This window comes from Thamnophis sirtalis, unplaced genomic scaffold, assembly GCF_051295495.1.
Source record: "Thamnophis sirtalis isolate CommonGarterSnake01/CBP01778 unplaced genomic scaffold, rThaSir2_p1.2 scaffold_4, whole genome shotgun sequence".
In the NCBI taxonomy this organism is placed as follows: Eukaryota; Metazoa; Chordata; class Lepidosauria; order Squamata; family Natricidae; genus Thamnophis; species Thamnophis sirtalis.
Window position 1 is genome coordinate 53,870,600 of NW_028261384.1, and position 144,179 is coordinate 54,014,778.

Genomic DNA, 144,179 nt, shown 5'->3' on the forward strand with positions numbered 1-144,179 from the left:
GCTGTAGAGATGTCAATCAGTGTTTATATGTACTTCATCGATTTTGAAAAAACATTTGATAAAATAAGACACAGCAAACTACTACAAATCGTGGAACAAGTGGGACTAGATGACAAAGACATCCGAATCATAAATAATCTATATTGGTATCAGGTAGCAAATGTGAGACTAGGCCAAAAATACTCAGATGATGTAGAAATATGAAGAGTGGTCAGACAGGACTGTCTCCACTGTTGTTTAATATCTACTCTGAGTCAATTTTCAATGAAGCACTGGAAAACATTGATGCTGTCCTTAAATAAATGGTGTTCAGATCAACAATTTAAGATATGCTGATGATACAGTTCTGCTTGCCAGTAAGCATGAAGACCTTCAGCTTCTTATCAATAAGAGTCTCAGAAATATCTGAAAAATACGGTTTGAAGCTCAACACTTCAAAAACCAAGATCATGGTCATCAGCAAACAACCCATTAATTTACCACTCATAAATTCCAAAAGGATACCACTAGAAAAAGTTGACAGGATCAGGTACCTCGGTTTTAATTTACATGAAAGCTGGGACGTGATCAGTGAAGTAAAGACAAGGACAGAGAACGCTCGAACAGCATTCTTCAAAATGAAAAAGGTCTTCTGCAGTCACGACATAAGCCTAAGACTGAAAATCAGGCTTGTCAGATGTTACATCTTTTCTATCCTGCTCTACAGAGTAGAGTTGGTCTCTGACAGAAAACCACTTGAAGAAAATAGAAGCATTTGAAACGTGGATTTACAGATGGCTGTTACGTATAAGCTGGGTTGACAAAATAAGCCACCTGGGTAAGCAAAGGGAAATAATCAAAGCTATTAAAAAGCTAAAGTTAGAATATTCTAGACATGTGATATCCAAAAAAATACAGCATATGAGGTTCAGGCAGAAGGCAAATGAGGTCCAGGCAGGAGAACATAGTGGCTTCAAAATCTAAGGGACTGGTTTGGACAAAACTCAGCAGCACTTTTTCATACGACCGTTGACAAAAATAGGATTGCCACCATGATCGCCAACATCCAATGACGGATATGGCACAAGACGCAGAAGCAGTATGCATAATAATATTTTCCCAATTTCTAATCTCTACCTCTTATTTTCTAACACTTAAATCAAATCCCATATTAAGAAGTATACTGTATCTATCTATCATCTCTTGCCCTTTTTAGTATTTTAACTCTTAATGACTTTTTGACAAATCTCCCATGCTCCTCCCTTGGAACCTTGTATCCGCTTACATCACTCATATTTAATCTGTCTCTACATCTACCTCTCGCTGTCGAAGCTCTAGAGCACCCATCCATAATTATTTCATCAGTTCTGGGAGATCTTTCTCTTTTTCCTCTATATTTTGATCTCTTAAAGAGCAATCTACCTGTTCCATTTCAAGAATTTTTACTCTGTTTCATATCTTTATGTTTATGTCATTTGTTGATTTATCTCCTCTATTTTTCCCTGTTCTTCTAATTTCTCCTCTATTTTCTGATTTTTTTGTTCATTTTTGATTGTCATTTGCTGAGGGATTCCTAGTCTCACATCTGTATTATGCATCAGTTTCTTCATCAACCTATGGTTCCTTGTCATAGCTTCCTGAATACATTGAAGCTTCAATAGTATTTCTTTTTGAAATGTATGTTTTTCCCTGTTGCTTTATTTTAATAGGCCAAAAGTTACTCAATAATCCACCAATATTCCAATTGTCCAGAACACCAAATAGCCAATATTAGAAGAATTTGCTCAATCCCGAACTGTTCCTCAGAATCCACATTTTTTTTAGTTCTCAAAATCTGCCCATTTACTCCCTGTGAGTTATCCAACTTTGTAAAAAATGGAAGTTTTCTTCTTTTGCCTCATAAGATGTTCTATCAAACAATATTTATAATCCAGAATGGCCCACTAAATTTCCCGATGTCTCATTAAACCACCATTTGACCAAGTCAAATGTTCAGTTTTGAGGACAATTCCTATTGTTTATAATCCGCACTACTTTGAAGAGCTTCAAAAGGCTTATCTACTTCTCGCTGTCGAAGCTCTAGAGCACCCATCCATAATTATTTCATCAGTTCTGGGAGATCTTTCTCTTTTTCCTCTATATTTTGATCTCTTAAAGAGCAATCTACCTGTTCCATTTCAAGAATTTTTACTCTGTTTCATATCTTTATGTTTATGTCATTTGTTGATTTATCTCTATTCTTCCCTGTTCTCCTTCTAATTTCTCCTCTATTTTCTGATTTTTTTGTTCATTTTTGATTGTCATTTGCTGAGGGATTCCTAGTCTCACATCTGTATTATGCATCAGTTTCTTCATCAACCTATGGTTCCTTGTCATAGCTTCCTGAATACATTGAAGCTTCAATAGTATTTCTTTTTGAAATGTATGTTTTTCCCTGTTGCTTTATTTTAATAGGCCAAAAGTTACTCAATAATCCACCAATACGCCAATTGTCCAGAACACCAAATAGCCAATATTAGAAGAATTTGCTCAATCCCGAACTGTTCCTCAGAGTCCACAATTTTTTTAGTTCTCAAAATCTGCCCATTTACTCCCTGTGAGTTATCCAAATTTGTAAAAAATGGAAGTTTTCTTCTTTTGCCTCATAAGATGTTCTATCAAACAATATTTATAATCCAGAATGGCCCACTAAATTTCCCAATGTCTCATTAAACCACCATTTGACCAAGTCAAATGTTCAGTTTTGAGGACAATTCCTATTGTTTATAATCCGCACTACTTTGAAGAGCTTCAAAAGGCTCACCAGTTACTCCCAAACAACCAGAAAGCAAATAGACATAAAATGAAAAACAAAAAGACAGTCTCTCAGGTGTTGTTTGCTTTCACTTTGTTTCCCTTCTTATCAATTCTGGCTTCCCATCAAGGCCTTTTTCAACCGTGTAGTAGTATAGTATCTTTATTCACTAGTAGGTGGCATCCACGCTCTAAGTTCCAGCATTAAAAAGAAGCAGAAGATACAACAGCTGTTTGTCAAATGATCAAAAGGTCCATTTTTAAAATACAATTTCTTCCAGTAGTCACATATTATCAGCAAATTAAAATCATTTTTCACAGTAGTACAAGTTCCAGTCCGGTCTTTCTATATTTTAAAACTTCATTGTCTTCCATTTAAATTTCATTTCTCTTTTGGGTCTATAATCTCCATGTGCTAACTCGCACCTTTCCCAGTGCTTTGGAGAGTCTTTCAAAAATTCTTTTTTTACTTGGGGTTGAATTTCTAATACAGTAGTTTAAAATCGTTTCATCCAGTTCCAATGCTCTGTTCACAAACTGCTCCAGCTCATTAGTATTTCTTCTTTGGTTGTCCAGCTTCGGTGCGGCCTTAATAGCTGTCTCTCTTCTTTGTTGGTTGGGAGGGTGCCTTGGATCAAGTGGCAGAGCGTGATCAGCAGGGTGTCTCTCTTTTCTTTGTCACCCCTCTGGGGTGACTTTAGCCCGTTACGGCCTCCTAACGAAGAAGGATTGGCCGGGATTTGCGGCGCCACACTACTCACAATTGTCTTGCTGTGACACCAAATCGGATGTCTAACAGAATTGTTAGCCAGCTAGATAATAATTGGAAAATATTTTCAATGCTGGGAGAATGCTACATGAAGAGAATGCAGCGCAATGGGAAAAGTCACTGGTCTATTCTTCAAAAACGGTTGGTCTCTGATTTCTATTAAGGCAAGTCATTCAACTTCAAGCTCAGAAATAGGGCATAATGGATTGCAACATGAGCCAGAGAAACAAGGGCAATTTCATTCTATTAGATTGAAGTTGCTAACCCAAAGCTTAAAAAAAAACACCTTCGTGTGGCATTACTGGCCTCTCTCAGCAAAACATGCATATTTCCGCCCTTCACCTCCACTTTATTATAAAAGTGCCCCTTTCAAAATTCGTGTGTATAAGGGCATGAACGCAGGCCCGCGTCACTTTTTCAGTCCAACTCTTTTCTCGCCTTAAGTGAGGGCAAACAGCGCAGGGCTGAGGGGATCTCCCCACCTTATGAAGAAGTACACAGCAGTAACCTTTGTTGCGTTTAAAGGCCAATGCGCTGCGAGCGGATGCCTCTCCGGATACCACGTCCGTCCTGACCCCAGGAACTTCTCCGAGCCCTTTTACCTCGCCCCCGCCTCCTCCTTTCGTGAGGGGCATGACGAGGAGGTCGAAGGAAAAGGAGCGCTAGTCGACAACCACGGCGCCAAGGAAACGCACTCCGACAACTGGGTCTGTCGGGCGGCGCCTGGTTCTTCCCTCGCGCATGCGTACCTCCGCTCCGGGTTCAGCGTTCTCCAGAGGATCTGCCTCACGCTCTCTTTTAAGCCCTTCCGCTCCGTTCCCGCGGCTGGTAGCGGAAGTGAACCTAGCTCAGAGAAGAAGACCGAAAAAACCCGATTCGGGAAGGAAAAGTGGGGATGCGCTTGGATTGCGTTGCTGCTGCTGCAGTGGCGAGGAGTCCGAGCCGAGGAAGTGAAAAAAGAATCTTTCCCCAAGCAGGGCGGCCGACAATTTGGAAGAGGGAGGCACAAGGTGAGTTCTCAGGCGGAGCAGGGATGGGGCAAATGAAGAATGACCTACAAGAGGAGGGGCGGGTGCCAGTGGCTCCTCCTTTCTTCTGGTGAAAGAAACTGGGAGCCTCGCGAGAGATCTCGGTGCATCCCCGCAGCTTTTCTACTTTTCTCTTTAGAAAATTTCCCTTCTCAGCAGACTTCACGTCCGCCTTCCAGGTGGGTGTCCGGGCTGAGCCAGCCCCTACCAACTAGCAGGAGACCGAGTAGCTGGCAGTCTCTGGGAATGGTTGGAGGAGAGCGGGTGACAGATGTCAAGCAAGGAAAGCTATCCCCGAGGAGCCCTCAGGAAAAGGGATAAGGATCTTGGCGATTTTCTCTCCGCGCTCCCGAGAAGGCTTAGGATTCAGCCGGTAGAGGTCCCCGTGGGTGGTTCTCCGAAGAGCCTTTCTCTTTGTAGAGCTGCTGGGTTACAGAGCGTTTCCTTTTGAAACCTTGGGGGAGGGTGGAGCTTCCTGTCCTTCCTGGAGCCTTCCTGAGAAAGAATTGCCAGGATAAGCAGCAGCGTTTTTGTTTCCTATGTCTTTATCTCCCCTTTCTTTTGCTAGCGTTTCATCACTTACCCTGTTCTCACCGATGTTGCTGTGTTTGAGGTCAGTGGGAACAAACCACCTTCCTGGAATATAGGGGTCTCTCAGCACTTTTCTGCTCAATCACAACCATTGGGCTGCTTGTTGCTGTCATTAAAGTCTTTGTAGCCATCAACCCAAGTGCGGTTTCAATGGGAAAATGAAGGTAAATATTTTGGGGATGGAGTTTATTTGGGGATTGTTGGGGAAAACAGTATAACTGCCTTAAAGAAACAAAAGCACAGCAATTACATTTTGTTTAAACTGCCTTCAGGTGTAATTGAGACATAAGCTTGATATAGACTATATAGTGTTGGACAAAAGTTGTGTAGACTATTGGATCTCTGTTTTGCAGTAGTTCTGCCTTAAATTCATAAAACCTAGTGCTTTGTCTGAACCATAGTCTGATTTTATAGTTTCTTTTGTTGTGGTTTATTTAAAATAATCAAGTGCGATCAGTTTTAGATCACATCTAGTGATTGGTTAGGAAAAGATTAAATATTTCTGTTATATATTTGTTGTCCAAGTAAAGTTTGAATATGATTAAATTCTATTTAAATTAATTAAAATCTTCATATATTTTGAATTCCAGTCTCAAAATTTTGAAAATAGAAATTGAGTTTTTCTTTTCTGTATCAAACCTAGCTCATTAGAAATTCTTTGCCAAAGTGTATTATTCTCAGCTTGTATATCTGTTCCTTTCTTTATCTGGAAATTCTTGAGGAACTCAAAATGTTAAAATAAACAGCTTTTTCAATAAAATTGAAAATAAAATGTTAAAATAAACAGCTTTTTCAATAAAATTGAAAATAATTATATGGGAATAACATCTAACTGTTTGAAATTGCTGTCCTCACTGATCTTATGGCTGATTCTATACTAATTGGTTTAGTGCAACCAAGTTCCAGAAATGCCAGCTATCTTCATTTATCATAATTAGTCTAATATTAATAAGAAAATAACTAATTTGTATTTTAATAATGCCACCAAATTAATATGAAAGTTCACATTAAAGGAAGGATTAACCCTGTCCCCTTCAGATCCACCATACTAATTAAATTGGCTGTCCCTGTATTCTAGCTACATTTCATTTAGGATATGTTGGGGGCATATTATGTAGTTTAACTCTGGCTGCAATCTGATGCATAGTTATTTGGTAGCTTATTGTAGAAAATTTTTCTATTTTTATAATTTGTTTATTGAAATAAATTATCTTGCTTGAACAAAGTTGAAACACAGTTGCTTTAAAGAGAAAGATCAACTCTATAATTAAAGTTATGAAATACATAGTAATTACAGAATAATGCAAAGTTTTTCAACCTGATTCTCTAGATATTTTTCACCATATTTTCAGTCTGATCCATTCAGCATGACTAATTATTAGAAATGAGTTTTACTAAAACATTAAGAGAAACTGACATAACAGAAGTGTTGCGTGTTTATATTTAAAGCACCTGATAACATTTACACTAAATTGCATTATATATATATTTAAAAAAACTATGAATAGCTCTAGCTTTCTTAAACAGATTTAGCTTCCCACTCAGTCTAATAATAGTGCTACAGTAGGTAGGCAACAGTAAGCATACATATACATTTTAGTAAATATGTTTCCATCTCTTACTATTCTCTTACTATTCTGTAATTTTAGCAACGTTTTTATTGCTATCTAGGCCAGATCTGGGCATCCAGCCCTTTAGTTGTTCCTGTCTAGTCTGCAGAGTGTCAGCGGTGGGGGCAGGAGTGAAGCATTGGGCACGGCGGTGGGGCAGCAGTAGGGTATATATGGTATATGGCCTCTGGGGAAAATTAATTGCCTACCCCTGATCTAGTCTCTTTAAAAAAGCAGAATAAATAAATGGAATAAGAACTTTTATTCTTGATAATTAAAAAATGAATTAGCCAAAAGATTTATATGTATCTGTAAACATAAACATCTAAGAATTATTTCCTACAACAACAAAATAATTTATGTAACTACCATACAGATTAGTAAGTAGCTATCACTCATAACAATTTATGATTTTCCCCATCTACAATTGATTTATGAAATTTAATTGTTTATATAAGACCCAGTTCAGCTTCTGAATGTATAATTCACACAAAAACTCTGTCTCTTCATATGAAGCATTAAATTTAATTGCTACAGTTTCCCTAGCCTATAATACTTAAAAATATGGACAAAATAAGAAGACTCTCAAAGGCAGAAATGCCATAATAATAACAGTAACAACAACAACAATACGATCCCTAGTCAGTGTAAACAGCTTAATTTATTTTATAATCTGCTGTTTTATTTTTTATTTATTTATTTTATTTATTTTATTATTTTTAGTATTGATTGCATCACAAAAAGTGATACGGAATTCTGTACATATTGGTTTCTTGGTATTTTTGTAATTTTTTAAAACACGTATTTGGAATGTAGATAGGTCTCTTCACCACTGAAGGTTCATATTTGGACACAGACCGAATATATAGCAACTAAGGCAGTTTAGAGAACTGCTGTATAATATTGCTCTTGGATCAATGACATTCCTAGATAGATGAAATGATCTAGAAAGGAATATATATCATGATATATGAGCATTTGTATGTATAATTAATATTGAATAAGATTATTTGTTATATTAGAACAATGTAATTTTATGTATGATATGATTTGTACTATGAAATTATAGAATTACAGTTTGCCAGTACAATTATAAAAAATAGGACATGCATGAGAAAAAGCAAATTTAATTTGAGAAGATAATATATTTTATATAAAGGATTTCTTTTAAGGTAATTTTGATAAGGAGTAGCTATACTTATTGCATACATTGTGCAGATTAGCATTTATTGATCTTCTATCCTGTATATATAGTATTGAATACATCGGCTTCTATGAGAGAATAAGAGTAAAATATGCATTGCAAACTCATAATGCAAACTCTGGATTTTTGTATGTGCAATCTGATACAAAACACATATAAAAGAAAAGATGCAAAGCTGTTGTTTGATCACAATGCATATTTTGTTATCTTGATGAAATCTTAGTTTGCTGTGGATGCCTCTGAATGAAAATCTGATTGGATCTGTCACCTGAAGGGTTAATTTATTGATTACGTGAAGTTTAACTTTTTGTTGCATAGTTTAACATCTCATGTTGTTTGCTAAGCTGCTTTAATAATCTTTAAAGATATGATTGTCTCATCTGATAATCTAATTCGCCTATAACATTTAATTAATGAAAGAATAGAAATTGACTTTTTAAAGCTCCACTTAATGAACTTTTCTTGTTCATTGAATCAGAATGAACAAAACTTCATTTACAGTTGTTGGAAAATGGCAATATTTTCATTTTTCTGGAATGTGAGCACATTTTCTACTGTTAGATAAGGAGGCCTTTCTTTTCTTTAGAAGCATACAGGTAGTCCTCGACTTATGAGTACAATTTTGCCCAAAATTTCTGTTGTTAAGTGAGGCATTTGTTCAATGACTTTTGCCTGATTTTACAACCTTTTTTGCTACAGCTGTTAAGTAAATCACTGCAGTTGTTAAGCTGGTAACGTGATTGTAAAGTGAAACTGGCTTAACCATCAACTTTGCTTGTCATAAAGTTACAAAAAGTAATCACATGACTTTGGTACTCAGCAATGGTCTTAAATATGAACCAATTGCCAAGTATGTGAGGTCATGGGGAGGCTGCAAAGGGTGTAATTAAAAATGGTCATGTCAGTTTTTTCAGTGGCATCATAACTTTGAACAGTCACTAAATAAACTTATAAGATGAGGACTGTCTGCATATGTTTGAACGTCAGCCATTTCTGCTGATACTTGTTTACAATATTTATCTGGTGGTATATGTCTATTATAGTGGGCACTCTGCAGCCTACATACACTCCTCTTAAAGCACACTAATATCACATTGCCAAATTTGTCAACAAAATGAACAGAATCTGTACTTTTTGATATAAAAAACAACACAAGAAGGGTAGAAATTGATATGCTACCCTACTCCTAGGAGACTCCCATTTCTATCTTCTCAAAACCTGGGAAAAGAAGTTTGTATTTCAGCACAGAATTTGTCATATTTTTAACAAATCTTTTTTTTATATAGCTTTATTTATAGTTTTTTCTTTAACATCCATAAATGCTTGGTGAACTGTGTATTGTTTGGGTCAATATATTTTAAACAGAGTACTACTACTACTAATATTATTTAGATAGACATAATCATAATCTTTCAACTTTTAACATTTGTGTATACATGGTAATTATAATGTATTCTATTATATATCAGTATACATAATACTATTTCCCCAGTTTCTCGGAAAACTTTCTTCTTTCTACCTCTTTTTTTCTAACCCTTAATAAGATAACCACCATATTAAAGAAGTATTCTATATCTATCCATCATCTCTTGCCCTTTTTAGAATTTCAACTCTTATTGACTTTTTGGTAAATCTTTCATGGTTTTCCCTTGGGATCTTATAACTCCTTATGTCACATTTATTTAATCTATGTATTTCAACTGCCTCAACACCTATCTCTTGCTATTTGAGAATGTCCATCCGTAGTTTTTAAATCATTTTTAAGATAACTTTTTCTTTATTCTCTTTTGTTTTGAACTCTTAGAGGATAATCTGTGTGTTGTGTTTTTAAAATAATTAATATCTCTACCATATCTTTAACCATTTGTATCATTTTTGGATTTATCTCCTCTATTCTTTCCTCAGTTCCTTCTAATTTCTCCTCTATTTTCTGATTTTTTTGTTCATCTTTTATTATTGTTTGTGGGAGTTTTTCTAGTCTCACATCTGTATCCTGCATCAATTCCATCATCTCCCTATAATGCCTTCACATCTTCCTGAATTCATTGAAACATCAATAATATTTTTTTATATACCATATTTGTTTTCCCCTGTGGAAACATTTTGTAATAATTTAATGGGCTAATAGTTGCTCAATATTCCACCAAGATTCCAATATCCCTATTGCCCCAAAATGCCAATCTATATAAATAAAAATGTAATGGTTGTTTGTTCAAAATTGCTAATCTCCGAAAGTTCTTCACAGATTGCTTTGAAATTTTGACACAACGTTGTATTCGAATACGTGAATGTTTTTATATATGTATATTATATAGATGTCACACCTGTGACAGGTAAAAACATGATTTTTGTAAAAACATGCTTTTTTTGAAAACCAGCGCCATCTGGTGGTCATAAAAGCAACACCTGCTATACTAAATATTTCATGGTTCCATTTCAATGTTTCCGATTGATTTATTTTCATTTTGATTTAATTATTTCATGTGACATTGCGTTGGAATTGAGCTGTGTCATTTACCATAGCGTTCATTTAGTGAGTATAGTATATTCGGAACAGTTCAGCCTCTCTCCAGCTTCGTCCTGATGGTCCCTTTATATGTGTGGCTGGGCTGCGGTCACACCCTTTCCCCTTTCCGCCCCTCTTCTGACAAGCTTTGGCCATTTCCGCCAACGGGAGCCGAAGCCCTTCACTCTCTCCCCTCCCCTCCCACTGGGCATTTGCTGTCTGCGGCGGGGCATCACCTGCGCCATCCCTCAGCCGCCTTCCCTGCCCTTAAGCCCCGGCCAGCCCAGCAGAGCTCCAGAGGAGGCAGTGGTGGAGCGTCTCTTCAGTCTGGCCGGCCACGCGTGTTCTCCATCCCCCCTCACAGTGAGCCAGCTACGGTCTCACCAAGGCGACTCTGTCGGTGTCAGCCTGAGGTACAGTGAGGCTGGGGTGGTCCCTGGGTGCCCCGTGAGGCGGCACACCGAGGACCTCTAATCCTCTGAGATCCTGGACGTCTCACTCTCCCGGGCCACTGACTTGGATGAGCCCAAGCGCAGCTCCTCCGAGGAGATGTTCAACAACTTCCATGAGCCAACAGCCCCGGTGCCATCTCCCCAACCAGCCTCGCCCAGCCCAGCAGCCCCAAGTCCTGACTAATGCCAGCACCCACCTGCCGCCCCACTACGCCCAGACTGGGCTACAGCAACGCGTGGCTGGGTACAGTGAGTATTAATATAATTTACACAGTCCTGGAACTGTTCCTCAAAATCCCCTAAGTTTATAGTCCTGAAAAATTTCCAATTTGTACCCTCTAGATTTTCCAAATTTTTAAGTCTTGTTTAATTTTTCTTCTCTCTTTTTTCCTTTTCATCTTGTAGAGTGTTCAACCAAATAGTCTTAATAATACAAATTGATCTACCAAATTTCCCAAATGTCTTTAATCCCCACAATCAAATGTTCATTTTCAAAGACATTTCTTGTTAATTATAATCCACCTTGCCTTAAGAATCTTCAAAAGGTTCAATACTTGCAAACTGCCAAAAAATCAGTAGACAGAAAGGCTTTCCTGGTTTACCTTTCCCCATTTCCTTTGTTCTCATCTTTGTTTTTTTTGCGTTATCAATTAATCAATTAACCCTCACTTGCCAAGGTCATTTCCCACCTTGTAATAGTATAATATCTTCTTTCACCAGTTGATGGCATCCCCATTCAAAGTTCCAGCATTAGACAAAGTGAAGAAAATGGCTGATTGTCAAAAAAAATCAAGGGAAGAAAACAAGATTCCTTTTTTTATATGATTTCTTCCAATAATCACACAAATTTATCCACAAATTAAATCACTTTTCACACTACTACAAGTTCTAGTCTGGGTTTTCTATATTTTAAAGTTTCATAGTTTTCCATTAAAAGTTTGTTTCACTTTTGGGTCTATAATCTTCTCTCTCTGTTAACTTGTCGCTTTCATAGTGTTTTGGAGTGTCTTTTTAAAAAAATTATTTTGTGTGAGTTTAGATCTCTAATATAGAAGTTGAAAGTCATCTCAACCAGTTTCAATCTTCTGTCCACAAACCGCTCCAGTTGTCCCAGTTGTCACAGCTTTGGTCTTGCCAAAGAGGGTTTCTTTGGAGGGTTTCTTTGAAGTGAGGAAATTGTTGTTTCCTTGCAATCTACAAAGCATCCCTCCTTTCTTCATCCCCCCCCCCCCAGGATAGCTTTGACCCCATGGCAAGCAGGTATTGGCTGGATTTCATGGTTCTCTGTGGAGCACAGCCGTCCCAGGGGCAGCTGCAATGGCAGTGGCTTCAGGAGACACTGGCCGGTGGGGAGGAGTAGCTAGGCTAGTGTGAAGGCTTACCTGTGTGTAGGCAGGAAGAGGCAGTTCTGTGGATACACATGGCAAAGGCGAGGCAGGGTGAGTGTTGGAGCGTGCCAATTCAGGGGCATGGCCAGCCAGCCATCACTACCAGTTCGGCGACCCAGGCCCAATTACCACTACTGGTTTGTCCGAACTGGGAGCAACCCACCTACGGTAATTGGATATATTAGGACAACAGTTATAACCACATAGGTACATAGAAATCTTAGTTGGTGGGAAGAATAATGATTATGTTCCCCAGCAACGAGATGGTGGTAACGCTAGAAATGATAATGGAATGGAATGGAATTTTTACCCCTTCTATGTACTTTGGAAGTAGTTTAATTAAAATAAAATTATCAAATCTTTTGGAAGTTTAATACTTACATGATAACTTATTTGGTTAAAGGATAACTCAGCAATCATGTTACTAGAAAAGGTGCTGAACACCAAATTAGTAGTATCATTTTATCAAACTTTTGTTTGGGAGTGACAAGAATTAGAAAATGTGTATGATTGAAAGCAATATGTCTGATGAATTGTAAGTATACTGAAGCTGTTGTCTATAGGAATGTAAACAGAATTAGGATGAACAAGAAGTTTGCATGAAAACAGCTTTATAAAGTATGTATGAATTTATGTCTATGCAGCCTTCTTGGCAACATTACAGAAATAGTTTGCTGCAGGTTTTTTCTGGGTTTATTTTGAAGTTTCTTCTCTAAGGTATGACTTGGGTCATGCCTAAGATCTCTTTCTGTATCCTCTGTGATTCTTTTAGGGAATCTATGTTGATGAAGAGCCACCAGCATCTCTGCCCTTTTATATATGTGTATGTGTGCAGGCATGGGGATGGAAGATGTGGCAGCAGGGGTGCCACAGTTGGCCCTCCAAGAAACAGGCATGGCAGTGGTGGCAGCAGGCAGAGTCAGGGGGAGCCATGTGATGCAGACCACTGGATGCACCTGCTCTATCATACATGGCTAGAATGGGCTGGACTGCGTGCCTCTCCCCTGCGCCTCTGCCTCTGGCTATTGCTGCTTCCTAACCAACCATCCACTGTACTTTGGGGAAGTCCGGATGGGCACCACATGTTGGATCTGTTAGTGGGCAGAGAAGTGCTTCAGCCTCCCCGACTTTATCTTGGGCTGCTGGCGAAGCACCACTCTGGTGCACCCGATGCACCTCAGCACAGCTGTGGGCCGCTGTAACAACCTGCTCTCCAACTGCAAGTCAAAACAGACAGTGAGATTGAGTAAGTGCGTCCAGCGACCCACATCTTGTTCCTCCCACTGCCTCAACCTACTGCTTTGGTGGGCAGCCCAGTGGTGGCAATAAGCTCCAGAGCAGCATCATGGACCAGCTGAGGGGCTGGCAGACTGTGGCTATAGCTGAAAATCATCCCTCCACACAAAGGGGCAGCGAGTGTATGCTGGCCGACGGTTTCCGGCTTTGGCTGCCTTGCTTCATCTCGTTCTATGGGACGAGCCTCCTGCTACTCCTCCACTCACCAGATTTTGGATTCTCTCCTCAACCCTGCCCATTCCCCACAGGCACTACCTACGTGAAGCTGGCCATCACCGGACAATGCCCAGTCGGCCATGACCACCCGACCATGCCCCTCTTCCCCTGGCCCTTGGAGGACAATCACAATGCTGATCTGGCCCTCAATGTCTAGACCAGTGTTTCTCAATCTTGGCAACTTGAAGATGTCCAGACATCTGGCTGGGGAATTCTGGGAGTTGAAGTCCGGACATCTTCAAGTTGCCAAGATTGAGAAACACTGGTTTAGACCAATCTTACAACCAAAGTACAGTTGTACTTTCTTAACAAGTCTAGTAATGGTAAGGCTTTGAGGCTTATGTATGTACAGCACTCACCACAAATGTAGCAGAATATATCATGGCTATTTTGGCTTGGGTGAGATATTCATGCTGTCACTACTTGATCATCCTATAAGTCTATAATCGGCTTATTATGTAAATTGTAAAGAGACAGTGTTTGCCTTCAAACAATCACATCAAAATGCATGGGAACTGACACCAAGAAAATGAGTAGCCTTTGTTCATGTGAACTGTTTTAATAGTCTGTGTTATGTAATATGCTGTGAGTGCATGCCTGGACATGCATGAGCTACACAAAGTATCTTATAACACAAGTGAAAATTTGTAAAAAAAAAAAAAGTATATACGTACATACATACCGGTATACACATACACCATTACATTCAGCTGTCTCAGCACAGCTTTTATAATTAACACTGATCTCCTGGCTGGGGAGAGAGCTTAAAAAGGCAGGCTAACAGCTGCCCTCTCACATTCTGTGTGTGTGTGTGTGTGTGTTGGTAAGAGAAAGTGTATTTTTGTGTGGAAATAAAGCAACTAGAACAAGAAAAAAGCTGATGTGGTTTCTATCTTCAAAAAAGGAAAAAAAAAATAGATCCAGGAAACTACAGACCTATCAGCCTGACCTCAATACCAAGGAAGATTCTGGAAAAGATAATCAAGCAACGAATTAGCGAACACTTAGCAATAAACAAAGTAATAGCCAAAAGCCAACATGGGTTTATCAAAAACTGATCATGCCAGACTAATCTTATTGCATTTTTTGACAATGTAACAAAATTAGTGGACCAGAGGAATGCCATCGATATAGTTTACTTGGACTTCAGCAAGGCATTTGATAAAGTAGACCCTAACCTACTACTAGACAAAGTAGAAAAATGTGGGTTAGACAGCATCACCACCAGACGGATTTGTAACTGGCTGACCAACCGCACTCAACGTGTAGTCCTCAGTGGAACTGCATCTACATGGAGGGAGGTATGCAGTGGAGTACCCCAGGCTCTGTTTTAGTCCCAGTACTCTTCAACATCTTCATCAATGATTTGGATGAAGGGATAAATGGGGAACTCATAAAATTTCCAGGTGACACCAAGCTGGAATGAATAGCCAACACTCCAGAAGATAGGCTTAAGATACAGAAGGATCTTGACAAACATGAACATTGGGAACTATCTAACTAAATGAAATTCAATGGTGAAAAAAGTAAGGTTCTACATTTAGGCAAGAAAAACAAAAAGCATATGTACAGTATAGGTGGTATCTTGCTCAATAGTAGTAACTGTGAGAGGGATTTTGGAGTGCTAGTGGACAACCATTTAAATATGAGCCAGTAGTGTGCAGCAGCTCCCCAAAAAGCCAACACAGTTCTAGGCTGCATAAACAGAGGGATAGAATCAAAATCATGTGAAGTGTTAATACCAGTTTACAATGCCTTGGTAAGGCCACACTTGGAATACTGCATTCAGTTTTGGTTGTCACGACATTAAAAAGATGTGGAGACTCTAGAAAGAATGCAGAGTAGAACAACATAGATGATTAGTGGACTGGAGGCTAAAACATATGAGGAACGTTTTCAGGAACTGGGTATGTCTAGTTTAATGAAAAGAAGGACTAGGGGAGACATGATAGCAGTGTTCCAATAACTCAGGGGTTGCAACAAAGAAGAGGGAGTCAAACTATTCTTCATAGCATCTGAGGGTAGAACAAGAAGCAATGGTTGGAAACTAATTAAAGAGAGAAGCAACTTAGAACTGAGGAGAAATTTCCTGACAGTTAGAACAATTAATCAATGGAACAGCTTGCCTCCAGAAGTTGTGAATGCCCCAACACTGGAATTCTTTAAGATGATGTTGGATAGCTATGAGTCTGAAATGGTATAGGGGCTGGATCCGGCTCACGGGTGCTTAGATCTGACCCGTAGGACTGCCCCAGAAACAACGAAGGACCGGTCTGTGGTACCTCTGCCAGTGAAAATGTCATGGCCCTCCAGAGCTCTGATTTTGCTTGCAGAGGGTTGCAGAAGGCCATTGCAGCTAAAAATGAAGCTGGCAGAAATATACTATCTACTATCTATTTATGATCATCTATTATCTGTTATCTATTATCAACTGTTTATATTTATCCTATTTATAGACAGCTGCTACCTATTTATTACCCACTATATCAGTGATGGCGAACCTTTTCAGTACCTGGTGTCGAAAAGGGAACCTGTGCATGTTCCTCTGGGCCGCAACCCAGAAGAGGAGCTGCCCAGGGGGCATGGGTGCACTGAAAAAATGAATTTTTTGTTTCCGGCACGCGCATGCAGGCTGGCCAGCTAATCTCCCGGTTATTGGCATGCATGTGCGCTTGACTATTAACTGGTGCGCATGCTTACTCCGGAAATGGAAGACCAGCTGTTCCAGTTTCTGGCACTGCTGCATGCACAAAGGCCAGCTGATAGTTGCGCATGCATGTGCACCAGAAACCTGGAAGAGGAACGGGTCTTAGGCGACATGGCTCCGTCTGCCACTTCTGACACGCATGCCATAGGATCGCCATCACGGCACTATATACTATTATCTGTATACTATCTACTTGTATCTACTATCATCTAACTCTCAACCATTTGCTATCTATATCTATCTAGTGATGCATAGAAATAATATTTACATTATTGTATTATTTATCACTCATAATAACTTTACTTTTTACAAAACAAACTATAAGAGTTTCAGAATAATCAGATATAGTAGATGGAATAAAATATAATGAGAAATAAGATCAACTCATGTTAAGAGATAAGATGATAGATTTCCAGCTCACTACCATCTATATTCTAAGGTGGATCAGTGGCTAAGACGCTGAGCTTGATGATCAGAAAGGTTGGCAGTTTGATAGTTCGAATTCCTAGCGCCGCATAATGGAGTGAGCTCCTGTTACATGGCCCAGCTTCTGCTAACCTATCAGTTTGAAAGCATGTAAAAAATGTAAGTAGAAAAATAGAGATCACTTTGGTGGGAAGGTAACAGTATTCGTACGCTTTCGCCGTTTAGTCATGCCGGCCACATGACCACGGAGACTTCTTCGGACAACACTGGCTCTTCAGCTTTGAAACGGAGTGAGCATCACCCCCTAGAGTTGGGAATGACTAGCACATAGGTGCAAAGGGAACCTTTACATTTATCTTTACTGACCTGTACAATTAAAATAATGTGCTAATTATTAGAAGCCTAGAAATGTACTACTCAAAGATATTTTCATGTTATCTTACATTTTGGAATAAAAAAACCTGCATATTCAAGTGCCATATTTTCTTTAGAGAAATTATAATTTTTCTTACTTAGCACCATACAAAATGGGCTGAGAAATATTTTTTATTCTTGTGACTTTAATTTAGAGAGGGAGATTTCAGTGAGGATTTGTGTTCAAAGCCACAGTTCAATCAATGTTAAAATAAAGCCATGACTTAGTAATTTTATGTCAGCAGTCTGTGATGACCTAATCTTTTATGCACATTTAAGTGAGGTCTTTAGGTTGTGGTTGTCTTCTTATAATTGCAATTTTTTGATTGTTCTGGTTATTTCTTAAAGGATGCACGCCATAGTAGGCATAACAAAATCCCCCCCCAAAATCAGTGGATTTATCCAGTTAACCAATTCAAAAGGGCTTAAATTTATCTCCAAGAAGATCCATTAATTATCTCCTGGTAAACAATTTTTCCCATGTTGTCATAGATAATAGAATAATAGGGTTGGAAAGGACTCTAGTCTAACTCCTTGCCCTAGATAGGAAGGAGCCTTGCAACATGGTTGTCCAATCCATTTTTGAAAAGGTAATAATGCATGATAAAGGCTTTGGAGGCCAAATTGTATGATGAATGATTATGGGAGCTAGGTATGCCTTGCCTATTGAAGAGAAGGATTAGGGGTGACATGATAGTTGTCTTCTAATACTTGCAGAGCTGTCACAAAGAAGAAGAGATTAACCTATTCTCCAGAGTATTTGAGAGCAGTACAAGAAGTAATGGGTGGAAGCTTGTTAAAGAGAGATATGTTTTGCTAGATATTATTTTTTGTAACTTACTGGAGCAGCTGAACTATGGTATCTGGTGATATAGATAGCTCCTTGTTTTTTAGGTTGCACATTTTCAACAGCTGCCTAAGGATGAAAATGAAATAATGATTCCTGTTCTAACTTCCAAAAAAGCAAGTGAATTAGCAGTCAATGAAGTGGCAAGCATTCTTCAGGTAAATAATAACTTGAATATATAAGAACATTTTCTTAATATCCTTGAGTGTTTGTTAACTTCACATGTCTGATCAGTTGATAATTTGCTAGTTATTTCTATTTCTTTATGATGTTCAAATAATGCCTTGGTTTGCTAAAAATTGATGAAAACTACCTCTTTATAGTTGATGGGTAAATACTGATTTCTACATTTAGATTAAACTTTAAACATAGATAAAGCAGATCCATTTTGAGTTTTTATAAGTGGTTTTAGTCTTGTTAGATACAGATGTTTGATACTATAACTCCTATAACTTCAGTTACTTTGGACTGTTGGTTGCATCTAGGAATGGGAAGGACTGCTTTAAGAAATGGGATAATTTGCTGCCATTGACTTGCCACAGCCATGTTGCCATGGCCGTCTCGCCACAGGGCAACTCACCATAAAAGAAATCAATGAGGGATAACTCAAGAGAGGGACAAATGAATGTGCATCCAGCCTTGAGGACTTCTAAATTGAGAAGGTTCAAACTTAAAGGCCCGATGCAATTCAATTCTACCTCTTTTGAGTTATTCCATGTTGAGTTGTCCCATGGCAGGTCAGCTGGGGTGAGTCAGCCTTGATGAGTTGTCCTAGACCTGCTTTAAACAAACGTGCTCATCTACCATTTTTAAACATACTACCGTATTTTCACCCATATAACCCGCCCACGCAAATAACCCGCCCACGCGAATAACCCGCGGGTTTTCGGGATCGTGTAAAATATTTTCCGTATACCCCGCCCACGCATATAACCCGCGACGAGTAAGAGAGAAGGGAAACACTGAGATGGGGGGGGAAGAAACGGAGAAAGAAGCCTGCGCAAGCTGGGGAAGAGGAAAGGAACGGAGGAGAAGGAAACAGCTGAGATCGGGGTGGGGGAAGAAACAGAGAAAGAAGCCTGCGCAAGCTGGGGAAGAGGAAAGGAACGGAGGAGAAGGAAACAGCTGAGATCGGGGTGGGGGAAGAAACGGAGAAAGAAGCCTGCGCAAGCTGGGGAAGAGGAAAGGAACGGAGGAGAAGGAAACAGCTGAGATCGGGGTGGGGGAAGAAACGGAGAAAGAAGCCTGTGCAAGCCTCCGATCGTGTAAAATATTTTCCGTATACCCCGCCCACGCATATAACCCGCAGGGGGGCGCTGTGCATGTAAAAAACTCATATAACCCGCGGGTTATATGGGTGAAAATACGGTAATCACAATTTAATCTATTATTTGTATTGTTAATGTAATAATCTAGACCAGCATTTCTCAACTTTGACTAGTTTCAAATGTATGGACTTCAACTTCCAGAATTCCCCACTCAGCACTGATCTACACTGTTTATTCAAGTATTATTAAAATCAGAATAGAATCAATGAATTTTATTTGCTAAATGGGCACATTTTCTGATTTACTTTGGAAAGTGAATCATCAACACTGACTGGGTAAGTTACTAGTATATAAAAATAAGAGCAAACTCCACTCCCTTCTAGCGCTAATTATGTTACCTAGTTTGGTAATGAAACATCTTCAAGAAAATCACCAAGCTAGGAGAGCACCAAGTACTTTCTTTGGAAGATCTTGGAACTTTGCACAATAAAATTATGTTTAAATGACAAAAAAGAAAAAAGAAAACCAATAATACAGTGCCATTCACAGAGGTGCTTTGGCGACAAGAAGGGCATCTGGCCATTAAACGCTTTGCTAGCTCCATTCAGTTGCCCAGACTCCATCCTGCAAGAGATTATGGGTTTTTAAAAGAAGATAATGATGATTTACAAAGATGCTGTAATGGAACCACAAAGAACCTATTTTCCATTCTTCTGTCCTTCCAGGTGCTTTTGGTTTACTTTGAAAGGTACCCAGACTTTGGAGCCAGTTTTGTGTGCCAAGGCATTTTTTATAGGAAAGAAAGTAAAATATATGCTTTTTTCCTTCTCAGTAATAATCCAAATAAACTTAACCATGCATTGAAAAGAAACCAATTCCTAGCATCACAATAGACTGAATTGCTTTAGATTAGATTGAATTTAGCACATATGTGTTCCATAAAATAATTGAAATAACTCTCCTTTCTCAGATATCTGTAGGAAAGTCAGGACTTAATGGCTTTCATGTGTATAGAAGAATTGAGTGATGTCAGCTATACTTCTTTCGATACATAGAGCCAAATGTTTAACATGACTTGTACATGAATGAACCCAAAGGTGGTATTCAGCAAATTCTGATCATTCTGGAGAACTGGTAGCGCAAATTTTGAGTTTCGGAGAACTGGTAAATACAACCTCTGACTGGCCCTGCCCTCATCTATTATCCGCCTCCTGAGTCCCAGCTGATTGGGAGGAAATGGGGATTTTGCAGTACCCTTCCCCAAATTTTACAGTATGCTCACCAAGCCATGCCCACAGAACCAGTAGTAAAAATTTTTGAATCCCACCATTGAATGAATCTATATAGTGATGAGATAGAAATTCTAAAATGCTCCCTTGTTTAACCTTTTCTTTTTGGAATTTCTGCCAACAATTGCCCTATGCCAGCAATGGCGAAACGTTTTGGGCTCCTGTGCCAAAAGCGGGAGGAGCGCAAGGGGGCCGTACGTGGGTTTGCCATACCCATAATGCTATGCACATGACCCCCTTGCGCATGTGTGCGTGTGCACACCCTGCATATGTGCACGCAATCCCCTCCCCTTTTGGCCCCTGATAGCCCTGTTTTTCGCCCTCCCCAGGCTCCAGAGGCTTTTAAGGAGCTTAGGGAGGGAAAAAACAGCTTCCCCACCCTCCTGAGGCTCTTTGCTGTCTCTTGGACTGCACTGGGGGCGACTGAACAGGCTGCTCTTGGAAATAGAGGTTGTGGCCGATGGGCTTAGCTCTGGGCTCTTGCTCTGCCTGCCCAGAAGATGGAGCCCAGGGAGGAATATAACGGCCGTTATGGAAGGAATGGACCCAGCACCTTCCACTTACATCCACTGCAGCTTCGCCTGCCACGCCCTGTTGCCTTCGGAGGCAACAGAGGAAAGCGCTTCTCTTGGTGGGATGGTTGAGCTGGCCGGTGCTGGGCCCCAAGCCTTGCGATCACCCCGGCTAGCACACAGACTTTGTCTCTATTGCGGCCTGCGAAGGCGTGCACTTTGGCCAGCTGATGCCCTGGGAGACCCATTTCCTGGCTCCATGTTCCTGACCTGGGTTATGGGGCAACCCCTGGGCATTATCCTTGCCCCTACAATGCTGTTGCCGCCGCTGCCACTGCCGGGTGTGTTGCCTATGTCTATGCCGCTCTGCCTCAGGTCCCAGTAGCCATTCTGCCTGTTCCATCAGATGCACCAGAAGCATTTGCAATCGGTGCCTGCCCCACCCACTTCACCTGGAGGCTTCTCCTTCTGGCTGCTCCAGCATCCCAGCCAGAAGCAGCACTGACAGTTGCTGAGGGCGAAGGGGCGGTAATGGCAAGGACGGGCAAGGGCTTCCCTCCCTCCCTCACCCAAATGGGCTATTTGCATGGCTCCAGCCCGCGGCTCTGATGAGGATCTGCAGTCCGGAGCGCTGCTGCTTCCAGCCGGGATATATTCTGCCAGGCCCTCAGCAGCGTCTTTATGCAGGTAGCTCACCTCCACGCCAGCAGCCCCTCCAGCCTCCCAGCTGGAAGCAGCAGTGCAACAGTTACTCTTACCAGGGATGAAGGGGTGGCAGTGGCGAGAACGGGCGACCGCCACCCCTTTGTCCCTTCCCCAATAGCGGCTGTTGCGTTTCCACTTCCAGCTGGGATGCTGGTGGAGGAGCTGCTGGCAGGGAGGCGAGCTACCCCATAAAGACGCCACCGAGGGCCTGGCAGAATATATCCCAGCTGGAAGCGGCAGCGCTCTGGACTGTGGCTCCTCATCAGAGCCACAGACTGGAGCTGTGCAAGAAGCCTGCTTGGGCGGGGGGAGGGAGGGAAGCCTGGGACCACCTATCCTCGCCACTGCCACCCCTTCGCCCCTTGTACCGAGATGCCACCAAGGGCCTGGCAGAATATATCCCGGCTGGAAGCAGCAGCGCAATAGCCACCGCTACCAGGGGCGAAGGAGTGGCGATGGTGAGGATGGTGGGCCCAAGCTTCCCTCCCCCCCCCCGCTTGTGCAGGCTTCTTGCACAGCTCCAGCCTATGGCTCTGATGAGGATCCGCAGTCCGGCACGCTGCCACTTCCAGCCAGGATATATTCTGCCAGGTCCTTGGCGGTGTCTTTATGTGGGCAGCTCGCCTCCCCGTCAGCAGCTCCTTCACCAGCATCCCGGCTGGAAGCAGAAGTGCAACAGCCACTGTTGGGGAAGGGACGAAGGGGTGGTGGTTGTCCGTTCTCACCACCACCACCACCCCTTCGCCCCTGGTAATGTTGACTGTTGTGCTGCTGCTTCCAGCCGAAACACTGGAGGAACTGCTGGCAAGGAGGTGAGCTACCCTTATAAAGACGCCACCGAGGGCCTGGCTCTCTGACTTGGGAACAGCTGCAGTGACTGCCCGGTTGCTTCTGCCCTTCCCCCTGTGGCTGCAGCTGCTGCTCTTCTGGGGCACCCGAGCCAGCCAGGCACTTCAGATAGTAGATCCTCATTAGAGCCACGGGCTGGAGCTGTGCAAGTAGCTTGCTCCGGTGGGGAGGGAGGAAAGCCCGTCGTTGCCGCTGCTGCCCCTCGCCCCCAGCGGCTGTCATAGTGTCACTTCTGGTTGGTATGGGAGTGGCTGCAGGGGCCGGCCGGCCGCTCCTGCCCTTCCCCTTGTGGCTGCCACTGCCGCTGCTTTTCTGGGGTGCCCGAGCCAGCCAGGTACTTCGGACTGCAGATGAGCCACAGGCTGGAGGACTGGTGCCATGCAAGAAACCCACTCAGGTAGGGAGGGAGGGAAGCCCCAACCACAGCTCTACTCTGCTAAGAAGTGATGGCCAGGAACCCCTCTTCACGTCTTTTGGCATGCGTGGCCTTCTCTCATTTGTTTCTCTTTCCTCTCTCTCATTCTCTCCTTCCATCATTTATCATTTCTCTCTTATTCTTCCTCCTCCCTCCCTCTCTTTCTCTCGTACGAGCAGGAATACCCTCTGCAAGTGAGTGGAGCATCCTCTGAGTGGCTTTATAGGGGATTTTTGCTCTCTGGAGGATGCTTTTCAATCAATGCCATTGCCAGTACTGCTCAGCTGGAGGAATAAAGAAGCTCAGGGGAGTGGGAAAAGGGAGCTGGTCCCCCCAAACCTCACCCACCCCCGGAGATCAGGCTTGGAGAAAGCCGGATGCCCTCGTCAAAGATCCTCGCCTGTCAGCCGGTCAATCCACTGCTCCATGCACCTTCGCTGCGTTTTGGCCAACCCCAGCCACTAACTTCAGGAGGGTAGTCCCACTCATGTGCGCCCTCCTGATCCTGCAACAGCCAGCCAGTGGGTCACTTGAGGAGAAGAAGTAAGAGGGTCATCTTCAGGGAAGCTGCCACCGCGACTCTTCTCTCTTCTCAGCTGCGAGCCTGTCCCCCTTTCCGTCGTATCCTCTTCCTGGATCCCATTCCCACCTGCCAGGCTTCATGTTAGTGAGGTATTGGGCCAGTATCTCTGAGCGGAGAGCAGGTTGCAGATTGCACGACCGAGTCAGCAGGGTGCCACAGGATAGGGGTCAAAGAGCCACATGTGGGTCCAGAGCAGCGGGTTGCTGAAATCCAGTCTAATAGAAGAAAGTGAACATTAAATATTTTTGTTAGTAAAAACCCAGCAATTCCGGAATAAATCTTCATTGTTTTTAATAGTAGAACTTCTACTGTATCATTCTGATTCTTAAAGTACACAATTATGAAACAATATTAGATAAAAGGCTTTTACCCAGGTATAATATTCACACAGTATGGATTTATGGGATTTTACTATTTGATTGTACAGAAAGAATACATTCACATGAGTGTTTAGATTGAATACATCTCTTAAAATACATATCTCTATATGTTTCAAAGGCTGATATTCAGAATGGCTTGAAAAATTGTGAAGTTTGCCATAGAAGGGCCTTTCATGGTTGGAATGAATTTGATATTACTGAAGATGAACCACTATGGAAAAAATATATTTCTCAGGTAAGAATCTTTTCCAAGAACACTTTTATTATTTTAAGTACCCAAATGAACTACCTTCATGCAAACTAAGAAAAAATGGGATCAAAATAAGATTATGATGTGGTGGTATGATGATGGTAAGTAGAGAAATGTATTCCAGCTGAGTTAATCTTCCAAGATAGTTTCCACCCACTACTCAGATCACTTTAGGATTGAACTCTTTGGATTTTTCTTCTCCTCTTCTTTCAAACCTTATTTAAATAAATATTTACACAATATTTGTGATGATTATATTTGTAAATGAAATTCTGATTAATAATAAAAATGCATACAAATTGTCATTGACTTATGAATACAATTGAGTCCAATTTTTTTGTTGCTAGGAGAGACATTTGTTAAGTGAATGTTGCCCCATTTTACGACCTTTCTTGCCACAGTTGTTGAATGAATCACTGCAGTTGTTAAGTTAGTAACATGATTATTAATTGAATTGACTTTACTTGTTACAAGTCGCAAAAGGTGATCACATGATCCCGGAACACTGCAACTGTCATAAATATGAATTTTTTGGCAAGCGTCTGAATTTTGATTATTTAACCATGGGGATGCTGTAATTGTCTTATGTGTAAAAAACTCTCATTAGTCACCATTTCAATGCCATTGTAACTTTGAGCAATCACTAAATGAACTCTTGTAAGTTAATGACTATTTGTATAAAACTTTTCTTTAAATATTTTATTTAGAGATGTATTAATTACATTTGAATAATAAAACATATTAAAATCTAGCACAGTAACATTTTTAATAATATCGCTTAAGGCCTCATCTTTTGAGGCATTATGACTTGGGATTTATTTTCTGGTATGTTGTTCCCATAAAGCTATCATTATTTTTAATGTAATAGGTAAAGGAATTTTCTTTATTATTCCAAGATATTTCTGTCTTTTTTCCTCCCTTTTCTCTGTAGTTTAAAAATCCTCTGATTATGCTTCTCCTGGCTTCTGCAGTCATCAGTGTTATAATGCATCAATTTGATGATGCCGTCAGTATCACTGTGGTAAGATTGTCATTTTGCATTTAAATGAAGGGTATAGAGCTTATGATAAACACTATCCATCATGGCCAATGGTTATAAATAATGAGAAATGTAGTTCTACTAACATCTAGATGGCCACCATTTCAGGTCCATGCTTAAATAAACGCAGCCCTCTATATGTATGTATTTAGATATTCTCAGCTATTTTTTTTAAAGTTATTTGCTTTAGATCAAATAGAATTGCTTTGCATTGCTTGCCATCTCAAATTGCTTTGTCCACATAATATGTTTACTGAAACATGCATTTTAACTAGTTTTAAGAAATGGCATCTGCTCAGTTTTTTCTGCAATTAAACACCATATATATATTAAGATTGTACAGTACATCTGAAATTTTAAGGATGCCTTTCTCTGTAAGCTTTTGGATTGTATACATGGCAAAAAAAATTGCAAATCATTGACTATTACTTAAATATATTAAAAATATTTGTATATTGTTCTCATTGTAAGGTCTTGAAAATTAAAGAGATACAATTCTCTGTGCATCTACATTTCTTCTCATGTAACTATATTCTTCCTTTGATCAGTGATATATTGATTGTATGGAGCTATACAGTAGTTCATATTGTTGGTCATGTTGTTCTTGTTCTCTTACTTTTTCCCCCAAAAATTTAACTGATTCTCTAAGATACTAAGATACTGTTAACTTACACACCTGTTAAAATGGAAATAATATTTGAATATCGTTTAAATCAATTCTAGAACTTATGGGGTAGGCAAGGCTTATGTATTTTAGCTATATTTCCCCTTCTCTTCTGCATTGACTGTATTAGCCTGATTGCCTGCTGCATTTTGGCAGACAGGTAATCCCCGGAGTGTTCCCTTAGAGAATGTTCAGAGTTACGTAATAAGCACCTCCTAGCATTTACGAACAAGTCCCGAAATTACAAATATTGTAGCATCATGGCAATTGTTTGCCCTTATGAATGACCGCAATGGCTCTGCAACATTCACCCTGCCTATTCACTTCCCCTGCCAAGTCTTCACAGGCTTTCTGCCTGTGGAGACTCAAGTTGCGAAGATCTCTTTATCGTGGTTTCTTTGCCTACTTCATTGCTTCAGGTTTTAGGTGCATTCATACAGAACAGAGGTGTAATGTAGCACGAGACCATGTGCTATTGATCTCATGTGACCTCTGAGAAATGAGGCCTGGACATTTGCAAACGGAGGAAAGGCTTTGGTCCTTCATGCCTTCCCTTTGTTTGCAGTTTCCTTGCTGAAGCCTGCAGGAAGATTGTGTCCCTGTAGGCTTTGGCAGCACTTTGCAAAAAGCCTTTGCTAGTAGGAACAGAGACTCCCTCCAAAGATCTGTTTCTACTGGCAAAGGCTTTTTGTAAAGGGCTGCTGAAGCCTACAGGGACACAATTCACAAGCACTTTGACAGCAAGAAAGGCAGCCGGAAGCCTTCTTTTTCATCACCGAAGCTATCCTCGAGTCCCCTATAGCCTCCATTACATTCTCAACTTGAGGACTATCTGTACACTATTTTCCATTAGCCACTGTTGCTGATGTCTTTATAAGTGCAGCATATTGAACTGGCCCATTGGGGTCAAATATTTCCAGTCCTGCCTTCTGCCTTCCTTACCATGGCTTCATATATGTAGTTTCCAATTTATGTGTTTACCCCACCTTCCACTTTTCTCAGAACTTTTCTTTTTCTGCCTACCCAAAGATTTTAGCAGCAAGTAAGGAAAGATTAAAAAAGAAGCCTAAAGAGAATTTGTTATGATATAACTAAAGCTAAGGAGATTGGCAGAGCTATCCAAACAGCCTTTCTCGTCTTCTTATAACCTTCATTTCCCTTCCTTCTCTTAGTTGGTATGAGTAGATACCAACTTTTACTTATTTTGCCTCTCCCTTAATACTTCTGCCTATGCCTGGACCAAGAGTTTTCAGTCTCAACAGATTATCAGGAATCATCATGGAATGCTTCATGTATGATTGTTTTGCATAGTAGCAATGTTTGGAATTCAAATCTTACTAAATTACAGCATGTAAGTTTAAGAAATAGGTGGTATAAAAGGAGAAAATTTGCATGTTTTTCATCCCCCCCCCCTTTGAATGATACTAGATAAGAAAACAAATCTTCGTCCGGATATTGGCAAACAATAAAATCATGGAAAATGTTTTTGGTTTTCAAAGTATACATCCATTAATGACATGTCCCCAACTTTGTCTTTTGTGTAGAAATACTATTAGACATATTGGAGAAAACTCAAATATATCTGAAATGGTGATAAGTCTAAGAGACTTAACCAAAAAAATATATCATGTGAATGATGATGTAATCTAAAAGATCCCAGAATTAATTCATTACGTTTTTTGTTCTTTTACATAATGACAATATAATTAATTTTTTCACTTGATTCAGTAATAATGGGATACTAACTGAAATTGTAACTGAAGTTGCCTGCTTTTTAAATTTGGTTTCTAATATCTTCTGGATAGTATTTACCATGCTTTTTGGAGTATAAGACACACTGGAATATAAGACACAGCAAGGTTTTGAAGAGGAAAATTTTAAAAAAAAGGTTTTTTGCACTCTGCAAACCTCCCCCAAACGGCCTGTTTTTCGCAAAAATGGACCCGTTTCCCTCCCCCCAAAAGCCATGAATAGCCTTTAGGGAGACTGGGGTAGGGGGTGGGGCAAAAGCGAGCAAAAACAGCCTGTTTTTCATTAAAAAAAGGGCATGTATATCCTTTAGGAAGCTTATAGAGTGCTCCTGGGGGTTGGGAGGGGGTAAAATTGAGCAAAAAATGGGCCATTTTTGCTCATTTCTGCATTCCCCAACCCTCAGGAGCTCTAAAAGCTTCCTAAAGGGTATGCACAGCCATTTTGGTGAAGGGATGGGGTTTCAGGAGGCAAAAAATTCTGTATTCAGTGTATAAGACACAGCCAGATTTTCAGCCTTTTTTTAAAGGGGAAAAGGTGCGTCATACTTGGAAAAATACAGTAATGTGCATATTTACTTAGATGCTAAAATATATATTATAAGTAGCATTTATCATCTTTCATACAGGCAATACTTATTGTTGTTACAGTTGCCTTCGTTCAGGTAAGAATTTCTCGTTTGCTTCTTTCCAGTCATTATTTGCTATGTATTTACAATTGTTATGGCAATTAAAACATTTAACAGTTTATTTGTAGGTTGATTCTTTTCCTATTTTCCTTCCCTTTAATGTGTTTATATCTCTGATTCAAAATATAAATATATATATTGAAATATATATCTAGTAGAGAATACAGGAAAGGAGGGACTAAATTTACTGATCCTGTAATAATATTTTGCTTGCTGAAGTAAAGAAATGTCTCACAAAGAAGAATTTCCTTTTGCAATCTATTGATAAATATGTTGTCTCACAATTGGGAAAATATTGATATACTTTTTTGGTTCAGATTATTGATGTAAATCTGAATCACTCATATACATGGATCATACATACATACATGCACATATACATATACACATACATACATACATGCACATATACATATACACATACATACATATACACATACATACAGAGACAGAGACATACATACATATACAGGTAGTCCTCGACTTACAGCAGTTCATTTAATGATCGTTCAAAGTTATAACAGCATTAAAAAGTATGTTCTAATTAAAACTGAAAAATATAGTTTGGATTCTCAGGGGTTCCATTCTAGCCCCAAATTGGATAATAAAATTTAACAATGAGCATATTTGGGAATTGGAAGACTAATCCTCAGAGCTTAGGGTCATTCTTTTTTTTTCCATGAGAAATTCATCCTATAGCAGTTTTCTATGCAGCATCTTTTTATTTCCATAGTTGATGCAAATGTAGTATGATGTTTATCAACACTTGGTAATCAACAGATACCACTTTTGCTAATAGACATGTAATATAGGTTGTAGTAATATCCACTGTATAAGAAGCTACACAGGATACTAGTGCTACACGAAACTTTTCATTTCTTGATTATGCCATGGAATGCTAACAATGACCATAGTTCTTGTCAAGTAATTAAAATTAATCATGACTGATCTTTTGGAAGCAGTAATAGCATTCAGTGATGCATTCTACTGACCTCTTTACCCAAATTGTGGAAGAGCTTTCTGGACTGGAGAAATCAGTGTAAGTCACTTGCTCCAAAGAAGGCATCCAGCTGCCATAAAAAAGTCACATGCTATCCTATGATTAGGCTGACCTGGGACGATCCACTACAAAATTAAGTTTTGTGCTGAAAATGTAATACTAGCTCTTGGGGGGAAAATCCGTTAATAATTTTGCACATGTGGAAAATACTAGATAAACTACAGAAGTACAGACATTCACAAATCTTGTGCATATATCGAAGTCTGGTCTCTAATTTCATGCTTTGTATTTGCAGGAATATCGTTCTGAAAAATCTCTTGAAGAATTGAGTAAACTTGTACCTCCAGGATGTCACTGGTAAGAATTAACATTCTGGTTTTAGATGTATGTGACATGTCTGAAGATACAAATCTAATTTCATATTTTGCAAAATAGCTGTGATTTATTTGAATTGACCTGTTTAGCAGTAATTATTTTGATGATTTCAATTTAATTGTAAAATGTAATACTATTTGAAGATTACAGTGAAGAATAGTATGAAATATTCTTTGAAAATAAATTATGAACAGTGGTTCTTTAAATGACTGATTTTTATGTACTTGTGCCCTTGAAAGAATAGTGAATACAGACACTTTTGAGCCACCAGATGATAATTGGCTTTTGAAGGGGGAATCTAGTTGTTGAAGAAATGCTTATGAGCAGAGAAATAGTTCATAATTCTATAAATAAAAAGTGCAATCTTTCAAATATATAATATTTTTAAGGTTCGTATCATTTATGTATAAACAATTGCTAGATTTTGTGGCTATTAAATTACACTCACCTGTATTCCGACATGCATGCCTTAAGTTCCATCAATTTGTATGAGTCCACATAAACCTGTTTTTAATCCAACCCTCTCTACAATTATATTTTTATAGAGATTCCATAAGATGGCACCTGACCATGGTTTTAATTCTGTACAATAGAATTCATTAAAAAATCTGGCTAATTATAGATGTGAAAAAATCATGTGCAAAAAACACATCTTTTTTATATTGTACATTCATGATACAAATTTCAAAGGAATTTTAATAAAGGAGAAAAAATAGTTGGGATTTTGATTTTTGTTCATATTTATAAACTTCAATCTCAATTTCTACTTGAAATGGAACAAATAACATCTGAAAGGGATGATGTTAAGTATAGCAAATCAAACAAATTTTATCCTGAAGTACACACAAAGGCCAGTCAAAGATTATAACTTGAATTTTGTTTTAATTTATTAGATGTAGGCATTGCATAACCCCAAACTGAGACTGGATAGTTTATATAAAACTAAACAAGATAGAAAATGCAACATAAGTAGAAATCTTTTTTAAAAAAGAGGGGGGAAGAACAAAATGATAAATCGGGTCAACAACATCTATACACGCAAATGTATCTGACATATTCCAATCACTGTAACCCAGTGGTTCCCAATGTGGGGCCCACGCCCTACAGGAGGGCAATTTGATTTTTAATTAGGACAATTTAAACCTTGTTTAAACCAAGTTAATGGCCTTTTAGGCTTCCTCTATGTGAGTAGAGTTCACTTTTTGAGTAAAGTAAGAATTATATGTCACCGGGGGCATCAGAATTTTAGAGATGCTTAGGTGGGGCATGGCCAAAAAAAAGTTGGGAACCATTGCTTTAACCCAAAGCTTTGGAAAATAGTCATGTGTTATTAGTCCTTTGAAGTAGTCCAGTGAAGAAGCAAATTGATACACTATCTATCCCTACTGTAAAGTTACATCTTCAAAATCTTGGCAATCGAAAGTATTTTTTCCCTCCTTTCCTTCGACTCACACTAGTGGGGTTCTAATCTAAAATGCTTCCCACATCGTCACTACTTCTGTAGATTGCAATACCTTTCATATAATTGGCTAGTCTGTGGCTCTTTCCCCTGTTTTCTAAGGTCATTCCCATCTACTCTAGAGGTCTTTAGGACTTTTTAAAATAGCATCAGGATTGGAATAATGTACATTGTGGTCTTATTAGCTGTTAAATTTAAATGTCTTTTTAATTCTTAAAATAAATGTGAAGGAATAATATATTCTAGTGATGGTTAATCTTTTTGGCACTGAGTGCCCCAACTGGAATCATACCCTGCATGTGTGCGGCAGAGCACTGTAAACACGATCACCAGGTGGCCGGTGCGCATGATCTTGGATTTCCGGCATGCGCATGCTGGCCAGCTGGTCTTCGCGTGTGCCAGAGTGCCAAAAGCACAACCAGTTGGCCGGCACACACATGCGCCAGCCAGCTGTTTTTCAGGTTTCTAGTGCTTTGGCATGTGTGAAGACAAGCTGGCTGGTGCACATGCGCGCACCAGAAACCAGAAGAGCAGCTGAGACAGCACGTGTGCCCACAAAGAGGGCTCTGCGTGCCACCTGCATGCCATAGGTTCGCCATCATAGATATATTCTGTTAACTTTTTATCTATTTATGTCTCTCCAGTGTTCGAGAAGGAAAGGTAGAACATACACTTGCAAGAGACTTAGTTCCTGGAGATACTGTTTGCCTATCAGTGGGTGATAGAGTTCCTGCAGATTTGCGCTTATTTGAGGTAAGAAATCAATGACTTAGTAAATAATAGAACTGACTTCTCTTTAAATTTCTAACAATGTGTATTCATAAGCCAATTTTAACAGCTGAATGCTATAATGTTATATGAAGTAAAAGTGTAAATCCTACTATTGTAGGAGCTAGCTTATGCTTCTTTTGTGACTATTGATAATCCAATTCTATTACATTTTCATCTAGTAATTTTAAGCGACCCTGGAAATATCAGATGTGATTATACTTGTAAATAATTGGGGAACAGTGATGACACTTATCTAAGGTTTAATTTAGGATGTTTAGATGAGTTAATTATTGATTATTTTCAAAAGATACAATTTATATTTCAAGTCAGAATGTTTGTAAAGATTTCACTATCAGTCCAAGAAGTCCAACTAGGTAGTTTTAATTTTATTCAGTCATCTTAAAGAGCTAACTCATTGTGAATTTCCATCAGCATTATTATGTATTTCTAAGTGAAAAAATGAAAGTGAAAAACTTTCAAAGATAGGATTTGTTTCCCAAAGTAATGTGTTACCTGAATTCTGATTATACATGTTGTTTTTCTGTTGTTTCTATGTTGTTGTATGATTTGTTAATAATATAAAGTCAAGGAGATGAAACCTAAAGTAAGTTACCCTGGAACATGTAATATAAATACAACATTGGGCACTCCAAACAAAAGGACTTTTTTTTTTAAACGAAGGTTTTTTTTAAAAAAATTGTTACATATTTTAATTTCTTTTATAAACAAAGTGTTGTCCGGGTTTCCCCCCTTTATATCTTCTATGATGCATAGTTCATTTTACATCATATTTTCATTTTATATTTCACTCATCTTATTTTCATTCCATATTTTTCCACCATTGGCTATATTTACCAAATTTCCTTCTATTCCACTAGTAAATCCTTTTCCTTCTTTCGTCTTTTCAACCATTTTCTCTTAGTCTCTCAGGAACTTCACCTCTCTTATATTCTCTTCTCTCCACCTATTTTCCTAGCTTTTGCTTTTTGTTGAAATTACTATATTTTTTATTTCCAATCTTTTTTCTCCTTTTTAATTCTGTTGTTTTAGTATCTCTCCCCAATTTTTCCCCATTAATCCCACCTTTGCTATTTAACTTTCCCTTCTTGGGTGCCACTTCCCCCTTGTCTCTTTTTGGTATATAACTGTAAATCCCAGTACAATCATGTAAGTATTTTTCTTTTTCAATCTCTTTTTCTTCTATGGTATCTTCTTGTTTTTCATTCAGTCCCTTTTCTTTCTCCCTTTCTCCTCCTCCTTGTTCTAGGAGTTCCCTCTGACTTTCCACTGTTTTTTTCCCCAATTAGCATTTTATGCACATTTTTTAACATATCAAGTAATTCATTATACATCCTAAATTCCATATTGTCTGCTTAATTAATTTAATAAATTGTTTAAACTTTTTCTGTTATATCTCATTTACTTAAACTTTTCCTGCAGCTCGGCGGGAGGGGCTACAGCTGGGTTTAGTCACAGCCTGATTGGTCCAGAGACTGAGGGAATTTTCTTAAAGACACCATACTTCCCTATTGACTCCCAGTTTCCTCTCAGTCTCAGTAGAAGCACTGGTTTAGGATCCTTGAGGTATTGATATTTATTATATTAATTCGATTAATTGGGTATTCTAAATTCTTAAATTATCGGACTGCTGGCCATCGAGTCTGCTAGTCAGTCTCATAAGGAGGCAGGGCTTCCTGGTCCTTGCCTCTGGGCCTGAGGAGGCTTTGCCCAACTCCTGGGTGTGCAAGGGTGACGGGCTCCCAGCGCAGCTGAGACTCCCAGAGGCCCCAGGGTGAACTATTGGTGTCAGGTAGGATTGCAGGGGCCGCACCTGCAATTGCGATCCGTGCTGCTGGGATTGCCTCGCATATAGCCCGCCGCAGTCTTAATAACCTTGCCGCGACTGAGAAAATTTTGTTGCGTCGTCCTAGCCTCGGAACGTTTTAAAAAAACTGCAGCCTAAAGACTTGCAGCTTTCCTGTGGTTCGGAAGTCCCTGCAGCGAGGACAATCAAAGAGTGGACAAACAGCCTGGGCTCGCCGGGAGGCCATTGCCTTAGAGCCATTTAACTGGGTGGCCGCCATTTTGATTCATCACGAGGCGCGGTGGCCATTTTGGAGCGACCTTGTGGCGGTGGCAGAAATATATATACATATATACACACACGTACGTATACACACACACACACACACACACACACATATATATTATATATATATATGTGTGTGTGTGTGTGTGTGTGTATAAAACCAAGATCTGCACACGGCCACACATCGAGGCTGGCATATTGAAGCCAGATATCGAGGCTGGGAGACTCCTATTTGACTCTCCATGAGATTCAGACATGTGAGTGAGGCATGGCCTCTACAAGTACCAGATCAGCACATGGCCCTGAAGGGAGCATTGATGATGGGAGAGAGGAAGGCTAGGACAGGCTGCGCACCAGGGCAGCGGCTTCTAAGCCATCTGCAGATCAGCGCCCCTCCAGAGCTACAGTGTGGGATGAACTTAGAAGACAAAAGACCTTGAAGAAACGAGTGGCCAGAGTTGAGAAACAATCTCACCCTGTTAGGCCCACATCTCCAGACAGATCCAGGTCTCCCATTCCTCAGTTCTCTCCCTCTCCTCCTAGGGGCTTTAGCCTTCCTTTCCCTCCGTTTCCCCGGCTAGACCTTGCAGACATTCCCCCCCATCTCCCCTAGATCATTTAGGGATGGGAGTGGCGAGCCTTCGGAAAGGAGATCTGGGGATTAACTACCTCCCTCTCATCTAGCTCCCAAGGGTCCAGTTCCCATGTGACCCTCAGAGGAGGATCTGGAGGATTTGGATCTCTTGCCTGAAAGCATCAGGAGATTCATCTCCTCTGCCATCTCTAGAGGCATTGCCTCAGGATTATACCAAAGGGACCGTTCCTCACAAAGGGCATCTAGATCTCATTCTTACAATGGACATCAAAGGTCTCCTTCGTCCTGGGGCCAGGGTCAGCCTAGGGCACATTCTCCATCGATGGTCAGTGAGGCCTCAGCACTGGGGGAGGGCATTCATCCATAATTAGGCTTCTCAGATGATGAAGATTCTATTCCTTCAGACACCCAGGCTTTTTCAGGCCTCTTTATACCACTGGCCTTCAAGCCCCTCTTGCACAAGGCCAAGAAGACTACTCAGATTGGCACTGGGGCCTTGCCAGTTTCTCAACACAGGGACCCTAATATAGCTATGTTTATCAATCCCAATACAGATAAGGAGGTGGTTCCAGCCCCTCCTCTATTTCTGGAGGTGGTCCAGAGTCAGTGGGCTCGACCGTCCTCTTTGCCCAACCCTGGGAGCAATGACCGCTGCTTCTATATTATGGAGCAGGCCATTTCCAAGGTCCTTCAATTGCCAACTGTAGATCCCCCCCATTGCACTCCTGGCCAATGCCTCCACCGTCATTTCCAGTGACGTGGCAGATAAATTGAAGCCCGAGGATAAATGAGCGGAGCTCACCTTACGCAAAAAATTTATTGCCTGCGCCTGGGCAATCAAATCAGCGGCCACAGCTTCCTATTTTAACCGAACCACCATCATGTGGCTTCGCCAGCTGCAGGATCGCATCCTGATCCAAGATGAACGTGTCCATCAGGACCTGGCTAAAATTATCATGGCCACACAATTCTCTGCAGATGCCATCCTAGACTCCACCAAGTTTGCATCCAGGGCGCTGTCAGTCATGTCTAGACAACTCTTGTGGCTTCGCAACTAGCAGATGGACAACAAGTCCAAATGGGGGTTGGTTGCAGCTCCTTTCACCGGTCCTAATCTATTCGGGGAATCTCTTGACCCAATCCTTGTGGAGAACAAGGACAAGGAAAAGGTTCTCCCTTCTAATTCTAAGAAGCAGGACTCTCCTTCTTCTTCTTACAGGAGACCTTCTTTGTACCAGCTTCCCGAATCCAACTTCTGGCAGCAGCGCTATGCCCCCTACAGTATGACAGGCAGAGCCATCGATTATTCTACCAGGATAGGAGTAGATTTCAGGGACAATCCAAGCAGCCCTTTTGAGGGGGGGCGGCCGCCATTTCCACAGAAGGAAATTACTCCAACTTGAGTCAACTCATAGGCGGCTGCCAGGATCCTTCACGGATCAGTGGGATCAGATAATGTCAGATGCTTAGGTCAGGTCCACCATCAAGTACAGCTTCCGGTTGGAATTTCTCTCCCTTCCCCTGATGCTCTTCAGAACCTTCTCCCCATCTCGGGATTTGGAACGCCGCCGCCTCATGACCCTAGCCATTCAACATCTGATAGATATCAGGGCGGTGGAACCTGTTCCAAGGAGGGAGTATGGGCTAGGCCTGTACTCCAACCTCTTCGTGGTCCCGAAGAGCTTATTATTATTATTTATTTAATTTGTATGCCGCCCACTCTCAAGGAGACTCAGGGGGATGGAGGGCAATACTGGATCTGAAGCACCTGAACTCCTACCAGGTCTACAGGCGCTTCAAGATGGCCTCCCTCAGGTCTATCTTCCTGGGGATTCGGTGGGGCGACTTCATGGCCTCAATAGACTTAACGGAAGCATACCTACACATCCCCATACTGCCAGCCCATCACAGATTCCTCCGATTCTCCCACAAGGGATGTCACTTCCAATACAGGGTGCTCCCGTTTGGTCTAGCCTCTGCCCCGTGCATGTTCACAAAGGTTCTAGCAGCTCTCGTAGCTCACCTGCGTTCCTATCCGGTGAGACTCCATTGTTATCTGGACTATGTGCTCCTCCTGGCCTAATCCGGCACGTAGGCTGTCCACGACCTGAAACTGACCATTCAAACTCTTCACTCCCTAGGGTTTTCCGTCAACTTCACCAAAAGTCATCTTTCTCCCTCGACAAGAATCCAACACATAGGAACTCTATAGCAGGACTTGTTTGGCTCTCTCCGGATCGTCTCAAGAGTCTCCAATGCTTGGCACGCCATGTCTATGCAAGTCGGTCAGTTTCCATCCTGACCTTGGCTCGCCTCCTGGGCAAGATGGTGTTGTGCATAGGGATAGTCCCCTGGGTGCGTCTCCACTCTCAGACACTTCAATGGCTGCTCATCCCCTATCAATGTCATCGCATGAACAACTTGCGCCTGATCGGACTGCCTCTGGATCTCTGCTGGTCCCTGAGGGGGTGGATATCTCTGGCCCTGCTTCACAGTTCCGGCATTTGGGAACCGGATTGCATTACTGTCACCATGGACGCGAGCCTCTACGGCTGGGGGGCCTTGATGGAATCAAGACTGGCGCAGAGTCGTTGGTCGAAATAGGACCTTCGCCACAATATCAACTGGCTGGAGCTGAAAGCAGCATACCTTGCACTCTTGCAATTTTGAAACTTGATTGCCAACCAACATGTCCTCCTCTTGATGGATAATGTAGCTATGAAGGTGCACATAAACCACCAAGGGGAGACTCACTCCAAGTGTCTCTGGCTGGAGGCTCAGAAACTTGGACTCTAGGCAGAGAAGAACTTGGCCTCAATAATGTCAGATCACATTTCGAGCATTGCCAATCATCAGGCCGAGTGTCTGAGTCGGGCGACAGTCGATCACGGCGAGTGGCAGCTGCTTCCAGGGCTCTTTCACAAGATTTGCCACCGCTTCGGCTACCTGTTGGTGAACTTGTTCGCGAGCCCGACCAATGCCCAACTACCACAATTCTTCTTTCGCTTCCCAGCATGCAATGTGGAAGGAGCAGACGCACTCAGAAGTCCATGGCCTCTGGGCCTCTTTTTGCCTTTCCCCCTCTCCCTCAGATCCAGGGGATCCTGAGGAAGGTAATGATAGAGAGGGCACACATCATCCTGGTAGCCCCATATTGGTCGAGGTGGCCTTGGTTTCAGCTGTCCATCTCTCCCCCGTGGAGGATTCCTCAGGAGATCGCCCTGTGCCAGGGGATCTCTTCCATCTGGAGCCCCAGTGGCTCCAACTGACCACCTGGCACTAGAGCGGTGCCTCCTGAGGGAGGCACATCTCTCAGCGAAGTTTATCTCAAACATTGAAGCAGCCAGGCAACCATCGACCACACGGATATATAATTCCACGTGGTTGGTGTTTGCCTCTTGGTACGAGAGATTCAATCTCTCCCCGGCCCACACCTCAGTGGCCCATGTCCTTGAGTTCCTTCAGCACGGCCTGGATCTGGGTCTCTCCCATAACACCCTACGTAGGCAGGTGGCTTCCCTCTCCTCCGACCTGGCAGGGGATGGTTGGTTCCTCAGAGGGTCAGCAAACGTCGTTCCTCTCCTATCCATCGTTTCCTAACGTGGGACTTCCCTACCATGCTCAGGGCCCTCACGGCCCCCCTTCGAATCACTTCGGACAGTTTACCTCAGATTCTGCACCTTGAAGGTAGTCTTCCTTGTCGCCATTACCTCGGCTCGACGCATATCGGAGTTGGGAGCATTGTCGTCTAAGGACAACCTTTGCCAATTCCACAGAATTAGATTAGATCCAACCTTCATCCCGAAGGTCAACTCCCTGTTCCATAGGTCGCAGGAAATCATACTCCCTAACTTCTGCCCCTCTCCTTCACACAAGAGGGAACACCTGTGGCACTGGCTGGATGTGCGCTGCGCCTTGCACATATACCTTAGACGCACATCCTCCTTCCGCCGGTTAGAGGCTCTCTTTTTATCCTTTTAGCCCAGCACAATGGGTGCTAGAGTTTTGTCTTCCACCATTGGTAGATGGTTGAGACAGGCCATTAGTGAGGCATATTTAACCTCAGGGAGGACTCCTCCCCAAGAGATTACGGCCCATTCCACCCAAAGTGCTGCTACCACGGCCGTGTGGGCCACTAGGGCTCCCCTGGAGGACATTTGCAAGACGGCCACCTGGGCCTCCCCGACACCCTTTATCTGCCACTATCGTTTGGACCGTTTCACCTCGGTGGACGCGTCCTTTGGGCATTGAGTTCTTCAACAGGTGGCTACCTCCCCTCTCCCGGGATCTTCATCCCACCCTGGGACTTAGCTTGGGTATGTCCCAGCTGTAGCCCCTCCCACCAAACTGCAGGAAAAATTGGTCCTTACCCGAATGTTTCTTTTCTGCAGTGAAGGCAGGAAGGGCTACATCCCACCCTAGTAAGTTCAGTTAGACCAGTGAGGGGCGGTTGTGGGGTATGTGTACATATGTCTTCAATTGTTTTGCCTTACATAAGATTACAGCTTCTCCATCGACCTCAGGGAAACTGGGAGCCAATAGGGAAGGATGGTATCTTTAGGAAAATTCTCTCAGTCTCTGGACCAATCAGGCTGTGACTAAACCCAGCTGTAGCCCCTCCCACCTTCACTGCAGAAAAGAAACGTTCAGGTAAGGACCAACGTTCTTTCTTTTTTCTTTTCTTATTTCCAATTTCTAAAGTCCAATTTCACTTTTATTTGCTTTTTCTCTTCCACCGAAACAGTAAGTCCAATCTACAACACTGTTGCAAAAACAAGTCCTCCTTGTTATTTCACATCGCTTCAAAGTATCTTTATCTTGCTACAGTCAAGATCAGGTTACAGCTGTACTTTCCTCTGTTATTTTCTATTGAGTCTTGTAGTATCCTTTTCTCACTAATAGATGCCTCCTTCTCCACTGTAAGCAATGTGTTCTAGCTGTCAAAAGCTGCCAAAAGCTGTATTTATTCCACAAAAAATAAAAAGGTAGAAAGAAAGGATTTCCCCCCCTGAGTTCTTTTATTATTTTTGATGTTTCTAAGTCCAAATTTTGGAATAAAAGTCTTTTAGAGCTTTCTGTTTTCTTTTTTCCTCTGTTAAATCCCCCGTCTGCCAAATAACCGCTAATTTCCGCTCTGGATCTCTTTTTTAAAATCCAAATGTAAAATTTCTTTACTTTGCATTGATCACTCTTTCAGCCAGGTCCAACACTTTGTTCCAGCACTGCTCCTGCTCAAAATAGCTTGGTCCGGCTCTCCCAACTTTGAAGCGGCCATTGGTGTGACTGCCGCCGCTTCCGTTGTCAGTTTAAGAACTTTATCTCAGATCTTTCGAGGAACTGCCAGTTTCTTCTTGGTCGTCGAGATATTTTTTTCTTTTTTCACCTGTTCCTCCAGAATGGTTCTGAGCAGAAGGTCCCTGGCAGCAAGTGTCTGGTTGGGTTTTCATGGAGCCTGTCAGAGCTCTGCTATTTCCCAATTGTTCCCGTTGCGGCGCTTCCAGTTTCTCCTTCAAATGAAAGGACTTCAAGTAAAATCTCCATTTTGCTTAACATGCTCCATCCCTAATAGAACAGTTGTTTCAAACTGTTGAATACAGCCTTTACCATTTAAAAAAAGTAGAATGCATAATATAACTTTTTAATTTTATCTGTTTGTTCTCAAAGGCAATTGATCTCTCTATTGACGAATCGAGTTTGACAGGTGAGACAACTCCATGTTCTAAATGCACTTCTCCCCAACCAGCTGCTATGAATGGAGATCTCACTTCAAGAAGCAACATTGCTTTTATGGGAACACTAGTTCGATGTGGAAAAGCCAAGGTAATTTTCTTCAAAGGTTATTAAACTAATTCTAAAAAGATAGATCAGAGATAAAATATGTATTTTTAAATATTTTTCTTTACTTTGTGTGCTGGAAAATATATTATGAATACTTTCAGTTGCCTGTTTGTAATTTATTGAAAGTATTTAAAAATAAATTGTTCACAACTTTGTGTTAAATATATTTATTTTAATTAAGATGGAGTCATAGCAATTGAAATATATATTTATATAATGAATAATGTTTAAATCAATGCAACTAAGAAGTTAAATGGATCTCTATATGTCAGATTCTGTGGAGTCACTTACTCCCTTTTTATTGCTGGGATTCTTGCAGAGTACTAGACTAGACCAACATTGATTACATTTTGTAGCATACATTTTGTATTTCTAAGAACATATTTGGAGGTTTAGTGAACACAAATTAGTTCTGTTTTAACTGTTCAGAATCCTTGAGTTTTCATTTGTATTTTTTTCAAAAAATTAAACTTCCTGAATAGAACAATTTTAAACAATTTAATCTTTTTGCTTCTGTTTTGTAGGGGATAGTTATTGGAACTGGTGAAAACTCTGAATTTGGTGAGGTTTTCAAAATGATGCAAGCAGAAGAAGTAAGTAACATTTCATAAATAATATTAATGTAAATCCTAACTAATATAAACTGACTAGTTATCCATTTATAACTATTCATCCAGAGACTGTTAGAATTTTATTGAATAAAAGGATTTACAACTCATGCCTGAAGTTATGGCAATTGCAGTGCCCTTGCAGTCACATCATCAAAAACCCACACTTATGACTGCAGGGCCACTTCACCTCCTCCTCCATCTGTTTTCCCCCTATCTTTGCTCTTTTGGGTAGCCACACACTCCACCACTTACCTCTGCTGCCCCTGCTACCATATCTCCCACTAATGGTGGCTGATCTTTACCATCTTTCTTCTACTGGTGGTTCAAGATCTGGGTGCTGGGTAAGAGTGTAGCTATGGGATGCATGCATTGCACTCTGGAAGCCTATAGTCCTTCCCTTTCTTCCAAATCTATTCCAACAATGCATCCCAAAGAGCCTCCACTTTTGCCCAGGAAACAACTATTGTCTCTCCCCATTCTTACTGTGTGCACTACAGAGTTGCCCTGCCTAGCACCTGGATCCTCCTTTACCAGCAAGAGGAAGAAAATAGCAACTGTGGGCAGTGGGATGCAGCAGTGACAGGGAGAAGCAGGCGTGCAGGAGACACAAAAAGGCAGAGTTGGGAGAAGATAGGATGAGGGAAATTGAAGTGAAAACAAGCACAGCAGGGCAGAAGAAGCGTGAGATCCTTGCCTAATAACATCACTGTCTTGGCCTAAGGACCACAGCTGGGTCTACTGAAACTGGTCACATGGTGATTCGGCTTACTGATGGAAGTTCCAGTCCCAATTGAGGTCATAATTTGCACTCTACTTGTTCTAAATATGCGGAAATGTTTTCCCCCAAATAATTTCAAACTTGCATGCCAGACTAATTTCAATACTCTTAAAATTGTTTATATCTTTGTATGCAGATGTACAGAAATGAGTTCAAACATTGTACAAAATTTGTAGTGGATATTAGCCTGAATTTAGATACTTTAAGATTTATAATTTACATTTATAATTTATTTATTTTTTTCTTTCATATTTCTCAGGTGTAAGGCTTTTCTCAGGAATTCTTTAAAACAGTTTAATCCTTTAATTTTAGCATGATTTCAGTGAATGAAACAACTCTGCAAATTCAGCAAATCAGTGAGTTTAATAATATCAGTCTGACATATTTTTTTTTAAATAAAGGCACCAAAGACACCTTTACAAAGAAGCATGGATCTACTAGGGAAGCAGCTTTCCTTGTATTCCTTTGGTATAATTGGTAAGGAATCAGTTAAGTTATTTATTGTAAATGTTTGGTACAAATTGTGGGAAAGGGTATTAATATCAGGACAAGGATTGATGCTTATAAATTCTGTTTATTTTTATAGGAATAATTATGTTAGTTGGTTGGTTGCAAGGAAAACATATTCTTGACATGTTTACCATTGGTGTCAGGTAAGATTCTTATTCTATGTCCACTACATTGTATAAAAACAGATTTCATTCCCTGAAGAACATCATGAAATATAGAACTCATATACAGTACCGCCATGTATTGAATAGATTGCACAGATGTCCTTGTGCAAATAAGTGGGGGGGGGTCCCAATTTTGCATATAGATTGTTAAATTCTAAGCTTGTGTGATACAGAGAAAAAAGTTTTGGAATTTGTGGTAATCTCAAGAAACATTTCAGAGTTATGCAGCATAACTTGAATTAATTCTGGATTAACAATATGCTTCTGCTTTAGAAACCTCAAATTTCAAAGAAACAAAGCAAAATACCAATCAGCTCCCCAGTCCTCTTTGAATGCAGTTATTCATGAAATTTGTCAATACTCTGCTTTAACTTAACCATATAAGTTATTTTTTTCTGCATATAGCTTAATTAACACATCCTTTCAATATTCAGCTTAGCTGTTGCTGCCATCCCGGAAGGTCTTCCAATTGTTGTAACAGTAACATTGGCTCTTGGTGTCATGAGAATGGTTAAGAAACAGGCCATTGTGAAAAAATTGCCAATTGTTGAAACTTTAGGTAAGATTAAGAATAATATGCAAAACTGCTAATAGCAATATATCAAATCAATATCAAAATACCTTTGAGTATAAATGGCATGTTATTGTATAAAAAGTAGTGCTCCAAAATATCCAAAGTGACTACTATAGCAATACATTATTATAAAAATAAACCCTTGTATTTCTGGAATTAACTATGATTTCTATATATGCTGGTAAATATTTTTACTGTGTTTAAAAATTGCAAGAAACTATCTGCAGGCAGTTGAAATGGTAGATTTAAGCTTGAGTTTTTATATATTGATGAGGCCTTTTTTTGGAAGAGCAAACATAATTCATTGAACTGGTGCAGAATTCAGCAGTATGGCTATTGGCCATAGCCAAGCTTTTGTACCATATTAAAAATAGCTTTAACTGTATTTACTGTGTTTCACAGTGTATAATACCTACTCAGGTAGAAAACCTGTCCAACTTCCAACTTTAGAATAGCAATGGAAACTCTACTATATTTGCATGATTAAGAGTTGTGGAACCTTTCCTTAGGAGATATGTCTAATCCCCTTCATTTATACTCTTTTAATTGGGACAGCAATTATAAAATCAAAGCATTGGATTGAATGACTGTATGTTATTAAGGAAATATTTGTTTGACATCTGAAGTTTATTAAATAGGCAAAATGTTTGATCTAGTGTAAAAGAGAGAATTTGGTAGGTTTATCTGGAGAAAACTAGATGACCCCACATTTACTTGCCTTAATGAACCCCAATAATCAGGAATAAATTTGGACCTAAGAATATTTTTGTTGCTTTGAGTATGTTATTAGGTCAGGTCCCAATCCAAAATTTTCCAAAAGTAATCATCCAGGTCATGTGGAGGAGCTAGAAGTTTTTTGAAATGTAACTTTCTTCAGATTTGGATAATGATAGTCTTCATCATCATAAACGGAAAAGGCATGTGGTGGCTCTTGCAGTGCAAGAGCATCTGCAAGTGCTTATTAGCTTGGCCAATTCCCAATTCTTCCTCTAGACAAAGGTAAAGAATGGTGGAACCAGCTGCCCTTGCAGTTGTTGCTATTGGAATGTGAAAAGGGTAGCTCCAGCATGAATTATGCTAAAACTTTAGTGAAAGGGTAAGGCCTCTCTTTAAAAATGAATTGGCCTGAGATCCTAGAGTAGGTTTATGACTACATAAATTAGCTACGCCACAGATTATGGGACTTTTCCTATCCCTGATCTAAGCAAGGATCCTTCTCTATTATTTTAGATTCTTGAAATAGATTTTGCTCTTATATTCCATTATCTTATCAAATCTGACAAATAATGAACTGATAATATTGTTTATGCTTTTCAGGATGTTGCAATGTAATTTGTTCAGATAAAACTGGTACACTGACAAAAAATGAAATGACTGTAATTCATATATTCACAGCAGATGGACTACATGCTGAGGTATGTGAGCATCAGTGTCAGAGATTCTTTGTTTACTAAAGTGTAATGGTTCTGAAATCTTTTTCCTAGAAACTGGCTGTTATTAGAGTAAATTAGCCTCTGTGGCTCTTAGGAATTTTCCAGTCTTAGCAACAGATTTACAACAGATTGCCTAGGGAATTCTGAGAGTTGATCCATTTCTCAGTTGTCAAGATTGAGAAACTCTGGATTATTGGACAATTGTTTCAAATATATATATTTATACATGAAGTCCTTGTTTGTCATTGAACCTGGAATTATGATTGTAAGTTGTTGAGCTGTACGTTGAGGCATCACATGGCTGCACACAATTTTTCAACATTTGCTTTGATTGTTAAGTAAATTAAACAATTTTCTCCCATTCGCATTTTTTGCTCAAAACTAGAAATCAATGCTGCACTTCATTGGTTAAATGGCCTAGATCTGTGACGGCAAACCTATGGCACATGGAGCCATTTGTCAGGGCACGCGAGGCGTTCAATCTTTTGAGGGCGTTTTTCACCTTCTGGAGGCTTCCCTGAAGCCTCCAAAGTGTGAAAAACCAACCCTATGGGCAAACTGGAAGTTTAGGAACAGACTTTCGGTTTGCTCATAAGACCATTTTTCGCCCTCCGGAGCCTTCAGGGAAACCTCCTGAAGGCCTCTGAAGGCTCTGGAGATCAAAAGTGATCCTAAGGAGAACCCTGAAGTTCAGGAATGGTGACTTCTGGTTTGTCCATAGGTCCGTTTTTTGCCCTTCGGAGCCTTCAGGGAAGTCTCCTGAAGGCTCTGGAGGTCGAAAATTGGCCCTACGGACAAACCGGAAGTCGCCATTCCTGAACTTCCGGGTTCCTCGCAGGTCCATTTTTTGCCCTCCAGAGGCTTCAGGAAAGCTCCTGAGGCCTCGGGGGCGCGCGGAAGCTGCTTTTGTCCTCCCCAGACTCTTAGAAACCCTCTGGAGCCTGGGGAAGGTGAAAAAAATGCAGCAAAAGCAGGGGAGCGGTCACTGATCTCACGCATACAGGCTCGCTGGGGGCACACGTACATAACATTGTTGGTGTGGCACACTGGCGCACAACCCCCCTGTGCTTCCCCCGCTTTTGGCATTGCAGCCAAAAAAGGTTTGCCATCACTGGCCTAGATATTGGTATTTGAACATAGATTTTTTTTAACATTTACATTTTATTGTGTTTTACCAATCTATTTGAAATGTTAATATATATTTCTATTCCATGTATGATAAGCCATGTACTAAATAAGGACTCAAGGATTTATCTTTCACAAATCATTACTTTTCCTACATTATTTTTAAGATCATAAGGTTTGATAATTGTGCTGATTATTTTGTCACAGGTTACTGGAGTGGGCTATAATAGATTTGGGGAAGTCATTGTTGAAGGTGATATTGTCCATGGATTTAGCAAACCATCTATTGGCAGAATTGTTGAGGTGAGCCTCACATGGAAAAATAACTATGTTCTGAAATAGTAACAGTTTATTATAGTAACATTTGTTTTCTTTGTAGGCTGGGTGTGTGTGCAATGATGCTATAATTAGAAACAACACTTTAATGGGGAAACCAACTGAAGGAGCCTTAATTGCTCTTGCTATGAAGGTAGGAAGTGCACTGAACCAATGGGTGATACTAATTAAAAATATAAAATGCATATTCAAAAAAACTCATTCAGGATAAACTGTGCTTGTATTATTATGTTGTTTGTAACTTATAATGTTAGACTAAGAAAAGTATTGCAATGCAGATAGTCCTTGACTTACATTCACAATTGAGCCCAAAATATATGTTGCTAAGTGAAACATTTGTTAACTGAATTTTGCCACGCTTTACGACCTTTTTTCTACAGTTGTTACATCAGTTGACTAAAGTGAATCTGGGTTCTTCCCTATTTGCCGAGGGGACCACATGATTCTGGGACACTGCAACCGTCATAAATATGAATCAGTTGCGAAGCATCTAAATTTTGATCATGTGACTATGGGGCAGTGGTGGGTTATGGATCCCGTTGTAACTGGTACACTGCAATGGGGCCAGGCGTCCACCACATGCACGCGCGCAATGTGCACATGCGTACCCACTGCCTGCGACACTAGCTGCTTGGCAGAGCATTGCGCAGGTGTTCTACGCTTCATGCATGTGCACAAATGCCCTTGTCAGCTCAAATAGAGGTAAGGAGAGCGGGCGGATGGTTCCTCTGGAGCATCGTAATGGAACGATACCTAGTGCTCCCAGCAGGCACTGGTACGCCCGTACCAGGGCATACCAATCGTAACCCATCACTGCTATGGAGATACTGCAATGATTTGTGAAAAATGGTCATAAGCCACTTTTTCCAGTACTGTTTTAACTCAAAATGGTCACTAAGCAAACTGTTGTAAGTTGAGGACTACTTGTTGTATAGTTGAAACTTACTATGAAAACTGAAGCAATGCAAGAACAAGTAATATGTGTGTTCATAAACACATATTATATATAAGTATATAATATAATCCAAAGAATAAAATCCAATTAAAACTGAACTATCAGTTTCTAATGGTGAATAGATATAGCAAGAGCCTTAAAAAGTGCTATTTATTCTGATTTTTCTTTGTAGAGAACCAGAAATATTTTGCATTTTTTGGAATTAAAATGCTAAAATTTCAAACTCTAACCATTTTGTTGATTCTTATAATTTATCTGTTGAATTATGAAGCTTTTAATTTCAGTTTTTCTAAATTGTTAATTAATCAATTCAGTTACTGTTTGAGTTATAAAGAATAGTTGTTGATTTGAAGTCTCTAAAAGTTGAAATGGTTCTAGAATTAATAAAAACTTAAATGTTAATTATTCTATAAAAGGCACTAGCATTTAAAAAAAAAGAAAATTAACTTGTTATGATTTGGTTACTGGCTTTGTTAACATAGGAGATAAACTATCAATAGAATACAAGAACCAGATGGAAACCTAAAGTGTATGTAATTAAGTGTAGGATACAGAATATGTTCAACTACTGACACTGAAGAAGCCAACCATGTGAAGTTACATTTTTGTTCTGGGAACAATGAGGATTTTAAATCTGGAATATTTATAGTGGCTTTTTATTATCTTAAAATTAGCATCTTAGAAATTAAATATGTTTATAAAACTGTAGCTTTAATTAAAAATAACATCCCAACTCTTTATGCAAAGGTTTTAAGATTGGACCCTAGCATGTTTCTGTTAGGCAAAACTTAAGTTATATTCTGTTTTTCATTTTTATAATTAATCTACAATAATTTCAACCCTTGATTTTTTAAATCGAAATATAATAATAATTTATCTGCATAAATAATTAAACAATGGTTCTTAGCTATGGTAAAGTATGCTTCAAAAATGATGTCTGAATTATATAAAATTCTGATAGACAATCTAAAGATTTTGGAAAAATAACTTTCATTATAATTTTAAAAATTATTAACAATTTTTAGCAAAATAATTTTACTAATCAAGTGAAATAATTTTAGTAAAATAGAGAAATTAAAAGTGGATTACATAATTATAGTTATAATCTTTCTTAATAAAAAGTATTAGAGGGAAATTAAAAGTAAAGAATGTTGTGAATACAATTGTAATAAATAAATGAAGTAATGAAATGATGTAGATAATATATGTAAAATGAGTAGAATATGAATTGCCTGATGTAGGTTGAAGAATTACAATCTTTTGTTTTCATAGATGGGTTTAGATGGAATCCAGCAGGATTACATAAGAAAAGCAGAATATCCTTTCAGTTCTGAGCAAAAATGGATGGCTGTTAAGTGTGTACATAGAACCCAACAGGTATGGCTATTACTAAACTTTTAATTGAATCTAATATTTTCCTACACCTTATTGTTTTTAATAATGCAGTGATTAAATTCCATCCCATTGTATTTAAAAGAAAAAGATCTAAATTGTATTTTATTTATTATTAAACTTCTATGCCACACATCTCACTAGGCAACTCTAGGGAGCTTACAATTTAAATTGTTATACCGTATTTTCACGACTATAAGCCGCACTGAAAATCCTAAAATTTGATAAAAAACCGGCAGTGCGGCTTATAACCCGGTGCGCTTTATGTATGGAAAAAGATCAAAAATCTCTCCCTCCCAATTTGATGCTCAAACTTGAAGCACGAGGACGGCTGGGCTGAGCGCCCGTTTCCGAGCGCCCCCCCCCCCCCCGGCTTGGTAGGAAGTCCAGATCGAAAGCCAAGCCTGCAGCTAGCTGGCTGGCTGGCTGGCCGGACTACCAGCCCCAGCAGCAGCCCCTCCACCCCTGCATTGACGCGTCGTTCAACCGACCCATTTTCCCCCCGGGTTTTATTTGCCAGCGGAGCCCACCCACCAGACAGACCCTCGCCCCGTTTTCTCCCCCCACCCCACCCAATCCGGGTTAGAGGTGTTGTGCGAACGCGTCTCTCGGGACGCCCCCCTCCAATTCGGGTTCAAAGCATCGCGCGGATGCGGGAAGCCTCCTGCTTTCTCTATTCTTCCTCTTTCTCCCTCCCTCTTTCTCTTTCTCTTTCTCTCTTTTCCTCTCTGCCGTCTTTCCCGGACTGGGTCTGCTGGCGGGGGGGGGGAGGGCTGGGAGGGGCTGATGGATCTGGTACCTGCCTGAAAAGAGATAGAAGGGGGGGAACGCAAGCTTGGAAGCCACCAGACCTTAGTTGATTAGGAGCGGCAGGATTCCCCCCCCTGCCGCGCCCCCCCCGCCTCTGTATTGCAGAAGGGAAGGGCAGCCCGTAAGAGCATCTTCGGAGCCAGAAATCCGGTTACTGTGCCAGCCGACATTGGCCGTGGTCTCTCTCTCTCTCCCCCCCCTCAAGCTTCTACGCCCCGCCACTTGATCGTTCTTGCTTTGTAAGCAAAACGGTGGGGGGGGAGCAGAACTAAAGGAGAGCCGGAGAGAGAGGATGGGGGGGAGAGAAAGAAAGAGAGAGAGAGAAGAGAAGAGATCAGCTCCTTTATAAAGACTGGATAGCCTTCCGCGCGGACGACGCTGTGCTCCAGGGGGCTGTTGCTCACTTTCTGCCAGCTCTCCCGGATCAGCTTCTGATACGCGCTGGAAAGTCCGTCACGCTCCATTTTTCTCCCAGAGCTAAGTGCCAAAGGGGAGCAGAAGCGCCGTTTCGGGAGAAAGCTCCGCTCCCCGCTCAAAGTCTTGGGCTGCCCCCGGAGGAACAGGTGGCCCGGATCCGGATCCCCGAGCAAATAATAAATAAATCCACACGCGGGGCTCGACGGAGCTTTGAAAGCCGCTTTCTCGCCCGGAGCTTCCCTTCACATCTCTGGAACGGCTTGGCTCCTTTCTTTTTTTTTTTTAGGGCGCCCCTCCATTGGTGCGGCTTATAACCTGGTGCGCTTTATGTATGAAAAAAGTTTGAAAAATTAACGTTAACTGATACTGCGGCTTATAACCCAGTGCGGCTTATGGTCGTGAAAATACGGTACTTCATTTTAGAGTGAAGATAACATTATAACAATGATTGTTTGAAAAAGAACAAGTAAACCCAGCTGAGGACGATGTGTAACAGACTACCATCTCTAATATTGCAGTACCATTTTCAGCCTTTTAACAATGCATCAGTTGATATAGTGTTGTTGTTGGTGGTGTTGTTGTTGTTGTTGTTATGTAGTTAATCTTTGGTGAGATTCACAGCCTTTGGGGCTGGTTGGTAGCTCAACAACTCAAGTCCTAACCAAGGACCTAGGAACTGTTAAAGTAACATCGGAGGATATAAGCTGTTCCAAGTAGGGTGGTTTAATATAGAATCATGTTCAAGTCTGATAAATTAAGAATTTCCAAATAGCGAGGTAGCCCTTTAGATATTGCTCCAAGGGTTCCAATTACAATCGGGACAACAGACGATTTCTTTTTCCACAGTCGCTCAACTTCAATTTGCAAGTCCTGGTACTTTGTGATTTTTTCTTGCTATTTATCTTCAATTCATGCATCTCCAGGTATTGCAATGTCAATGAACCATACTTTTTTTTTATTTTCAACTATTGTTATGTCAGGTGTGTTGTGGGCCAAGTGCCTGTCAGTCTGAATTCTGAAGTCCCACAAGATCTTGACTTTCTCATTCTCTAAAACCTTCTGAACCTGATGTTCCCAGTGGTTTTTGCTATACTCAAATCCAAACTTTTGGCACAATTTCCAGTGAATGATTTTAGCAACGCGGTCATGGCATTGTAGGTAGTCAGTTTGTGAAATTTTGCTGCACCCACTGATCAAGTGGTCAATTGTCTCGTCTTTCTCATTAGAGAGGCAACATTTGCTGTTGGTAGTAACATGTTGAATTTTTGCCTTCATGCAGTTTGTGACTAAGGCTTGTTCTTGAGTTGCCAAAATAAAGCCTTCTGTTTCTTTTTTCAGTGCTCCTGATATTAACCAAGTTAGCTTTTGGTCAGCTTTGCCTTCAATACTTTTCAAGTATTGGCTGTGTATAGTTTGTTTTTCCAATTTTCAGCTCGCTTCTCAATTACTTCTTTCTTATATTCAGCTTTTGACTTAGTTATTTTTAAAAGGCCTCCTTTATTTACTTCCTTAATCATTGGTTCTTCACTTTTCTGGATGTAATCATTCAAGCTGTGTTTTTCTTCTTCCCTTGTCTGTTTTACTTGTAGGAGTCCTCAACCACCCTCTACTCTTGGTAGATATAATCGGTCAACATCACTTTTAGGGTGCATAGCATTATTATTATCGCAACAACAGAATTGTATCATAGCGGCCAGTTGTTTTGCCAGATTTGGCATTGATTACTAGTCGAGCCCCACCCAGGGCCCTAGGACGTCATAATGTATTTTCATAATATGCGTGCAGATCCAAGCAGTGCGGTTTTTTGACTGATGGTGATTTTGTCAATTTTTAACAGCACCCAGTGTGCCAATTACCACTGGAATTACCACTGCTGGTTTGTGCCATAATCGTTGAATTTCGATTTTTAAGTCCTGGTATTTCGCATTTTTTTCATATTTCTTCTCATCAACCCTGCTATCACCTGATATTGCGATGTCTATGATTGTAACCTTATTTTTCTCAACTAGTGTGATGTCTGGTGTATTATCCACCAGTATTTTGTCCGTTTGTATGCGAAAATCCCACAAGATCTTGACCATCTGATTTTTGGTGACTTTTTCAGGCTTATGTTCCCACCAGTTTGTTGCTGTTTTAATATTATAATTTTTGCACAAATTCCAGTGGATCATTTGTGCTACTGAGTTGTGCCGCAATTTATAATCAGTCTGCGTGATTTTTTTACAGCAGCTGAGTATGTGATCAACAGTTTCATCAGCTTCTTTGCAAAGTCTGCATTTGGCATCATCAGAGGATTTTTCGATTTTGGCCTTAATGGCATTTGTGTGGATAGCTTGTTCTTGCGCAGCCAGGATTAGTGACTCTGTTTCTTTCTTTAATGTACCTGCTGTTAACCATAACCAAGTTTTTTCACTGTCCACTTTATCTTTTATTTTTCCAGAAATTGGCCATGCAATGCTTTGTTCTGCCAGCTCTCCATTAATGATTTTATCACATCTTTTCTGTATTCTTGTTTCGTCTGTTGGACCTTCAATAGATTTTTATTCTTTACTTCGATTAATAGATGTTCTTGATTTTCTTTTAAATAATCAGCCAGTGCATGTTTTTCTTCTTCAACTATTTGCTTCACTTGTAATAATCCTCTGCCACCTGATTTTTGTGGCAGGTATAGTCTATCAGTATCACTACGTGGATGTAAACTGTAGTGCATTGTCATTAGTTTCCTGGTTTTTCGGTCCAAAATGTCCAAATCAGCTTGTGTCCAGTTAACTATACCAGCTGTGTATCTTATACCTGATATTGCCCAGGTATTTATGGCCCTGATTGTATTTCCACCATTCAATTTAGATTTCAAAATTTTCCTAACTCTGTTGGTGTACTCTCCCCTGACAATAGTTTTTACTTCTCCATGCTTAATGTTATCCAACTGCAGAATGCCTAAATATTTGTAGGCTTCATTTTCGTTGCATTTAATTAATTGAATTCTTGTGAAAGAATAGCCTTGGAGGTCTTCTAGTCCAACCCCCCGCTCAAGCTGGAGACCTTATGTCATTCCAGACAAGCAGCTTTCCAGTCTCTCCTTAAAAGCCTCCGTTGATGGAGCACCCACAACCTCTGAAGGCGAGCCTTCCACGTGGCAACACGCTCCAGTGGTGCCACGGGTTTAACAATTCGGATGGAAGAGGTGCACGTGTGTCCTTTTAATGCCCACGTGCACTCAAAGAACACATTGAAGAACAGACTTCTTGAAGAACACACACAGAACATTCTTGAAGGACACACTTCTTCAAATTGAATAGTTTCCATTTAACACCCACTCAGTTGAGGACAAATAGATAGATTTGCAGAGAATATTAGTGTTCACGTGCCTCCAGAGTTTGTGGCTGCTTCCATTGCTGGAGGTTTTGAAGAAGACACTGGACAGCCAGTTGTGCAGGATGGTACAGGGCCGTGATGACGAACCTGTGGCACTTGGGCCAGAGGCGGCACGCAGAGCCCTCTCTGCTGGCACCGTCACCCCAGGTCAGATCTCCGTGGCGTTTCTTTCGTGAGCGTCTCTTTCCCTGCAAACGATGAAAGAGACGCTCACGGGGGGGGGGGGGGAAATCTTACCTCTTACCGAGCTGCCGGTGTTGGGATGCCCCATCTCCTGCCCTCCAGCTGGTCTTCAGGTCCCTGCTGCACATGTGTGCATGTACACACATGCATGCGCATGTCTGTGCCTGCACACTTTCACTTTGGGCATGCGTGCACGTGCAGTTTGGGCACTCAGTGTCTCAAAGGTTCGCTATCCCTGGTGTAGGGTCTCTTACTTGAGCAGTAGGTTGGACTAGAAGACTTCCAAGATCCTTTCCAACCCTATAATTCAATGTTCTAGTTTTATTATTTTATTATTTATTTGTGCCTTTGATTAATTAATTGTGCATTTGATTAATTGGAGGGGGAGTAGAACTCCTTAGCACCAGAGCATGTTAATAATAATGTAAAAAATACTAATGCTATGATGGTCATTTTGAAAAATCCTTTCTTACTGAGCACCTAGAAGCCAAGAGGAACATATGTGGCAAATTTGAAGTTTGTAGGCTTTACGGTTCTGGAGATTTTGTGATGATGCATGAGTGACATTTCACTTTTATATACCTTGGTTCTATTATATATCCATATATGTACTACTATTTTCCCAATTTGTACTTTCTGCTTTTTTCTATTAGTTTTTAGTACAGTCACTATATTGCAAGATATTATATCTCTATTCATCATCTCTTAGACTTTTTAGAATTTTATCATTTATTGACTTTTTGGTAACTCTTATATTTTTCTCTTGGGATTCTATATTTCTTTCTAGCATTTTTGCACATACTGAATGTTCCCTCTGTCTTACCCCTTATTTCCTTCTGAGGCATCATTAGGATACCAATCCATAACCCTTTCATTACTTTTGGAAAATCTTCCTTTTTTCTCTCTGTTCTATTGTAAATTGTTATGGAATTATTTATTTGATTCTTAGTATTTATTATTACTGTCTTTCCAGTGTTTTTGTCTCCTTGTAATTTGTTTTGATCTGTCTCCTTCGCCAATCCTTCTAATTTCTCATGTGTCTTCTGAATGTTATGTTAATTTTTCCCCACAGTTTGTTGAGGGTCTTCTACACTCACATCTTTATCTTTGAACAATCACATCATCTTCTTATGATTCTTTAGCACATTTTTGAAAATACTCTTAACCATCATTAAAATTTCTTCACAGAACTTTATTTTCTCCTGTTGAATCATTTTCTACCAGTTTAATATATTAAAATTATTCAATGTACTCTAATATTCCAGTATCCCAATACCTAAAAACTCAAAAAAGTCAATTATTAATAAAATTTAATCAATCCTGGAATTTTTCCTCCAAGTCCCCTAAATTTCTATTTTACAATATTTATAATTTCCAGTTTACATCTTCCCAATTGTCCCAATTTTTTTAATTTTTAATTTATTTTGGTTACATAATAAAAAATCTTTTGTGGAAAGGGGCTGACGTCATGACGGCACAACGTGCGATCTTGGTGCTCTGAAATCGCAGTCGATATTTCTGCTGCTGGACGGTCCATTCAGACCTAAACCATCCCGCAGAGATGGTGATTGAGAAGGGCACCTCCTGCTGATCTCAGGGACACCTCAAAGTCCCTGAAAGATCCAGGAATAGCCTTTTTTTCTGGTGACAGAAACGCAGCTAATGAAGCTGCTGAAGTTGGAACAGCTCCGGAACGGGAACAAAGTGAAAAGAGAAAGTGTGTCGAATTGGTGAGGAAATTTTATTATTAGAAAAAGAGACTACCACCCAAAAAATTACGTTAAATTAAAATTGAAGATGGAAGACTGTAAGTGGCAAAATTAATCTACATTAAACTTAGTGTGTTATCCTGTTTCTATTTTTTTTCATGGATGGAATTTTTGCAAAGGCTCCCTATTTAAACTGAATGGATTATTTTTTTCTTCTTTTTTCACTTTTGCTCACACCTATGGATTAAAATTTTCCTTCTTTTTTTGCAATGCTTGATTGGATTGATTGGATTATTTTTTATCTCCATTTAAGAGTTCTTTTCTTTCTTAAGCTTGGAATATAAAGAAGATAATAAGAAGGATTATTATAAGGATTATTATTATAAAAAGCAGTTACACTGCCACTTAGAATGCTGGAGGCTGGATACATTGTTTTTTCTTCTTTCTCTTTGATCACTTGAAATTTAATGTTCTTTCAGTTTGTTTACTGGCAATGATAATAGGAAGAGCACAAGTTGTTTATACAGATGCTTTTTGGGAGTTCTATCACTAGCTATTGGAGGGAAGACAACATTTTGACTTGAAAGATAATAAATGAACCTGTTTGAAGTTTATTAAAATAGCCTTGAATCCTATGGTGGCAGTGCCTGCAAAATTGGAAGAATGGTGCAGCAGGAAAAAGAAACTGTAACATTGCAAATGATTATGTTTGAAATTCAAAATCTATTAGTTGTGACAGAGACAGTTGAAAAGAGATTGGAGAATATGGAATACAAAACAGAAAAATTTGATGGAAAAACTGAGGATGTTTATCAAATGAAGAATGTGGAGGACACAGTTCAAAAAAATGGAAGAAAAGATGAGCAAAGAGATAAGGAAACTGTGGATACTGACAACAAAGTGAGCGTGAGCAGAATATGGAAAGGGGAGATAGATGGATTGGAACTCTACCCCAGACTTCAAAGCACAGAAGAAGAAAAGAGAGAAAAATTGATAGAGATAAGGAGAAAAATCTTGATAGAAGCACCAGTGATAACCAAAGATAAGCTGATGGAAAGAGCAGATGCTCGGTTTTGAACTTTTATGAGATATGAAAGGAACAACATGTTGCAAAGAGAAGTTCATACAAGATTTATTAAGAAATTTACTAGAATATTACTGCTACAAATGGCAAGAGATATAAGACTGCACTATTACTGGGAAGATACTGGTTGATGCAATGAAAATGTATAATAAAAACTAAGCTAAATTTAGTTTACTAGTAGTATGTATAAAATGAAGTGACAATAGCTATAGTTAAATAATGATTAATAATGATAACAATACATATAGATATATTAATTTGATAATATGAATTTTTATATAAACAACACATGGAGAATATGAGAGGAGGTTTAAAAGCTTTATCTAGAATATGTTATAAAGATGTATTGCGATTGGATGATTTTAGAATGATTTAATACATATAATCCTATTCTAGATTTTGAATATTATATATAAAAGGATGTAAAAACAATTATAGTCAAATTAAGGTTGAGATATAATAATCGTGATATACATGAATATATTTGGATTACTCTTAAAATATGAGATTTGATATGAAAAACTGGTGATGACTATGGAAGAGATGCATGGAAATACTGTAACCAACTGACACACTTTCTACAATTTGTAATGAAAGATGCTTTTTATTTTTATGTTTGTTTGTCTTTGTTCAAAAATAAATAAAAATTGTTTAAAAAAATTATTTTGTGAACAGTGTTGTCTGAATTCCTCCTTTTACATTCCCACCAAAAGGCATAATTCATTTTATATTATATTTCCATTATTTCTAATTTTAGTCAGATTACTTTTCTTCTATTTTCCAATTTCTAGTTTTAAACATGTACAAACAATATAATTTTTCTTTCTCTTTAAAAATAAACAATTATCATTTCTTTTCCATCTATTTTTCATTAACAGTATGAATCTTCAAGTTTCAAATTTCAAGTTTTATGTAATCAACATAACATAATTATTTAAGAGATTTAAGGTTTTTAATATAATTCCCACACATTCTAATTAAAAATATTTTAATCTTGTTAATATTTCTTTTACTGGATCATATTCTACTATTCTTATATTTCTAAATTTTCTTTTCTCTCTTTTTTATGTGTCATATCTTTTATTCTATATTTTCCCTCTCACTTTTCGATAGATTTTTTTTCTCCCCTATCTCCCTTCATTTTTTTTTTGCAATTTTTTTTTATTTTTAAACATAAGAAACAACATAAAAAAAAATCTCATCCATACAGACTGTAGAAAGTGTATCGGTTACAAAAAGTTTTCATGCATCTCTTCCACAGTCATCAAGCATAATTCATATTAACTCAAGTATTTTAACTCAAATATTTATACATGTTACTCTTATACCTCCACTTATGTTTGACTATAATTGTTTAAACATCCTTCATCATAAACTGTACCAAAATTTAATACATAACCACATACTGGCATTTCATTTAATATTTCTAAAATCCTCCAATAACACTGAATCCTTATGTCCTATTCTAGCTAAACATCCATAATATTTAAAAACAGACTTTTCTAATCCTCCTTTCCAGATCGCTGTTGGCAGTTTTCAGCTAGTTTCCTTATATTATACTCATGTATATGTATATAAGTTATCATCGTTATCCCTCCTTTATTTAACTATATCCTGTATCATAACATTTACCACTAATCAATATTCATATCCAATTATTACTTATCATAACACTACACATTGTGTACATTATTATCATTATCATATTTAGTTATATCTATTATTATTAAGTTTCACTAAGTTTAACTAGTTTTAAGTTATATTCTTCCATCTATCAGCCTGCATCTTTCCAATAACAAAACAATCTTATATCTTCTGCCATAGTATTTTAACTCAGATATTTATACATATTATCCTTATACCTCCTTTTTATTTAACTATAATTGTTTAAACATCCTTCATCATAAAATATACTAAGATTTAATACATAACCACATACTGGCATTTCATTTGATATTTCTAAAATCTTCCAACAGCACTGAATCCTTATGTCCTATTCTAGCTAAACATCCATAATATTTGATAACAAACTATTCTAATCCTCCTTTCCGGAACACCGTTTGCAGTTTTCATCCAGTTTCTTTATATTGTACCCATATATATATATATATATATATATATATATATATATATATATATATATATATATATATATATATATATATATATATATATATATATATATATATATATATATATATATATATATATATATATATATATATATATATATATATATATATATATATATATATATATATATATATATATATATATATATATATATATATATATATATATATATATATATATATATATATATATATATATATATATATATATATATATATATACCCATATATATATATATATATATATACCCATATATATATATATATATATATATATATATATATATATATATATATATATATATATATATATATATATATATATATATATATATATATATATATATATATATATATATATACCCATATATATATATATATATATATATATATATATATATATATATATATATATATATATATATATATATATATATATATATATATACATACACATACATACATACATACATACATACATATATATATATATATATATATATATATATATATATATATATATACACATACATACATACATACATACATATATATATATATATATATGTTGTCTTCATTATCCCTTCTTTATTTAACTATATCCTGTATCATAACATTGTCCCCCTAATAATCAAAACTTAACTGTATCTAATTTAATTCTTTTTTATTAGCCTCAGTATATAATCCAAAAGGATTTCTAATCTTCCTTTCATGAGTACCATTCAATGTTCATGTCCAGTTATTACTTATCATAACACAACACATTGTATACATTATTATCATTATCAATTATTTATTTAATTATATCTATTATTACTAAATTTCACTAAGTTTAACTAGTTTTAAGTTACATTCTTCCATCTATCAACCTGTAATCTTTCCAATAACGAAACAATCTCATATCTTCTGCCGTTTGTGGTACCAATTCTCTAGTCATCTTCTTGGTCAGCTTTGTATGGACTTCTCTTACCACCTCCTTGCTTATAAGATCTTTCATATAATCTTTTTTTTATTACATAAACAACACATACACACAACAATGAAAAAACAAAAAGAAAAAAGAAAAAAAGCACAATCATCACATACAGCATGTTGTTTGGTTACAGGTGTTTTAACATTTATCATTCTTCTACATTTATTACCTGTACTATATATATATATATATATACAGTCCATTATTTTTCAGATAACTTCTTCCTGTTTTGGTATTGTTTCATTTTTCCAGTTTTTTGCAAATATGATTCTTGCTGCTGTTAACACATTTACAATCAGATATTTTAAGTCTTTGTTATAGATTTCTGGTATGATCCCCAATAAAAAGACCTCTGGTTTAAAGTCTATTTGTTTGTGTGTCATTTTCTCCAGCCACATGTGGATTTTAGTCCAGTATCTTTTAGCTTCAATGCAAGTCCACCACATGTGGTAATATGAGCCCAGTATCTGATGACATTTCCAACACTTTTCTGATTTATTCTTGGACATTCTTGCAATTCTGGTTGGGGGTAGATGCCACCTGTAAAACATCTTATACAAGTTTTCTCTATATGCAGTAGACATTGTCATTTTATAATTTTGAGACCACAGTTTCTGCCATTTCTCTAAGTCAATCCCATACCTAAAATTTCCCCCCCAAGCTATCATAGTTTCTTTAACTTGTTCTTCTTGTAATTTAACCTCCAATAGATATCCATATAGTTTTTTAATTACTTTTTCATCAGTACCTGTTAAAATTTTGTCTAACTCAGTCATTTTATTGTAAAAACTTTTGGATTTTCTATCTTCATTATATCTGGATTGTATCTGTACATATGAATACCAGTTCATTTCTATCCCTTCTTGTTTCAACTCTTGGATAGATTTGAGTTCACCCTCTGCATTCAATAATTCAAAATATCTAACTGTTTGTTCCTTTTTATATATTATTGGATATGAAAATGCTTCAATTGTTAATATCCAGACTGGAATTTTTAAGTAGTGTATTCTTTTTACCTTTTCCCAGTTTGATAACAACGCCTCCCTTATATAATGTCTTCTAAAATAACCATGTGCAGGACTTCCTGGGAGGAGCTTACTGGTGGAAGCAGCAAAAAATCAGCTGCCTCCGAATTCCTGGCTACGTACCTGTTTAGAGGATCTTCCATCTGACGTCTTATCAGGTTTTCTTATCCTTCAGGCAAGAGGGAAAGAAGAAACTGTTTTGCTGGCAAATGCTCTTCGATTTTTGCAGCTTTTGTGCTTGCAAGGAAAGGGGGGCTAGCCCAAGGCAGAACGGCTGTCCGTGCTGGGAACTTCAAACTGCCTTGTGCAGGACAAAGTAGGTCTCTCCCACTCTGCTCTAAGTTTTGTTTGATTTAATCTTATCACGAGCTGAATCCGTTTACTGCGAGGACAATAATTGCTTATCAACATTTTAGCTTCTTCTCTTTTTCTCCTCCGAAAAATTATTTACTCAGAGGCTTTTAAAATGGCGCCGAGCAGGCTGGTTTCTCCGGTAATAACGAACACTTTTTGCTAATTCTCACAAGACTTCAAAAGAATTCAAAACAAAAGAGATAGCTTATCATATGCTTTGGTTTCACAATAGAAGAATTTTACTCCTTCATTAACTTTGCTTATTTGGAAGTTAAATGGTGATGAATCTGTTGAACGGTCTTGTTACAATGTTTACTCACTGAAACTTTTGCCAAGCCTTAAACTTCAAAATAAAAGCCTCTTTACTTAAAGCTGTATATTTAGGCAATAGAGTTTTATTAACTGCAGGCAGACAAATTTTGAAATGGCCTCAAAACCAAATATTAACTTGAAGTCGTCACCCTCTACTTCCAGGGGCACATCCTCAGTGCCTGGCACAAAGCTGCAGCCTCCGCTTCCTACGCCCCCTGCTGGGGATGTGTTAACGAAAGAATTTTTTCTGAGTAATCTAAGCGAGGCTCTTAATGCACAGACAATTAAAATGGAAGATAAATTTAGAGATAATAGAGAGGAGAGAAAAGAGGAAATAAAAGAAATGAAAGAAGAAATTAAAAGTGAAATTAAAAGTGAAATAAAAGGACTTAAACAGGAGTTGTATGAGAAATTTGAGGCTAAGGTTGATAAAATTAGAGACGACATGCTGAGTCTGGTAACTGTATTAACAGAACATATTTCTGGAGTGGAAGATACTCTAGAGGTTCTTAATGATGCCAATGCTAACTTGACATTGAAAACAGAGGTGGTGGAACAAAAAGTGGAAAATGCTGAAAAAGAAATTATTATGATACAGTACCGACAAATGGAGTTCGCATTAAGAGTAAGGGGGCTGCGTGAGGAGAAACAGGAGAACCTGAAACAGATCCTATCGGAAGCTTTTGACCGCCTGATGGGAAGACCAGGGACCAACCAAGGCTGGCAAATTGACAAAGCTTACCGCGTTAACTCCTGGCTGGCAAAGCAGAAGCAGCTTCCTCGAGACATCGTTATATATTTTACTACAAGAGAGTTCAGAAATATGGTACTGCAAGCGTCTTATAACACTAAGCTTCAAATTGGCGGTCAAGATCTGGCTGTTTTGAAAGAAATACCACCTCAAATGTTAAGAGCCAGAAGAGACTACGCTTTTTTGGTCGAAGAACTCAGAAATCGTCAGATACAGTATAGATGGGATGCACCATTTGGCATCATATTTACATTTGATAAGCAAAGGTACCGCCTCAACTCTGTATGGAAAGCCCGAGATTTTTATTATAATATATTGAAGGCCGGACACCCTGCACCATCTGGACCTAGAGAAAGACCACAAGAAGGACAGGATAGACAGCAAACTACACAACCACCAGACAAGATGGAGCATCTCTCTTCTCTAGAAGTGCAAGGTGCTATGGAACCAAGACCTAGCCGCATGACTACTAGACGTATGGAGAAACAAACTAAGAGGCAACAGCATCAACAATCATCGGCCATCGATCAAGGAACTACAACAACAAATCTGGAAGCAGTGGGAGGAGCTAGACCTAAGGTTAAACAGGCCGTGCAGGAAGCTCTAAAAATGCTTCAACCAACCAAAGATGACAACTAAGATTTTAACATGGAATGTCAACGGACTGAACTCTCCACAGAAGAGGAAGAAAATATTTCATTATCTTAAACAGTTTAAGAACGATGTAATTTGTTTGCAAGAAACTCATATCAAGTCAACTGATCAAAAATATTTGATCAACTCAAAACTTGGTCAACATTTTGCAGCTTCTGCTATGGAAAAGAAGAATGGTATAGTTGTATACTTAAGAAAAGATATGAAAGCTGAATTAATAGAAGCAGATCCCTTCGGAAGATATATTGCTTTAGACTTAATCTTAGAAGGGAAAAAGACATTACTTTTGGGAATTTATGCTCCCAATCAACAGCAAGATAGATTCTATAGAAATCTTCATGCTAAATTAGTACAGTGGGACTATAGTTCCTGTATACTATTGGGTGACTGGAATGGAGTGATAGACACTAAGAGAGATAAGAAGATTTCCCGCCTAAATACCAAGATGCGAGCAAAGTTACCCAAATCTTTCTTTGACATTATGGATGATTTTGAATTGAGAGATATCTGGCGAGAAAGAAATGCAGAGGAATATGACTTCACTTTCTTCTCGGACAGGCATCAATCCCTTTCAAGGATTGATTTTATTCTAACCACTAATGATTTGCTTTCTAGGGTCAAGAAAACAAAGATTGCAGCTAGAGTCCTTTCGGACCATAACCCAGTTTGGATGGAGTTGGGAAGGGTAGTGCAGGCAAGAAGGTTTTGGAGACTGAATGAAAATTTATTTAGATATGAAAACTATATTAATGATTGTAAAAAATTACTATCTGAATATTTTGTTTTGAATATGAATAAGGGTACATCGATGGAATTTGTATGGGATGCAAGCAAAGCGTATATGAGAGGAGTTTTGATGAATATAAATAAAACACATAGAAATAAGCAAGGGTTAAAACGAACAGAACTGGAAGAGGAAATTAAGAGAAAAGAGCTGGAGTTAACAAGGAAACCAGACGATACAAAGGTTAAGGAAGCTATTAACATATTAAAATCTCAATTTGACATGTTGATCTCTGACCAGGTAGCTACTAATTTATGATATGCAAAACACAATACTTTTTGTAATGCAAACAAACCTGGCAGATGGTTAGCTTATCAGATTAGGAAAAAAAGGAAAACTCGAAATATATCTAAACTGATTTACAGAGGGAAGGAGGTGTTCCAACAGGAAGAGATTCAAAAGGCTTTCTGGGAATTTTTTACAGAACTGTATAAAGGGGATAAAATTAATGGTTTAGACATAGACAAATATTTAGACAAGGAGAAAATACCTTCAGTTAGAGAAGAACACAGGCAAAAATTGAATCAACCAATAACCTCGGGGGAAATCCTGCAGGTAATTAAGCAATTAAAGCCAGGGAAAGCACCAGGTACAGATGGCTTGACAGCGGTTTACTACAAAAACTTACAGTTAGAAATGGTAGAACCTCTTAGAGAATTATTTAATATGATTCAAACGGAAGGTAAAGTCCCTCCATCTTGGAAGACAGCGTTTATATCCTTGATACCCAAAGAAGATCAAGATACTACTCAACCCAAAAATTATAGACCCATTTCATTACTGAATGTAGATTATAAAATTTTTACTAAAATATTAGCAAATAGGTTAATGTTGGTCATTCAACAATTGATACATACGGACCAAACAGGTTTTATACAAGGGAGACAGATGAAAAGTAATGTCAGATTAATTATTAATGCATTAGAATATTTGGGAAAGAACAACCAGATCCCTGCTGCGTTTATATTTTTGGATGCTGAGAAGGCCTTTGATCGAGTTAATTGGCAATTTCTGCTGAAGATATTGCAAAAAATGCAGATAGGAGATAATTTTTTACAGTCAATTAAAGCAATATACCAACAGCAAACAGCACAAATCATAGTCAATGGAAGTTTAACAGACTCTTTTCAAATTGGAAAAGGTACAAGACAGGGTTGTCCTTTGTCCCCATTATTGTTTATTATAACTTTGGAAGTATTGTTGAATAAAATACGGGGCTTGGATGGTTTAAAAGGGATCAAGATTAGGCAGCAAGAATATAGAGTCCGCGCTTTTGCGGATGATTTGGTCATAATATTGGAACAACCGCAGGAATCCTGTATGGTTTTAATGAATACGATTAATCAATATGGTCAAGTGTCTGGCTTTAAAATAAACTTAGGAAAAACCAAAATATTAGCTATAAATATGAATATTAAACAAAAGGAAGAATTAGGAGTGATGCTAGGATGTGAGGTAGTTAAAAAAGTCAAATATCTTGGAGTTAACATTTTAACTTCAAATGGGAAATTATATAAGCATAATTATGAACCACTTTGGCATAGCATACAGACAGAGATGAAAAAATGGGAGAAATTGCACTTATCTTTGCTGGGCAGGATAGCGGCAGTGAAAATGAACATTTTACCAAAATTTTTATTTCTTTTCCAAATGTTACCTATACTTAAAAAAGATGCGAACCTTTTAGAATGGCAGAAGGGTATCAACAAATTTGTGTGGGCAGGAAAGAAGCCGAGGGTAAAGATGAAAATAATGCAAGATGTACGCGAGAGAGGAGGATTGAAACTACCTAATTTAAAACTATATTATGATGCAGTGGCATTATCTGCAATTAGTGATTGGATTCATTTAACCAATGATAGAATATTGAACATTGAGGGACACGATCTGGTATTTGGTTGGCATGCTTATCTGTTATTCAACAAAAAATTGGATAAGAACTTTAAAAGTCATATTTTGAGAAATGCTTTATTGCGGGTTTGGAAGAAATACCAATATAAATTAAATGACAAGATACCCATGTGGGCAATTCCTAGACATGCAATTGAAAATATGAATACAGCACAAAAACAGGACAGATTTACTTACAGACAGCTTCTTACCTCGGAAAGGGGGGTATTACAATTAAAATCTTTAGAGGTATTAAAAGAGGAGAAGGTAGTTCAAACATGGTTCCAGTATGGGCAATTACAGGCTAGGTGGAAAATAGATCAAAAAATTGGCTTTATTCAAGTTGAGGATAATCTGTTTAAACAAATAAGAGATCAAAGCTTAATGCATATAAAGAGGATATATAATGTATTAATACAGATGGATTCGGAAACAGAATTAGTTAAAGATTGTATGATAAAGTGGGCTCAAAATATTGAGGAACCAATAATGTTGGATACATGGGAAAGAATTTGGGTAAGAAATGTGAAATTTACACAAGCTCAAAATCTGAGAGAAAATTTTTACAAGATGTTTTATAGATGGCATTTAGATCCTAAAAAGTTGGCTTCTATGTATCCGAATGTACAGCCTAAATGTTGGAGGTGTGGTTCTCTCGATGCTACATATTATCATATATGGTGGACCTGCCAAAAGGTTAAGGCATTTTGGATAAAAATATGGTGGGTCATGCAAAATGTTTTTTAAAAAAGGATAAAGTTTATTCCTCAGTTATTTTTACTAGGTATATGTACTGATTTTACAGTGGTAGAGACCAATTTGATTCTGCATCTGATAACTGCAGCAAGACTGTTGGTGGCGCAATATTGGAAGAAGGAAGACTTGCCTACAATCCAAGAATGGACATTGAAAGTAACAAACTTAGCTGAAATGGCTAAAATATCGGCATATCTCAAAGATCATTCAAATGAGAGATATAAACGAGACTGGAAAAAATGGATTGACTATATACAAAATAAATACGGGACTAAGAAATTCCAGTTAGCTTATGCTTAAGATCAGAAATGATTTAAACTGTTAAAAGTTAGTTCAGTAAGAAGAAGCTAAGTTCAATCTAGAATGTCATTAATTTCTTTATTTCTTTTTTCTCAATAGATTTTAGACTGTGTTAGTTAAAAATCCATACCGTGTACGGGTTCTGGGAAGTCGGGGGGGGAAGGAGGAGGGGGGATGGGGGGGTGGAGGGAGGGAGGGGTACACACAACAAAAAAAAATCGTACTTCAATGTCTTAATGATTGACAAATGATGACATATTTGTGTTTGTTTTTTTTTAAAGAAAAATAAAAAAGTTCTCTTAAAATAACCATGTGCTTTAGTTCCCTTATACCATAAGAAAGCATGCCAAGATCTTTCATATAATCTTGATGCCCCCTTTCTGTTTCCTTATTCAGTTTGTCTTTGATTGTCAGCAGTGTTATCAAAAATTTTGCTAGTAGAATTTTTTTCTTCTCCATAGGTTCTTAAATTCTATCTTCTATATCTTGACCCTTGAAGAAGATTTCCTCTCCATTTGATTCCTCTTTCTGTATTCCATTCTTTCCATTTTGAGGAACAAACCAATTACCATAGATATCAACAGGTTTAGTTTCTTTATATTCATTTTCCATTTCTATGTTTTGAATTTCAATCATCCCGTTTTGCATTTGATGAACATTTTCAATTTTTTCATCATATTTTTCTTGTTATGTGCTCTAGATATTCCAGTTGTTTCTCTTCTCTATTTAGTATTTTCTGTTGCTCTGAAAGTATATCTTGCAAAGTCAAAGCCTCTATTTTTCTTTGCGTTTGTGTCATTGCTGTTCTGGCTTAAAAGATCAACAAAATTAAAGCATAGGTTCACAAAGAACGCTGGTCAAACATCAAAGGGCCATCTGTGCGTTCTTATCAGTGTGCAGCCAAGACAACAAAGCCCTGAGGCGCCAAATCAGAGTAATCCATGAAAGAAAAGAAGAAAAAAAAGTTCCGTTTTGAATACTCAGAGCTCCGAGTACCTCCCAGCCTCTGAAGCACTTAGAGTTTCTTTTTGTAAATACCTGACAACAATAAGAACAGAAAACTTTCGTCTGTGAATCACGAAGAGTCAGAAAGAGAAGGTAGAAGAAGAAGCTTAACCCATCCGTTTCAAAAGGCTTGCATAGATTCGATCCATGTAAATAACATTTAAAAAGTAAGATAACCACTGTCCAAAACCATTCCAAATTCAATTCTTCCGCTTGATTCTTCTATTCTTTAATTTAAATTGGTTTTTGAGTTTTTATGAGCAGATTCTTTTTTAAAGCAATAAAAATTCCTCACCAGCTGGAAACACTTTCGCTTTCTGTATCTTTCTGTTTGGGCCACCCCGACTTTGTCAGCCTTGTGGCTGGAATTTTTGTCACCGGCTTGAAGATCTTCTCTTGCTTCTTTCGAGGATTTTGCGATATCCCTGAGATCAGCAAGATGTAATCTTCCTGTTCACCGTCTCTTCAGGATGGTTTAGGTCCGTTTGGACCTCCCAGTGGCAAAAGTATTGGCTGTGGTCTCTGAGCATTCAGACCACACAACCATCTTGTCGTGACATTGGCTCCTCCCCCTTCTCTGCTCTCTTTGTACCTTTACCCCATTGAGTTTTATTTTCCATTTCTACCGTTAATTCCTTGTTCATTTACATTTATTGTCTGTTCCCCTCATGTCTACTTTCAACAATATTTCTGGTTTCCTTTCTACCTCTTTGTTACCTTTTAATGTTGCTCATGCACTTTTTAACACTTCCAGCAACTCCTCTAACATCCCACCCTCCATGATCAAATTTAATACATTTTTAATATTTTTATATTTTTCCACAATTAATTTAGTCCTTCTTCTTAGTTCTTCTCTTTGATATCAGATCCCAAGATAATCCAATCCATTTCCCAAATTCAAAAGTTCTATATTTTCTTCCAGTGTAAACAAAATAAAGTCAAGTAAAAAGAAAGACCACACCCTTCTTCTATTCCTTTGTTTCAAATTGGTATTATGTATCCTCTCTCCAGTAGGTGGCTTATTGTTCCTTTATGTAATCAGATCACTATCTTGTCAAACCTTGTCAGTAGTCGAATCAAAAGTTCAAAGTCCATATTCCAATTTTTCTGACCCCCCCCCCTTTTTTTAGCTCTAGGTTTTTCTAATTCCAAATTTATTAACAAGGTTCTTCTTGGTCTCAGTACTCTCTCACTGATAGCTTTCCCTCCTTTCTTTTTGTCCTCTGTATTCCGAGTGACGTTTAGCCGCTAGCTTAGCTCCAGAAAATTTTTAAGCTCCAAAATTTGTTTCTCTTACTCTTACATCATCCAATTTCCTCCAGATCAAACACTCTGCCTACTTCTCCGCACCTGCACAAATCTTGTTCCAGATGCCCCGTCTCCAGAGCAGTCATACAAAGATGGCTACCATCCCCACCGCCGATCTCCAGAGAGCTTTGAATCGGACCTGCTGGGGAGCTTGCCTCGCTTCCTGCAGGCATCCAAAACACCTCTCCTTGTACCCCGTCCCTTCAGGACAGTTCCAGTCCATAAAGGATTTCTCTACGCCGGCTTGCGGGCTGGGCTTTTGCATAGCTCGGCAGAGCTCGCTATTTCCCCAGCCGTTCTCGCCGGAGTGCTCTAGGTTTCTCCAATTGTCCCAAATTTTATTCCCAAACAAATTTTTTCCAAATTTTAAAGTCTTATCTTTTCTTCTTCTTTTCCCCTTCTATCACCTTTCTTAAGACTTGTAGAATATTCTATCAAGTAGCATTTGTAATCCAAATCCAAATTGGCCCACCAAATTCCCTTAAACATCCAAGTTGCCTACTAAAATAGAATCAAGGTCAAATGGCCTTTCAGCTGTTGTTTGCTTTCACTTCTTTTCTTTGTGTATTCTTTGTAAATCTTAAACAATTATTACTTTCATTTCGGTTCCCATGCTGCAGTAATCTTCCTCCAATAGATGACTCTCTGACTACAAATCCATTGAATAGCATGCAAAACAAACAAAACAACCTAACCACAACAAATTGTGAACCTATCAGAGGGGGTTAGAATTTAAAAAAAAACACGCAGTTTCTCCCAATAATCACTTTCCAAAATATTGTTAAATCTTTTCCAGGCTTTCTTTGTTTGTAAAGTTTCCTTTAGATATTCCTTTCAGATCTGCGTATTTAATCTTTCTCTTTTTCCATGTATCCAATTGCCACTATCTTAATGTTTGGAGATTATTTTTTAAAATTATTTAACTTGGGTTAAATCTCTAGCATAAAAGTTGGAAGTTGTCTCACCCAGTTTCAATGCTCTATCCACGAACCGCTCCAGCACAAATCTTATTGTCATAGCTGTCACAGCTTATGATTTGCCAAAATTGACTGTTGTCTCTTCTGCTGTTTGGGAGAGCTTTCTTCAGACCTAACGAGGAAATTGCAACTTCCTTGTGATTGACAAAGCGATTCTCCTTTCTTCACCACTCCTCCAGGACGGCTTTGACCCCGTTGGATCTCCTGGCATGCAGATACTAGCTGGTTTTCATGGAACTCAGTAGAGCTCTTCTATTTCCAGCTGTTCTTGCCACATCACCAACCAGATGTCCTATGAAATAGATTCCTGATTTTCCTGGCTGACTAGCTGCCAGGGAGAGTCTCTGAATCTGAGTGGTAGTTAATATTTTATTAAAGGGATTGCACCTGTTGCCTTGAAAAAGATGATGATACACTCCTATCTGAATCAAATCAACTTCCCATTTTCCAACTTTCTTTTTCTTGGGAAGGTCCAACTCAATTAGAAAAACCTGAATGAAGCAGATTATATTGACTGTTTTTAGTCAGTATGAATATCTGTGATAAGTCTGCTTTAGTTGGTCTTACAGATGGCCTACAAAAAGATCTTGGTAAAAGGAATACAGTCTTCAGCAACTTCATATTATTTTTATGGATCTATTTCAGGGATTAAATTTTGAAGACATAACTGCATTTCAGTGGTTCTCCTAGCAGACAATTTATTTTAGTAGTGATAAGAGGTAAAAAAATAAAGTGCTTGGCCACTCCTTTGCAAGGTGCCCCTGTCTTTAATCTTATTTAATATCTATATTTTGCTGCTGCAAGAGGTAATTGTTAGTTTGGAACAGAGTGTCATTAGTATGTTGATGATTACTAGCTATATAGTTCATTGGAGACCAAGATAAGATATGGGGAAGTGCTACTCCAAAATTTTGAGGCTGAGAAGGTACACAATGGTTGTTTGTTAGAAGCACCATGGTAATTCTGGTATTGGTTCTGGATAAAATCATAATATCCCTGAAGGAGAAAATTTATTATCAGGAGTATTCTTACTTCAGTAACAGCTGGTGGCTATAGCTACGGGAATCTTTTCTTGACATTAGTGGGGGGACTAACTCCAATCTTTTTTGGAACGGAATGTGCTAATTATAGTTACTCATGCATTCAAGCACATTAGAATTACTATAATTCACTCTCCTTAAGGCTATTATTGAAGACCTCACTTGATAGAAAATGAAGTTGTATATTGGTGATAGCTAAAAGCCTTTTAGAGGATAACATCTATAATGGAGGCACCATATTGGTTATCAGTAGGTTTTGAGGTAATTAATGAAACTTCTCATTATTATCTATGTAGCCTTTTTTGACCTGCATCCTAAGTATCTGAAATATTATCTGCTTTAAAATATAATTAAGGTAGGTAGATTGGATTAGGAGCTTCCTATGTGTTTTTGGTTTGTATTTGAGAAACAATCTTTCTCTGTGACAGCCCTGGAAAATTTTTAATAGAGATCAGGATGACTCCTATTGATTTAATCGTTAAGACGATTCTTTTAGAAAACTAGATTATCAACCTTAGAATGGTTTATTCAGCTGTTATAGTTGCTCCACTTCTGTTATTGTTTTTATGATTTATGTTTTAATTATGTTTTTCCCAAAGAACATAATTGGGATGGTATACAACTGAAGAAATAAATGCATGAATAAATATTTTTTTAGGACAAGCCAGAGATTTGCTTTATGAAAGGTGCCTATGAGGAAGTGATTCGATACTGTACAACTTACAACAACAAAGGGCACAGTTTACCACTTAACCAACAAGAAAGAGAGCATTATCAGCACGAGAAAGCATCTATGGGCTCTGCAGGACTTAGAGGTAATGTTTTAACTCATGTTTCTTTGTGGATTGTGAAAACAAATTACTTGCTGAACACAGTGAACTCTGAGCAAGCCTGTACAAAGTGGCAATGTAACTTTAATTTTTCTCTCCAGAATATAAAAAGAGAATGAGTTGAAGTAGGCTGTTAAAGCTTCAGTTTAATCAGGGAACTGGTTTTATAGCATTGTCTTATGTATTTATATTTAAAATTGAGAGTTGAATACTTGGAAGTCTGATTAAACACTGTATAGAATTATCTAGATTAAAGAAAATTACTAAATAAGAACAGACATATGCATTTTTATAATATTTTTCCTCATAGATTAGGAAAAGACATTGGTTTTATTTCTTTTTACATTAACATTAATTGCTTATAAAAAACTATTTTTTGGAATTCCTTAGAGTCTCTTTGGATACCACCTACATATTATCCTATTAACATTCTTCTTCCCATACTTGAAGAAAAATAATTATATATTTTCTGTTCCCTTAAATCAGTGGCATAGCTAGTAATATTATTTCTTTTATTTTGAAAGTTCTAGCTTTAGCTTCTGGTCCTGAGCTTGGACAGCTATCCTTCCTTGGTCTGGTTGGAATTATTGATCCTCCTAGGACTGGTGTAAAAGAAGCTGTTGCTGCGCTTATTACTTCAGGAGTAGCAATAAAAATGATCACTGGGGATTCACAGGAGACTGCAGTTGCCATTGGTATGAACAGACATTTTTTCTGTGAACTTTTATTAATAATTATTTTGCCAATATATGTTGATTTTGAGTTGATTTTGAAACTGGGGACAGGAAGTATAAAACCAAATCCATGAGCTTAAGGAAACACTATCATAGCTGTGTGTGTTTTTCCAAGCAACTCCCATCAGTGCATGACAAAACACTTTGTGGATAGCTATAGAAATACTCTATAAAATACTCTATAAAAAAATACTCTATAAAAAAAGAATACAATATGAAGTTTAGTTATTCTTAGTAAAATCCCAACAATGCTGGGTAAACACTGTATGTTTTCACATTCGGCATTAAAAAAAATCTTGTAGCTTGTGTATACTACCATCCTACATCCAATCATGTTCTGTATTTTAAGTTTTAGGCTCACTATATTGTTTACTAACCATTATGAAGGAGATAACACAATCCAGTTCTAAATGAAAACCAAGCAAATTACACTACAGTCACAGATAAGTGAGCAAACTCTTTGGATTAGTCCTGTTCTATATTTTTAAACTGGATGAAACCAAGAATCATGTACAAACAGCCAGCAAGAAGGAAGATAGAGTGCACAGGCTGAGAAAGAAACATATAAAACGTGCCCTCCTGCAGCCTGTTTTTGGTCCGCCAGACTGTTGTAGGTAGTTGTGGGGGCCAAAAATGATCCAACACCCCCCCCCCCTTGTAGCCAGTTTGCAGCCACCAGAATGCTGTAGGAGGCCATAGAGGTTGAAAAAGTTCCTCCGTGGCCCGTTTTCAGCTGCCAGACTTCTTTAGGCTGCAGTCTGGCATCCAAAAATGCCCCACAACCCATTTTTGGCTGCCAGACTACTGTAGAGGCAACCGAGGTACCACTGGGCAGTCCTTGTTATTTCCAGGCTGGCCCTGCAGGCCAGATATAAGCACCCCATGAGCCAAATCTGGCCCGCGGACCTTGAGTTTGATACCCCCTTTCTAGACAATTTATTTTTATCACAGAAATTCTCCTAAACAATGCTACTTGAAATTTCTTCCAGTTTTAAACTTCATTTCAAGTTTTAATATAGGTATTTTGAAATAACATTATTCATATTTATTATACTGACACCAACATATTTTACTTCCTTTTCAATCTTAAAACTCATTTCATTTGTCAGTTCTGTTTGATTTTCTATTTTTATATAATTTATAAATTATATAATTGTCTATTAATCTTGAAATCTGCTAATGCATCACTCATGGGAGGATATTTTTAATTGATTTCCAAAGTCTTTAAATTAGTTTCAGGAAGAAGTCAAATTTATAATCTTCCCCTAACCAACTTTTAAATCACCCTTTGTTATATATTGCAAAAAATAAAGATTTTACAAAACTGAAGAAAATGTTATTTCTTTTTTAATGTATTGAAAGGAAAGTTGTCCAGTGGTTGGTAGACTTGCAGTTCTGAAAGTTTTTCAAGCTTAAAAAAGCAGTCTAAAAAGTAAAATTCCAAAGTGTTTAAAAAGATGACTCCATGAAAGGCTTAATTTCTTTCTCAGAGTATAATGGAACTCATGATTCCCAGTTGATCACGAACAGCCATAAAATTGTCATTTTTTGCATTAAAATCTAATGTATAGAATATACATGGGCAATCTCCAGATTACTCTTTATTCCAAAGAGAATTTTGGAAGCTTGCATTTTTGGCTGTAATATCCCACATTCATAGAACAGAGAAAAGTGTGGATGTTGGTTTGCCTTGTACTGGAAATTAATCCAACATATCTGAAATAGCAGATGATTTATAGGCACCTAATTCATAAGAACGATGTCCTCCTATTACACATTGCTTTTATCTTGTACCAATAAGAGTTTAAGGACCACCTGTAGATTTTTTATCTCCGATATCTCAGGAAAGTTATTAAGAAGAAACTGTGTTTTTAATATTTCTGAAGCTACAAGATACTTGCAGACAGAAAAGGCTATAGGCCTAGTTGAGTTTCTTAAAAGACCAATCAATTGTACAAGCAGGTTTTCATAATAACTTCTTTAATAATTTAATTTTATACTTGCAAACGGAAGTATTATATTTCATTATTGCTTTTTGTCCTACTACAAGAATAAATGCATTTGCTAGCATTATTTCAAAAGACAATGTGGAACTATAAATATTTCTTAAACTCTCAAGCTTTTCTAACAATATACTGAAAGGAAATTTATTGTGTGTGTGTGCGCGCGCATCCATGTGTATGCATGCAAACACACATAGATAATGCACCTAAGTGTTAGTATGTAGTAGAATATATATTTTCCATGTCTTTACACATATGACTAGATAACAAAATGATTACTGAGAATTTAGCAATTCCACTGAATCCAAGTCCATTGGGTCCTTTAGTTGCTTAGTAATTTTATTTTCTTTCCTTTTTCTAGCCAGTCGCTTGGGAGTGTATTCTAAAAGTTCTCAATCAATCTCGGGTGAAGAAGTGGATGCATTGGATATACAACAACTTTCACAAATAGCACCTAAGGTTAATTATAAATTGAGGGGCAGTGATCTTAGAGGATAGAGAATCAGAAACTATAAGTGAGAAAATTATTGTCTAGCTTTTTAATTAATAAATACATTAATATGTATAAGCATTATACACACACACACACACACACACATACACAAATGCAACATTATATATATAAATTCAAATTCCAGTAAGGGTATGGCTAGCTGATGAGAGCTAAATAGCTTGAAATAGATCTATACTAGTCTCCCTTTATTTATTTATCAGCACAAATAAATAAAAAAAACATATATATATATATATATATATATATATATATATATATATATATATATATATATATATATATATATATATATATATATATATATATATATATATATATATATATATATATATATATATATATATATATATATATATATATAATGTTGCATTTGTGTATGTATGTGTGTATATCTAGCCAAGGTGGCGCAGTGGTTAAATGCAGCACTGCAGGCTACTGCTAGATCAGCAGTTCAGCGGTTCAAATCTCACCGGCTCAGGGTTGACTCAGCCTTCCATCCTTCCGAGGTGGGTAAAATGAGGACCCGGATTGTTGGGGGCAATATGCTGACTCTCTGTAAACCGCTTAGAGAGGGCTGAAAGCCCTATGAAGCGGTATATAAGTCTACTGCTATTGCTATTGCTATATATCTATATCTATGTATATCTAATGCTTATACATATTAATGTATTTATTAATTAAAAAGCTAGACAATAATTTTCTCACTTATAGCTTCCGATTTTTGTTAGTTATGAACAAATAAATATAGTTGTATGTTCTCTTTCAATATTTGTTTCAGTAATGCAACACAATATTCTTTAAAAAGAAAGTCACATTTGGCAAAATTGTGCAACTATAAAATATTCTTTCTTTACCCAGATGTTCCTGTTCATTTTTATCTTGAGAAATTATTTTTTATATTTCAGTAAGTGATTTAAGAGGGTTTTTTATTTTTGCTTTTTGACTGGCATACCATACAATAGGGCTGATCACGGTTGTGGTTGACCTCGGGGGGAGGGGGGCAGGCAGGCATGGCCATCTGGCATGGCCAGCCAGCTGGGTGGGCATGGCCATCTTGATGCCACTCTCCAAACTACTGACACGTTTCCTCTTGCCAAGAGCCAAGGTGGCGCAGTGGTTAAAATGCAGCACTGCAGGCTACTGCTAGATCAGCAGGTCAGCGGTTCAAATCTCACCGGCTCAGGGTTGACTCAGCCTTCCATCCTTCCGAGGTGGGTAAAATGAGGACCCAGATTGTTGGGGGCAATATGCTGACTCTCTGTAAACCGCTTAGAGAGGCCTGAAAGGCCTATGAAGCGGTATATAAGTCTACTGCTATTGCTATTGCTATTGCTATTGCTCTTTGCACTGGGTAGAATGGGCTGAAGCAGTGGTGGGCTACGACCAGTATGTCCCGATACGGGTGTACTGGTGCCTGCTGGGAGCACCGGCTACTGTTCCAGTCTGGAGGGCCCACCCGCCCGCCCACCATCCTTACCTATATTTGAGCTCTTCGGGGCTTCCACACACACACACACGGAGCATACGGTGCTTGTGTGACGTTCCACCAAGCAGCTGGAGCGTTGTGGAGCTGTCGCAGAGTGTCACAGATGGTAAGTACGCATCTGTGCTGAGCGTGTCTGCGTATGTTCATGTGGTGGATGCCGGGCCCCGTTGCATCGTACTGGTTGCACCGGGATCCGGAACCCACCACTGGGTTGAAGCCATCCTGGCCCAATGTTCCCTCTTGGGTAGACCAGGCCGAAGCGATGCTGGCCTGATGTTTCCTCTTCACATTAGGTAGATCAGGCCAAAGGGACTTGGATAGACTGGGCCGAAGAGACGCAGGCTGGCTCTGGATGGGCCTGTGAGCAGAATCTGGCCACTTTGCAGGCTGGATGCAGCCCTCAGGTCTTGAGTTTGACACCCCTGCCATACAACTACTGCTTCATATCATTTCTCAGAAAAAAAGTGATTTTGTCCTTCCTCTGTTTATTTGTTTATACTACTACCGTGTTTCCACGAAAATAAGACAGGGTGTTATTTTTTTGGCCCCACGAAATATGGTCTTCGGTTTATTATAGGGGAGGGCTTATTATTTTTGGGGGCAGGTGAGAAGCGTGGTGTGCCTTTTACCTTTCCAGCTCCGTCGCGTTCCTCGCCATTGTGTCCAGGGAAACCGCTGGTAAAAAAAAAATTTCTTGGGAGTTCTATCAAACTTCTTAAAGTTGTGAGAAGGTTTTTTTTTTTTTTTAACCAGGGGCATCCCTGGCGAGGAATGCAACTGTCAGCCTCTGCTTCGCTACTTGCTTTTGGCTGCATTGAAATGGGGAAGGGGAGGCATGGTATTTAGGAAGAGAAGTCTTAAGTACAGGAGTGATTGTTAAAAAGGAGTTTTGCTCTCACCATCTACTGCGCATGCTGAAGATAGTGAATGTGCCCGCCAAGGCCAACTGTCCGGCATACCAACCTGATGATGCTTTTTGAAGATGGAACCCACATGACACCTGACTTGTGCGGATTGGACTATGGCAGTGGTTCCCAAACTTGGCAACTTTAAGACTTGTGGACTTCAACTCCCAGAATTCTCCAGCCAGCTCTGCCAAATTTGAGAACCACTGGACTATGGGATGGGGTTACCAGGGGGAAGGAGTTGGGTCACGTATTGATATCTATGGTTATGTGTGCTTTTGCTTCAGATCTTGCTTTGCTTAGCTGCTATCTCATAATCAGTAAAAGTACTCTTAATTCTGCAAAATGGAGTTAAGTGGTTTCTTTCTTGGTTTCTGAGGGAGGCTGGCTTGACATTAAGCAAGATCACAGTTTCCGGAACTAACACCTTCCAAGGGGAGTGTAAAAAAACCCAACTTTCAAAAGAATGTCCCACCCAGGCAGCGACCAGGAGGATGACATGGGAGCGGCTGCATCCTCGTTCCCTTTGGAACCGGAGCGCATGGCTGGACTAAACTTGGAAGAGTGATCCGTCCACCCCAGGTGGTCGTTGGGAGTGGGACAAAAGTATGACCCTGAGGAAATTCCGGCTGGAGTTACCACAAGGTGATATCGATGACCAGCAGCTGCTTGGCAAGATGCCAATTAGGAGAACCTTATTATGTCCCTTATGATGTCCTTATGAAAATCTTTGAAGAGGCTTGGGAGAGGCAACGCTTACGTGAGAGAGGTCCTGAAAGAGAAGCTGATCTCCGAGAAACAAAGGAGAGAACTGCAGAGGCCCTGTTCTGCTCAGGGTGTGTGTGTTGGGGACAGACAGTGGAGCTCATCAGGTTGGAGAAGCCCTGGCCCCAACAGCAGCAGCCACGAGAGCCCTTCCAAGAGGGGGAAGGCCCCCCCGCAGATACCGGATGGCTAAAGTTCCTCCGCTTGGTGTGAAATTTGGGATTTTTTCTGGTTCAGGTCTGGAATTTTATGCAACAGTTCGGGGAGGACCTCCCCACAGAAGAAGCCAAGTTAAGAGTTGTTACCATGACACTGGAGAACAAGGCAGCAGCTTGGATGGTTGCCCTGCATAACAATGACTCTCCACTACTGAGAGACTATAATAGATTTATGGCCGCCCTGTTGAAACGCTTTGATGATCCGCTCACAGAGCGGAAGGCTAGAACCAGAATGAAAACCCTTACCCAGGGAAAAAGTTCAGTTGTTGAATATATACAAGAGTTTCATTAATTTTTCTGTTTATATGCGGGGGGGTGGTGTTTCTGAAGAGGATCTGATGGACAGCTTCATGGACGGTTTAAACAAAGATATATACCAGAACTGTGTAAACACCTCCCCCCAGCAGCTTGCAATGCTGGTATGAATTGGCAGCGGACGTGGAAATTGATTTAGCCAGAGACCAGTACCGTGAGGACAGTGAGAAAGAGAAGGCTACCCCTCCCACCCCCACCCGCCAAGGAGCTCCAAAAGGATGAAAAAGTTGGTCTGCAAGCAATCACCTGTTTCTGTTGTGGGAAGGAGGGGCACCGAGCAGCAAACTGCCACACCAAGATGGGGCCAAACCCCCCTGCCAGGGGGAAGAGAAAGCCAGATAAACAGCTGCACCAAGATGGGGCCAAACCCCCCTGCCAGGGGGAAGAGAAAGCCAGATAAACAGCCTGGGAAAAGAAGGGATACAGCCACGAAAGGGGTGGAGCCTGCTGCACAATTCCCTCCCACTCCAGGAGAAGAGGAACCATCCTCCTCATCGGAGGAAAGTGAAACTGAATCTGACGACGGACGTCTGGTAAGTTCCCAATTGAGCCCCATGACCATCCCAGTAAAACTTAAAGTGCCCTCTACTGGAGCCCAAGCAAAAATGCTGGCCCTTTTAGATTCGGGTTGCACATATTGCATCGTTAGCCCTGAAATGGTGGAAAAACTGGGCATGAAACTGAGAACTTAGAAAGTTCCCATTGCTTTTTGCCAGTTGGATGGGTTGATAACTGGGGGGAGCCCTGCTCATTTTGTGACTGAACCAATAGACATGTGGATGCAAAATCACCAGGAGACAATAAGTTTCATTGTCGCACCAGGAATGGACCGGCCTCTCATACTGGGTTTACCCTGGTTACGTAAATGGAACCCACACATCAATTGGAAGAAAGGGTGGTTGCGCATCCGAACAGCTACAACCCCTGAGGGAGAAGGAAGGGTTCCCAGTATTGCTAACACTGAATCTAACGTAGCAGCTGCAGTACAGGAAAAAATTGAGGGGGAGGAGAAAATCCCAAAAGAATATTGGGACCTAAGGGATGTTTTCAGTGAAAAATCTTCTGATAAATTGCCTTCTCACCACGCAACAGATTGCAGCATTGATATTCTCTCGGGGATAAAACTTCCAAAACCCCAAATTTACTCAATGACCCCCTGCAAAATGGAAGAATTATGGAAGTTTATTGACAAAAATTTACAAAGGGGGTTTATTGAACCTGCTAGGCCACGAGTGGCCCCTCCAGTGTTATTCAGAGAAAAAAAAGATGGCTCCTTTTGTCTCTGTGTTAATTACAAAAATCTTAATGCTGTATGCGTACAAAATGTTTACCCCCTCCCTCTGATGAAAAACATGTTGGCCCAATTGGGTAAAGGAAAGATCTTCACAAAATTGGACCTAAGAGAGGCCTATTATAGAGTCAGAATTAAAGAGGGAGATGAATGGAAAACTGCTTTCAACTGCCCACTTGCTTGTTTCCAATTCCGAGTACACCCATTTGGCCTAAAGGGGGTACCAACGGTTTTCATGCAATTAATAAATAAGGTTTTGCATCATCACCTGTACAAAGGCATGATAGTCTACCTTGATGACATCTTTATTTACATGGAAACACGTGAAGAACATGTGACATTGGTACAATCAACTCTGGCAGCAGAACTATATGCCAAATTATCTAAATGTGAATTTCATCATGAAAAATTGATTACCTGGGCTATCGCATCTCCCACAGCGGCATCGAGATGGACCCAGCAAAAGTCCAGGCTGTCACTGAGTGGGCGCCCCCTCGCACCCACAAACAATTACAAAGTTTTTGGGGGGTTGCGAATTTTTATCGTCAATTTATTCCTTCATTCGACAGCATTGCTCTACCCATTACAAATCTCCTAAAGTCGAAAGGGGAGGCCAAGCCCAGACTGGGTAACCCATTGAATTGGACTATGGAATGTCAAGCTGCGTTCAAAAAACTGAAGCAACTCTTTGCAGCTGAACCCGTTTTGAAACACCCAAATATGGATGCACCATTTATCATTCAAGCTGACACCAGTGATGTGGCGGTGGGAGCAGTATTATTTCAAATTAACGCTGATGGGAACTTGCAGCCTTGTGCTTACACCTCTCACAAACTAACAGAGACAGAGAGACGGTGGGCTATATGGGAAAAAGAAGCTTTTGCTGTCAGGTGGGCTTTGATAACCTGGCGATATTTCCTTGAAGGGGCTAAATACCCTTTTGAAGTATGGACTGATCATAAAAATTTGGAGGCGTTGAAGCCCCCTTGAAACCTATCTTCTAAACAAATGCGGTGGGCGCAACATTTCAATCGGTTCAACTTCACCCTCAAGTACATCCCAGGAGGGAAGAACTTCATGGCTGATGCTTTATCCAGACTTCCACAATACAACAGTTTGAAGCTGAGCAGGGTTCACCTAGTCATCCCAACGAAAAGTCTTGCTGCCCCGGTGGTTACCAGAAGCCAAAGCAATTCGAATTTGGAGGTCACAACAGACCTCATCTGCAAACTCAAGGAAGGCCTTGAGTCCGATGACTGGTTCAAGGAACACTCGAATGAATGTACTATGAAGGATGGACTGGCTTGGGTAGGGGCTAAATTGTATGTCCCCGCAAGCCTGAAAACTTTTGTTCTTCAGTGGACCCATGATTCCCGAATGGCAGGCCATTTTGGTTTTCTAAAAACTCTACATCTAGTTAAGAGGCAATTTTTGGGCCTTCATTGAAAAAAGACATTGAGTGCTACATGGCCAGTTGTCTCATATGTGCTGCCGCGAAGTGCCCACCAGGAAAACCCCAAGGCCTTCTCCAAGGTGTGGCCCATCCTGAGGCCCCGTAGAAGGAGATACCAATGGATTTCATTGTCAGATTACCAGAGAGTCTAGGGAATACCGTGATTTGGGTCATTACAGACCTGTTTTCTAAACAAGTTCATTTTGTGCCCTGTTCCAAGATCCCATCAGCTAAATCGTTAGCTAAGTTGTTTATTTTGCATGTATACCGTTTGCACAGAGTACCGGAATGCATAATTTCGGATAGGGGGTCCAATTCACCTCCCTCTTCTGGAAGGAATTTCTAAAGTTAATTGGCTCCGCCGAGGGGCTAAGCTCCGCCCACCATCCTCAGACTAACGGTGCTTGTGAATGGAATAATTCTGTTTTGGAATAGTATCTCTGGTGTTTCATCAATTATCAGCAGGATAATTGGGCTGAGCTGTTACCACATGCTGAGGTGGCATACAACAACTCTGTGCACAGCAGTACCGGTTTCACCCCTTTTAGGATTGTGTTTGGACAGGACTTTGTACCTATTCCAGAATTACCCCAAGAAAAAACGCAATTTTTTTCTCTCTCCGAGTGGAGTGACCAGTTCCAGCAAATTTGGCCCATGACCCGCAAAGCATTAGAAGCTGCTCACCGGGGGCACAAGAAACAGGCCGACAAAAAGAGAGTGAAGCAAAGGGAGTACAGAGTAGGAGATCAAGTATTTTTATCCACCAAGTTTCTCCAAACCACCCAGAAGTCAAAGAAATTGGGGCCAAAGTACGTTGGTCCATTTCCTATTGTGAAAATCATTACTCCACTTCTGTACGATTGGAATTACCAAAGCATCCTAACCAGATTTATCCTGTGTTTCATGTGAGCCTCTTGAAACCTGAGGACACTTCTTCTTTTCGTGCGCCTCTACCTGTACCCCCTGCCCCTCTTCTCATTGAGGGAGAGCAACATTTTGAGATTAAGGAAATCTTGGACTCCAGGAAACATAGGAATCGAATTCAGTATTTAGTCCCCAGTCCTTTCTCACGGGCCTTTAGGAGAGATACTCTTCACCCCGGCCTTTTAGGCTCAAGAGACAGTTAGCTGCCAACCAATTGAAGGAAGGGAAGGGATAAAGAGAGAGGCATGGAGGGAGAAAGTGTTTTGTGTCAAGTTTCCAGTTGCCTCAGGTTCGAGCTGGAAAATCTAATAAATCCTTTGCATTTCCCTTATCCCTCGCTAAAGGGATGTCGAGGAAGGGAAGAAGCCAGGCAGCTGTTACATTGGGAGTGGGGTGGGAGGTGGCAGGCCAGCCACCTCGCACCCCATTCCCTCTCGTGCAAAAAGAACACCTCCCACCAAGCCCCAATGATAATGGTGAGCCTGGTTGCTTCCCTTCCCCGATGTCCCTTTAGTGAGGGGTAGCAGTGGGGAGAGAAGCAAGACGCGTGTCTTAGTGCTACGGGAGACTGACAGTTCCACTGCATTCCTTGCCCTTTCGTCCTTGTAAAAAAAAACCTCATGAGTTCAACTTGTGAGGTTTTTTTAACAAGAGGTCTCACTGGATGAATGGGCAAGGAATGCAGCGGGGCTGAACAGGCAAAAGGCACGCCTCGCGTCTCCCCCCCCACCTGCCACCCCTCGCTACAGGGGCAGTGGGGAAGTGAATCAGGCAGGCTGCCTTTACCATTGGGGCGAGGTGGGTGGTGTTGGGCCACGAGGTGTGCCTCTTACCTTTCCAGGTCAATCATGTTCCTCGCCCTTTTGTCCAGTGAATCCCCTTGTAAAAAACCTCATGAGTTCAACTCACGAGGTTTTTTTTACAAGGGGCTTCAATGGAAGGAAGGGTGAGGAACGCAGCGGAGCTGTCAGTCTGGTTCCTCACTTCTCTCCTCCCCACCTGTCACCCCTCGCTAAAGGGGTGATGGGGAAGGGAACCAGGCAGGCTCCTTTACCATTGGGATGGCCGGTATTTTTTTGCGTGAGAGGGAACAGGCAGGAGGGGGTGATCACATTGCTGGCCTGCCTCTCTTTTTGCGGTGGGCTCTTTGCACAGGAGGAAATGGGGTGTGAAGCACTTTGCTTGGCCTGCAGCTCTTTTTGCGGCAGGCCCTCTTTTTGCCCTGAAAGTTGTACCAATAGGTGGTACAGTGGTAATGGTGGTGACCAGTTGCACATGCACTTAAATAGTTGGGGTGGGCTTATTTTGGGGGGCGGGCTTATTATGGCGCATGCTCTGAAAAGCCCAATTGGGCTTATTAGCAGGGCATGTCTTATTTTCAGGGAAACATGGTATGGATGTAAATGCTATTATTATATAATTTTTGTAAATATTTATAAACACAATTTATGTCTCAAGACTGCTCTTTTCCCAGAAACAGTTTAGATAATGTATACAGGATCGCTTAACTCTTAAAAATGTCGTCTTCTTATATGGAGTTATTTTTATTTCCTACTGAGAGCATTGTATTTACTTAAAATGGAAATAGTGTCGTCATAGTTTTGGAGCATTTAATTTTTTCCCCCCATTAGAATCATAGTAGGAGATGTGATGAGAATGAGAAAGGTAGGCCATATGAATGTAGATTAACATTGTAAAGCCTAACTTTTACAATAATTGAAATGTTAATGCTTCCACCTCTTAGGTAGCAGTCTTCTACAGAGCCAGCCCCAGACATAAACTGAAAATTGTTAAGGTATGTATCTACTTTCAAAACAAGCATTCTTTAATTCAAAAACAACCAGCTGAAATTCTTTAGAGCTCTTCAAGAGAATGCTGCAATTTAGGCTACAGGACAACATTAAAAATAGTCTGGGATAATTAAAATTAAAATGTTTTCTTTGAAACATTGATTTCAGCCAGTCAGTATTTATACAATTAATTTCAAAAAACAAGATTAAATAACTTTCAATAACATACATTTATCTCATACGAGATAACCCATGATTTGTTGGGTTATTGTTTCAGATATATTTCTTTACCTAAACAAGAAACAGAATGATCATAATCAGGCAAAATAATCAGAAGCATCTTTAATCTCCCGCATTGAGTTTCCCAGTGGGAAGCATCAAAAATCTTTCTTTTCCCTTCTCCTTCCCTTCCATTTCTCTTTCTCCTCCCCTCCTGTTCTTTCTCCTCTCCTTTCCTTTCTTTTCTTGCAGGTAAGTAGTTGCTGCTAGATGACCTTACCTGCTGTTTTCCTCATTGCTGACTTTCTCTGCCAGCTTCCCAATGCAAAGGCTTTGCTAGTGGGAAAGTGCCATGGAGGGTTTGCAATAGCAATCAACTTTACAGTTCTTTCTGGCTTCTCCGTTAACTTTTGGGAAGTTGTCAATGAGCACTGGAAATAAGAAGCATGCTGCTGACTAACATGGCAACAGTAATGAAGAGTTAGCAATCCAGTGGCGTAGAAGTGGTCATAATTTCCCCAAATTTCATTCTCACAGGAATCATTGGTCCCAGCATTCTATGAGTTAAGTCTATATAAGGTACTCTGGTTTAATAATACTTTCCAAATTAACCCAGTTGACTTGGCTGAGTTGAGTTGAGTTTACAAACAAAAGGACACATGGGTTTTAGTAGTATATAGATGTTCATATTAGAGTTCATGAAATCTTCACCTTCATAAAAGGAGGTAGGCAATGTTTAAATGCATATGTTCATTATAAAATCTTAGACTAGAAAAATATTTTGACATTTTTTTTTTCTCTTAGTCACTTCAAAATAATGGTGAAGTAGTTGCTATGACAGGAGATGGAGTGAATGATGCGGTAGCACTAAAAGCTGCAGATATTGGAGTTGCAATGGGGCAGACTGGCACTGATGTTTGTAAAGAAGCTGCTGATATGATCCTGGTGGATGATGACTTTCAAACAATAATGTACGTTTGAATTATAGGATCATTCTGGATGTAATATAATTTTATTATTTGTATGGTGTCATTTGTGTAGAAAGTAATTGGCATTCCATAGAATAATCCTATTCAAAGAGATGCAGTGGCTCAGTGGCTTAATCATGCTGGAGATGGTCTGCTCCAGCAGTTCAAGTTCAAGCACTAACACTGTATGCCCACTGTATGGATGAATTCCCACCATTTGCCTCAGATCCTTCCCATTAGCAGTTTGAAAGCATGTCCTATGTCAGTAGATAAATGGGCACCATTTTGGTGGAGAGACAAGTTGGTACTCTGTGCAGGCAAGCAGCTTGCACAGGCAGGCTGCTGCCTCCGAACTTTCCCATTGTGGTGCCCTATTTGAAAACTTGTATCAATTAATTTATTTTGTGCAAGGTGTAGCCTATTTGTCCTATATAGAATCAAAGCAGCATTGCTGGTAGAAAATGGAATATCTCACAAAATATGAAAAGGATTTGAAAATAGTTTTAATGTAGTGAATAAAGTTGGGGGGCTATCATGTAGTTATTGGTATAAATGTGGACGCAAATGTGAGAGTTTGTTGCTGAGGTCGCTTTACAAAGTGCCTACAAGAAACAAAAATGGAGGAATATACTATGTAATGCCAGCAGACTCATGGCTATGCTTTGAGTTATTACCAGGTGCAAACTAAGGGCTTCAAATTCAAAATTTCCATTGTAGCATCATTATTCTGTTGCTTGTTTCTTGTGAAAATTTGCTTCAGGTTGGTTGGTTATCTGTTTACAAGTATGAACCTAGTATTTCAGAAAGTGCATTGTCATTATCTAGTTTTGGTTATAACTTCTTAATTGAGAGACCTAAATTGTGAACTATAGATGACAAGCTGTGGTGATGTTTGATTTTTGTGATCTGCCTTTCTTTGGAATCAGTTTGACTTAATTGATTTTACTATTGATTTCATTGGGTAGATACAGTAACCCACTGAATGGGTTAATTAAAAAATAATAATACTGGATTAATTCCTTAGTTGAGCAATTCTAGTATAGTAGCATAGAGTTTGGTTCTAAACAAATATGGTTGTGGGTGTTCTTGATGTAAGCTAGGAGCATGTATATATGCATGCCAATCTGTAGCATTCCTATATTATATTTATGTTGTAAAATTTTATTATACAAGTAAAAGTTAAGGTTGATGATGGGGCTGAAATTGTTAAAGTCTTGATGTATTTGAATGAAAAATCATTTTCTTTGGGTCCAGCTGATGAAAAAGTCATGAATCTCATGAAAATCAGGCAAAGTGTTAGGCCTTTTAATAAAAGTTGTTAGTTGTTTACGGTGCTACCACATTCCTTCTAATTTTGATTAATTTTATATACAGAAGCTGAAAGAGATTAAATTAATTTTTAAAGTAATTTAGATAACACTGAATGTAAATTAAATTAAATGGTCATAAGCATTGAGTTTTCAGGATGATGTCCAATTCTTTACTTTTTCCCTTTTCATTTTCTTTAAGCATTCTATCTTTCTTTTTGTATTTCAGGTTTGCTATTGAAGAGGGTAAAGGAATTTATAATAATATTAAAAATTTTGTTAGATTTCAACTTAGCACGTAAGTTTGAAAGCACAGTGTCAGATATTTCTTATAAATTTTGTTTGCAGGATCATTTACATAGATGTTTGCATGACTGGTTTTAAAATAAACTGAATTTGGTATTGCTTCTCGTGCATGCTTTTTGCTCTTCAGCCCTAACTGCAATATTTCTTAATAATGATTCTAAGTAATAGATTCACTGTCATATCTGCAGCTGATAGTTCAAATCTATATATAAGTTATTCACATAAGATTTTGAACAAATGTAAAATTTCAATCTTTGCAGCCTATATTTAAACTGCATGAATAATCAGATATAAATTATGTATTTCTATAAATAAATGTTGGATTGATAAAACAGATATGCAGTAGATTTTTCAGCTTTTAATCGTAGATTTGGATAGTTTTGTTTATTTGATAAGGTATGCATTTTCCCCACATTGTAGCAAATGAACTCAATAGGAACAGGGCTTATAAGGCCCTGTGAAAGTACTTTCACTTCTGTGTAAGAATGGTTGGTCCTATTACATGATAACTGCGTGATATGAAACTTAATAAACTCAGATGTTTTCATGAAGCTCTTTTCACGTCCTATTGCTTATGCATTGTTCTTAAAATGACAGAAAACAGTAAAACTAGATATTTTGCTTGAGGTACCATACCGTATTTTTCGGAGTGTAAGACGCACCAAGGTTTTGAAGAGGCAAATAAAAAAAAAAAAATTTTTTTTTTTGCACTCTGCAAACATCGCAAAAACGGCCTGTTTTTTTTTCTTTCAAAAAAAGGCATGAATAGCCTGTAGGAGGTGGGGAGCAAAACGAGCAAAAAACATTTTAAAAAGGGCATGGATAGCCTCTAGAAAGCTTATAGAGTGCTCTTGGGGGCTGGGGGGGGTAAAATTGAGCAAAAAATGGACCATTTTGGTGAAGGGGGCGGGGTTTCAGGAGGCAAAAAATGCTGTATTCAGTGTATAAGACTCACCCAGATTTTCAGCCTCTTTTTTGAGGGAAAAATGTGCATTGTATACTCCGAAAAATACGGTAGATATAACTCCTTGAAGACTTAACATTTATTTTGTGATATATGTTCATCCATCTGATACAAGAAAGATTTTGCTACAGTAGATGTATTAATTTGAAATTACAATAGATTTCAGCTTGTTTTTGCAGCTCTATAACAATATTACTCTCTGAATATTAATTGATGCTTTTATATAAAAAGGAGCAGTGTTCTATTTATAACAAATTGTTCCTGCTAGATGATTTATTAATTATAGGTACTAAATGTAACCTCAGAATTTAGAGAATGGAAAAAAACCCTACCATCATATCTGTCTTGAAACTTACTATGTAACTTGACTTATATCTATGATACCTCTCATTCCCTCTGCTGCATTAGCTTTATTGTTTCAATTCTGATATAGACATGTGTTCATATTAGAAAAAGCACAGTACTATTCATGCTTGATAAGCGTTAAAGAAAGCAGAGATGGGTGTATGTTGGAAAATAATTTAGTAAACTGCTGTGAGTCATCTGTTTGTATTGACCCTTCCTTAAATGCTACCATGTTTCCCTGAAAATATGATATATCCTGAAAATAAAGCCATGCCAGATTTTTGGGGTGGGCAAAAATATGCACTCTCCCCTGAAAATAAGTCCAGTGGACAAGCACCCCCTTCAGCCTGGCAGAACAGCATTCACCAACCTGAAGGCATCAAGCCACATGAGCAGTGGGGGGGGGAACCAGCGTTCGCGTGGCTTGGTGCCTTCAGGATGTTGCTGGGTCAATGAGTGGTGCTCTGCCTGACTGGAGGGGGGGGATGCACGAGTACATGTTCCCCCTGCTTGTGTTCCTCCCAGTCCTCTCCACAACCTGGCCCAGTTCTCTCTGCAGGGCTGCCGCCGCTGCCACCATCCCAGCACTGAAGATGGCTTCTTCTGTGCTTCCAAACTCCGGAAGTCTGTTTCCAAGTCTTCCGGGAGCCAGGATCTTCCAGCAGCTGGGGCAGAACCATAGAGCAGGAAGGGCACTCTCAGAACAGCCACTGCCGGAAGACACTCTGCCCCAGCTCCCGGAAGATTCAGCAGCAAACTTCCAGGGTTTGGAAGCCTCAGAAGAAGCCTTCCTCAGATGGTGGCAGCAGTGGTGGCCCTGACCCTGAAGAGAGCTGGTCCAGGCCGTGGGGTCCATGCAGGTGCTGGTGGTGGGTGCACATCAACGTGAGAACTGGGAGGTGCGCAAGCGGGGGAGGACAGGCCCGTGAGTGGGGGAAGTGACCTCCTGCACCCCCCAAAATAATAAGACCCCTTGATAATAAGGCCAAGATCATATTTCAGTAGTCAAAAGAAAATAAGACTCTGTCTTATTTTCAGGGAAACACGGTATCAAAAAAGTTTCTGAGGAATCATCTGGGGGAGAAGTCGTCCCAATTACATAAAGGAAAGAAGTGAATGAACTCAAGGAAAGGCTGTGATGCAATGCAAACCTGAATAGACTCAGAAAATAAAATAAATATGGATTCATGCTTCAAGACAATTGACATGACCATCATGTTTTTTTCCTTTCTTCTTTTCTTATTACTGTCTTCTCTCTGCATTTTGGAGTTTTATTTATTATGATCCTGAGGGTATATATTTAATTACACTGATTTTTCTAAAGGAGCATACATAGATTTTTTTTGACTAAAGGGCAAGATAAACATGTTATCAATGTAGTAATTATTAAGACTAAAAATAAAGCAAACTTTTTGCATTTTGACAGTATTGCATAGATTCCAACATACAAACATAACACAACTTTTAAAATAACTCTTTTAAAAAGTTGGCCATAATTTGCCTAGACTAGAAAAGAATCAAGTAAAATGTTACAGCTTCCAAACATCCTTTTGAAATTATATAACATTGTTTCGCAACTTCTAGATATATGGACTTAATTTACACAATTTCACAGGAAGCAGGTCAAAGTCTAAGCATTTACAGTAGAGGTTGTCAAGGTTGGAAAACATGTATGTTATAATGTATCAAAATGTTTTGAGAGAGATTCTCTTAAGCATATCCAAGTTTGGAATTGCCTTCAAATTTGATACATATAGAAATTAGTACATGTTAGTATATTAACATGTAAACTATGTAAACTAAACCATGAATATTTTGTTACTGGAACCTTGATTTCTTATAAACACGAAAAAGTCCAGTTTATTTCAATTGTTACAAAATGCATATTCTTTTCTTTTTTTTTAATAAATGTTTTTTAATTTTAGTTTAAAACAGGTACAGCATCTTTCTTTACATCTGTAGAAAATGTATCAATCAATTACAGATAAGTTTTGGTACATCTCCTCCACAGTCAACCAACATAACTCATATTAACTCAAGCATTATTATATATCCATTTTCATTTAACTGTAATTATTATTTAGAAATATTAATAAAAGTAATAATCTTGAACAATACCTGCCCACACCGGTGGGGAAAAAAAATCAAAAGAAAAAAAGGACAAATAAAAAAAAATTAAAATAAAAAATAAAAAATAAAAATAATACAAAAAAGGACAAAAACGACAAGTGACAAGGCAGGAAAACAAAACAAAACACAGGTGTCTATTATGAAAAAAAAAGGAAGTATATCAACTGGTTACAACATGCTTTGGTGCTTCTCTTCCATTAACTCATATTAATTCAAATATCTTAACTCGAATATTTACCATATCAACATCATTATACCTCCAGTTTAAATTACCTATGGTTATTTAAACATCCTTCATCCTTAGCTATGCTAAAGAATTAATCCATAACACATGCTGACAATTCATTTACTTATTTGTAAGATCCTCTATTATCATCAAATCCTCATATCCTATTTTAGCTGGACATCCATAATATTTAATTATATCATATATCCTAACATTTTCCCAGTATTGATTAACATTTGATTGTATGTATTTTATTTAGTTTTTTTAATAGTGATAATTATTGTAGTTAATACTCTTTATGTATAATCTAAAGATGTTTTCTCATATCCAATTGTTAGTTATCATATCAACTCCACATTATATACATTACTATCAATATCAATTATTATTCAACTATATCTGTTACAAGAAAAAGCAATTAGGTTTAACTAGTTTTCAATTGTATTCTTCAATCTATCAGCCAGTTCCAAATTATATATATTACTATCCATATCAGTCATTATTCAGCTATATCTATTACACATTAAGGTAATCAGATTTAGCTAATTTTAAATTACGTTCTTCCATCTGTCAGCCAGTGTCTCTCCAATAGCAAAAACTTCTCAAACCAATTGCCATGCGTTGGATAAATTTACCAAATGTTTTCATAAGCAAATCCAGACAAAGATATTTTTGCACCTTTGGACTCTGAATGTCAGTGATGAAATAATAATGTTGTCCCGGGCTTGTAAAATTTTCCAAATTAACTTTAATTCTCAAGGGTGGATTTTCCATTCCTCCTGCACTCTGTCTCTTTAAATGAGTCTTCTTTATAGCTCCCCCCCTCCTTTCTTCCTCTGAGATAGACCAGACACCATTTCTCACATTTTCCATTTGTATTTCAGGAACATTTAAACATTCAACGATCTCAGTTTTTACTTCATATTTTAAAATCAGATGATCCAATTTTCTTTCCAGCCTTTGATAAGAGTCAAAAAGCCCTCTACATGCGGAAAAAAGAATCTGAAATGAAATCTTAGAGGTTTTTTGAGACGCCATGATGTGTTGTAGTTAAAAATTGCAAGCTCTTTTTTTTTTTCCACAGACTTTGAAGCACTTTTCTTAGTCTCTTACAGGCTATGCAATCTTATCTGATCGTAAACAGAGCCAAGTAATAAAGTAATAAAAATGTCGAATCGTGACGGGCTAATTAGTAGAAAATAAATTTTACGATCCACTTAGGGAGAGTCAGAGGGGGGAGGATGTCGAGGAGTTTCTTGAAGCATTTAAGAAGTAAAGTAACCACCAGCCATAAATCCATTAAAAAAAGCCAATTCGCCGCTAAATTTCCCTGTTCTTTGGCTTCAGTTAGCTTAAGTTTTTAACGCGAACAGTCTCTCTTGGATGATAAAATCAGCTTACCAGATGACATCACTTCTACCATTCTTAGGGGCAACCTGCAGTTTCAGTTAGCACGCAGCTAATCCAAAAAGGAATTGGCACGAGGAGTTAATACCCCCCCCCAAAGACTTGCGAGTGTCTCTGAGGTCCTGGGTCTCTCCTCACCTTCACTGTCGTCTACAGGACAGCTAGAGTTCAAAGAACCCATCCAAAAATCCTTCGGTATAGAGGAATTTCAGGAGTAGCCTGAAACTCCATCTTCTCACTGCTAAGCTCCGCCTTCTTTTTCTCAAAATGCATATTCTTATCAAGCAGACAAAACCATCATAGGCTTTATTTCAGTGCGGGGAAACTAAATTTTGAATTGCTGAATGTGAAAGCTATAATTTATGTTGCCCCAAATAACATGTGATCTGCTTTAAAGCAATTGGATTTTTATTGTTTATGTATATTTATTTGCTATTTATTTATATTATATTTTTCTGTTCTACATTCTCCCTCATCCTCCCTTTTTTTGGCTATGCTGACAGCTGTTTAAAATAACTTTTTTCAACAGGAGTATAGCTGCATTGACATTAATCTCATTGGCCACATTAATGAACTTTCCTAATCCTCTCAATGCTATGCAGATCTTATGGATCAACATTATCATGGATGGGCCTCCAGCTCAAAGGTATTTTTTAATGTATCAGGGTTGCATAATTGAAGCTAATGCATTTTTTAAAAAAATTATTATATAATTTGCAGTCTGTAGTTGAACTTTTTACAATTCCCTCCATTCAAAAGGCAGTTATATCAAATTTTTGGTTTAGCTGTCAGGACTGCATTTGAAAATTGGTGCATTAAATATTTATTTCTGTATCATTTTCAAAAGACTGCTTTTTAATATCACCAGTAGACTACAGGACATTTGAAGGAAATTACTAAATTACTAATGGTAAATGGCTTTTAAGAAATACTGACATGGTGAGATTACATAAGTACTACTGCAGGTAGTATCAGATAAAAGTTAATTGGATTAAAACCAGAATAGTTCATTCACATTTCATTAATTTCAGTGACTAATCTAGTCTGGATTCAGCCTATTTTAATTAGTTGATAGACAAATATACACATACACTTAAGTTTATACCAAATTCTGTATTAATTGATTTATATGATATTAATAAAGGTAAGCATTTATAAAATTTTTGCTTTCTTAATTTTTAGTCTTGGTGTTGAGCCTGTAGATAAAGATGTTATCCGAAAACCTCCACGAAATGTTAAGGACAGCATTTTGACCAAAAATCTGATCATTAAAATTCTAGTTTCATCTATAATTATTGTATGTGGAACACTATTTGTCTTCTGGAGAGAGGTAGGAACCATCTGTTTGTAATACTAACATTTACTTGCAATATTGTTTATATGACAGGAAATACAAATATAAAAATATATAGGCTATGAGAGAGATCTAAAGAACCATATACTGTATTTTTTCGGAGTATAAGATGCACTCCCCCCCCACAAAAAGGGTGAAAATTTGTGTGTATCTTATACTCCGAATGTAGCTTTTTGGACGCTTTTTTCACTCCTAATGAGGCGCTAACGAGTGAAGCTTCAGTGCTTTGCCTGCTTTACTCACTTTGAATATGAAAAAAATCCAGGTTCATTCCAGCTGGGAGAAGCCAACTACGAAATATTTGAAGACTGCTTTAAGACGTACTTCTTTTTGTCCAGTTTCTATTTTTGGGAGATAATCCTCTCAAGGGAAAGACAGCGTGTTCCTGTGACTACATGATTTATATTCTTTTCGGAATAATCCTTTTAAGGGCAAGGCAGGAATTTTTCCTATCAGCTATCTGAATATTCTCAATGGTTTCCTTCAGGGAAACACTGGGCTGGTTTGTTGATTCAACTTTGTTACATTTTTACAAGGTGTGAAGTGCTGTTGGCTGAATGCCCAGACATCTAGTTAAGTTTATTAAGAATTTTCCGCTTGGGGAAAGAAAAAAAATGGCAAAAGTATCATTTTATTATATTGTGTTTGCTTGCTTTTCTGGGGTTGTAATAATAATGAATACCTGGTAAGCAGAATTTTGTTTCCCATATTTTTCTCCTGAAAAACTAAGGCATATCTTATACTCTGGTGCGTCTTATACTCCAAAAAATATGGTAATATGTTCTGTGCAAGCAAGAAAGCTATAGATTCTGGATTTTTAAATAACAGCCTTAAATGTCCATGGCATATTAGTTTTCTAAGATAAGAGAGGTTTTCAAAATTAATATTGAAATAATAAGGGATCGTGTCATACAAATATATATATATAATTAACTTCTAAAAAAAGAATCTCTAGCAGCTCTTCAAATAACAACGATCAGATTCAAATGCCAGCTAGTACATTTGGTAGTTAAAGACAGAATTTTTTTTAAAAGGATATGGCCTAAGAAAGACCAGCATGTAATTTTTTGAGATTTTATAGATTCATAGCCTATTTTTAAAAAAATAATTGCATGATATTGAAATAGCTATTATGTAGTATAACAACACTAAACAAAACTCTGCACTATGTAGATGTTTTGATTTCAATCTGAGAATAGATAAAATAAAATGGGGGAAAATGGAAATAAAAAATGAGGAATTAGTCAAATAAACTCTGAATACTTTGTTGACTTATAAGGCCGATTCTGAATTGTTAGCTATACTAACAGATGCAGTGATGATGCTGGCAGTGCTAGAAGCTCTAAGGGTCTGAATGGGAAGGATCCTGACAAGACAGAGTGGCTATTTTGACATACACACTTACACATAATCAGATGATTCTTTATCTTTGACTTTGGATGGAGTAGCACTTTCTGGACTGAGCAGGTGCACAATTTAGCATGGAAAGCTGAAAATCAGAGTATTCTTGTAACAGCTGCACAAAGCACTTAAAGTAAATGGATATCATCATCACCATATTATTATTGTTAGTTATTAGTAGTATTATGCTCCCAAATCAGCCAAGTGGGAAGTCCCCAAAATTAGATATTCTTTATGATACTAACATTTCAAATCTTGAGGAAAATTTACATTCAAAATGTTTTCATAAACTATTAGTGAACTTTATACATTTATAAATTAAGACTTTTTTTTTTTGGCAGCTACGGGACAATGTTATAACACCCAGAGATACAACAATGACTTTCACTTGCTTTGTATTTTTTGATATGTTTAATGCATTGAGTTCGAGATCTCAGGTATGTGTTCATCTGATTTGAAAATTTTATGTAATATTTTTGGAAAAATATAAGATACATAAATAATCAGTACTATGTTTAAGACCATAGTTAACTCACATTTCCATGCAGTTAATAGAAAAATGTTTTGTTATATTTAGTTTGCTAAGAATTTTGCTTTTAATTTACTATGGAATAAATAATTGCAATTTCTTTTTTTTAACTTCCAGACTAAATCTGTATTTGAAATTGGACTTTGCAGCAACAAGATGTTCTGTTATGCAGTTCTTGGGTCTATAATGGGTCAGCTGCTGGTAATCTATTTCCCTCCACTTCAGAAAGTTTTTCAGACAGAAAGTCTAAGCATAACAGGTAAGGGAACATAGCTAAGTTTGGTTTTCAGAATGAAATGTTTTAGTTTTAATGTGTTGTATTAGTAAGGCATCCAAACATGTATAAAACTGTATATAAAGCATCATATTTAGTATTAGAATCTTGTTTTTTATCCTTTTTAATTATATTTTTCCCATTTCTCTCCTACCGAATTTGTTCCCTGAAGTTATTTTTTTCTTTCCTCTTATACATTCAGCATTATAGGAATTAAAAGTGAGGGAACAGCCTTATCCATTCTTATATCTTCATGTCACAGTTTTTCTTTTATAATTTGTAGGAAGATTGCTCAGCTAAAAAATAGCAAATTATGATTTATTTTAAACTAGGATCTGAGGGATAGGAATGAATAAAGCATGCAAACTGAGGATTCTTGTATGGGAAACCAGGAGGTTATGATGTTCCTTCTGTTCTTTGGGCTGTTCAGCAATATGAGCTTGTGATAACTCATTAAAATTAGCTTGCTCTGAGAATAGCATTGATCTGTTCCTCTGACCACCTTGTTATTAGACTCAGGACATAGATATTTTGGGGGGAAACTGTTGAAATGATCATTAAATGTACATTAAAAATAATGTTGAGCTTTTCAGTAGTCCTAAAGAAAAAATTGTAATTCCTTCCAGGTTAAAACCCCAATGTTATATCAGTCCTTTAAGTTATTTTAAAAGTAGGCAATCTATAGCTTATTTCTTGTAATGGTGAATTGAAAAGCCATGTTTTCATTTATTTTTAGATTTGCAGTTTCTTCTGGGCCTTACCTCTTCCGTGTGTATAATATCAGAGATCATAAAGAAGGTTGAAAAAAGCAGGGAGAAGACCCAAAAGCATGGTAGTTCACAACACTTGGGATCATTTCTCGATGTATGATGCACATTGCATTCTTTACCTAACTAGAAACTGCTGTTTATGTACAAGGGAGAAACAATATAAAGGGCTTTTGACAAACCCTTCTCCCTGAAGGATAATAAACTTTGGTAAAATTAAAGACTGTTTAATTCTAAACTTCCAGATAGGGAGTAATAAATTATGCAATTTTGGTAATTTTTCCCCTCAAAGGTAATTTTACTTTCCAGATTGATGGAACTTTGTAATATGAGAAAGACTACTTTAAAAGGAAACCTATGTCAAGAGTTTGGCCCATCTTTTTTTCTTAACAGATGTATGTCTATAGAAATAAAAATTAGATGAAATATGTTTTATGGTAAAGGTGATGGGATTTGATTATGGAAATATTTGAGGTATTCTATTTATCTAGATTAGGGGTGGTGTCAAACTTGTGGCGATTCGTGACGTATCAGGACTTTTTTCCCCTTTGCTAAATCAGGCATGGGTGTGGCCAGTGCGTGATGCATCTGGCCTGTGGGCCGCAAGTTTAACAACCCTGATCTAGATTGAATTATCTAGACTGAATTACAAGAGTGCCATTTTTCAGCTCCTGTATTTATTTCCATTATTCTGCATTGTGTACCATGGGTTTTTCTTTTTGTATCCTGATCCTTTTTTGCACAGGATGTAACTGTCAGATCACTGTCTTTTCTTTCTTTTTGTGACTGAAAAGTCTATATTGCAATTTTCAAGTAAATGTTTGCTTTCCTTAAAATATGTGATTGTATTTTATGTAGAACTGGATCACAAAATTGTTTTCACTTCCATGGTAGTCTAAATATTTTACTTAATCAAAGTTACTAACTCATGCTTTTCAGTGGTCCCCCTACTCTCCTATCTTTCAAATTAAAGATTTTCTAGGCCAAAATTTATCCATTCCACATTCTATTCTCACAGCATCCAATCAAATATCTTGGGAGGCCCCAATGTAGGACATAAACACCATAGTGTACTAACATCAGAGATGGGTTGCTCTTGATTCGGCCCGAATCAGGTGAACCTTAGTAGCGGCAGCGGGAGGCTCCACCACCTGCCCGCTTCTGCGCATGCGCACACATGAGCGCACCCAAACCGGTAGTAAAAAAAATGGCAACCCAACACTGACTCACATCAATGTTATTCAGTAGGTTTTACTCAGATATACTTCTTTTGATCACGGAGACAGATTTATTATCTGACTTTACAGAGACATAGTAAAGGACTATGAATGTAAACTTGAAGGGGGAATGCAAGAGGGTTACATAAACAGCTGCTTAGCCCCGAAAGAGAGAAGGTGAACAAGCAATTTAGGAATACCTTACTTTGATTTTTTTCTGTATAAAAAGGAGAGAAATTCTGTCCATAGCACAAGTTTGTTATTTTATCTTGCAAATAGAGTTCCACTAGTGCTTGTGGAGTTTGTTTCCTGATTAACTGCAAATGGCTGAGAGAAACTACTATTACTGTACATTTCCTTTTATTCAGCAGAGGAATTTTAAACCTCATAAATCTTTCCTGCACATCAGTCTTTTGATACTCAGATTTCTTATCTTTTTTTAAAAGCCTTTAAAAAGCAGACTTCTATATTTTATTTATTCATTTTTAATCTGTAAAATTCGGAAAACAAGTATCACTTGGATTTCTGAAAAGAGCTTTACTGCTAGTAGAGTAATGTAACAGAGTCTTGAGAGCCTGTCAAAATAATTCTTCAGATCAATGTATACTTAATGTGATTATGACAGAGTTGCTTTCAATCGCTTCCTCAATTTTCCCTACACTAGGCTAAGGTTTCTCTTTTGCAATGGTTCTGTTTTTTTCTCTATTTCTTCATTATCATATGCCATTGCAGCCTTGCAATTCAATAAGATTTACAAGATATGTAAAGCAAAAAAATCAAAATATCTATGGTATTATTACAACATAAATAAGGTAAATAATGTCCTTAAATGTATACACATGCAACAAAACAATAAAAAGATGGCACAATAGGTAAGCATCTTTGAAATATCTTTCAGAAAACATTTCCAAAGTAAGATTATTTTTTTAAATATCTTCTGAAAAATTATCCATTATTAGAAACAATACAGCGATTTTTCATGTTCCTTAATTACCAAACGAATAAATCCATTTTAATAGCATTACTTCTTTAATTCTTTTGAGAAATAACTTCTCAAACCCAAAGACAGATAAATATCAACAACCAGTCTGGAATAATGAGCTTTCAGTTCTCTATTGCCAGTGTTGCAAACCTGTTAGTACTACAGAAAGGTAGAGTGTCCACCATAGTGCTTTCTTGTGTATCTGGCAATTTATTAATAATTTTCTTATTCTTTTTCCTTTGGGATTTTGATTTCTTCTGAAAGAAACCTGGTGGTGTTGAATCTTTTACTATCTGTATCATGCTGCAGTAAAGCTTGTAGATCTTTGGCGATGTACTGAGGAGGTTCTCTGGTGTGGAACTGGATTTAAGCTGTTGATATAACCTATGGACAAGGGTCCCATTATAAAGCCTGTCAAAAATGAAAAAGACAAGTGGTTTTCTATAGGAGAACTTGGAGCTAGGTGTTAAAAACCATACCAAATCAATGAAAGAAACGCCTTTTCAGATCTGTCTCGGAAATAAACTCCCTTGCATTAAGTTGAACTCATGGTGATACTATGGACTATCCCTGTAAAGTTTCATTTTATATAATATGGAAGTAGCTTACTACTGCTTTTTTCTGAGATGTTTCACACTTTTCAAATCAATCTTCCAGTTCTGGAATTTCCTATTGATGTTCTATTCCAGAATTAGCCAGGTTTGCTGGTTTTAGCTTTCCAAGATCTTTGAAGTTGCTGTGCCCTAATTGGATTTTATATAAACACTATAATTAAAACTTTATTTGGGAAACCTTGTTTGAGAAAATGCTAGTGCATTCAGAAAGTATTCAGTATCCCCTTCACTTTTGTCAATTTTGTTATGCTGCAGCCTGATTCTACAGTGGCTGAAATTCATTTTTTTCCTCATTAATGTACACTCAGTATCCCATAATGACAGTGAAAACAGAATTTTAGAAATTATCCCAAATCAGTGAGTATTGAACATCCCTATTCAGCAGCATCAACCATTGAGAGAGGGGGAGTAGAGTGGCCTGTTTTTAGGTCAGGTTTCAAAAAAAGAGCTAAAGATATTATACATTTTACAATGAGACTTGTCTCCCAGACTTTTTAAAATTTATATGGGAAAATTCCATTACATCTAGGTAAGAAATAAGCACCTAAACATCTGCCTGTAATTGAAAAACTAAACCATGGCACCACAATGGGGTATGGGCCAACTATTTGAATTGAAGCAAACCATTGTGCTCCACATTTACTCTTGACATTCTGAAATTTTTAATGCAAATCTGTAAATAAGATATAGAAGCATGCTTGTATGTTGAATCTTGAACAGTTGCTTATAATAGCATTATATAATATTAGAAAGAAAATAGGTTGTTTAAAAATACTTTCATTATCATCGATTTCCCAAAAGCAAAACATGAACAATCTTTGAAAAAAGCTGAAATGCTACTAGCAATATATACAAATCAGAAAGTGATATTGTTGGCAAGTAGTAGTTCTAGCAAATGGAAGCAAATATTTATAGCTCAGGGTTGCACTGTAGAGTCATTGGTGCGCTCTGAGCTTATTTGCATTTTTGCTTGCAAACATTTCATTACCTTACATCAGGGAAACTGATGATGTTACTTAGTCAAGTAATGAAACATCTGCAAGCAAACAAACAACCAAGCTCAGAGAGCATCAAGGACCCCATAGTAGTTGAATACTGTATTTTTAATTCAATTATTTATACTGTTGTCTTCAAATTTGCTACTGAAAATATTTAACTTTACATAATAGCATTTTTGGTTTTGTGATCATAGAAAGAATTACTGCTGCTAGAAGTTATTAATCCAATGCCCCCCACCTATCTGAAAAATACAGAAACAGTACAATGCCACAAATGTGCAATTACAACTATACTTTTGGAAAAAGTATGAATTACAACTATACTTTTGGAAAAAGTCAACTTCTGAATAACATTTTTATATGCACATTCTAATATTATATTGAAATTAGAGGAGCATCCTTTAGAATAAGCACCTACTAATGGGATGTTTTGGGAATACCTACCGTGTAAGATCTGGCTCAGGGAAAGGTCTACAAAGCAGCTGGTTGAGATACAATCCTGCTTGCAGGCAGCACTGCCATTGACAGAAAATGTGTGCAACATCTAATTCCAAAGAATCTTTTGGGGATTTCTTTTCTTTCCATTTCAAGTACTGGTCATGTACAATTTTATTGACCTCAGCATGTGGTGTTTCAGGATCTAGATATAAAAGAAAAAAAAACATTTCCTGAACACTGAATGGTTTTATTTTCATTGAATGCATACTATGTAAGAATGAATACCAACGTTTCTAAATTTTTAGAACCTCAAAATCATAGCCCTTCCTTATTTACTATCTTAAATTTGGATACCTCTCCTTACATTGGAATAGTGTTACAAAAACAAAGGAAGCTTGAAAAAGTTTTTTTTTTTACTGCTAATATGTTTTACTGAAAAATACTTAGCCAATCCTTATTTTTATTTATGAACAGCTTCTATAACATCCTATAATTATCATGTTTAAAATCCCTTCTCAAAACAGTTTTTCCCATGGAGGCTATGAAAAGAATCCTTTTGCTATACTATACTTACTATACCCAAGCTGTAGTTGCTTTACTTTAAATAATTGTATTTTTCTTTCCCCCTTAGTATTGATGATTTTTTCTCTTATCTACTACTACTTCTGTTAAGTAGACAACATGCACACAGATATTAATGTACACATGGACTAAGAACAATGATACAAAAATTAAATATGCATGTCCTCAACTCAATTGCAGATCAGATTTCATTTATGGGATATATCATCTCCCTTTTAAATTCACAAATTTATATCTTTTATGGTTATATCAAAAGTGTTTTGTTTGTTTGTTTTTTAAAAAAGCAACTGGACTGATTTTTGAGGAAAACCAAGACATTTTGCTTCCTATCCTGAAAGCTTCATCAGTTGTATTCCAGGATAGGAAACAAAATGTCGTTTTTCCTCAAAAATCAGTCCAGTTGCTTTTTCAAAATTAAAAAAAACATCACTTTTGATATAACTATAACTTAAATCTTCATAAACATCTCTTGTGGTTATTACTTTTACTAGATGATCAGAATATACTAATTTCCACTACCCATCACGGATTTAGTCAATGAAGGCTATCGCGTAATGCTTCATGGTAAGACAGAGGACCAGGTTACCAGCCTTAGTAGTACTCCTATGATGTTTACACTTCTTTCCTAATATTAAAGATATAATACTGGTTATTTGTACTTCAGCCATTATTCTACAATTGCAACGCAAGTTTTGTTTTTACAAGCATATTCTAGATAAATTAGACAAATTTACTGACTACCTACAAGCCAATATACCAGTGATGTCAAACTCATGTCGCCATGTCATTGACATGTGACATAATGTGACTATTTCCCCTTCACTAAACCAGGGGTGGGCATGGCCAGTACGTGATGCATCCAGCCTGCAGGCTGCAAGTTTGACACCCCTACAATATACTGTTGTCCACATCCTACAAAGTGGAGGTATACTTTAGAATTCTAATGAGATGCATGATACAAACATCAAATTCTTCAGTATTCTTACATCAGCTTTAAATATTAGATGTTAAATTTCTACAATGATTTCCACATTTTTATTTGGAGAGTAAGTAAAAACATTTTTTTTTAGTCAGCTGGCTTCTAGCCTGCAATTCCTCACCATACCGTATGGGTTAATCATGTGAGACATATCAATGTTTCACATGATTAGCCTAGAATATTGGATATCCTGAAATAGGATTGGCTGATCTGGATCAGAAAGAAAGTTCCTTCATGTTCCAGGGTGTAAACTGACCATGATTAAAAACAAAAACAGGAGCAGTAAATAGAATATTACTTAGAAGAGTAATTTATGATTTCTATAACAGTAACCACTAAGGAAAAGTTGGATTGGATATTTATAACGCTGAATGTTTTGCCCAACTTCCTATGAAGTATTTTAATATGAAGTTGCTTACATAATACAAAACTTCAACATGCATTTCACAATTTTACTTAAAATATATCAGATACCAACAAAAGTGAAACAAATGAACTATAGCCTTTGGCTAAAATAACTGGAAAAATTCATGTGTCAAATAAACCTGATCCTCTCTAAACCTACCTGGAATGTGCAACATCTTATCTAATTCACCAAATGTTACTCCAAGTAGTAAAGCCTTGATGTGCTGTAGTGTCACTTTGGGTTCTGAAAACTTGGTCCAGTAACAGGTTGCAGCCATAGGGAGTTGCAGCAAACAAGGAACTGGTTCAAGGACACAGGCTGATACTCCAAACGTCTCGGAAAAAAATAGAAGACGCTCTGCGATGGGTGCCTACAAATAAATGATAAAGCTTTCATGAAAAATACTGTTTCCTAAGTAATTTTAATTTTAAACTTATAATTTTATTCAGTAGATCTACAGTTCACAGTGAGGCTCTTTAGAGAAAAATTAATACTTGCATATGATTAGTTCTTCTACTTCGCCTGTTTTGGGGAGTTGAGAGAATTATTAATAATAAACATTCTGCCTTAGTAAATTACCCCCAATCTCTTTTCCCACACCAAATATTGTTATCTTTTATGTCATACATATCCCATAAGGACTCCTGCTGCATTGTTCAGTTATCAGCAAAAGATAAATGGAACTTCTGTATACATTTTGCAGTGTAGATATCAATCAAATTATTTTCAAAGTCACTGTTTCAATCTTCCCATTACTTCTTTTAAATGTAAAATGTAAATATACCTATTTCTCAGGACAATAAAAGACACAGAATAGATTCATTAGCATTTATGGAATGCTAGACTCCCATAAAATTTTGGTATTAAAAAAAATGGCAAAAACAACCTAGTACAAAAACTGTTAAAATATTTTTATTGAAAATATTCATTTCTGTAATTCCCCCAAAACAATTGTCTTTGTATACCCTATCTGCTGAACCACAATGAGTTAACTCTGTACTTCTGATTAAATGTACTGAGATCTACTTTAATAAAGCTTTAGTCTTTGATGTCCCACAAGATTTTTTTTCTTTTTTATTGCAAAATACTATCACTGATATCTCTTTATAAATTTTGTGACAGGAATTCCTTTGCAGTCAAGGTTTTGTAAGAAAACTATTTAGAGACATCAAGAAAAAGCTTTAATGGAAAGCCTTTCTCACAGGTTACTAGAAAATTGATTATATCATTTATTTAATATATCCATTAATTACAATACATGTCTCTTTTTATAAGTCAGTGACATAAATTTTTGCAAGAACATTCCAAATTTTATACTTAAGAAATGTTCTGCAACCATGGAAAATATTTTTTCCTAGCTTCTTTAATGTGGAATAAATTCTGAAAAGTTGTGTAATTTATATGAAAAGCATAAATGTATATTATTTTGCTAGCCATAGATTAAAAAAAGAATCAGAGTCCAGAGAACTGCTTGCTATCTCTTACAGCATTAAGCATCAACATCAGTAAATATCAGCAGAATTGATCATGCTTTTCAATATGTATTTTCAGTTATAGAGGTCAAATCTAACTTTAAAAATGATTTCAAGTGATAGTTATCAATCTGCGCAGTATGTTTCATATGTGTTCTGTATTGGAAATGTTTAAGTATATAATTTTAATTATTTACCTCATTTAATGTAGCCAAAGCATACCGATTGTCTGGAAATTTCTGTGCCAATTCTGCTACACAAACAGATGATTTCTTGAGTGATTTTTGGAATCTATCAAATTCATAGAAGACAGGAGGAAATGAAGTTGGCTGTTTGTTCAAAGAGGGACTAAGGGAACTTGGTGAAATGTTCAACAATAACCAATAGATAACTTGTCTAATTGGCAGAGTTATGGAATGAGCACTATTTCTCTGCATATTCTCCACTTGAACAGGAAGGATGGTTCTTTTTAATATAAGAGCGTCACTAATAAATGGTGCTAGATGTCCTTTAATTAAGTGTGTTGCAACCCACTGTGGTAATTTTAATTTCTTCATTTCCTCAGATTCATACATACCACTCTGGAAAAAATCTTTGAGATTGACATTAGATGGTTCATATTCTTTCATGAAAGAAGAGAGAAGCTGTTGTATGTCGTCTTTTTCATGCTTTTTAAAATACTTCAATACATTTTCCATTGCCTCAGAAAGATCAGCAAAATGAGATAACCAGTTCAGCAGTCCCTGAATGTGGCCATGCTTTCTACTTTTCCGCCGGGATTTCTCTATAGGAAGGTTTAGTTTACTAAAGAATACTTCCATAGCTGGCAGATTTATGTAGTCATTGCCACTCATTACTGCAAAAAGAGGCAGCAGGGTTTTGTTCATATTGCTAAAATGTCTACAAAATCTTTGTAATGAGAAACACCGTGTTGGGATGTAGCATTCTTGTGAGTCTTTACATTTACAAAGATTTCTCCACTGAAAATAATTTAGAGGACAATAGCCTGATTGGAGGTCAAAAATGCAAAAATCACTATCTAAAGTTAACACAGGGCAACTCAAGTGATTGGCTAGAGATACAATATCCCTGTCTGCCTCTGAAAATGATTGTACAAAGGGCACTTGTAGTTCAGTTAGAATCTGCTTGAAGACCTCTCTGACAAGCAAAGGCAATACACTTCCTCCACCACCACGAGAAAGTGAATGGGCTGCCTGGATCTTTTCCTCAGCTCGTTGCTTTAAAGTTGCAAGTTTTTTATTAGATGCATCATTACCTCCATCCAGCACAACATATGGCTGTATGTGGCACAGAGCCAATGACTGAAAAAACTGACGTATAATATCTGTAAAAGAATCATAATCTCCACCATACTGAATATCCAGATTTGAATCAAAATAAAGGTGATGATACAAATTATTTCCATCAATTATTACATCTGTGTTTCTCAGCTGCAGATCAACAAAGAATTCACTATGTTCCCCTACAAAACTTGTTAGGCCATGAATGCCCATTCTTATTAGTTGGAGTTCCCCTGTTAAAAGGAAAAGAAAAGAATCTTTCAAAGAAAAAGCACAAGAATGTGGAATTAATTGGGCAACATTAATTATTTGATACTGCAGTTAAAAGTATTTGAACCCGTGAAAAAGCAATTGAATTAGTGACTAAAATTCACATACATGGATGGATTTGTTGCTATAAGGATAAAGCCAACTGAAATTTATTAATTTGGGGAGTAACCTACTGGTCTTCAAAAAAAAAAAAAAGTATAAATTTGTCCCCTTTTGAAATAAGGTCCTATCACACGTCTAATTACATCAAAATGAGCCCAACAGTGTCAGAGTCCTTTCTCCCCATTACCACAGCAAAAATGTTTTGGCAACCATCTTTATGGAAAATTTCATGAAGCTATTAGGAACTGGGCCTTCAGGCTAGAAATACAGATGCTTCCTCAAGCATGCTTAACAGTTTCTGGGCTCTTATATGCTTGTGGCAATCCCAGGATTTCTTGATTTCTCTAGTTAGTTTGATAAAAACAGGGTAAATGGCCCAAAAAGTGTTTAAAAAATCTCAATGTTTCATAATTTAAAATGTGCTTGTTAATTTTTTGCAAAGACAAAAGAAAAATTCCATTGCTATACTTTATACTTTACCATTAGAAACATCTATAACATTGGAATTTGAATATTGCAACATTTGAAATGATTCACTAGAAATACACATAAATGACATCTTAGGTTAGTGAAAAATCCCATTCACCATTTTACATATGACTAAAATCCCATTCTTCTTTAACAGATGTTTGGGTCTAACAGACACTCCTTCCCTTCATTAGATGTTAAACTGAAAGTTTATTGTATGTATCAATCACTAGAAAAAAATACTTAGATTTAAAGCTGGTACGAGTAATTTCCATGGTTTTTTATTCCAAAAGCAAAATATTAAGAATTACTTTGGGAAGCCAAACAATGTTGTCTACTGCCATGCTATAAATAGTTCCCATATTCTATTCTATAGCAAGGTTTAATAAATATAAACCCTTCACATCCCTCCTCTATTTATCCCACATTATTTCATAAATTACTTGGAACAGAAACCTGTCTACTTAGGCCAAGCAGGCAGTAGTCATATATGCGCTTGATGTTAAACTATAATGAAGGAGAAAAGTAATACAGTCAGTCCACAATTTAATGACTGTTAGATTATCTGCAACACTGCAGATTTTTTTTACTACTGAATTTTTACTTAAGGATGTATCCATCCCCATCCTTGGAAAAAAATAACCTATAGCAATCTCAAGGGAGCATCATCCAAAAGGAACTCTGGTGGAAAAGTGATTGAGGCCATTTAAAAGGGAAGTGGGGAAGAATGCTGCCTTACATTGTGAGACAATTTGGTCTAGTAGTTAAGGCACCAGATGAGAAAACAAAATAATGACTTCAAGACCCATCTTAGCCATGAAAGCCAGCTGAGTGATGCTGACTTAATCATTCTCTCTCAGCCCAATTCACCTCACAGAGTTGTTGAGAGCAAAATAAAAGGAGGAAAATGTGTTGGATGTTTGCCATCTTGAGTTATGTGTAAAAATAACAAAGGTAGAATATAAAGGAATAAAATTCAGCAGCTACATATAAACTAATCACAAACTTCCCGCCTTTCTAAAATCTAGTTGATTCCAACACCACTCATGTTTTGTCAAGGGTAGTTTCAGAAAAAGCATTTTGTTTAAATCATGATCTAATTTCCAAATGACTGAAAACACCATTCCCTAAGAAGTTGCCAGCACATCAAAACTTATTACAGATTACAATTCTTAAAATGAATGCAACCTGTTGGTAAATCAGTGTTGTGAGCTTTTTTTTTTCAAGGAACTGAAATATGTGTGTCTGTATGTCTGGGCTACATGAATGGATATAGTCAACCAAACCCTGAATGAACGCTGTTAACCCTTAGCTTTCTGTCTTGTGGGCCTGTTTTGAAACAGACCGGTGAATGGGGGTTGAAAACAAAAGTGGAAATCAAAATTATCCTTACATCTGAATAAGTCATCAGCTTAACACTAAAAATTAAGCCCCTCCTTTAGACAAGCCATAGCTTTTTGTGCGGATTCTCTTGTATTTTTACAGTACAGCTCCATAACGGAGTGAAGTTTTGCAGATTGTTTTCTTTGGCATGAACTTGAAATTCTGTTGAATTTCCAGTTGCCCAGCACGTTTTCAAGCAAAGAAAATCTTGCAATTCTGTTCCCAGCAACATCGGAAACATTCCGCCAGACCCATGTTTCTAATTTAACGTTTTGATCCAGTACACATATTGGGCGCCGGATTACCGAACACTTTAATTCTAAAGACGCCGAGAGGCGAACATCTGATGACCGTGGTGGGCGGAGCCACCTCTAACCTCTTGGACAACGTACCTCCGCGCAAACAATTCTTGAACTCTCGCCTTTTACAATGGAGCGGCAAATAAGGCGGCCCACGGTATTACGTCATCGCCAATCTGTACAGTACCGTGTGTTGAGAAAGATGTGTGAATTTTAATTCCCAGAATTCCTCAGCCAGGAAACGGAAGCATAGCTGCTCCCACCACAGCGCGCCTTCGCCTAGCAACAAAACCCAAACACTGAGGAAGCGGAAGAAGGCGAACATTATTGGAAGAAGAGAACAAGGCAGGTGTTGTTTGTGGGGAATGGGAGAGGGAGGCTACGCGAAGGATATAATCCTAACGTCCCCCTCACTATGGTATGGTACTGCTGGCAAAGTAAATGAATTTACTTTGAATCCCATATTTTTCCGACCTGCTTATCGCAAAGTGTTTTTATTTGATATTTAGATATGTAGTGATTCTCGAGGATCCTAAATCATCCCGAATTTTGTTTGTTTGTTGAACAGTTCCCTCGTCCATGGAGTTTTATTGGCGGTACAGATAATTCTCTTTCATTAGGATCCTCTGTCTGTGCCTGCTAGTATAAATGATACTGTAATTTTAACAGAAGCAACATAAAAAAGCAATGAAAATAATGGAAAGATTACAGAAGGAGATTGATATTGTTTGTTTTCTCCTGTCAGGTAACAAGTACAGCATTTAGATAAGCAGGATCAGACTTTTACTGCTTCAATGGGAGACCATTAGGAAAATCCATGGCTAAATGGGAAATAGAAAAGATTTCTGAAAGAAGGTCCAGGTAAACCTCTTCTATATAATTGCCAAGAAAACTACATGGATATATCCATATAGTCACTGGTAGTTGAGCAAACAAGCCATCATAAAGACCCTGCTTTTTTAAAATAAAAATTCTTTGAATGAACAAGGCCATTCTTGGGGCACCAGTAAAAAACTATGAAATAATTACTCTCTTTGATAGATTTATGCAGTAATAAGATGAAAGAAGCCTTGGCAAAAGATAGGAAGGGTACCAATGATGATCCCAAATGAAGGAAATACAGATTACCAATGATATCTGACAAACAATGCTAAGCAGATTTTCCAGAAACATTATGCCTTAATACATTCCTCTCTATTTAGTGAGCAGATTTGAATAAATTTCTGTGTCTTAATATAACTGCAGATAACATATTCTTTATCCCAGCACCTTACCTTGTGTGCCTGATATTTGTGTATTACCCACTTGATAAAATAATTATAATCCTATTGAAAAAGTAAATATTGAATTGTATGGTTTCATCTCTGTAACAGGTGATTTTGGCAATATAGCCACAGTAAGACTTCAAAATCCTACATCAGGCAATAATCAGATAAATCATCAAGAATAGCTTGGACTACTTTTACTAGTTTAGCAGCATTGAAAAGAAGTGAGAGGCATGGAGCAAGACCTGGCTTCTGCAGCTTCCAAGCCGGGGCAGAGAGGCAGCGAATGGTGAACAGCTCACCCCTGGGGATGAATAAGACACTTCACTGCAGAAACTGCCCCACGCCAGCCCAGGCTTCCTAAATCTCTTGCTCCCCAGATCATCTGCCTCACAAAGAAAGCCCAACCTGACGCAAACTCTGCCTCCAGCCACCTCTTCATCCTGATGAAACTACTCTTTGAAAGGATTATCTGCAGGTGGGGGGAGAGATTTCCTGCACATTGGCATCATCGTCTCCTCACAGGGCTTCTCCCGATGTCCCAGGTGCAAAGCAACATCTCGTGAAGGAAGGCATGGAAATCATAAAACTGGGATGTCGGAAGAAGCCCTGTCAAAAGACACCACTGTTGATGTGCAAGAAATCTCCCCCCCCCCCACCTTCAGATAGTCTTGTGGACTGGCCGGAGAGGGAGCGTCTTCAATGAACTCCACTCTTTGTCTGTGTCTCTGCAGGTGACAGCGTCGACAGTGTCTCCTCTCAAGGTTCCTTCCTCCTCTCTGGTCTTATTCTCAAATATTTTCAAGCAAACACAGCCAGGAGAGGGAAGTATCTCTTCCCTCTCCCTCACCAAACTTTGTGTGTAGGCATAACATTTCACAAAGCTACTGGCTCCCTTGCTTTGTGTTTTTTATACACATACCGACATACCCCGTGACCCGTCAAAACTGCGCCCGACTAAACCGCGCCCGACTAAACCGCGTCGCTGACGTCATTAACAGGGCAACAACAGCCAGCGCGGAGAAAGAAGGGCGCTTTAAATAGCGCTTTGAAAGCAACCCGATTCAACTTAAGGTAAGGGTTAGCTTTAGGGTTAGCTTTAGGGTTAGCTTTAAGGTTAGGTTAAGGGTTAGGGTTAGGGTTAGGGTTAGGGTTACGTTAAGGGTTAGGATTAGGTTTAGGGTTAGGTTAAGGGTTAGGTTTAGGGTTAGGTTTAGGGTTAGGTTAAGGGCTAGGTTTAGGGTTAAGTTTAGGATTAGGTTTAGGGAGGTTAGGTTTAGATTTAGGGGTTAATTTTAGGTTTAGGGTTTACAGCCTGCTTCTGTCTCCGCGCTGTTGTCGCCCTGTTGATGATGTCAGCGACGCGGTTTAGTCGGGCGCGGTTTAGTCGGTGAACCGATATACCCATTCTACCTGGGGATGCAGTTTCCCCCTCCCAAGATTCCATTTACAAGGAAAGAAGAATGCTGGGGTGTCACTGGACTTCCCCCCCGCCCTGGCTCCTCTCAGCCTCAACTTCGCTCCTGAAACCCTGTGGGCCACTTCTCTGCCAGAGCTTGGTTCTGGGAGAGACCCTTGGCGCGCTCCTCAGGCGCAGCCACTTCTGCAGCAGGAGATTCAAGCCAGCCCTCCGAAGGGTACTGTAGAAGCAGCTGTCCAAAAAAACCTTACCCTTATTTTGTCCCGATCCATGTGACTCACTGGGCCATGTGGGTCGGGACGAAATAATGATAAAAAAATTGTGGATACTTGCTGCTAAAGTACCCTTCGGAAGGCTGGTGCGAGGCGCATGGAGTGCATCGCTTGGCCGCCTCCTGCTTTTATGGCTGCAATTGATGGCAAAAGCACCCACACTTGCTGAAGGCCGCAGCCTGAGTAGCACCCGCAAATCAGCTGTTTTGGAGCTGCTCAGCTTATCCGATTAAGGAGCCGAGAAGCACTGAGGTGACTGGGGAAGGGAAGGGCTTCCTCCTGTGCTGGCCATGCCACCCTTTCACTAGGGTTTATTTTGGGGGGAGGGCATATATTTACGCACACCTCAAAAATTAGGCCTGGTCTTATTATAGGACATGTTGTATTTATGGGGAAACACATTATTAGTGTATCAATGCAGTCTTAGAATTATTGGAAGCATGTCATTTTCATTGTTAGGGTCTAAAAACAAGCAGGAAGACCGGAATATTTATCTAATTGATGTATTTAGTTGATTTATATAGCCATTCTACTGAGCACATAATTCAGATTAGTATATGTAATCGATAAAAATACACCATAAAACAATATAAAAATAACATATAAACAATTAAATGCTGAAAAACAACTCATCCAACAATTAACATCATTCCAAAACTCAAGGCTTGAGAAAAATATGTAGATCTTTATGCCTTCTGAAGTCAGGCAGAGTCTTGGCTGAATCTTAGCAAGAATATTGTTTAAAGTTAAGGACCAGAAACTGAAGGCAAGCTTCCCAATCATACTAGGAAGACATTGAGGGAAAAACAGGACCTTTAATTACGTATTGCAGAATTTATATTTGGTAAAGTTAATGTATTAATAACATTTTTAAAGTGGGAATATTGACTATTCATGAATTGTCACGGAGCTAAAAAAATGAGATTGTGGAAAAATAATGATGCATTCCATATTCATTGTAGAGATGCACTTTGCCTATATATCAGTGAACTGAATCAGTGAATTTATTTATCTTAAAGAACTAGTTTATTTCATTGCAGTGACTTGGGTATGCAAATATTAAAATTATCATAAATTTATATCAAAACCCCAAAATAAAACCACATCATCAACAGAGCTCACCCAAACGCCTATTTCAAAAGCCGGACCAAGAATATATTTCACCAAACAGGGAAGCCTATTAACAGATTAACAGAGTTGGAAGGGACCTTGTATGTCATCTTGTCCAAACCCCCGCCCAAAGAGGAGACCCTACACCATTTCTGACAAATTTCAGTCCAGTCTCTTCTTGAAAGCTTCCAATGAATCCCTCGTTCATTTTCCATCCATTATTCCTTGTCTAGCCTTCAGGTGCTTTGGAAAATAGCTTGATCCCCTTTTCTCTGTGGCAGCCCCTCAAATATTGGAACACTGCTATCATGTCTCCCCTGCTCATTGTCTTTGCTAGACTAGCCATACCCAAGTCCTGTAACAGTTCATCATATGTTTTAGCCTCCAATCCCCTAATCATCTTGGTTGCTTTTCTCTGCATTCTTTCTAGAGTCTCAACATCTTTTTATAGTATAGTGATCAAAACTGGATGCAGTATTCTAAGTGTGGTCTTACTAAGGCTTTATAGAGTGGTATTAGTACCTCACTTTATCTTGATTGTATCTCTTTGTTAATGCAATTTAGGATTGTATTGGCTTTTTTGGCTGCAGCTGCACACTGTTAGCTCATATTTAATTGATTGTCCACTAAGACTCCAAGATCCCCCTCACAGTAACTGCTATTAAACTTGGTTTCACCCAGTCTACATGTGTAGTTTGGGTTTTTCTTGCCTACGTGTAAGACTTTACTTTTCTCTACATTGAATTTCATTTTGTGTTCAAGTCTGCCAAGATCCATCTGGATCTTGAGTCTATCATATAGAATGTTGGCTATTTCTTGCCAGCTTAATATCATCCCCAAATTTGGTAAGTTCCCTTTCTATTTCCTCATCTAAGTCGTTTATGAAGATATTGAAGTGTACTGGGCCTAAGACGGAATCTTGCGTGGCCCGACAAAACCGCACTCGTCAAAATAGCGGCGACAAAACCGCGTCGCTAAAGCCGCGACGTCATCACCGCGACGTCATCACCGCGGCAACAACAGCGCGGTGACAGAAGGGCTCTTTAAAACAGCGCGGCGGCAGAAAGCCGATTTAAATTAAGGTAAGGGTTAGGATTAGGTTTAGGGGTTTGGTTTAGGGTTAGGGTTAGGGTGCTGAGTGCTTCGGAAGGCGTGGATTTGCCCTCCGCGGTTATGTCATTGCGCTAGGGTCGCCTTTTTCCTTAGCGCTTCAGACGGCACGGATTTGCCCTCCGCGCTTATGTTGGCGCGGATAAGGGCTTCGCGGTTTTGTCGGTGAACCGGAATCTTGTGGTATCCCACTGCTTACTTTCCTTCATGGAGATGTAGTGCCATTAAGGACTACTCGTTGAGTACAGTTTATCAGCCAATATTATGTAAGATTTTTAATGGGATTATAGATAATTGCTGAAAATGAAAAGTAGGTCGTATAGACAGATAAAATTTAAAAAGATAAGAGAGGTATAGTACAAAAAATTCATCAATAGATGTGGCATGAGCCATATCTCTAAGAAATAAAAAAAAATAAAGGAATTAAGCAATATGTAATATAAATGTGATGGAGTTGTTTATGGTTCATTGTGTTATGCCCATCATAGCAATTGATAAACTATGGTTCTGATAATTTGGGTTAGTATGTTCAAATACAGCTAGTGATATACTTTGTTGTAGCAGTGAAGGTTGAGTATAAGAGAAAATTGCTTCTACAAGATCTTCTACTGCAGTGTTTTTCAACCACTGTGCCGCGGCACACTAGTGTGCCGTGACATAGTGTAAGGTGTGCCGTGGGAAAATTACTTTATATATAGTCAATATAGGAACAGAGTTAAATTTTTTTAACATTTTCTAATGGTGGTGTGCCTCGTGATTTTTTTCATGAAAAAAGTGTGCCTTTGCACAAAAAAGGTTGAAAAACACTGTTCTACTGCACTAGTGTTACAATAATATAATGGAAAATAAGTAAGTTAAACCTATTCTTAAGTATCTTATAAATTTCAGTATATTGAATATTCTTTTTCCTTATAAATTTCAGTATATTGAGTATTCTTTTTTCTCTTGCAGGTGATTAATCCTTCATGATCAAGGTATTATAAATTTTGTAGTTTCAGTATTAATTATTGAGCTACCTTGATTCTATGGAGTAATGCTGAAATTCCAGGAAGCGGTTAAGCATGGTACATCATTTACACCTATTTTTATCCACTCAAAAGCACTAATTGCAGGAAGATACAATATTTATCAAAAACTTGGACATGGAAGTTTTGGAACCGTTTATCTGGTTTCTGACAAGAAAGCAAAAGAGGAAGAACAGTTGTAAGTGTTGTATAAAATGAATTGACTTAAAACTGCAAATATGCATTTTTGTTTAAATATTGCCTTCTGAGAAAATGGTAGAATGGAATAATATTTATTTATAAACAACATTTAGTCAATTTTCACAGGTATTAAGTGTTTGCAGCCATACAGATAAAACTGGTACTGTCTTAAATACATCTTGTTAAAAATAACCTAGCTTGCTTCAAAATAGTTATGTCATGATAAGGACATATATGATTCTAGCATTATACATATTTTGCATATGTTCTTCTGTAATATGTTCCTTTTATTCATAATTCATTCATTTTTAAAAGATTCAGCTTGATCTTTACTGAACTAGTGCATAGTAGCTTACCAGTGCAGTTTTCTGCTAATAAACTCTGAGGAGCTGCTGTGTCTCCTTAGCAACTACTGCATCCCCAATAACTTATTTATGCTTATTTTGAAACAAACATAACAACTTTCATTTATGTATCTATTTTCTGAGATTGTGGTGTGTAACCCAGAAAGAGATCTTAAGGTCAAAGTGACTAGTGTGATGAAAATGTCAATTGTGTTTTTACTAAATACAACAGCCCCCAATCTTTTGGACACCAGGGACGTACGTGTGTGTGTATGGTTTCAAATGCTACCTACATCCCCCATGCGTAGATGAAGCTTGCGCTGAGCAGTTCCTAAGAGGCTGTGGGCTGGTACTGCTCTGTGCCAGTGGTTGGAGACACTTGACTAGAAAACTAAATTCTCTCTTAGAAATAAAGGTAGTCCTCAACTTACAATAGTTTATTTAGTGATAGTTCAAAGTTACAACATCACTAAAAAGTGACCTATGACTGTTTTTCACACTTATGACCATTGCAGCATCCCCATTGTCACATGATCAAAATTCAGATGCTTGGCAACTGACTCATATTTATGATGATTGCACTGTGTTTGGGATCATGTGATCACCATTTGCTATCTTCTGACAAGCAAAGTCAATGGGGAAACCAGTTTCATTTAACAACCGTTTTAATAATTTACCAACTGCAGTGATTCACTTAACAATTGTGGCAAGAAAAGTCGTAAAATGGGTAAAACTTAACAAATGTTTCACTTAGCATCAGAAATTTTGGGCTCAATTATAATCGTAATCGAGGACTGGCTATATTTAGAAAAAAGATAAAAATAAATTTCCAGATCTTGTGCTTTTATCTAAATCTATTATGTATGCTTCTCTTAGAATGCCACATATTCTTCCAATTGATACAGTTCATTAATGATATTGTAAAGTTGGAAAAGTTTGAAAAAAATACAACAAAGTTTATTGCTAAATTGGTTCAATTTTCTTATGGAGGTACAGTCTATATAGTTACATTAAAAAACAGTATGCAAGAATAGAGATATTTATAAAATTAGACATGGTTTATATAAAGTGTTCTGCTTCATTTAAAAAAAATATAAGTGCACAATGAAACTGAACAAGAGACACAGAAATTTGAAGAATGGACTTCCTTAACAACATGACCTGATACATTCATTTTCTATTGTATATTTTAATTTTAAATTTTACAGCTAATTTTCTTCATGCATCTAAAAGAGCTAGTTTGGTGTAGGAGTTAAGGCATCAAGCTAAAAACTGAGGAATTCTGGAGTTCTAGTATCTCCTTAGATACAAGGCCAGCTGGGTGACCATTGGCCAATCTCAGTCTCTCTCAGTCCAAAAAGAAGGCAATGGCAAACCAAATCTGAAAACATTCAATCTAGACAGTCACTGATCTGAAATAGTATAGGTTCTCCTTTTTGAGCAAGGGCCTCGACTAGAATACCTCCAAGATCTCTTCCAGTTCATTCATTCTAACATTGCCAAGAAAACTACAGATTGTAGTCCATGCAATTGCCAAAAATCAACATTAACTTAGGTAAACACTTTTCTGCTTATAGAAACTTGCAGTTTAGCACTCTACCATTTGATGGAGCCAATGCTCTGTACAATAGTAAAGTTGACATTTCTAAGGTGGCACAGCAGTTTTTAGCAAAAGTGTTCAATCTTTTTAATATTCAAATTACTCTTTTTTACAGTTGGACTAAATTACATTGAGGGAAGGAAAAGCTACAGTGATATTTCTGTTTGAATATTAAATGCTTCAGAAAATCTTAACTAATATTTATTTTTGAATTTAAGAAAATTTTGTGTCATTTAGCAAAACTGGTAAAAAGCTAGGAATTGTCACATGTTGCTGAAAACCCTGTTATTTTAGCTCAAGAATCATTTTGCTAAAACATTCCAACTATTGTTTTCAGGAATGCCTCTTCTTTTATGACAATCATTAAAAATACATCTAAAATTGTTTTTCTATATTGTAATATTGATATAAAATTTACATGGTGCTGCATGTATGCTATTTCAGCTCATATTAGATCTCAGAATATGATGGCTGTGTCATGTACAGGTAGTCCTCAACTTACAACTACAACTGAGCCCAACATTTATGTTGTTAAGTGATAAATTTGTTAGGTGAGTTTGCTCCATTTTACAACTTTTTTTTGCCATATTTGTTAAGTGAATCACTGCAGTTCTTAAATTAGTAACATGGTTGTTAAGTGAATCTTGTTTCTTTGCTGGTCAGAAGATCACAAGAGGGGATCACATGACTCTGGGACACTGCAACTGTCATAAATGTGAGTCAGTTGTCAAACATCTGAATGTAAATCACGTTACTATAGGTATGTTGCAACCATTATGACAAGTGTGAAAAATGGTCATAAGACATGTCTATGGAGGTTCTCAGTCATCCAGGTCCTGATTGTCCCAAAGGTGATTTTTTTCAAGAGGCAACTGGACTTTCTGATTTTTCTTTGAAGATGTTTTGCTTCTCATCCAAGCTTGGATTCACATAGTTATTTTTACATATTTTTACATATTTGTTTTTGCATATAAAAGGTTAAAATATACATTCTGGATTGCTTTACTTACCGTCCCATACATCTATTTTGTATTATCGCTGCCCTATTTTTTCTTTTCGTTTCACCCTCCCTCCCTTCTTTACCTTCTTCCTTCCTCCTTTCCCTTTCCTTCTTCCTTTGCCTCTCCCCTACTCTTCTCTTCTTCTTCCTCTTCTTCTCTTTCCTTCTCTTTCTATCCCTTCCCCCCTTCCTCTCCTTTCCTTTTTCTTCCTTCTCCCCCCTTTCCTCTCCTCTCCTCCTCTCTTCCTTTCCTTTTCTGTTGTGGTTATCTCTTTTCAATGCTGAACTGGTGTATTTTCAGGATGGTATTCCCACAAACACTGTTATAATTTTATGCTTATCCTATTCCCTTTTCTTCATTATCTTGTCCTAACTATTTTTTCCCTCTATATCTCATTCTTGAACATATACTTATATATTAATACTTTCTTTTCTATTTTCTCCCCTCTTCCCCCCTTTCCATTTAATAGTGTCTCGCTTAGGTTTTATATCTCTCTCTTGCTTTCTTTTCTAGATTCCTTTCTCTAACTAATCATAAAATCTTTCCCATGTCTTGAAGTGCACCGATTCCTCTTTATCCTCTATTCTCAAAATTAACCTGTTTATCTCTGCACAATCTAATTTTTTTTATTATCTCTTCTGTTGGTATCTTATCTGATTTCCAATTCTGTACAAATACAATTCTCGCTGCCGTAGTTATATGTATAATCAAAGATGTAGCTTCTTTTTTATATTTCTCTGGAAGGATATTCAATAAAAATATCTCTGGCCTAAGCTCTATATTTCGCTATAACATTTTTTCTAACCATGTTCTTATCTTAATCCAGTAGTTCCTTGCTTCTGCATACGTCTACCACATATGACAATATGAACCCATACATTGTTGACATTTCCAACATTCTGCTAATTTATTTTTAAATATCTTTGCTATCTTTTCGGGTGACATGTGCTATATATAAAACATTTTGTATAAATTTTCTTTGCACAATGTTGACACAGTTAATTTGTAATTCCTTTCCCATAGTTGTTGCCATTTCTCTAGTTCAATTGTATAACCAAAATCCTTTGCCCATGCTATCATTGTATCCTTAACCACTTCTTCTAATCTGATTTTTAATAGATAGCTATATAATTTCTTGACAGTTCTTTCTTCTGTTCCCATAAGAATCTAATCCAGCTCTGAACTTCTCAAGTTAAAACCATACTCTTTGTATTTTTCGTATCTTGATTGTATTTGCAATTGTGAAAACAACCTATATCAATCCCTTGTTCTTCTAACTCTTGTTTTTGTCTTGATTCCCCCTTTTCGGTTAAAATATATTTGTATCTAATAACATTCTTCATACTACTAATGTTTGGATGTGTCAATACTTCCATTGTTGAAAGCCACATTGGTATTTATAAGTAATATTTTACTTTTACTTTTTTTCATGTTGTTAATAGTCCATTCTTTATGTGGTATCTCTGGAAATAGCCATGTACTTACTTTTACCATACCACAAAAATGCATGCCAACCTAGTTGCAAATCATGTCCTTCCAAAGTCAATAATCTTGTATTTCTCAATAAAATTCACTCTTTCATCCAAGTTAGAGCAGCTGCTTGATTGTACAATTCCCAATTTGGTAATCCAAACTCGCTTCTGGTTCTTACATCTTGTAGCATTTTTATATTAATTCTTGCTTTTTTCCCTTGCCATATGTATTTCCCCACTATTCTATTCATACTTTCAAAGTATTTTTTCTCTAGCTTTATCTGTATTGTTTGAAATAGATATAAAATTCTTGGTAATATATTAATCTTTATTATCGCTATTCTTCTCATTAATGGTAGTTGTAAATTTCTCCAATTTTCCAAGTCTAATTCTATTTGTTTTCTCACCTTATAATAGTTATCCTACTTTATTGTTACACATCTTGATGTCAGTTGAATACCCAGATATTTCACTTTTTTCACTATCTGTATATCCAATTTTCCCATTAACTTCTGTTTTCCTGTTATATTTTTCACCATAATTTTTGTTTTATCTTTGTTTATTTTCAATTCTGCTACCACTCCATATTCCTCTATTATTTCAATTAATTTCGGTCCTGTTTCTATCAGATCTTCCATAATAAACACCAAATCATCAGCAAATGCTTGTATCTTATAGTCTTCTTTTTTAATCCTAATTCCTTTTATTTCTTTATTCTGTCTTATTTCTCTGTTCAGGATCTCTAGTACCAATATAAATAATAGTGGCAATAATGGGCACCCTTGCCTCATTCCCTTTGTAATTGCTACCTTTTCTAGCTTATCATCATTTACCATCACCTTTGCTGATTGATTATTATAAATAGTTTTAATCATGTATATAAACACCTCACCAACTCCATCATTTGTAACTGCATTATCATAAATTGTCAGTTCACATTGTCAAAAGCCTTTTGTGCGTCCAAGAATAGCAGCGCCGTTTGTTTCTGTGGTTGAGCTTCATAGTACTCTAACGTGCTCAATACAATCTGCATGTTGTCTCTAATCTGTCTCTTAGGTAGAAATCTATTTTGGTCCATGTGTATAAATTCGCTTAAGAATCTCTTTATTCTTTCTGCCATTATTGATGCAAAAATTTTGTAATCCACATTTGGTAATGAAATTGGCCTGTAGTTCTTTACTTGCTGCAAGTCTGCCTTTTCTTTTGGAATAAGAGTTATAGATGCCTCAGTCCATGTATCTGGCATCTTTGCCTCCCCTAATAACTTGTTAAATAGTTCCAACATTGCATTACTTAATACATCTTGTAAGGTTTTATATAATTCGGCTGGTAATCCATCTGTCTTCCCCTTCTTTTGCCTTTTAATTCCCTCCATTCCCTCCATCATTGTTATTCTTTCTTCTAGAAGCGAAACATTTTCAAAGAAAAAACAGAAAGTCCAGTTGCCTCTTGAAAAAAGCACCTTTGGGATGGTCATAAGACACTCTTGTCAGTGCCATTGTAACTTTGAATGGTCACTAAATGAACTGTTATAAGTTGAGGACTACCTGTATTTTTGTATAGAAAGAAAGCATAATTATCTGCTATTTTACTAACTATAATTGCATAATACCTACTTGTAACCTCATGCAGCCCATGTACTTCCTATCTTATTTCATACCATATTATTTATATACTGACATTGCTTAAGTATTTAGAACTTATATTCTCACCATTTAATTCCTCAAAATTTCCCATGTTGTATTATCATGATAATAAAGATTAAGATAAAAAGTTAATTTTAAAAAAATTGTCAGTCAGATATAAATATTTGAATATAAAGCTTGCATAGTGAAAAAAAATTTTGTGGTATGACTTCCCAAAATATACTACTTGTCAGGTGTGCCTCCTCCAATAACCAAGAAAGAAAATTCCCAACTCCATTTGAGTAGACATAAAGGTACTTTTACTGGATATGAAAGGAAAGCAGCGAAAGAAAAGCAAGATCTGAGTCAAAAAGGTGCAAACGTAGAAATATTAATTGTTTACCCAGGACCCTCCCCGCAATTATTCAAACCCAATATCCAATCTGCAACTCCCTAAGATGTCATGTGGGGGTGCATCTTCAAGTGGCCTCATTCATTTGATAGCAGAGACGGTTGACCTTGACCAAGCTCAAACACGAGCCATCACCATGCGCAGAAGATGGTGAAAACAAAATTCCCTTCTTGATAACTCCTCCAATACCAGTAATTCCCTCCCCAAATACCACAAGCCCACACCCCACCCCCGTTTCTATGACAGCCAATAGCAGGCAAGCAATGTAGAAGCTGACATTCGGCTCTCCTTCAGAAAGGACATCATCCCTGGAGAAAAAAGATAAACTGGACAACAACAATAACAAAATATATATGGATCACAACTAGAGTTTATCAGGATACTTAGAATGGAACTTTTGCAAATGTTTGGGAGCTCTGACATCAGACTTGTTCACCCACTCAGCATGGGATGGAGGAAAATGTTTCTAGGCCACCAAATATTGAATTCATCCCCTGTGTTTCCTGGAACCCGAGATTTTCTTAACCTCAAAATGTTGTTTTCCTTCAATAAGGAAGGGAACGGAGTGGAGGTTGAGATGAACACACTAAAGATGTTTGTTCCGGTTTCAGTAAGTTCACATGGAACACGGGATGGATTCTCCTAATGGTTTTTGGCAATTCCAATTGCACTGACACAGGATTCACAATTTTAAAAATAGGGAAAGGACCCACATATTTTGGATCCAGTTTCTTCGACTTCTGGATAGTTTGAAGAAACTTAGTGTGTCAAGAATACCCTATCCCCAACCTGATATTCTTTTGGCTTTGACCATTTTTTATCAGCTTGTCTTTTGTGTGCTTGGTGAGTCACATCTAAGCTTTGTGGGTCATAGGCCAGAAATGTTGAAGCTGATCACTCCACTTGGACAAAGACAAGTTCTGTGGTTTCTTCTGAGACAATTCAGGAATAGGTACAAAATCCTGGCCGAACACTTCTTTTAAAGGGGTCATTCCAGTACTGCGATGTACCGAATTGTTGTATGCCACCTCTGCATAGGGCAAGAGGTTAGCCCAATTATCCTGCTGGTAATTGACATAGCACTTAAGATACTGCTCTAGAACCAAATTATTCCTTTCACAAGCCCAATTAGTCTGCAGATGGTGGGCAGAGCTTAGACCATGGGCAGAGCCTATTAACTTCAGGAACTCTTTCCGAAAGAGGGAGGTGAATTGGACCCCCCTATCTGAAATAATGAGCTCAGGAACGCCATGTAACCTATAGACATGCAAAATAAACAGTTTAGCCAGTGTTTTTGCCGATGGAATCTTTGAACAGGGCACAAAATGCACTTGCTTGGAGAACAAATCGGTGATCACCCAGATGACAGTATTTCCCAGGCTTTATGGTAACTCGATAATAAGAGCCAAGGTGGCACAGTGATTAAATGCAGCACTGCAGGCTACTTCAGCTGACTGCAGTTCTGCAGTTCGGCTGTTCAAATCTCACCGGCTCAGGGTTGACTCAGCCTTCCATCCTTCTGAGGTGGGTAAAATGAGGACCCGGATTGTTGTTGGGGGCAATATGCTGACTCTGTAAACCGCTTAGAGAGGGCTGAAAGCCCTATGAAGCGGTATATAAGTCTAACTGCTATTGCTATTGCTATAAAATAAAATCCATCGATACCTCCTTCCATGGTGCACCAGGTCGGGTGACGCTTTGAAGTAGTAGTTCCCTGGTGGTCTCTTTGTAGCCTCACAAACGGGACAACTAGCTATGTAGAATTCTATGTCTTTTTTCAAAGAAGGCCACCAGAACTCCCTTTCAACCAGATGTAATGTCTTCACAAAACCAAAATGTGTGGCGTTGTCGCCACACTGGAGGGCTGCTCATGTGTCCTTGCCTAATCAAAAGGAAAACACCAGACAAAATTCCTCGGGATGAGCTAAAGCTTTGAATGATCATTGAAGGGCTCTTTTATTAGAAAAAGTTAGTTACAGCGTCATCAAAAAGGAGCGTATCAAAAGGCATATATAATCACACATGGTACAAGTAAACTAATGAAAAGTTCATAGCATTCTACAAATAAACCAATAGAAAATCACATCATGGCAAAGGGTGGGCAAAGGGGGAATAGAAAGTTACAAGCTGCATGGCATTGGTAGGGGGAGAGGGGGAATAGAATGTTACAGCACAGCATAGGGGGGAGAAAGGGCATGTGTGGGAGTAGCTGGCTCACATATTTCATTGTTACATGAGGCTGCATAGTGAGTCCTGACCGTTAGGCCAGAAAGATGTTTCTGGTGCGATGTTTTTGCATCCCTGTGTATGTGTGTTTCAGGTAGCAGAAACTGCCCTGCACACAAACACCCGGAATGAATTCCAACATCTCCACTATTTTTGTTTTAAAAGGCAGCATCTCCCTCTTCGTCGCTGGGCATGTGGAAGGGATCTTTCCCCATGAAAGGGGTTGACTGTTCATGTAACTCCATGTGGTTGACAATGTGAATTTTCTTCTGTGGAGCCAAGCTAGAGAGTATATTCTTACACATAGTTAATAAAGAGGGTACACATTGAATACAGCAGCACAACAGTATTAGCAAAGCAACAAGGGTTATAATGGTTTTGACAGTATTTCCAAACCAGCTAAAATTAGGTAGCCAAGAGGTCAGCCAATCCCACAAGGAGTCCGAGGCCTTATATGTTTGTCTAACTGTTTGAACAATATCATGTAATTTTTCCACACTGGTTTCAATTTCTCCGGACTGGTTCAAATAATGACAACAGGTAGCATTCAACCAAACACATAGGCCTCCTTCCTTGCTTAACAAGTAATCCGGAGCCAATCTATGTTGAGTTAAAATTCTGGCTAAAGAGTCAACTTCTGCCTGCAGGGCTTGTAGCCCAAATATCGTGGTGTTAGCTAGGGTTTCCATTTGGGCAGATAGAATACGCAGTTGTTTAACGTTCCATGCGACACCCATGAGTGGTAGGGTGGAGGGTGCTCTGCCCTGTTTTCCAGGTCAGAGACAGAGACAGCCTCAAGCTGTGGTTCCTGCTGGTTGGTCATGGTCAGGCGGCTTCTGTGTTTGTGCGGGTGGTTGTGTAGGTGGTTTGGGCAAATATGGTCTTATGTGCCGTCCTGGGATCCAAAGAACCTTGTCTTTCAGTTGGATTGCAGCGTAGCCCCATCCCCAGGTAATCAGGTCAGCAGGTCCTCGCCACGTCAGGTCAGGCAAGCAGCAATAGTAGACAGGTGGACGGGAGGTGTCAGCAGAAGGTGGAGCTGCGAAATGACGAATTGCTGCTGAGGAAGGCGGCTGACCGGTGAGATTTAAAAAGTTTAATGTATAGAGACAAAGATTAAGAATGTTTTGCAAAGCTGGGAGGCTAGGGGGCGCTTTCCCCTTTGTTTCAATGTAGCGATCAAGGGAATGCTTAAGAGTCTGATTAGCGCGCTCAACCATTGCCTGTCCTTGGCTGTTATATGGAATGCCGAATTTGTGCACAATGTCCCATTGGTTACAAAAAGCAGCAAAGGCTGCACTGATGTAAGCGGGCCCATTGTCTGTTTTTAATCTCTTTTGGGCATCCCAGCGATGCGAAGGTTCGAATGCAGTGGTTGATAACATGTTTTGTGGCTTCCCCTTTTGTGGGGTAGCAAACAAGAAGCCAGAGAATGTATCTATGATTACATGTAGATACTTCCAAGGAGCAAAGGATGGATATTGAGTCACATCCATTTGCCAAATTTGGCAACATTCTGTCCCTCTGGGATTAACTCCCATAGGGAGGGAATGTGCTTGCCGGCTACAGGTGGGGCATTGTTGAACAATGGCAGAGGCCTCATTTGCAGTAATGCCAAATTGTTTCATGAGCGCTTTCTTGTTTTGATGAAAATAGGAATGGCTTTCCCATGGAGTGGGAGCTGTCAAGGTTAAAAGAGAAGAAGAGTTGACAGCAGCCGCTGCTGCATCAGCCACATCGTTGCCTTCCTGGAGAGGCCCAGAGAAGGGCTGATAGCTTCGGATATGGGAGACATTGAAAAAATGTGTGCGGGCAGAAATTAACTTTTGCAAAGATAAAAAGAACGAGAGTAATTGTGGTTCCAATGAGGGAGAAAGATAGGTCTCATAGATTGATTTCACAATCTGAGTTACACAGAGGCTATCCAAAATCAAGTTAAAGGGTTTATTTGGAAAAGTAGAAAAAGCCAAAATAGAGGCAGCAAGCTCTGCACGCTGAGCGGAAGTCTGCGGGGGGTAATTTTTGTGCACCACCAACCATTCTCCTGCCAGGCACAAGCTCCATAGGTTTTGCTTCCGTCAGCAAAAATAGTCATGGCCTGAGGAAGCGGGAGGGGGGAATATGGAGTGTGCCATTGCAGGGGAACAGTTCGGGAGGTGCATGGCAAGAAATCTCACCTGGCCAGTCAGCAAGTGCGAATTGAAGGTTTTCCGAGTTAGCAAGTAAAGTCTCCCAGGTTGATAAAGAACAAGGGACAAAAATCGTGGAAGGTTCAATTCCGGCCAACAACTTTGTTCTGACATGGGCTTTTGTAATTAGAGCTGCAAAAAGTGCAGGTTTCTGAGAAATAGTGGATTTTGGGGTGTGAGACAAGTGTACCCATTCAATAATTAATAATTTTGAAGTTTTTTGCACCACGGCTCCTGTTGGGAGCCCAAGAGTGTTACATATAATGAAAGCTAAGGGGGTGTTGTCCTGAAGACGATCCACCCAAATTTGAGCAAGGGCCTCATTTACCTCTTTTAAAACTTGCTGATGTGTTTCATCTAATTTAATAACATCTGCAGGGTTTTTGCCCATTGTTAATGCAGAAAACAACGGAGCCAATTGAGGGGTTGTGAGCCCCATATATGGGCGTGCCCAGTTAATGGAGCCCAAATATTGCTGTAACTGTACTAATGTGGGAGTGTGTGGCAAGTCCAATTTTGGCATTGCAGGTGCAGCATGAGAAGCCAAAAGCTTATGACCTATGCCTATCTTCTTTCCATTTCTGTTAGTTTTCAGGAGGTGAAGGCGCAAAGTTGCAGGTTTCCATTTATGTTCATTTAGAGCAACAATGCCCCCACGGCCATGTCACTTGCATCTGCTTGGACCACAAAGGGTGTATCCATGTCAGGGTGTTTTAAAGCAGGTTCAGCTGCAAACAGCCTTTTCAACTTCTCTAAAGCAACTTTACATTCCATAATCCAATTCAAAGATTCTGTAACAGTCTTGACTTTCTCCAGGTCCACTTCAATATCCTCATGAGAGATGTGGTACCCCAAATAGTCAATTTTCTCCTGGTGAAATTCATACTTAGACAATTTGACATAAAGTTCAGTGGCTCAGAGTTTCTTCAGGAGTGAGCGCACCAGTTTTATGTGTTCCTCATGTGTTTCCATATAGACAAAGATGTCATCAAGTAAACTAACCCCCCCTTGTACAGATGTTCATGCAGCATCTCATTAATCAACTGCATAAAAATAGCTGGCACCCCCTTTAGTCTAAATGGGAGTACTCTAAACTGGAAACACCCCAAAGGGCAGTTAAAGGCAGTCTTCCACTCATCTCCCTCTTTTATTCAGACTCTGTAGTATGCCTCTCTTAAATCTAATTTCGTGAAAAGCCTCCCCTTGGCCAAGTGAGCTAACATGTCCTTCATGAGGGGCAAAGGGTACATGTTTTCCATGCAAATGGCATTCAGATTTTTTTAGTTGGCACACAAGCAAAGAGAGCAAGCTTTTTTCTCTTGGAATAAGACTGGCGCGGCCACCCATGGCCTAGCAGGTTGTATAAACCCCCTCTTTAAGTTTTTATCAATGAAATTGCATAATTCCTTCAGTTTACGTGGGGTCATTGAGTAAATCTGTGGTTTAGGGAGTTTCTCCCCTGGAAGGATTTCTATGTTGCAATCTGTGACATGGTGGGGAGGGAGCTTGTCGGAACCCTTTCGCTGAAAGCCTCTTTGAGGTCCCAATATTCTTTCAGAATTCTTTTCCTCAAGTTTATCACATGTAACAGCTGCTAAGTCTGTTACAGCTCTTGCTAGGTAGGAAGTCTTTTCCTCCTCTGTCAGTTTAGCCGAATGGATTCCTTTCCGCCAGTTCATGTGCGGGTTCCATTTCTGCAGCCAAGGTAATCCCAGTATGAGGGCCCGATCCATCCCTGGTGCGACAACAAAACTCAAGGGTTCTTGGTGAACCCCCATCCACATCTATACCACTTTGGTTACAAAATGGGCCGCCCCTCCCCACCACTGACCCATCCAACTGATAAAAGGCAACTACTTTCATAGTTCCCAGTGTTAAACCCATTTTTTCCACCACCTCCAAGCTAATTACACATTGGGTGCAGCCAGAATCTAAAAGGGCCAGCATCTTCTCCTGGACTCCAGTTGAGGGTACTTTTCATTCTACTGGGATGGTCATGGGGCCCGATCAGGGAAGTGGTCATCATCGGAGTCGGTTTCACATTCTCCTGAAGGAAGGGGTTTTTCTTTTCCTCCTGGCCTGGAGGAAGGACATCAGCAACTTCCATGCCTTTCCTGGTGGTTTCACGACATCTCCCTGGTCAGGTTTCTTCCCTCCAGCTGTGGTTGGTTTGGGGCCAAGCTTAGAATAGCAGTCGGCCCAATGCCCCTCCTTTCCACATCGGAAACAGGCAGTTGACTGGGGCTTGGTTGCAGACTTCCCCTTTCCTGCTCTTGGGACCTCTTACGGGTTGTGGGAGGGTTGTTCCAGCTGCTGCCTCCATGGTATTGATTCTGGCTAGGTCAATTTCCACATCAGCTACCAGCTCATACCAGCATTGCAGGTCGCGGGAGGGGGGGAGCTATTCATATAGCTCAAGGAATACATCGTTGTTAAGGCCATCCATGTAGCTTTTCATTAACGCCTCCTCGGACCACCCCCACATATGCACAGACAGTTTGCAAAACTCCTGAGTGTACTCAGCCACAGACCTCTTCCCCTGAGTTAAAGTTTTCATCCTGGTTCTTGCCTTCTGATTTGAGAGGGGGTCATCAAAGTGCTTCCTCGGGGCCTTCATAAACACATTGTAATCCCTCAGCGGGGGGGGGGGGGATCATCATTGTGCAAAGCCACCATCCAGGCAGCATCTTCGCCCTCCAATGCCATAGTAACACTTCTCACTTTGGCACCCTCCGATGGGAAATCTTCACCATATTGTTACATGTAATTCCAAACCTGAACAAAAAAAACCCCAGTTCTTTGGGATCCCCTTCGTACTTCACTCCACGAGGAGGAATCTTTGGAATTTGCCGCCTTCGGGGGCCTATCCCCCCCACTTGGAGGAGCTCAAACGGCTGCTGGGATTGGAGCTCCTCTGTCTTAACCAGCTCTAGTGGCAGCTCTCAGGGCTGTTTCATGGTTAGCCAGGTCATCTGCTCCCCCCTCCACCTGCTCAGCTAATCCAAACTCCCTTTCAGCAAGACCTTCGTGGAAATGGTGCTTTTCCCAGGCTGCTTCAAGAAAGTGTAAAATGACTTCTGGTGGGCGGGGGCCTGACAGGGAGTTGTTTTTAACAGCTCCGGAATCTTGGCTGCGTTAAACTGTCTAAACAGCAATCCATCAACTGTTTTCAGTTTGTTTACCTCTCCTTCGGGCTTAGAAGAAGAAGGTGAGAAACTATGCTTGGGAAGCGTCCCATCTAATCCTCCCAGTCTAAAAATCTGCCTTTTGCTGCAGAACGAAGGTTTTTGCTCATCCTCAGTACAAAGATTGATTTACTGCTGACTTCAAGACGAGCTGAACCAATACTCGTGAATTCCTAATTGTATGTATAAATCCTTAGCTCTATTTGTAAAGAATTCCTTCTGACAATTACTTGCTGAAAGATACACAAAATGGCGCCAAGTAGCTGTGTAGGAGGGATTAGACTTTGATAGCATTCTTATGGAGCCCAGAAGTGGTTTATTATCAAACTAAATAGCAACTGCTATATAATTGGTTTGCTTGGACTTATTAATTGACTAAAGAAGCTTAAACCTGAGATGGCTTCTAAGCAAAAATCCCTCCCCCTACGTCAAAAAGTGCCGGAAGCTCGCCAGCTCCCACTACTAAATTACAGTCATTACTTCCCCCTACTTCTGCAGGGGAGCCTCTGACCAGAGAAATTTTGCAGAAAGAATTAATTAATGCATTACAAAATAATGCAGCTGCGATGGAAGTAAAAATTAAGGAAGAGATATCTGCTGCTAACAAAGAACTGTCCAAAGAGCTTATGACACGCAATCAAACGATTAGAGATGATTTTCTGACGGTATTTAATTCCCTGTCTGGCTACGTATTGGGAATGGAAGACAGGCTAGATGACTTTAGTGACTCTAATATTAACTTGGCAACGAAGATGGATGTGGTTCAACAAAAGGTTAGCGATGCAGAAAATGGCTGGATTATTGCAACGCGCTCTACATGGGGCTACCCTTGAAAAGTGTTTGGAGACTGCAGTTAGTTCAGAATGCGGCCGCGCGAGTGATATTGGGTGCACCAAGGTACATCCACGTTACACCTGTCCTAAGCGAGCTGCACTGGCTACCAATTGGTCTCCGGACACAATTGAAGGTGTTCGTTATCACCTTTAAAGCCCTACATGGCTTAGGGCCAGAGTACCTTCGAGACTGCCTCCTGCCACATACCTCCCAGCGGCCAGTAAGATCCCACAGATTGGGCCTCCTTCAGATGCCGTCAGCCAGACAGTGTTGGCTGGCGGGCCCTTGGAGGAGAGCCTTCTCTGTAGCTGCTTCGACTCTCTGGAACCAGCTACCCCCGGAGATCCGGACCATGCCCACTCTCATGGCCTTCAGGAAAGCTGTAAAAACTTGGCTGTTCCAGCAGGCCTGGGGATGTTGACCTCACTTTTGAGGTCCAGCCCCGATTAGCATGAATGTACAAGGTGTTGCTGTTTTTAAACTGTTTCTTTCGTTATGTGTTTCTTTATGTGTTTTTCTCTTTATTTTTGTAAGCTGCCCGGAGTCCTTCGGGATTGGGCAGCATATAAATGTGTTTAATAAATAAACAAATAAATAAATAAATAAATAAATAAATAAATAAATAAATAAATAAAATGAAATTATAATGTTACAGTATAGACAAATGGAATTTGCCTTAAGGATAAGGGGCCTCCCAGAGAAAACTTGAAGCAGATTCTCTCTGAAGCCTTTGACCTACTGATGGGGAGGCCAGGAGGGAATTATGTATGGCAAATTGAAAAGATTTATCGCGTCAACTCCTGGCTTGCAAGACAAAAGCAACTACCAAGAGATATTGTGGTGTATTTTGCTACTAGAGATATGAGGAATACGATATTACAGGAGTCTTACAAAACTAAGCTTCAAATTGGGGGTCAGGAGGTGACTGTATTGAAGGAGATACCACCTAAAATGTTGAGATCTAGGAAAGACTATGCTTTTATAGTCAAAGAGCTTAAAAATCGTCAGATACAATTTAGATGGGATGTGCCAGCCGGCCTTGCACTTACTTATCTTGGACAAAGATACCGTCTTAATTCAGTATGGAAGGCCCAAGATTTCTACAGTAACATATTGAAGGCTGGACATCCCCCCCCCCTCCTGGACCCAGAGAAAGAGAACAAGAAGGATATGATAGACAGCAAATCACTCAAGCATCAACAAGGGCGGGTCAACTTCCTCTCTCAGCGGTTCAAGAAGCTAAGGAACAAAAACAAACCCGCATGATTATCAGGTGAATGGAACAGGAACTAAAAGAGCAACAAACACATGCCACCGTTCAAGAACCTACAGGTGTTACTCTAGAAGCAGTGGGAGGAGCCAGGCCAAAGATTAAATTCCAAGATGTTCAGATGGCTCTTAAAAAGCTTCAGGGAACTAAAGATGGCAACTAAGTTCCTAACTTGGAATGTGAACAGCTTAAATTCCCTACAGAAAAGGAAGAAAATAAACCACTATCTTAAACAATTCAAGAATGATATTTGCTTGCAAGAAACTCATATTAGATCAACTGATCAAAAATACTTGATTAATACAAGACATGGACAACACTTTATAGCTTCTGCCACAGAGAAGAAAAATGGTATAGTTATTTACTTAAGGAAGGATTTGAAATCTGAATTAATTGAAGCAGATTCCCATGGAAGATATATTGCAATAGATTTCGTATTAGAAGGGAAAAGGACATTGCTATTGGGAATATATGCTCCCAATCAACAAGACAAATTTTATAAAATGCTTCACGCTAAGTTAGTACATTGGGACTACAGATCCTGCATATTACTGGGTGATTGGAATGGTGTTATGGATACCAAGATAAGGCCCTCCTCCAAAACACCCAAATCCGAGCAAAACTACCTAAGTCCTTCTTCGATATGATAGAGGATTTTGAATTGAGAGATATCTGGCGAGAAATGAATGCAGAAGAATATGACTTTACCTTTTTTTCTGATAGACATCAATCCTTTTCCAGGATTGACTTCATATTGCAACCAATGATTTGCTTTCTAGGGTAAAGAAGACGAATATATGCTCCAGAGCCTTATCAGATCATAATCCTGTTTGGATGGAGTTGGGAGTTGGGATGCGAGCAAGAAGGTCTTGGAGACTGAATGAAAACTTATTTAGATATGAGAAAAACATTAATGAATGTAAAAAGTTGTTAAAAGAATATTTTGTTTTTAACATGAATAAGGGTACATCTATGGAAATGGTATGGGATGCAAGTAAAGCATATATGAGAGGAGTTCTGATAAATATGAATAGATTACATAGATGCAAACGGGAGGGGGAAGAGAATTGAACTTGAAAAAAATTAGAAAGATAGAGCAGGAGCTAATCTTAAAACCAGGAGACAAAAAGATCAAAGAAACAATCACATTATTAAAAGAGCAATTTAACATGCTGATGTCAGACCAGGTGGCTACTAATTTGCTATATGCAAACACAACACTTTCTGTAATGCAAATAAATCTAGTAGATGGTTAGCATATTTGATTAGGAAAAAACAGAAGTCTCGTAATATATCGAAATTACATTTTAAAAGGAAGGAAGTGAACCAACAGGAGGAGATTCAAAGGGTTTTTCATGAATTCTTTATAGGATTGTACACGAATGATAAAATCCAAAGCTTAGAGATAGACAGATACCTGGATAAAGAAAAAAATACCCATAGTTAAAGACGAGCAGAGGAAAAGACTGAATCAACCAATAACTTTGGGGGAAATTATCCAGGTAATTAAACAGCTAAAAGCAGGGAAAGCACCGGGTACAGATGGCTTGACGGCGGCTTGCTACAAAAATTTGCAATTAGAAATGGTATTGTATTGTATTTATTGTATTTATTTGTCTTGTATGCCGCCCACTCCCGAAGGACTCCGGGCGGCTCACAATAGACAAGGGAAGGGAGAAGACTAGACAAAGACAACACTTTAAAAACAAAACCGCAACAATCACAATTTCCGCGGGACTGGATGTTTCACAGGCCCCCCGGCCTGCTGAAGCAGCCAGGACTTGGTGGCTTTGCGGAAAGCCGGGAGGGTCGTAAGGGTCCGGATCTCGACAGGGAGATCATTCCAGAGGGCTGGAGCTGCAACAGAGAAGGCTCTCCCCCGGGGGGTCGCCAGCCAACATTGGCTGGCAGATGGAATCCGGAGGAGACCTAACCTGTAAGATCTGATCAGTCTATGGGAGGTAATCGGCAGGAGGCGGTCTCTCAGGTACCCAGGTCCGATGCCATGTAGGGCTTTATAGGTAGCGACCAGCACCTTGAAGTGGATTCGGAGACTAATGGGTAGCCAGTGCAGCTCACGGAGGATAGGTGTGACATGGGTATACCTGGGTGCACCCACAATCGCTCATGCGGCTGCGTTTTGGACTAACTGAAGTCTTCGAACACACTTCAAGGGCAGCTCCATGTAGAGCGCATTACAATAATCCAGTCTTGAGGTCACAAGGGCGTGAGTGACTATCTGAAGGGCCTCCCGATCCAGGTAGGGTCGCAATTGGTGCACCAGGCGAACCTGGGCAAAGGTCCCCCTGGTCACAGCCGACAAATGGTGTTCTAAAGTCAGCTGAGGATCCAGGAGGACTCCCAAATTGCGAACCCTCTCTGAGGGGCGTACAATTTCACCCCCCAGCCTGAGAGATGGAATAGTTGGCCAATCTTTGGGAGGGAACATCAGAAGCCACTTGGTCTTGTCTGGATTGAGTGCCAACTTGTAGAACCGCTTAAGGAATTATTTAATAAGATCCAACTGGAAGGGAAGGTACCCCCATCTTGGAAGACAGCCTTTATATCCTCGATACCCAAAGAAGATCAAGATCTTACTCAACCAAAAAATTATAGACCCATATCGTTACTTAATATAGATTATAAAATTTTCACTAAAATACTAGCGAATAGGTTAATGTTGGCTATTCAGCAATTGATTCATAATGATCCAACAGGTTTTATTCAAGGGAAACAAATGAGAACTAACGTAAGACTAATTCTCAATACATTAGAATTCCTGGGAAAGAACAACCAAATTCCTGCTGTGCTTATATTTTTAGATGCTGAAAAAGCCTTTGATTAAGTGAATTGGCAATTCCTGCTGAAAATATTGCAAAAAATGAAAATAGGAGAGCACATTTTACAATCAATTAAAGCAATATATCAGGAACAAACAGCTCAAATCATAATTAATGGGAGTCTAACAGATTCATTTAAAATTGAGAAAGGTACAAGGCAGGGTTGTCCCTTATCCCCATTATTGTTTATTATAACTTTGGAATTATTGTTGAATAAAATACTGGGTTCAGGGGACTTACAGGGAATAAAGATTAGGCAGCAGGAATATAGAGTACGTGCTTGTGCGGATGATTTGGTTATAACATTAACCCAACCACAGGAATCTAGTAAGGTTTTAATGAATATGATTAATCAATATGGTCAAGTGTCAGGATTTAAAATAAAAATAGGGAAAACAAAGATGCTAGTTACGAATATGAACACTAAACAAAGGGAAGAACTAAAAGGAATGACAGGATGTGAGATAGTTAAAAAGGTCAAATATTTAGGAGTTTATATCTCAACCTCAAACGGGAAGTTATATAAGTATAATTATGAACCACTATGGCATAGCATACAGACAGAGATGAAAAAATGGGAGAAATTACAGTTATCTTTGCGGGGAAGAATAGTAGCAGTGAAAATGAATATTCTACCTAAATTTTTATTTCTTTTTCAAACGTTACCAATACTTTAAAAAGATGCAAACCTGCTAGAATGTCAGAAGGGTATTAATAAATTTGTATTGGCAGGGAAGAAGCCGAGAGTAAAACTAAAAATAATGCAAGATGTGCGTGAAAGAGGAGGCTTGAAATTACCCAATTTAAAATTATATTATGATGCAGCAGTTTTATCTGTAATTAGTGACTGGATTAACTTAACAGATGATAGAATACTTAATATTGAAGGGCATGATTTGGTATATGGTTGGCATGCTTATTTGCTATATAAAAAAAAGGTCGACAAGAATTTCAAAAGTCATATTTTAAGGTGGGTAAAATGAGGACCCGGATTATTGTTGGGGGCAATATGCTGACTCTGTAAACCGCTTAGAGAGGGCTGAAAGCCCTATGAAGCGGTATATAAGTCTAACTGCTATTGTTATTGCTAAAGAAACCCCCCACTCCATTTGAGTAGAGATAAAGGTACTTTTACTGGTTATGAAATGAAAGCAGTGAAAGAAAAGCAAGATCTGAGTCAAAAAGGCATGAACGTATACATATCAAACGTTTACTCAGGACCCTCCCCCCAATTATTCCAACCCAATGTTCAATCTGCAACTCCCTAAGGTGTCATGTGAGGTGCATCTTCAAGTGGCCTCATTCAGTTGGTATGCAGAGACGGTTGACCTTAACCAAGCTCAAACACGAGCCATCAGCATGTGCAGAAGATGGTGAGAACAAAACTCCCTTCTTGATAATTCCTCCAGTACCAGTGATTCCCCTCCCAAATATCATAAGCCCCCATCCTCCCCGTTTGTATGGCAGCCGATAGCAGGCAAGCAAAGTGGAGGCTGACACTACTACTGATAAAATGTCTTTATACTTTGTCAGAAAACTTGCATTGAATGTATAATTTGCCAATTTGATTGATGTCCATGATTTTTAGATAGATAGATAGGTAGATAGATAGATAACAACTAAAGTTAAGGGACAAATAGACCAATTTGAGAATTTGGAGAGAAGGATTGCTTTCTGCTTGAGTCGTGCAGTCTTTGTTTCTTTATCAGTTCTACTAGTTCTCCTGCTTCTTTGGGTTTTTTTTCCTATGCTCACTATACTATGCAGGTAATTCTCGACTTAGAACACTTCACTTAGTAACTGTTCAAAGTTATAATAGCACTGAATAAAGTGACGACCATTTTTCACAGCTACAATTTTTGCAGCATCCCCGTGGTTATATGATCAAAATTCAGAAGTTTGGCATCTGATTCATATTTATGATGTTGCAGTGTCCTGGGTCACGTGATCACTTTTTGCAATCTTCTGACAAGCAAAGCCGATGGGGAAGCCAGATTCATTTAATAACCCGGTTACTAATTCAACTACTACAGTGATTCACTTAACAAATTTGCCAGGAAAAGTCATAAAATGGGGCAAAACTCAATAAATTTCTCAACATAAATTTTGGATTCAATTGTGGTTGAAAATCAAGAACTACCTATACTACACTTTGTACAGGTAATCCTTTGTACTACTTTGTGTAGTACAAGAGCATGGGGCTAGCTCTCACTGGCTTGTATTCTTTCCTTATTTGGTTACAGAAAATGGATAATAGCTGCAGTTAATGGATAATAGTTTCAGTTATTTCACCTAGCACCTCCATTGGAGGAAGACAATAAAGTTTAAGAAAACACTTCAGCCCATAGTTTACACATTCACATTTATTTGTTTGTTTATTAGTTTTTTACTTTTATCATTAAAAACAGTTCCATTTAGATTTTTTTCATAATTAATTTAAAAAATGATTTGAAAAATGACTAGAAGCATCTGCTGAATTTTATTAACAAGATATGAGATCTTTTTTGTCTAAGATGAACAGAATTTCATATAGTTTATATCTTGCATATACAGTGCATAATATATGCAAACTAAACACATTTTTAAAATATTTTATAAGAGTTTTAGAATGTGTAATTTTAGAAACTGCTTTGAATGATATAAAAAGCATTAGAAATAAAACAAAAACAATATTATCCATCAGGGCCAGATCAAACTCACATAACTCAGAATCTATCAAGGAAGAAGCTGTCTGTATAAGTACTTCTAAATTGTATGCTAAGCTAAAAATCTCCAAGTTCGTGGGGCCATTCCCCATAGTGAAGTTCATCAACCCAGTCACGGTGCAATTAAAATTGCCCGACTGTTAGGGATGATACACCTGTTATTCCATAGCAGCCTCTTAAAACCCATGGTTGGGTCAACCTTGAGACCACTATCCCATGAGCCCCCAGACCCTGTGGTCATAGGGGAGCAAACCCATTATGAGGTGCAACGAATCCTTGACTCATAGTGGCACAGGAGACAGCTCCAGTACTTAATCAAATAGAAAGGCTACCCCCTTCTCAGAGATGTCTTGGGTAAAGAGTAGAAACATCCAGACTGACTGCCTCATAGCTAAATTCTACTCAGACAGCCCAAATAAGCCTGGGGAGGAACTGCAACCCTAAAATCTATACCTGTACTCAAACTATCTTTACTTTGCACAGGTCGCCTTTAGGAAGTGAGGGGAGTTGAATGCGCTCGAGTTGCCATAGACAGGGGGACGGTAAAGCAAACTTCACAGCTGCATCAAGGAGCTGGTATCTCAGTCAAAACAAGGCACATTCCAACCAATACGCCAAGATGGTCTCCACAGAAACCCATAATGACCAGAGGGGAGTGACTTTTACAACCCGTGAAATTGCTTTGTTGCAGAATGTAACTGATGACACATATTGGGGGAGAGGGAAACAGGGTCAAAGGCAAAGCGCAAAGGTCAGAGTTAGCTCCACCTGGCCCGTGCCAGCATGAAGCTCCTAATAAATAACTGGATTTCTTTTGAGCTTGACTTGAGACTCATGATTTAATTAGGGCATCTGTCGGAATCCTGACAGTCTTATTAATCTTCCAGCTTCTGCTTTCTATGATTCCTTACCAGTTTATGAAGGACAAGCAAGGACAATCCACTTATGTTTAGATGCAATATTTAGATGGAATAATTTTGTCTACAGTTCTGAGCAAATGGTGATTTTCCATACATATTTCTTTGATCACAGTTAACTGTAACTCTTCAGAGTTATTTATTTATAGCTTAAATTTATAAAGGCCAACCTATTCAACATAAAGAATCTGCTTCCCCATCCTCTCATTTACTCCCAAAAGGCAATTTATCCAATTATCGTATATCTGCATTTTACTGATTTTAATTGCTGAATACCCATCACTTTGGAAACATTATTCACAAGGAAGACACTGCAGTCATTTTTGGATTAACAAAAATCCTAATCAGTTGTATTAAAAGAAGCTTTGAGTTAAGGTTTACTATTCGATAAGCATGCATGACCAAGCAACAGAAGTACACAGCAGGCAGTAGAGGCTTCAACTCCATTAATATTCAAGAGGTATTAATATATTCTCTAGGTGGAAGGCCCATGCTGGGTGCACTAAGCATCCAGCACTGCTCCTGCATGTGGTAATTGTAGGGTGCCAGCACAACTTTTGCCTCTAACTTGCATTATACCATTAATACCAACTCATGCTAGGATTCCTTGGAAACTCTGCACTTAGCTGAATAATTTATTGCATGTCACTCAATTATTTATGCATTCTTATTACAACTAAAATGAAATCTAAAGGTAGAAGAAGCTTTATAACTTATGAATATCCAAGAGACTCAGTGGATTGCTGCGTAGTTAAATCCCTGAATTTGAAACCTGTTTCTTTCTCTGAAGGTATTCCAAAAAAGTCTGCTGAAACTGAATCAATTAATATAATAAAAAATAGTTCCCCACTGTGTGTGCTGCATTTGTTCATCTTGTCATGTTGGTTGCCTTTTTTTAAGCACCACTGAGTTTGAAAATAAAATTATATACAATATAGAAAAATGAGATGAGAAACTGAGGGGGGGGGATCTGGGGGATAGAATTGGGAAAGTCTTTTCAGGTCATTGTATGTAGGTAATTAATAAAAATATGTGGGTTCTGTTACAAAGAATGGAAGATAATTCTTCCAACTTCTTAGCCTCAAATATATTATGTTTATATACTGGCAAAGTGGCATGAAATAAATGCATAGATCTCATGGATACTGGGAGGCTTAAAAATGAGCCAAAAGTATTCCCATATATTTCGAATTTATATAACAAATGTTAAAACACTCATTCTCTAACTTTACATTCTTTTTTGTCATAGTTGTTAAGTGAATCATTGATATTTAAGTGAATTTGACTTCCCCATTGCTTGTCAGAAGCCAGCTGGGAAGGTTGCAACTGGTAAATACCACCTCTGACTGGCCCCGCCCCATCTATTCTCTGCCTCCCAAGTTCCAGCTGATTGGGAGGAAATGGGGATTTTGCAGTAACCTTCCCCTGCCACGCCCATCAAGACACATCCACAGAACCGGTAGCAAAAATTTTGAATCCTAACACTGTCCACAGCATTTCACTGGTCTACTCATTTAGTAACTTTATCAAAAAACGAAATAAGATTGACTTGACCTGTTTTTAACAAACCATGCTGACTTTGACTTATAACTTTATTTGTTTCTAGATATTTTTTGATTATCTTTTTCAGTATCTTCCCAGTTATTGATGTTAAGTTGATTGGTCTGTAGTTTCCTGGGCTAGTCCCCCCCCCCACCCCCATTTTGAAGATGGGAAACATATCTGCTATTTTCCTCAAGTAGTTCCCTGATATTCCAGTTTTTTTGAAAGATATTGTACAATGGTTCTGAGTTAATATCTGCCAACACCTTCAGAACTCTGGGATGTAAATCCATCAGGTCCCAGTGATTTATATTCATCAAGTGTGATGTTGCCTCTTCAATATTCTATAAAGTATTAATACCATATATGTGAGTATAATGGTATTAATTTTGTTAATTTTTGCAAGTTGTAATCTAAATTTATACCATTACTGGTTGAAAATTTTAACAATTTTACATTATGCTGGTCTATGGCCTAAATAAAGAGATGGTGGTAATAATGAGGTCAACGATGATGACGATGATGATGGAGGACACATGCACATTTGGTTAATTCTAATTAAAGTATTATGGGTTATGTCTAGCTAATGTAACAGATATCTCCATTATTTTCTGTTACAAGTTAAAGGGTCTGACATTTGAATAAATCTGTTGAACAAGGGAGCAATCGATTATAGATAATACAGATCTGAACAATAGATGGCAGTAAAGCAACATTAGTATGGCTTTCAATAATTGTGGTTGTATTCTGTGTCCTCCAGTCTTTTTAATAATTATTTTTGTTTCCTTTGAAATTTATTTTAATTAAACTATAAATATTTACAGTTCAGTTTAGGGAAGGAAATAGCTTTAAAAGTATAATCAAAATATTTATAATTTTATTTGGAAATGATATTTGTATTTGAAAAGAATACATTTTAACTATTCATTCCTGTTCAAATAATTTAGTGTCTAATCCTTTTGCTTCTATGAACCTAGCCCTTTTCTTGTTTAAGATTATTTTCATGTTTCTAAATGAGAGCTTCCAACTTTTGGAAAAGTTTAAAGATTAAATTTAAATGAAGTTTAACAATATAACTTGGTAATCTAATATCTAAAAGGAGTGGCCCCATTTTTTAAATGTGCTAAGTAACTTTCTGCCCTCTTTGAAGTGTCCTTATTTTCTAGGACAATACTAAGACTGAGTTCCAACATTGAAGAATCATATCTCTATATCTCCTTTTAGATCTTACATATTTGAAAAAAATTAAATCCAACTTAGCATAGGTAAAACTATATTTTCTGTTTTAGTATTTATGGGCTGAACTACATTTTGCTTCACAATAGATATTTGACCATCTGCTATACTAAAATATGCTTATTATATACAATTAAAATGATGTTCTGTGTATAAGAAATTAGTGATGAAAATATTTTTTCTTGATGAAATATTATGGTTATATTAAATTCAGTATTTCAGGCTTGGAAGCCATCTTTGTATTGGGCCTCAAGCCTGCCACATATTCAAACATATTCTACCATGGGAAACTGGGAGGGGGGATTGTATGGAACATGGGAGATATGTAGCCAAAATAACATTCCTTCTCAGAGAGTCGAGGCCATTTTTTGTCTCTGCACCTGGAGTGATGTGGATAGGAGGAATATTCCTTCATGACAGTGGCTGATTGAGCCATGTGATGGACATGTGGTTGCTGGGGCAGGGTCTTAAACTTTCAACTGGGTGGGGAAAACCTGGAAGCTTTCAGATTCGGGTTTTCCCAGATGTGCCAACATGGCTCCTCTAATAGATTTGAACTTTGAAGAATCTCTAGCCTCGGATTCTTATTTGATTGAGGATGATATTTAGAACCCTGACACAGTATCCCTCTCTCCCAAAAATAGCAATTTCTCAGCTTTGAAGTCAATTAACAAACATTTGGTTTATAGATATTGAAACATTTTTGACTATATAAAAGTACTGTCCTTGGATACATTTTGAAAAAATTCTTTAATGTGTCCTAGGACAACACTTTTATATAATCAAAAATCATTTGTGTAGATTTATCATTAGAATTAGTTCTTCCATAGTTTTTAGACACATCTAAGATTTTTCTGTAAGCCTCTTATTTTATGATTCATAAAATAAGCTTTATGGACTATTTTCAATTCATTTGAAAGAAATGTATTGTTTTTTTGTGTGAATTCAGTTCAAGTATTTATTGGATTTCATTTATTATAGAAAATATATTGAGCAGACACAATGACATAAATTTTCATATCTTACCATGTTGGAGAAGTATTTTAAATTTGATTGGAAGTATAAATGATATGTAGGGAAAAGCAATGAAGCAACTCATATTATGAGAATTGAAAAATGATCAGATGTTAAGGAAAAATGGCTATAACTGCAGCAATGTGAATATATGGATGTGGTTGCTTATGGAGTAGCTATGTAGCATACATAGCTACCAGTGACCTGCAGTCAGATGAGGCAGGGGAAGCACAACCTCACCACTCCCATCATGAAAAGAAAAAAAATGTAAAAGGAAAAAGGCGAGTGCTGAGGTGAGGCTAGCTAGCTGCTGCCTCACCGTGGATGTCTCTGCTTAACTGTTTAAAAAAGCACCTTCTACTATGAGGCAGGAGAACTGCGTGCCTCATCTAGTTTAACTTTTTATCGAGCAGAATTAAACAAGGGTTAAAAGCCTAAAAAGTCCAGAGGTAGGTGAGGCATGCAGTTCTCCTACTTCATAGTAGAGGGCGCTGATTCTTCCTTTGACTTAGCAGCAGCAGAATAAATGATGAGTCCAGTGCAGTCATTGGTCCCTTCCCTTCCAACTCTGTCATTCTATTTAAAGCTGCAGCACCCGCTCTTCCTCCTCTCTTTCTCCATTTCTGATGCCCCCCACCCCACACTCCCACTTTTCCTTCAGATTTCCTTTTTTTTCTTTTTTCTTTAATAAATGCAATGCCAGTTGCCATTTGGATTGAGTCTTCTCTGTTGTGTTACTCTTGCATGAATTGAAAAGGAGGAAGATTGGGTCGGGGATGTGACCCTACCAAAGCTTCCAACAAATAGGTGGGTTAGTCAGTGGGGTGTTGGGGGAGAGGACAGAATGCCTGAGCTCCGCCATGGGCGAAAGAAAGCGCTTCCCACTAGTTAGGTTTCCCCACGGCCCAGGCCAAGCTGCAATGATGAATTGGCTCAGATCTGGCGCTTCTTGGTGGAATGGAAGGCAAAGGGAAAAGAAAGTCTTTTGCCATGACGGAAAACGGCATTGCCAAAGAAGCAGTTGGCGAGGTAGCCGGGAGATAGCCCGGGAGGAAAGGTGCACATGTGGAGGAGAGGAATCTAAGGCGAAAGCTGCATGTGGCTCTCCCCAGACAAGCTTCTTCGCCCCTAGGTGCTTTTCTCTAGTTGCTGCATTTTGTTGTAAGTTACACACACACACCCCGCCTGCCGGAGCGTGGATAACAATAGTGCTTTATTAGCCCGAGGTGGGCTAATAATAGAATCCAGTCATTTCTGCTGAGCTAAGGCTACGCTTATTCTCTTTTAATCACCTGAGGTTCTTTTGGTAACAGGCGGGGATGGCTGCTCCTCCCCTCCCCCCCCCAAGATCCAGGAGGAACACATTTCTTCTTCATTGTTTTCTACCCACCCCTAGCTAAATAATACTTGGGGTGCAAAGCGGGATGGTTGAGCAGACCTGGACGTGAATTACAGTTACTTGCCATTCAGGGCTTTAAGCATATTGCTGAGGGATACACTGGGGGAAAGAGTAGGAATTACTCCTCCCCCCTTGCCTTTCATGTCTCCTCCTCCTCCTCCTCCTCCTCCTCCTCCTCCTCCTCCTCCTCCTCCTCCTCCTCAATTCTGAATTAAATATGAAGAAAACTTCACCTGAAGCAACTTTTGCAGGTCAACAAATATACGTCTGTATTAAAAATGTTCCTTATTCAACAGCTTATGCAAACATCCAGTGCAGGCAACATATATTAAATTTATTATTAATATTTAACTTGCCTTAAATATATTCCAAAACTTCTATCCAGGATTGTAGGGGATGATATGTTTTCAATAGTGTATGCCATTCCCTGCTAAACTTTATTACTGATAGCTGTTCATTTCCAGGTAGAACTGAAGTAGAATATTAATTCTCCCCATTTTCTATGCAATTGGAAAAAGATTAAAGATGTCACAGTCCTCCCTTCATGATTATCATTTGTTAGGAGACAGATAGTCCTGAACCTATGACCACAATTGAACCTAAAATGTTATTTTGCACAGTAAGACAACTAAATGAATTTTGCCCCACTCTACAACTTTTCTTGTTGCAGTTGCTAAGTGAATCACTGCAGGTGTTAAGTTACTAACACGGTTGTTAAGTGAATCTGGCTTCCTCCATTGACTTTGCTTGTCTACTGTCAGAAGGTTGCAAAATGTCAGAGATGGTTGTACAAAGTGATCATGTGACTCCAGGACACTGCAACCATAATAAATATGAACCAGTTGCTAAGCATCTAAATTTTGATCATGTGACCATGGGGATGCTGCAATGGTCATAAGTGAAAAACAGTCTTACGTCACTTTTTTCAGTGGTGTAACTTTGAATAGTCACTAAATGAACAGTTGTAAGTTGAGTATGTGTAAAGAATGCTGATATGAGACTTTAAACATAACCTGTTAACTGCTGCCAATCAAATATTGGATAAGATAATTTGTAGGATTTTAATGTTTGTAAATCTGATTGTGATGACGTCAGTGCCTCACCAGCCATAAACCTCACCGCACGTCACTGACAGCTACATAGGGCCCGCAATCTGGGAGTCCTCCTGGATACATGGCTTAGAAGAACACCTGACAACTGTGACCAGGGAGGCGTTTTACCAGGTTCGCCTGGTACATCAGTTGTGCCCCTTTCTGGATCGGGATGTTCTGTGCACAGTCACTCATGCCCTCACCTTTCTCGCTTGGACTACTGCAAAGCTCTCTACATGGGGCTGCTCTTGAAGAGCACCCGGAGGCTTCAGATGGTCCAGAATGCAGCCGCATGAGTTATCATGGGGGTTCCTAGGTGCCATGTCCCATGTTATACCCCTTTTAGGCAACCTGCACTGGTTGCCGGTTGTTTTCTGTGTGCAATTCAAGGTACTAATTATGATCTTTAAAGCGCTCCATGGCTTAGGCCCAGGGTACCTGCGAGACCACCTACTGCCACCAGTAGCCTCCCACTGTCCAGTGTGATCCCACAGAGTTGGCCTCCTCAGGTGCCGTCGGCCAGATAGTGTTGGCTAGTGACCCCCAGGGGGAGAGCCTTCTCTATGGGAGCGCCTTCCCTCTGGAATGAGCTGTTCCCGGAGCTTCGCATAGCCCTTGATGCGCCCTAAAAAGTTGGCTTTTCCAGCAAGCTGGCCTGGCCTGAATAGAATAAAATAAATGATTAATTTAATTGTTAATTTTAATCTAATTTTTAAAATTTTATTGTTAATATTAATTGGGTTTGTTTTTGGATATTTTATTTAATTTCCATTTTAATTTTGGTAATATGTGTTTTTTTTTAATGTTGTTCTCCCTTTGGGAGAAGGGCGGCATATAAATCCAATAAATAAACAAAACAAACATACCTAAGATGTATAAGACTGCATTTTCTTTGCTGGTTGAAAGTAAATTTATTGTTCACAATAAAGAGGAAAAGAAAACAGGAGTAAATGCAAATGTTAAAGGGAAATTGTTTATTAAGTACCCCTGGGAAGAAATAGTACAGAATTCTGATTAAAAGGATAAGAGAGGTAACTGAGCAAATGTATGAAGGGCAATGCAGCTTTATACCAGACAGAAATAATAGCAACAGGATGCAACAATGTGTTCTTTGTCAGTTTCAAATCAAAATAGTTGCCCATTCAGAATGCACAGTATGTGTTTTTTGTGTGTGCAGTATTTTTGTGTACCCTTTTTCTGAATAAAAATCTGGCTAATTTCCAGATATTCTGAGCTACCTATTCTGGTTTTAAGAGAACTCGTGTGGAAGTAAAAAAGCAGATCTTTGATCCCAGCATTCAATTGCTTTGAGTTATTCAGATGATGTTTTTTTGGGCAGGATATTCAGAGGATAAACATCAATTTAAAAATGCATAATATAAAACTCTATTAAAACCATGAACATTAAAAACACTGGACAGCAAAGATTTCACTTCCTGAAATTGATACATCTACAGATTTTTCAGTACTAATGATCAAAATAACCTGTAATTTAACT

The 144,179-nt window shown here is 38.5% G+C and overlaps 3 protein-coding genes across 10 annotated transcripts in view; 2 read left to right on the forward strand and 1 right to left on the reverse strand.

The window, feature by feature from the left end:
• Positions 1-4,201: 4,201 nt before the first annotated feature.
• Positions 4,202-96,722, forward strand: ATP2C1 (ATPase secretory pathway Ca2+ transporting 1). Of its 6 annotated transcripts, XM_087712938.1 has the most exons (29): positions 4,420-4,551; positions 4,709-4,748; positions 5,138-5,324; positions 18,274-18,384; positions 24,346-24,462; positions 25,409-25,498; positions 28,558-28,593; positions 29,913-29,974; positions 32,096-32,204; positions 40,571-40,726; positions 41,269-41,337; positions 42,535-42,610; positions 42,720-42,786; positions 43,242-43,366; positions 44,699-44,796; positions 46,147-46,242; positions 46,319-46,408; positions 48,503-48,607; positions 71,120-71,276; positions 71,816-71,986; positions 74,390-74,487; positions 83,644-83,694; positions 84,713-84,879; positions 86,413-86,481; positions 92,091-92,207; positions 92,744-92,891; positions 94,658-94,753; positions 94,963-95,104; positions 95,856-96,722. In XM_087712938.1, the coding sequence occupies exons 3-29, from the start codon at positions 5,319-5,321 to the stop codon at positions 95,987-95,989; spliced, it is 2,763 nt and encodes a 920-aa protein (XP_087569064.1). In that variant the 5' UTR covers positions 4,420-4,551; positions 4,709-4,748; positions 5,138-5,318; the 3' UTR covers positions 95,990-96,722. The 6 variants fall into 6 exon arrangements, with proteins under 6 accessions (XP_087569067.1, XP_087569064.1, XP_087569065.1 ...); XM_087712941.1 differs by lacking the exon at positions 4,709-4,748 and having other exon boundaries at positions 4,202-4,551; positions 5,138-5,182; XM_087712937.1 differs by lacking the exon at positions 4,709-4,748 and having other exon boundaries at positions 4,457-4,551.
• Positions 96,723-97,117: 395 nt separating this feature from the next.
• ASTE1 (asteroid structure-specific endonuclease 1) lies at positions 97,118-107,627 on the reverse strand. Its single transcript, XM_014065938.2, has 5 exons — positions 107,491-107,627; positions 103,772-105,108; positions 102,262-102,472; positions 100,142-100,337; positions 97,118-98,496 (listed from the first exon to the last, which is right to left on the reverse strand). The coding sequence occupies exons 2-5, from the start codon at positions 105,086-105,088 to the stop codon at positions 98,208-98,210; spliced, it is 2,013 nt and encodes a 670-aa protein (XP_013921413.2). The 5' UTR covers positions 105,089-105,108; positions 107,491-107,627; the 3' UTR covers positions 97,118-98,207.
• A 5,902-nt stretch (positions 107,628-113,529) lies between these two features.
• Positions 113,530-144,179, forward strand: part of NEK11 (NIMA related kinase 11) — a 203,599-nt gene continuing 172,949 nt past the window's right edge. For all 3 annotated transcript variants that reach the window (XR_015696375.1, XM_087712942.1, XM_087712943.1), the window contains exon 1: positions 113,530-113,777. Coding sequence is in view for 2 of the 3 variants with exons in the window: in XM_087712942.1 (XP_087569068.1) it covers positions 113,608-113,777 (170 nt within the window). In the remaining variant the exon portion in view is untranslated. The remainder of the gene's footprint in view (positions 113,778-144,179) is intronic.

Excerpts from the sequence above, each read along its gene's own strand:
- ATP2C1 (XM_087712938.1), top strand. Across the intron at positions 41,338-42,534 it reads AAATGATGCAAGCAGAAGAA|GCACCAAAGACACCTTTACA; the intron begins GTAAGTAACATT and ends TTTTAAATAAAG. Across the intron at positions 92,892-94,657 it reads TATTTGTCTTCTGGAGAGAG|CTACGGGACAATGTTATAAC; the intron begins GTAGGAACCATC and ends TTTTTTTGGCAG.
- ASTE1 (XM_014065938.2), bottom strand. The coding sequence starts at position 105,088 with ATGGGCATTCATGGCCTAACAAGTTTTGTAGGGGAACATAGTGAATTC. Across the intron at positions 102,473-103,771 it reads CTTTGGCTACATTAAATGAG|GCACCCATCGCAGAGCGTCT; the intron begins GTAAATAATTAA and ends ATTTATTTGTAG. Across the intron at positions 100,338-102,261 it reads TAAGATGTTGCACATTCCAG|ATCCTGAAACACCACATGCT; the intron begins GTAGGTTTAGAG and ends TTTTATATCTAG.